A 144,179-nucleotide genomic window follows, 5' to 3' on the forward strand; every position below is an offset into this window, starting at 1 on the left:
GTTAATTAGATTGTATTTGAGAGGACAATATAAAAATACAGTATATAATATAATTATATGAAAATGTTTTCTGATAATGTCAAAGATGATTTGGGACAATTCATAGCAGTGGAATTAGTATGTTGTATTATTACAAGAAATCATTTGTTGCTTCAAGCTAGGCCTGAAAAACCTTGAATGGAAGCTACAAAAAGGTACAGGAGGCAATGTGTTTGCAATGGCAGTAAAGATAAACTGTCAATATCCTATGAACTTATTACTGGATATGAGCTCTTTAATGCTTCTTGGCATATACAGTATGAATTATGTTACCGGTCTCTCTACAGTTACAGTTTTGACATTGTCCCTTTTCTTACACTTTTTGTATGGCAACATATCATTTATTTTACTCTGGAAATAAATTATTTTTCAGAAAATAAACTGCCTTTTGGAATTGTTATTTAAGTTAATTTTCAGAGACCATAATATCACATAATGTGAAATTATGAACCGTTTGTATACCCCACTCTGCTATTAGAATATTGTAATGAAAGTGGCTCTTTGCAGTCTTAGAGACACAATATCTCATATAATTACAGGGGGTTTTGTTCTCAAACTCCCTGCATAGTAGGATTTAATCATGCTGCCTCTAAAGTTCCCATTAAACTGTTGAAGAGCAGAGAGCCAAAAGCTTATAAATTGGAGTTTTCATCTGCTTCTCATTGCTCATTTCCCCCAATTGCCTCCAGGACTTCCCTCCTTTCCTCATCCACTGATAATACAATATGTTGTGACAGATTGGCCAGAGAAAATAATGGGGTAAGCACCATTGATTTATCATTCTTTGATTTGAAGAGCCTAAGAGCCTCATATAGATCTGATTACTACATATGTAGATAATGTAGTGGAAAGTAAGGTAAACTGTTTTACAAGCTATACAAAAAGGAAATGTAACTTAAAGTAAACATAGGCCCTATTTTATACTTGAAAATAGACAATCTACACATCGTGACGTGAGCTTGCCTATTTTAAGTATTTTTGTAACGTTTTGAACATTTCTGAAAAACAATAACATTTGGACGGTGGGGGAAAGGATGCCAGATTTAACCAAATTAACGTGGTTAAATCAAAATATTCATTTATTCGAAGGTCTGTCTGGTTATGGTTTTCTACAGCAGGAGACAAAACACTCATTTGCATTTTCCGTTCCGTTGTTTGTTCCATATAGATTCTGAAGCTCCTGTACATCCAGGGATAAACGGCTAAATGTGCTGTCGGAGATGACAAAATACAGTTTTGAGAGACCCTATATGGTAGCAGCGGGTAGCTCATCCCATAAGTCATCAATACTGTATGTGTTCACAATACTGCAGACAAGACCTATTGCGTTCAATAGCAAGCTCATATCATATCTACAGGTATACATGTACAGATTTGTCGCCTTAGGGCAATGGTTCTTGGTGGTCATTTTAGTCCAATGATAGAAAACTGAAATGATTAAATTCAACCCATGTGAGAAGCAACCAGTTAAATTAGAGCAGTGATGAAAAGTAAGAAATAACATTTTAACCAGTCTCCTAAATTCTCTTTGAAACATAATTTTGAAAGGTCACTCTAGAGTCTAGACTTTACCATTACCAGCGAGGGACTATTGGCCACCACCATGCGCATTTGCCCCTCCAGGTAGCCCCCTTAATGCATGAAATACTCCCTTTATGAAATGTTGGTGGAAAAACGTCACCCAGTGGTAAGGGCCAAGTTTGCAAGCAGAAGCAGGTTTGTTTTATTTACTAACTTATGTGTGAATTTGCATTCATAATATTAAATGGCAACTTAAGAATTATTTGAGAAAACATACAGTCCAAAGAACTGCATGTAGGGGGAAAGAATTACTTTCATAGGTGTTGATAATGCAAAATTGATGGATATGCAGTATTTCACTCAATTTTAGTTTCTAGTTTCTCAGTTTCTTCAACTTTCACAAAACAATTCACTGTTTCTTCTACTTTCACAAAACAATGTAAATAGGCCATGTATTGAGGAAAACACAATGCATGGGCTATTTTTATACAAAGGGAGCATGTACAGTATATCAATCTTGTACACATTTACCTCCACTCTGATTTGCCTTACACGTACACTCGTACAGTACATATACGCTGAGGAGCAACTTCTTTATTTATTGTTATGTGAGTGCCTTAACTGTCTTTTAATCATGTGTACTAGGCTATGTACAAGTACCTGCCTGGTAGTGTAGGACATTTATTGTTATGAGAACAGCTTGCGACTAAGACATAAGGTTCTTCTTTTTATTTATGTGTATAACCATGGTCTGATGATCTGATCTCTGAATATGGCAGAGAACTACTTGACCACCAAACCTGTGTGTTTCATGTACTTCTTCTTTAAATACTTCTCATGCAATAAACGTATATCTTAGAAATACTCTGTCTGTGTCTCTGACTCTATCTCTGTATCTTGATTGAACCTGAATTATTCCACACGACCATTGTATTTGTGGAAGCATTGAATGTACACATTTCTCTAAAGACCCATGGTTCCACATGGTGCCTGTACACAACATTTGAAATGAATCAAAGTTGTGCCTTGGACTGTGACAATTAATGTTCCCATCTAACCTGTTTAATGTAAAAGCCTATATGGCCTATATATCCCAGGTTTGTGTAAACGCACACATACACAGGTATATTAATTGTGCTAAAACAATATCACACATTTATTATGTAAAATAAATATGTATCTAAACTAAAACAGAGGCTGCTAACACATTAGTCAAATTTTCAAATCAAATTGGTTGTGAACAGTAATGTATAGTTAGTATATTTCCACAACAACATACTGTCCATTATGTGCTCTTGTGAAAACAATGGCGTAATTGATTTGAATTGATAATTAATTACACTATACAATCATCATATGCACTCAGAAAAGGCAAGGTGTGAAAATATCTCCTACAGTGCAAGTACAAGTCTATAAATAGAAACAGAGAGACTCTTTATCAACATAAATAAGCTACAATACATTATACTGGCTGAGCTGGAGTATCACTGACCTCAAGTAGGAATACATTAACATGTACCTGTATCAGGATGCATGTCACACGAAAGCACTACAAATGTAATTATGGCTCTTTTGACAAATGTCCTTGTTCAAAGTCAAACACAAGAAAAGCCAGGCTAGAAATAGAACATGCTGCAGGCTAGAGTTATTTTTTTCATCAATGTAATTTAATGAATGTGTTAAGAAATAACATCAAAGTGTTAACAGTGAAATACTAAAAGTAATCCCTGATGAAACACTTTCTTATTTTCTCACACAGATTTTTGAAGTTGAAAATGGCACTCAGAGTGTAGGTCTTTGCCAGGCTGGGTGGCTTATAGGCCTACCTATATAGGGCTGTGTCAGTAAGGTTGCCAGGAAGCTGTGGGGGTAAATAAGTGTTTCTACGATACGGTTCAACTTTTAACATGCAATTCCAATTTGGGGTTGATTGGATGTTGCCATTATAGTCTCTCAAGCCAGACAGCTATTCCACACTCTTTGAATCTGTAACTACGCCTCCTGAAAACCCCATACAGAAGTTGTATTTGTTCTCCCAGCGATAAATTCTTACCACTTACCACTTCGACCGGCTGGAATGGCTTAGGGTCGACGACAGAGTACAGCATCTTGCAATGGGTCTGGTCCACAAGATTCGATACACCACCAAGATACCCATGTACCTGTCTAGATACTTCCTTAATGTTAACGAAGTCCACACCCACAACACCAGAGGGAGTGCAACGAACCATGTACAACCCAGATTCGGCTTGAAATGTACTGTAATTCTGCAAACTGTTAATACATTTTTCAATCAATCAATCAATACAAATCCAGAGTTAGCCAGAAGCTACTTTTCATCTGTAGTCCCTGATTGATGTCATCTGTAGGACCACCTTTGTGCAGAGGAGATACATATGTTTTCTACAGTGGGAATACTGTCAGTTAGGGTTTGGTAAAAAAATTGAAATATGTGTTATGTCAGAAATAACAGGTACATGCGTGCAGCTAATAATAATAATTGTGGACCTAAATTGGCTCCCTTACCTCTATACCTTCTAAGCAAGAGAAGACATGACTCTCAAGATAATTGTCTCCACCAGGCCGAAGGCATGGGGAGAGAGTATGTTTTGCACTCCGTCCGTCCGTCTGTGAACAGCTAATCTCCGGCACCGTTAACCCGGTCATGCCAAATTTTGCACACACACTCCCTGGATCCGATATTTCATATTCCATCCTAATTGGCTAACATTGGCTTTCAAAGTTTGCAGGATTGGCCCTTTTGAAACAAAAAGCCTCAAATCATGTTTGTAACTAATTTGGTGAGGGGACAAAATCCAGTTTTTGCAACAAACATAGACCTGATATTGTCATGACCACCTTGTGATCCATGGCTACAAACAGTGACATTTGTTTGCATTTTCCCCCTTTGGCCGGGGGAGATAGGCTTTTGGTCATCTGGCAGAGGCTCTCGAGCCACTACTGCTACAAGTTTATCACATGACTCCTGACTCCTGAGATAATGTGTATCAATTTGTGTGTGTATTGAAGGAAATTCAAATTGGCAAATCAAATCTAGTTGGCTGGCCTGGGCCGTGGCTCAGTGCACCAGGCACCTTGGCTGGTAATCCAGTCTGGTGCCGCGGGTTCGACTCCTGATCCCGATAGCCTTTACTGCATGTCACCCCCCCATCTCTCTCCCCATTTCCTGTCAGCCTACTGTCTGTCCCTCTATAAAAAATAAATAAATAAATAAAATATATATATATATATAAAATAAAGGCGAAAGCCACAAAAAAAATAGTTGGCTGAAATAGGTGTAGCAGAGTTCCGTGATCCAAGGAATCTAGGAGACAATGATTGTATGTATGGTTCAAAATGTAAAGTAGCCTGGTATAGCCCCACCATGAGGCCGATTTGACAAATGTTCGAGTGGATTGTCTTCCTTGGTCCTACTGGGAGTGAGCATGGAAAGTTTCACACTGATTGGACCGAGATTAGCTGGACATAAGGACACGGACATGGTCAGGAAAAAACATAGTTGCCTGTTGGCCATGCTAAAGACAGTGATAACTACTGTACTTGACTCACCAATGCAGCTTGTTAAAATTTAGACCATGGGAAATAGGCACTTGTTGTCCTCTAATATGGCCGTAAACTGGATTATACAGATGCATATCCAAGATGATGTAAATATGAGCTGAATTTGCATAATCAGTTTTTAGTCCAACCAGGTGGAGTCAAGTGTATAAAATGCACGACTGATAGCTAGCCTTACTAATTATTATGAGCCTCATGTGAAGTATCTATGCTCTGTACAGCTGCAGTTTCTTTCTAAATTCCTGCAAATACACTGATGGCTTTTAGCCATAGTTCTTGAAAATGAGTGAAATGGAATGCAATGCAAATAGACCCATTTCCGGCAGAGGCAAGTAGGTAACTATAGGAGGACAGTTCCTATTTTACACAGGAATCACATTAAGGAGTTGACAAGTCAATGCACTGGACACTCTCTTGTGTCTTGTGAGAGATATACTGTAAATTAATTATTGTAGAGCAATGATGGTGATCTCAATTTTTTTGAGTTGCAGTTTACTAAAATTAAATATGGGTGTACAGTAATGCACTGAAGCAAAGAATATTGATCTGTAGCGTAAATCATAGTGTTTCAATATATTGCATGCTGTATACACAGTGAATATGCCTCTGTCATAGTTTCTTACCTGGAGGTGGTTACATCAGCCTATGTTCCACATCATACTGTCACTCTGGCACTTTCCCCAAATGATATGCTAGCAATTATAGCTTTCCTCTATTAATATGAACAGGGTTCCTCAGGCTACATTTATGAAATATTACTCACTAACTTCACTATGAACTACATGTTCAATTACAAGGTTGGTTGATCCTAAAAAGTCATATAATGGAATTATGGAATTGTCTTTAAAAACAGAAAGGTGTTTGAAAACTTGGCTAGTGGCAATGCTACTGTCTCCCCTCAGTTCTCTAGACTAGAGCTGTGTGTGTGTGTGTGTGTGTGTGTGTGTGTGTGTGTGTGTGTGCGTGCGTGCGTGCGTGCGTGCGTGCGTGCGTGCGTGCGTGCGTGCGTGCGTGCGTGCGTGCGCGTGCGCGTGCGTGCGTGCTATGCGTGGCAAGTAGGAGGAATTCTCAGACAGTGTTAGACTGGTACAGGAGGTGCCAGTTATTTATCATACTTTTGGTCTTCTGAGCTCCCATATAAATTACCACAGTCAAAACCAAAACCACAAAAGAGATGTTCCTTCTTATAGTTAACTTTCAACATCCATATACTGTAAGGATTCTGCTTTGAGAGTATAGGTCTATATATGTTTATTTCCCCTCTGTCATCTAAAATTATTTTTTTAAAGATTTATTTGGGGATTTTTATGCCTGATCTGTAGGTTGACAGGAAATGGGGAGAGAGAGATGGGTAGTGACATACAGCAAAGGCCATCAGGATCGGGACTCTAAAAGGGTTTTCGGTGATTAGGTGACCACCGAAGCGGTGGTCACCTCTTCACCAAAAACAGGACTATAGGCTAGGCCTTAACCAGCAATGCGCTGTCAGTATAGGTGAAAGGTGCGACCACTGGCGGCCCATGTTCATGTCCTACAGAATATGTGACAAACATTTACAATTGAGAAAACTAAGCTTACACTATAAAATATCTAGGGGATCTGACCTTTACTCACAAAGGAATCAATCACCCTGTTCCTGATTCAAGCTTTCATCATACAATGCTTGACTACTGCAATTTTCTCCATGCAAGCTGGTCATATACTCTCTCAAAACTCAACCAAAGTGCTCCAGTCCCCAGAATGTCCTTACATCTCTCCACTTCTGGTGCTCTCTGAACTGGATGCTGCTTGCATCCATTTCAAAACACTGGTGATGACCTACAAAGCAGCACAAGGGTATGGCACCCCCCTACCTGCAAGCTATGATCCAACCCACACACCCCATCCTGTGATCAGTGGCTGCAGGCTGCCCATCTCTCTCCTCCCTGACAACCTTGCCTCCACATCAAACTCTTCTCCCCACCTACATGGCTACCAAGCTGTGTAATGACCTCCCTCCTTCGGTCAGTATTGCAGAGTTAATTCCCATCTTCCTCTGCCTACAACAGCTTCAGACTCCGTCTCCAATTTACAATTTAGGCATTTAGCAGACGCTCTTAATCCAGAGCGACTTACATTTAAGCAATAACAAAAGCATGGCATACATCACATATATAAAAAGTAGTTATCATGAATCATGCGTAAACTAAGAACGTAACAGTGGAGTATCTATGTAAACTATACATACTATACTATATAATATATTATACATGTGTACTATAAAGTGCTATGACTACATAAAGTGCAATTCTAGAGCTGTCTACGTAACAAGCTATAAGTCTGTTTAAAATACTATCTAAGTCTACATAAGTCTCCATAGCCATTCTCAACACTCCTCATAGACCTTGTACCTTTTCCAGTCTGGATAAACTTGTCTGCTATTAAGTGCATATAATGTAAATTAAAAGCAGAGGCATGAAGTCAGAGAGCCATGCATGCTGGTTTGGAAACACTCCTCCATATAACCAGGTTTGATTTGGTCAAGGTTTGGGTGATGATGCCTTAATCTAAATAATAATAATAAAATAAAAATGCCAATTTGTTTAACAACCACTTTGTGAAATGTCATGCTTTTTTGGGTGGGTGTGGGGGGTTAACTGTTGTGTTTTGTGACATCACATGCTCAATCATTTCGAAAAGTTGTATAGTTGTCTAGTGCAAATTTTGACGCAATTTCCCATTCAGGAAAATTTGCTAATGTCCACTGTAATATTAGGTTTACAATATTTCATTGATTTTACTACAGCACCGCTGTAGGGTGAAATATTAAATGAAGATGATACGCGTTGAGTCTAGATATTCATTTTATGGAAGCACACAGGTGTAATGTGATCATCGTAAAAACTGTTCCATTTCGCTCTTTTCCAGGGTAGGCTGGCTAACCCATAGCTCGTCAGAATCATTTTCCCGGACACAACGACAGCCTTCAGAACAGAAAGCATTGTTTAATTGAATGCAAGGCTTTGTTTGATAGTGGGGAGGGACGTTTTTGCTATTGGCCAAGAAGAAGACTATGGGACATGGAACAACGGACAACGAGGTCGACACGGAGATATCGGCTGTACCTTTAAGACTGTGGTCCTCATTTCGCTCCCATGGCAATCCCCAGGCACACGCTTTGAAAGTTTGACTGGGGAATTATAGATGTAATACTGAAACAGCGGCGGTTCCACGCGTTTAGAAATAGGAAAGAGGCGATCTTTCGAACGGGTCCCGCCGCATCTGGCTGTGAGCGACACACTTCGTGCTATAAGAACAATGGTGAACGCGGGGCTGTATTTCAGAGCGACTTATAGATGAGAAACAGAGGGCCAATGTAACATTGCAAGGAGAGGGGAGCCTGGCTGCAGTTAGCCAGCCGGCAGCCGTTTTGACCATGCCGATCGAATTTCGCACCTTGCTGTTCGGCGTAGTAACGCTGCTGGTTGTATTTCTCATCATTTCAGATATTACTGAAGTGGAAGAGGCTGCGTAAGTACCGTTACGTCAATATACTGTACTGTACTCATTGTACTGTGTGTGTGTGTGTGTGTGTGTGTGTGTGTGTGTTGTGTAACATGTCCATTTTCAGTCAATTATATTTTCTTCAATGATAACAAAACAAGTGGTTAAAGTAGGCCTATAACATTATAATACCCAATGAAATGCATTGAAATAATTTAGTTTATATTCAAGTCAAAGTTTGGAGATCTGAATCTAGAATAGAGTCTCCTCCCATCTTGACACTGGGGTCCAGCAGGAACAGCTGTTCTGCTGTAGCCTGCATGGGTCTCTATTTCTCTAAGGACTTGAAGTCTGCAGTGTAGCCTGCCCTGCATGCATGCATGTTGTGCACCAGACCCGTGCTTTTGTCTGTGTGCTTTCGCGCGCACACACACACACACACACACACACACACACACACACACACACACACACACACACACACACACACACACACACACACGTGGTTGTGGTGTGTGTTTTAAAGAGAGAATGCAACAAAAGGCTATGAGACAATGGGAGCGCTTTGCTTCTGAAATCCTATTAATCCTATCCTATATACCATGGTATAGGCCCTATGCTCTTAAAGATTCATTGTCCACTGTGACTCCACAATCCACCCATGGAGTTTGCAATAATGCTCACTGCATGGCTTGTAGAAGTGTGTTTTGTGGGTGACTTCAGTTGTACATTTTTGTTTGATTTGATTTGTTTCTTTAGTTTAGAGTAGACTAGAGTTTGGGGACAAAGAAGAGTCTTATGCTTTTACAGACTTTAAAAGTGATAGAGGAAATGCAGCAGTATAACTGTATAAGGAAGGATCCTATTTCTGCAAATGTGATACTTTAGTTTAAGGAAATGCACTCAATCAATTTAGCATCTGTTTGATAAGTCTTATCACTGACAAAACACAGCCAGTCCTTAACTATATAATATTCACAAACAAGACAATTGTTTCCTACTAAATGCACCATGTGCGTGATTATAATCACCATGACCATAAACATGTTGATTGACACAGCTTCTGACCTATTCAATAATGCAAATATTCAATACCCAGTAAGGTTGGTTCTGGACTGGTGAGCGGTGACCCCAGCATCAAATCCCCTTTACAGCACACATTGTTTGCCTGGATATTAGAGTGACGTTTATTTATGCACATAAAGCTCTGCTCACCTGGCATGAGATAAGAGGGGCTGCATTTCCCAACAGGTAGAACAGCAGGTCCACCCCATTTTGAATGTTGTTGGTTATCTTATATTTGATTTAACCAATAAGTCGCCCTGAACATATGGAATGTCAGAACAGGTCAGCTCCATATATGGAGATCTAAGGGTTTGAGGTCAGATGTAGAGTTGCTGGCCGGCTCCATATATGCAGATCTAGGTGATGATCCAGTCTTTTCCATGTATGGTTATCCAGGGTTAGATGAGGTCAGTGTCGTGATCTTCATATATGGAGATGGCCATAGCCTATATGGTGGCGTGATGTGTCATGATGAGGCGTGACCATATATGGAGGCGTGACGTGACACACGGAAATGTGTTCAGGTTCAGTTATATGGGTGAAATACCCAGCATTGCCCGGGTTATCGCATGGGTGAAATAGGTTTTCTCTCCCAGTATCAGCCTCTCTCTCATGCCTAGAATCCTCTCTCTCCCTTTTCCCCTCTCTCTCCGTCCTTTGCCCATGCCTAATTTGTGCAGATCTCCATGTACAGTATGTGCATGTGATGTCAGACAAAACCACGCCGATTCGTGCTGACATCCCATGTCCACCCCTTGGAACTTCTGGAACTTCTCCATATAGTATGGGCATGTGACATCAAACACAACAGAAACCATTGCCTAACAATGCAGCAGATTTGTACTGATGTCAGGCATTTCCATATTTGGGCATAATCTGCCTACCACAGGCAGACAGACAACTTAAACTTTATCTAGAAGATGTGTGACCAAGATGGATTTTTTCGTCATAGCTGATGAAAAAATATGCTCAAAATACAAACAGTACTTGGTGTCCCAGTTTTCCTGTGGGCTGACAGACATAATCAACATGATGGTGAAAGAAATAGCCACGCCGTGTGGAAAAAGCCTCCAGAGTATGCTCTTCTGAATAATACTGCTTGCCTAGCCCTAGAGATTCACGTTGCATTCCAAAATGGTCCTAGTATGTATTTGTATGTAGTAAATATATATTAAACCATACAAATGCATGCTTTTCTCAGTCAGGATATCCTGAATGAACAAGTCCTGAACACAGGACACACCATTGATATACATTATTACCTGAGTTAGACACGATCAATGGAACTTTACCAGGTCTCATACCCCCACCGGTAACCGGAATGCTCACCTTAAAACACACTCGCCAGTGGCACGGTGGCGCAGTCGGTAGCGCTGTCACGCCTCATAGCTAGAAGGTCAGGGGTTCAATTCCCGCTCGGGGTTCTCTCCTCTGTGTCATCAGTGTCCATAACCTAGATGGGGTTGGCAAAAGGGCCTTTCTGTGTGGCGTTTGCATGTTCTCCCCGTGTACCCTAGGGTAGGTACCCTTACAAAAACATGCAGTAATCCTGGTCTCTAAACTGCCTCCCCTGGGTGGTTCTTGTATTTGTTTACAGAGAATAAGGTTCGAAATATGTTTAGGGTTAGGCATAGTTTTACTGAGGTTAAGTTTTGGAATAGGTTTAGGTTTTGACACCGTTTTACTCACTTAGGATTAGAATTAAGGTTAGGTTTAATCATTTAGGCATAGTTTACTGAGGTTATGTTTAGGAATACCAGGCGCAGTTGCGCCAGCTGTACACCCGAGGCGACGGTGTTTTGAGGCGAGTGTTGTTATTCCCCCCACCTTATCACCTTGATGTCCTCATGTATGTGCTTTTTGATGGAAGCTATAATTATCATTTGTCTAGGAATATGGGAAATTCAAGAAAAATGGCCTTGCACAGACTCACCCCGAAGCCCAACAGGTATGACACTTTTATTTATCTTTTTAGGTCCTTTTTAAATTGTCCACTAACATTCATGAAGCATTCTAGTTTGGAAATTAATAATTGATTACAAACTTATTTTGTACTATTTGGATTAACAGTGTTCAATGTGGTTTAAATTGTAAATTAACATATGAATTAATGTTGGGTGGATTATGGTTGCTGCACTAGCGCCTCCTACTGGTTCGACTCGCCTGTTCAACAGGGATCAGAATGGAAAGATTACATGTATAGACTATAGAGCATAGCAGTGGGTGTGGTTTTCTGGACCCACTGAAAAATCGCCTAGAAAATTAAGCCTAGAATCAAGCTATCCAGAGGTCATGACATGAAGAAAATTAAATGAAAGACGGTAAACAAAGGGTGTGCGTGTGCGTGTGTGTGTGTGTGTGTGATATAATTAAATATTCAATTATATTTTTTCCACAGAATCAAAGGTTTTATGGTCATGAATTCACCAGGATCCTGGATGGCTTGATTCTAGGCTAAAATAATTGATATAAATATTTTAGTAAATCTCTATGAGAAAAATCAATTGGAGATTTTTCAGTGGGTCCAGAAAACCACGTCCACTGCTATGCCCTATATACACTTGGAGCTCCTCACAGTCGGATGTAAAGAAGTGACTGGTGTGGTGACATGTGTACAGTATAATCAGAGAAGGCACTGATTTCACCACTCGCTTGAGTAAAATGGTCAAGCACCGTGGCTTAGTTAGGACGCAGTAGTGTGCGGTGTCACTCATGAAACGTTATATAACCAAAACACTTTACACTTCAGGGCTTGACATTAAGGCTTGTCTGCTTGTCCGGGACAAGTAATAAACTACTCGCTGGACAAGTGAGTAGTGACTCTTGGTTTCACTTTTTCTCTAATGCTCCAAGCGGCCAACAATATTGTCTGACATTATTGTCTGGCTTTCCTAATAATCACCTTTCCAATATTGTTGTCCGCCATTCCATTTCAGGAAAACTGAACCTTGTGCTATTCTGTTTTTCTTTAATTTCATATTTATTTACTTTAAACGGCCACCATCATCAAGTCTTTCTTTGTGCTAAACGAGAGATCAATCTTGATGATTACATGAAACATTTAAAATTTAAAATCAAATCAAGAATATGAATTAAAAAACAATATGCTATTCAGCAAATAGACATCCCGGTCTATTGAGAAAGTATGCATGCCAATGCATATGCCATGCCAGTCGTTTTGGGAGCTTGGTTGTTTCATATCCATTTGAAAGTTTTGTCAGAAAACGTGTATTTAGTCAAATATCTCCACTTTTCCTGTTTTCCATGAGCTGCACACAGACAACATTCACACTCTCCAGCAAGGGGCCTGGAATGAGTGGCAATTAGCAGGTGGTATGATCAATTACCCCACACCAATCGCAACGCACCTGTCAATTGTGTGTTTGTGCTTCCCAGACATTGACTCACTGTTCCTAAACTCCAGCAATCATTTCAAGTCCGGCCTCGTCGCTGACAGAGAATGATGTCCGTCTGAATCAAACACACGTTTTCTGCCAGAACTTTCAAATGGATATGAAACTAGAGGACAATATCTGACTCTAAAGGTCCCTGCACACAGTTTTTCTGATTTGTAGCGGCGTTTCTCCATCGGTTTTCCGAAAAACGTCTCCAGTGTGCAACCACCTTAAGTCTTAGGAATGAATTACTTGGTGAGTACACACGCAGTGCTACAAGTTTAAATGCCAACGAGGTCAGTCTGGCGGATAGGACCGATCTATGGCTGTGTATTTGGAATACATGAAATGTAAGATCACAGACATTCTAGGGTATAAATAGGGTATAAATATAATATTATTAACTTAATTATATATTCATCTAATATTCAAACATGTATTCACCAAAACCAACTTAGTTAGTTGATTTAATATAGTGTGCTCGTGCTTCGGACAAGTGACTTTTGTGCCCGGACAAGTGAATGGGAAATGTACTTGTCCGTAGGACAAGTGCCTCAAAAAGTTAATGTCAAGCCCTGCACTTAAACACTTACGCTACACTTAAACCACACTGTAGCCTTAAAAGTACAAATGTTTCAACCGTTTATTGTGAACAGGCTACACCAAACTTGGACCTATACCCAAGTACAAATATATATCAGATACTACTTTAAGTACTTTTGTATTTTAATTTTGCTACATTTATACTGCTACACAGTACAAATGTCAGCCGTTCTATACATAATAAAATGTAACACTATCTATCCACATGTTTCACACAGATTGTTCTCTCTCTCTCTCTCTCTCTCTCTCTCACACACATTGTACTGTATTGTACTGTATTCAACAAAAAGTGAAAAACGGGATTATGTGCCAATTACTTGAATCTCAAGGTACTGTGATCTCTCATTAGGTATGCTGCAGCTAAGGCAGATCCCACACCTTTGTCAAGCCAGAGACAACATCAATTCCACTGTCCTTCTGCAATCTTGAATAATACTGCCAACGTGTCATCAAATACCTGGGCCTTCAACAAAACACTCTCTAAGCTCATTAGGTATAATATTACCTCAGCATCTATCCCACTATGAATTCACACAACACTGAATGGGTCCTATAATGTTCTGTTGATTTTTTTCCCTTACACAGGAAAAACATTCTGAGATTCCTCGATCCGGAGAGGGACATTTCTATTCTGAAGGGTGCTTTGAAACCAGGAGATGTGATCCATTATGTGTTCGACCGCCAAAGCACCACAAACATCTCAGAAAACCTCTACCGTCTTCTGCCATCTGTATCACCCTTGAAAAACCAGCATCACAGACGCTGTGCTATTGTTGGCAACTCTGGGATTCTGCTGAACAGCAGTTGTGGACGAGAGATTGACTCCCATGACTTTGTCATCAGGTTAGCCTTCCTCAGCAGTTGTCAGAGGGGTTTGATGCTTCACGGCAATGGATTCATATGTTATCACTGCATTAAATGCACGTTATCAACCGTTATCAGGACGACGTTGGAATATGGCCAATATGCTCATATTGGCCATACTGACGTTGTTTTCCGCGATGGTGCTCGGCTGTGTTCACTTGGAGTGTGCGCAGGACGGTGCAGACATGTCGGGGGCATGGAAAGTAGGGGGGACTAATATTTACTATTCTGTGCCTATCGGTACGCAACTCGAACACCGCGCTGCGCCGGCTCTGATGGATATCTCAATGCTCGGCATGGTGCCTTGCTCGATGGTGCCTCGTGTGGCTCAAGGCCACACGGTCATGGTCACGTCACGGTCATGGTCACAAAAAGCAAGCGCTCCCGAACGTGTCGGTAGTTCCACTTCCGCGTTTCCTAGTATGTCTGATTATCACATATTGGCTCTATTCCAAGCTTCTGATCACGGTTGATTATAGGCTGATAACATTCAAAGCGGGTGTTCACGGCTTCCACTGAAGTAAAAGTATGAAAGATTTCAAATTTGATCATTGCTGGAATGCATGATCTAGTTTGTTTAACTTTTAATTTCACTGAAGACAGTTTAGTCACCACCAGCTTAATCAGGGCACGCTCTTAAAACCCTTTTTAATTTCTCCTTATGAGCTGATACTGGTGAATATTTATTAGAAAACAGCTGTCAGAGCTGTTTGTCATCTTGGAAGTTTTGTGTTCCAATGATTTTAAAGTTGGAAATGAGCAGACATGCTGGGAGCATAATAAGCATGTGTGCTGCTGACTACACTTGACATTTTGAAAAGTTACAGATATCCTCTGGAAATATAATGAGCTGCTTGGAGTGGTGCTGCCTCTAAGGATGCATACTCTCATTTACTGGGAATTCTTTCTCTGAAATATCAGTCAGTTCTTCTTTGTGCCCAACTGTCAGCATCAGGCACGCAAGGAAAGCCTTGCCTACAATTGTGTGGGTGTGGGGGTGTGTGTGTGTGTGTGGTCATGTCAACTAAATCAAATATTTTAAGATGAAAAGTTGAAAACAATAGAAATGGAGTACTCATCGAGCTGATATGTCTGCTTCTGTTGCAGTAGATCTGAAATCCTAGTGTGTTCCAATTATTCTGACAGTCATTGTTTTTATTGATTTTCTTCTCCCTTGGATGTACTGGAATCTCCTTTCATTCAGTAGCAGTCTTCTCTCTTGGATGGACTGTAATCTCCTTTCATTCAGTAGCAGTCAAAATCCACATCATCCAGCATGGCCAGAGAATATCTACAGTATATTGCAGCATAGCACAGCACAATGAACATGTACAAAACAGGCCAGAGTTACAAATGACAATATGCAAAACAAATATACAAATACACTAATAGGGGGAAAAAATGCATTGTACATGGCAGGTTAAAAATGATCACAGTTCTGTATGCCTTGTATTGTGTGATGGGTTTCAAACCGGCAATCTGGGAACCCATTGGGGGAAAAAAGAAGAATCCTTTGAATTCGACTATGGACCTCTGAATCTGTCTTGAGAGATTACAAAACAAGATATGCATTACCTTATTGCAAGTAGTAGGCCATTCCAGCATGTTCCCTTTACTGACAGCCCATTTTGTCCAAACATGGTGCGTCATGGCACCTCAGTCCCTTCCAGTGATGACCATAGTGCCAATGCCACTCATAGACATATAAAGGTAGATGCCTTTTCCGGCTCTGGGGCGTCTGTTCTGGAGAGGCGGCAAAGCTTTCCCGAGATTCCTTGCGAAGCATAGTGGAAGCATCTTCCGCGTGCCTCACAGAAGGGGAAGTTCAGTAGGCCACTCAGAGGCGCGAGCCGTGCCGCGTGACTCCCTCTTTCCCAGTGGCACTTGTTTTGGCAATGTAAATGTTTTTTTCCTCATGCCAATAAAGCTCCCTCGGATTGAATTTATAAGTCCCGGAAAAGACACGCTGTGATTGGCCAGTAGTCACTTCCGCTTGACTTCCGCCCTTCGCTGCTAGGAAGTTCAGAGCTTCGCTGGAGATCCATCGCTCCAATGAACTGCAGCGGCCAATGAGGCATCTATATTTTTTCTGGGTGCCTGTTTATATCTATGATGCCACTGTCATACTTTCTTTTGATAACTCCCTAAGAGGTGGGGAAAGCCCAGGCAGACAAAACCTTATACATTAAAATGATTAAAAAATAAATCTCAACACAACATTCTTTTACACAATGTTACAATAATGTATAAAAACGTTTGGGGCCTTCCTGGAGAGTAATTCAATGTTCGCAATAGCATACAGTAGAACGCAGGTAGTGTGGTATTTTATGGGGCTGAAGAATTTGTGCTGGCCTTTAGACTTCTCATGGGAAATATAATGTTTCAGCTAACTATTCCCATACCATGGCCTTGCATTCCTTTGCAAGCCCTTTGGGGTGCTCGGCTAATTTCAGATTTTACTTCACCCCACATCGTTTTAGAAGGTATTTAGTACCCTAGCATACTGGATCTTTTAATGATAGAGTAATAGAGTAGAGTGTTTACTGTTAAAATATTTGGCATGTTTTCAGTTATCATACAACCCATGTGCATACTATGTTGGTATAGTGATATTGGCTAGGTAGGTAGTCTGTACAGTATGTGGAAGTTGTGTGTTGCTAATGTGTTCTGAGAAGTGCTATGAGTGTTTATGTGCCATATCAGAAGGCTAACTACATTCTAAATGTACAAGTAAACCCATTTGATACTTGATTAAATGCGAACTGGGTGACCTGTGGCTGCTTATCCTCAGGTGTAACCTGGCACCGGTGGAGGAATACTCTGGAGATGTAGGGCGGTGCACCAACCTGGTGACCATGAACCCCTCAGTGGTACAGCGGGCATTCCAGGATCTGGCCACTGACGAGTGGAGAGAGCGCTTCCTGCGCCGGTTGCAGAGTCTCAGTGGCAGTGTGCTGTGGATTCCTGCCTTCATGGCAAAGGGAGGAGAGGAGCGTGTGGAGTGGGCCATTCGTCTTATTCTGCTGCACACCGTGAATGTACGCACTGCCTTTCCCTCACTGCGCCTTCTCCATGCAGTCAGAGGGTAAGACGCAGTTTATTCACACATTCTCATTGACACATATTGGGGGGTGTGGGGGGCACATAGAGTACGGTGTTCAAAATCGCAGCACACCTGTGAGAAACTAGAGGTTGACGAATTCTAATCTAGCAGCACTGATGGCTATTTTTAAACTGAGCATTAAAGCTGATCACCACAGGCAGTCTGTGTAAGAATGCTCCGCTGCCTTGTCCTCCCAACTAGATTAATTCCCTAAGTCTACTTAAAATAACCCCCCAGTTACAAATTTCGACTTATTATTATTATCTTACATTATGGAAGGTGTGCTCAAGGCTAACTCAAGTATTCAACTATTCATGTCATTCAGTTTCACTTACGTGGTTTAGGACCAGTTCATGTTTCAGGCATTGGTCCTGCAGTGGAGTAGCCGTACATTAGTAACAGGACAGGTCTCTCCGAATCAGTTATTGCTTTATTGAACACCTTTTGAACCTTGTTTTAAATATATACAATATTGTTCGCAGGACATTCCAAAAAGAATCCAGTCAAATATCCACAGCCAATTTACTGAATATTGTACAGCCTAACAAGGTGTTGCAAAAGGGTAGCTTTATGTTATTTATTAGCCGCTAAATGCAGTGTTTCTCCAAATAAATAATGGCTCTTGCATGCAGGTTTGTATAACCTTTCTATAGTGTTGTCTGATAAATGCTCAGTATGCCAAACTAATGATCTATGCTTAGAATTCTGCTCAGCTTGTCTGCTGGCTACCCTTTAAATAGAATAGCCTTTGCCTCTGGGCATGACCTTACTGTTAACTGGTAAGGTCATACTGAATGGCCTGCCAGATTGCTGCCAGTGGTAGTTTTAAGATTAGAGATTAGAGTAGTTGGGTAGTATCCAGATGGTCATGGGTATGCATCCATGGGAATGTGAGGTTGTGGGTGAAGTAATTTACTAACGCTCTTCGCCTCCTTAATAATTACCACCGAAGTGCCCCTCAGGAAGTAACATAACCTCAAACTGTAGTCTAGACTAGTTTACAAGAATGTGTGACTGTCTGTTACTGATCAGGTTGCCGCCTTGTCGGTCAGAATGTGTACTCTGCAAGAGTGGCATTGTGGACAAATAAGATATTTGCTTAGCAAACAGTCCCTGTGTAAATAAAAACTCACTCAAAAACTCAAAAGATCACTTATTGAGCCTCCCTAAGCATACAGAGGGTCTGACAGGCAATTTAGAGGAGCCAGAAACTGGGCTTATTTGTTCATGCAAGTAGTAAATTGTGACTTTTCAGGATTCTACTTCCGTTTAATGCAACCACTACCCCCCCCCCCCCCCCCCCCCCCCCCACCACACACACACACACACACCCCCCCCCACTGACTTAATACCGCATGGGTGAGGATATTGTCACTGTTTGAAGCTGATTGCTTTTTAATGGATCCTGGATCTTGGCCTCAGTGTGCTCTGCATGAGCAAACTGAGAAGAGCAATGTGGCAATGTGTGATAGGATATGAGAGCTAAGCATGTGGTCTGTCCGTTGTTCTCCCCAGGTTGGCAGAGGAAGTGTAGCACCCAGGATTACATTACACAATTGACACTGTGTGGAAAAAATGGGTTACAAAAATTGTGGGATTAATAATAATATAAAGGATATCAGAGTTTAGTAATTGTGCTGTACATTAGTTTTTCTTGTCATGTAATTTGATTGTTAATGTTGTTTGATTTTGTTGCTATTATGTAATTACTTCATCCTTTGTCAACAGGTATTGGTTGACCAACAATGTCCAGATTAAGCGTCCCACTACCGGACTGCTGATGTATACTATGGCCACACGCTTCTGTGAAGAGATCCATCTATATGGCTTCTGGCCCTTCCCTCTTGATCCCCAGGGCAAACCAGTCAAGTACCACTATTATGATACTCTAACATATGAGTATACCTCTCATTCTAGCCCACACACCATGCCACTGGAGTTCAGGACCTTAAGCAGATTGCACAGACAGGGGGCACTCCGACTCCACACTGGGTCTTGTGATGCAGAAAAAACATCACCGACATAGCTACAAAGGAATGTTTTCAGGGAAATGTACCCTATATTTTTCGGGAAATACCTCTTGCTTGACTGAACACTCTTTTAGCAGTTTGCAGAGTATTTGTGTGAATGAATGTTCTTGTACTATGTAATTTTATGAAACGTTTATCACTTTTAACGTATTATTCGGTCATGGTGATGAACTTTGGTTACATGGAGCTCTCTTTATTAGAAATATGCACTGACTTATTGTAATTTACCAAGTTTTTACATTTTTTGCAACTTTTCAACTTTTCATTGATAGGACTAAGTTATTGCTACTATCCCTTCGACAAAGATTGTGATGAGTCTGTGAAATTACCATTTACTATATTTTGGAGGGTAGAATGTGTTTACAAACTTTATCAATGTATCAGTTATGGATATAATATTTACAAGAATAATGAAATGAACTAGGACTAGGCAATGGCATTTTCTGATTGTATTTTTGAAAGATTGTTAAAATTACCCCATAGATTTAAATACCACTATATGGTACTAGCCACTGTTAAACATTTTGCCAGAATATAACTGACAACTTTGTGTTTGAGATTTGCAAGGCACTGATTGGACCACAAGATGGAGGCACTTAATTACAAGGGAACACATTGTTTTTTCCTTCCCCATGCTAAGCAAAGCAATGGCTGAATGAAAAAATATTTTGACAAATCTCTTAACATGGAAAGTTAAACTGATATTTGAAGTGAAGTTGTATGAGCACATCTTTAACCAACTCTTTGCTCATAAACTTCAAATATTTTGAAATTCATAATCAGCTCAATTTAGGGTTAGTCCCTTCTGAAAGGTCAGGAACCAGCATCACTAGTACTTAGTGAATGATCAGCCTACATATACCAACCAATGACGACTTTTAAAGATAAAGCTCATGCTGTAAACCAAATGGAAATTCTCCACCTGTAGAACATGGGCAGACATTTGATATTAAGGGTTTACCTAGAGAACAAAATGGACATGGAACCGGCTTAAATTGTATTTCACCTCTAAAGAGATTAAGGGCAAGGAATGCACCAGCTGTTCACACAAGACGGTTTACACAGGCCCAGCCAACAGCAAATGTTTCTCCAGGAACATCAGGGCTATTTGTCTACTCTGCACTGGACTTAGTGATTTCAGATTGTATGTTTGTAGTGCTATTCGACTAACTTTGGTGACATTTTGTACTTCTAACACTAATACAAGCCTCCCAGTGTCTTCTAAAATGTACAGAACTATTCCCTGATCAGCTTGTTGCTGTCAACAATTGATTGCAGTAGAATACTACAATTGTAAATACCCAGTTTTTTTGTTTATCAATGTATATGAATAAGTTTGCAGTTTGGATTGCAATTAGCTTGTTTCTACGTGAAACTCTGAACTGAGGTGCTTAGTGAGTTTGGAGTAATTTTGAAAATGTAGCTTTCAATAACTGTTTTATTCAGTTGCAAAATGCCACTGTATAGAAGTTAGCAGAAACATTTAAAGGGCCACTTCACCCCTTTTTGCAACCAGATCTTATTTTAATGATGTTTGGGAGACAAGAACCACTTTCCTGGGTTTTTTACATGGGTAATGTGTTTTTAGATATTTTAGTGTCCATGGGCTCCATGATGTCATGGACACTGGGCTCACTTCCTTCCTGGGCTAAAATTCCCATATTGCTTTGGTACACTGCTCCTCCTTGAGGATAGGAGGAGGGCTGTCTTACTGAGACAACATGTAGTCCAAGGACTATCTAAAGAGGACGAGAAGCGAAGACCGTACGGTGGACACCATGTTGCTCCCTGGAAGGAAAGAAACATGCGCAGTTGAGACCAGGAAGTTGTACAATTAAATGTACATGCACAAATTTGGGCATGTACAACTTCCTGGTCTCAAGGAAGAGACGCGAAGACCGTACGGGCGACGCCATGTTGCTCCATGGAAGGATAGAAACATGCGCAGTTGAGACCCAGGAAGCTGAACGCGGAAGTGTTGGCTGCATATAGCCCATTGCGCATGTGCGTTTCTTTCCTTCCATGGAGCAACATGGCGTCGCCCGTACGGTCTTCACATCTCGTCCTCTTTAGACAGTCCTTGGTCTCAACTGCGCATGTTTCTTTCCTCTTCGCTTCTCGTCGTCTTTAGATAGTCCTTGATGTAGTCCAGGAAGTAAGTGAGCCCAGTGTCCATGACATCATGGAGCCCACGGACACTTTGAAATACTGAAATATCTAAAAACACATATTACCCACATAACCCCAGGAAAGTGTTTCTTGTCTCCCAAACATCATTAAAATAAGATCTGGTTGCAAAAGGGGTGAAGTGGCCCTTTAAGTTAATGCCAGTCTGACAAGGGGCCTCTTATCTGCTTTCAGACATGTGATTGCTCTATAAAAAGTGTTTTGACAGGATGCTCCTGTAAATCCTGTTGACTTAAATGTTGGTCTTATTATGCTGCCAATTAAAGAATAGACATGAAAGTTGTACTACAGACGTCAGCAGGGCATCTGAAGTCATGAAAGGCACGTTGTCTGTTTGGCAAAAATAGAAGCGGCCTGTGACCAATACTAGGCCTACTAAGCTAATTAGGAGAGGATCTGCCATGGGGCCACAGTTTGATTCTCCAGAAAGCAGAAATATACACTTCCTGCTGTCCAACTGTGTACATGTTTACAGTATTATTACATTTTCTTCTTAATGTCATGTACAGTGACTAGGACACCTAGATGCTCACAACTTGTATGTGAAAAGTTGTCAAATACTCAATACTTAGATAAAAGTGACATTGTGGTACTATAACAGAATGGGTGTGTTCTTTTGTGTACAGTATGTAGATACAGCAGATTAGACATGACTGCATCAGAATAAACAAATAAGAAAATATGTCAAATTATTCAGTTACTATGAGACGCGCACACAATGAAGAGGGTTTATTTCAGTATTTCTCAAATAAAATGGAAACTGCAGAACCAGCCATGGGTTGATTAGTGTATGTGTACAATAATAGCACTCTTCCAGAGAACACAAATGGAGATATCTCCACCAATATACTTCAAAAACTGTTGGAACATTGGCTTACATTCTACAAATAGCTACCACAATGACTTTGATTCATTTTATGAGAGGAAAACATTTGACGCAATTCAAATAAAAGTTTCTAAGAGGCCTGTAAATGATTTACATTCAAAGACAAACACAGGAGGTGGGATAAGATAACCTTCATCTCTAGATGACACAAACAAATGGCAATCACAAGATTACAAATAAAAAATAAAAAAGTACTACTACATGTCATTACAAAAGAACAACATACTATAATTAAGCTGCAGTGTAACAGTTAAAATCTGACTTTAAAACGCAACACACTACCCATGTAGCCTACATCGTCCTCTATACATTTAAAATTATATTCTTTTTAAACACTTAGAAATAATAAACAAGCAAAATGTACAACCTAAACATTGAATGTGATTAAAATTGTCCAACACAAATATATTACTATCAGGCATACAGTAGAGTAGATGGTACAGTAAGTGTTTTCACGTGTCTACAGCATATTCCGGAGTGTTAATTCAGTAAGGGTGCCCTTCTCCCCTATCCGGAGTGTTAATTCAGTAAGGGTGCCCTTCTCCCCTATCCAGAGTGTTAATTCAGTAAGGGTGCCCTTCTCCCCTATCCAGAGTGTTAATTCAGTAAGGGTGCCCTTCTCCCCTATCCAGAGTGTTAATTCAGTAAGGGTGCCCTTCTCCCCTATCCAGAGTGTTAATTCAGTAAGGGTGCCCTTCTCCCCTATCCAGAGTGTTAATTCAGTAAGGGTGCCCTTCTCCCCTATCAGAGTGTTAATTCAGTAAGGGTGCCCTTCTCCCCTATCCAGAGTGTTAATTCAGTAAGGGTGCCCTTCTCCCTTATCCGGAGTGTTAATTCAGTAAGGGTGCCCTTCTCCCCTATCCAGAGTGTTAATTCAGTAAGGGTGCCCTTCTCCCCTATCGAATAAGAATCTTGATTAAACCACAAGGTCACCCTCAACACAAATGATGCTTTGTTTGAAAGTATCGCACTAAAGGTAGCATGACATGGGTAAACTTGTGAACTCCCTTTGGTCTATCGTTTCCTTTTGACGATTCAAATACCTTCTTTTTACATGAAGTATATTATTTGAGCATACTGTAAATACAATAGAAAATGTATATGACTTTGATGGAAATGACGATATAGCCTATAAGATAAAGAGGTGAATTTATTTTTCAGGATCATGGACAAATTTCACAAATACCTTTTGCTGTGTGCTTTTGACAGATGGATCGACGTAGTAGGATTCAATACTCATGTCTGCCGTTTGTCATTTTGATATATTTTGATGAATCACTGCCATATGATTCCACTGTATATGAATAGCACCTAGTTTGATGGTGCTATTATGTTATATGTCAACCTGTGAGGTGTCACTTTTTGAGGTTCCTTAACCACTTAAGCTATATTTTATACTAAGTCATACAACCGTGTTGCACAAAAATAGAAAATCTACAAGATCACAACAGACGTGAGCTTGTACCTTTTGCCTATGATATAAAAATATGCAAGGATGAAAGTGGTTAACAATCTAAAAATAGGTGATTCACTATCAGTGGTTGCATAACAGCATGGTGTTCAGAAGAAAATGTGATAGGCCTATTTTATGAATGTCATTGTGACCAAGAAATTCACCTTTAATGAGAATATGGTCATGTTAAATCAAAAGCGCCAAATTGTACTTTCATTCGTTTTTTCCCTCAACATTATCCATTTGATCTAAAATAACTTTTACAGATATTACTTCAGTGCTACAAGTACAAACCTGATCAAATTCTGACATTTGATAGCAAATGACTGTCTTCCAAAATACCTTAGGTAATTATGTCTTAACAGGTTAGGGGAGTCTAGTTAGATACTGTGCCCTAGTAATAGATACATGTTCAATCTCTCTGACAAAACCAGTCCCTACTTGCTTAGGTACTTCCTCATTCTAAACAACTTTGGATGAACTTGAGCAACACAACTTAGAAGGAAAAAAAAAGACTGAGGCAACTTTTATCATATGGAGCCATTTAGATAAAAATATAAGTTCCACATTCCATTAACTCAAAAGTACAATGATTGCCTGATACTGTTTGGCATACCAACATGCCAACAAGGACTGATTCCTGACATTATACATACTTCAAATCAAATATGTGCAGTTAACAAACAAACCCCACTGAGCTAGCAGCACAATAGAAATCTCTCATAGAACTAACAGTAAAAAAATATACACTTCAATCAGAAGGACATAAAACCTCATACAGTATATGCACAATAAAGTGGTTAGTAGATAATATTTGGTACAACAGAAAGGTAACAATGAAAAAAAGAAAAAAGAAACATTGTGCAAACTAAATTTTTGAATGAACAGTTCTTTGCGGAATGTACTTTACAATGCACAATTGAAGCAATAATATTGGCCCGCAGCAGCCATCAAGTTTCCTGTAGGCTATGCATTTATCATTGAAGAATATGAACCAACCTCAATCACATGGCATGTAATGGGTTGATGAACTTTGTGCAACACATAGTGTTATAGCAGGTATTGATTCTTATTACACATTCCTCAATCCAAGATACAGCCCAAGTTTTACATTCAGTGTGTAACAATGCAATATAAATTATTATTACTGTTAAGACGATGCACAATACTGTTAAAGAATCCTACAGCCTGGTTACGGTATTTGAAGGTTTTGGAGGGCGGCAAAGTTCCACTTCCAACATTACTAATAGTTCAGATACTTGACAGAAACTTCACTAAAGCAGCAAATAATGATTAACATGCTGTATGGAGGACGGAGGTCTTGTGTATATGTAGTGTGTTAGGCAAGTATTAGGAACACAAAATTGGAATATACTTAGAAAAACATATTCACTTTGGATTTCCTGGGTAAAAGAGGTGTGACCACCATACTGACTTCATGCTGCATGGCATTCACCTGAAAAGCAAATGAAAATGCACAATTACTTTCAAAAGTTTAACAGTGAGTTTAGTCTTCAGTAGGCTACAATCCCCATGGTGTTGGAGGAAATAAGAATGTCTAGTCCTTTGTGGAGTAAAGAATGTCAGGTAAACAGGAGGTCATACCTTCCTTTGAGGAAGTGGTTCTGTGTTAAAGAACAATTGAAAGAAGGAAGGGAGAAACCCAATGTCAACATTTGATTTCGACTCAAATGTTAAACAGTGTTTCTTGAACAAGAATGACGGAGCATTTTGGTTTTAGTCAGCAAACATACATTTGGGGACATATACTTTTAAATTAAAACAAAGGTATATATATGTGAGTGAGTGTGTGTGTGTGTGTGTGTGTGTGTGTTAGATATGGCCTAGGAACAGTATACAAAACTAAGGATTCCCAAGTTATGATTTGCTTTAGGAAGATTAACCAAACTTCTTACTGATGGACGTTTTAAAACCTTTTTAAAACCAACCTGTATTTTACGTCAAAGAGGGTCGAGTCATCTTCGTCATCGTTTTCTTCATTGAGGGGGGACATTTCTACACGCTCTGCTGGCGTAGTTATGATGTCATATTTTCGTGTTTTTCGGATTCTTCTTCCAGATCTGTGTGGGAGAGGGGGGGGGGGGGGGGGGGGGGGGGAAACATGTCATGTGTCCGTCAAGTGAGTCTACTCATTGTGTGTGTACGTGTGTGCGTCAATTTAACAAAGGTGCAGACGATCAGAAATCAGCAGAGTGATCGACGTTTGCGCTACTGTATGCCGTATTGAAGTGGACTCGGCCCCAGACTTTTTTTTTCTCCCTTGAAATAAAAACGTCTGGGTTTCCGAGGCTAACTCATTGATTGATTGATTGATTGAGGAATAGTTTGAGAATTACAGTACATTTCAAGCACAACTCAATACAAGACTGTGGACGACACCATAAAGCATTACACTTGTTTACAATAGGGTCCAGTGGTCCACCATGTTCAATTTATCATAACATTTAGAGACGTACAAATATACTTGACTACTATATAGCCAAAAAATAGGAAATCATCATAGAGGAGGTAAAAAGGAAGAAAAAAAACATACAGTGAGGAAAAAGGGGTGGGTGGGGGAAATCAGATTTTACGGGGGCCAGTTTCGAATTGCAGCCGTCCGTAGGTGCCCTTTGAGAGCGGTTTTGAAGGTGTAAAGATAGTTTGTTATCACTATCAGCAAGCCAGGTGCAGATTCTACCGAGTTCAGAGCTGAGGGCCTTTTCAACCTGCAGTTTGCAGGTTGTGACTGCAAGTTGCAGTCACAAGCTGATGTCATGTCGTTTACATATATTAGGAACAGTAAAGACCCTAGTATGCTTCCTTGTGGAACGCCACAGCTCACTGATGTGCTATAAAAACCAATTGCTTTTAGCTTGTTAACCAGTATGGAGTGGTTCACGGTGTCAAAAGCCTTTTGGAGGTCCAGCATGACCATGCCGCAGTATTTGCCAGCATCCACCTCATGTTTGATGTAGTCGCTCAAATAGGAGGCATTAACATATATATGCTACAAAACCAGCTAAAAAGGAAATGTAGCCTACAGCAGGCCTTTTCTTGTCATAACGTTGTTTGCCACAGGGAAATTAAACTGTATGTAAGTTGTGCCACCCACCCACCCAGGTCTCCCAAGGTGTAGTAAAATATATTTTACTACTACTATAGGCCTACTTGTTATTTTACTTGTTGTGTGTTTTACAGTTTTTATAGTATATTAACAAATGAAACACAAAAACAGACCGCCTCAGGAGTCTGTATAGCCTAAGTACCAACCTCATTAGACTAGAGACCATTACCCATAGGCCTATATGATTCTATATATGATTTTATAGACAACTTTATATCAGACTTGACATTTGAAAGATTAGGTATATCAATTATTGAGATACAATTGTGACAGTAGCAGTATACTGCAAACTGCAAAGTGTAGGCCTAGTTGGCCTGTTATCTGACTGAGACATGTTCCTACCTGATCACTTTGATGACCAAACAGGTGATGAGAACAGCTGTTAACACGCAGATACAAATGACGATGTTTTTCAGAGCTGGAAGATGCGTCAGTATGGACGAGATTCTGGACTCGGTAGTGACATCCTGTGTGACATTCTTTGTCGACCCATCTTCAATGATGGGTGATGTTGAGTTTGACGGCGTCGCGGGCGAAGAGATAGTTTGATGTATAGCACTGCCAGTGACTTTCCAGGCAGCCGCAAGAATACAAGTTAAAATGATATTAGAAGCGACCATACTGAAGTCAAATGCAAGGAGGCAGAAATACGGTAAGTATCCCTTATGTTCGCTTGGTAGACCCACGATTAGCTTCCAAATTGTATGCGACAGGCAGCACAGTCACATTATAGAGGACATTAGTCAGATGTTATTCAAAAAGAGGCAGAGTCGTAAATCCATGTGTAGCTCGATCTATACATGTGGTCCAATCTTCCGAACGATAGAGGGACTCGTTGGTCGCAGCCTCGCAGGTTGTATTTGTGTTGTTCTTCTCTTGGCTCTGTGAGTCGATTTGCTCCAGGTTGCGGCGCAATTCCTTCCTGATTGCATTTGGAATGCGTGGAGAGAGATCTGAGGATTATCTACCACCGGAAGAGCTCTGCAGGCCGCTGTGCGTGATGATGATGATGCTCAATATTATTCAAACACACATTTACAACTTGGGGCTGAGCCTGGAGCCCACACCCACTTATTAAACAAAAAAGAAAGATCTTCACAGCCTCAAAAAATTAGGTATTTGAATGCAAATACCGAATTTAACCTAAACAAACAAAAAACCTTGACATCACCGATCACCCCCTCGGTCTTATTCCGTCTCTAGGCAGCCAACTAGGCTATGCTTTTGTGAGGACTGGGGGGATCCGTTGTTGCTACGTGTGGACTTAGCCCCTCTCGGGACCCCGGTTGAGCTCTTTTCATCGTCCACCTGAAAAGAGCTCAACCGGGGGTCCCAGGGAGGGGCTACGTGTGGACTGTGGAAGCGGTCCAGTGTCCACGACGTTCGAATTTGTCGACTTTGTAGCCCAATAGATTATTAGACGGCTAGAAAATTAGGCTAGAAATGTTGTCAACATAAAATTCTAGGCAGGATATTAAGTTAGATCTATTTAATCTATTATACTTATTTGTCCATTTCTTTAGCCAGTGTGTTTGTGACTGTACTGTGTAGGCTCCCACTGTCTGCCCACTAGATGGCAGCGTGTGTGTGTGTGTGTGTGTGTGTGTGTGAGATCAGTGACGTGACCCCCCAAAAAAAGGTTTTTTTTAAAACTCATTTTTATGGAAACATATTTTGTTTTTAGATATTTTATTGGAATCATAGTTTATTCAGCATTTTGTTGTACTTGTGCCTAAAATCGTCATATGGTGTGACATGACATGGTAAAATTGCTTTAACATTGAATAACATGGCAATGACTGAATAAAACGAAATTAAACACAATTTATTTATTTTTAGGTAAAAATGTTTAAAACAAATGTTTAAATGGACAAAATAAACATGGGACTTTGTTATTTATTGTTATATCTGTAGGAAAATACAGTTTGTATCATATGGTGTGACAAAAAAGTCACATCATTATGATAGTGTCACACCATATTATGTTTTCTGCACTTAACATAAGCTTGAGGCTACTCGCTACACATTAGCATGCTAATAACATGCTAGCTATAACAAAGCAACATAGATTTACATGTAATTATGACCAAAAAATCGAATAACTTTAGCTTTTTGAATGAAAAAGGTGTCACACCAACAGACATCTGGAAGAGACACATTGGTCAGCATTCCAACAAGATCGTATTTCATGAAAATGTTAAAATGATAATTCACCTCAGACACCTGTCATGCTATTGTAATGCAAGTGCTGAACAGCCTTACTGAAGAAGTACCTCTCTATCCCAATGGGTGTCCAAACAATTGCCTGTTGAAATTTCCCAAAATGTTGTCACACAATATGATTTTGGTTTGGGGGACAAAATCTTTTTAATCAGAAATGACTGAAAACATTATGCTTGGACTTTCAAAAGATTAGGCTCACAAATAGACTGATACTATGATTCCATAGATATTATATTTATGGAATTTTTTTAAAAGAATTTTAGAATTTTTTTCCTTAGTTTTATTCAAGTTCCTACTTTGAGAAACAAGGCTGGGACAGTCGCACCATATGAGTTTTGCTATGGTTGAAAATTCTGAAGAATTGAGGAATGAAATGTTTTAATCTTGAGTAAGTTCACATGAAGCATAATGTCCTGCACAATATTCAGAAGGTTTTTGACAAATATATTTTTTATTTCTACGTGTTTGACACTGAGGACAGCATGTCACGTCACCCACCCATATATATATATATATATATATATATATATATATATATAACATTTTCGCCTGACATTTCGCATTACTTTAAAATGTTTGATTGGTTAATTGAATACTATACTAACAGTTATACAGATAATACAATGGTACGTTATTACAGTGATTGTTAAAAGGATAAAACAAAAAGCCATAAGGGCTTGTATGCATTGTGGCCATGTCATAGGCCTAATAGAACACCCTACTTCAATGCATTTAATATGAATTGTTAGAAGAGCTTTGTGTAACTTTTTTGATGTTGAAATGATGTTCAAATTACAAAATATATTGCATTTGATTGACCGACCGTTACAGAATATCAATCAGTTCAGTCACTAAACTCAGAAATAAAACACTACAGTGCAAGTCTGCAAGCAGCAAGTCTACTTTATTAACAATTTAGCAAAAAGGATTAGGCTATACAATGTCGCTAAAAGGACACACAAAAATCCCTAAGGGCTTGTTTCCATTGTGGTCCTGTCTATTCAATTCATCAAGACATTCAAATACATACAATAATAACCAAGTCAACACATCATGAACTAGTAGCAATACAACATGTATTGTACAGTAAACAGTTGGGGTGTCATTTCTGGTGTTAAGCTTAGACTTTATACAGGGACTTATTACAAATTGCAGATAGCTCTTTTATGGTGGTTTTGAAGGACATAAGGAGTGGCTGAGTGGGATGGCTCACTAGACTCAGCACAGCAACTTCCAAGGGGTCTGGTCTACAAGATAAAGCAAAGCAAAGTTCTTTGTTTACCCAGGGAAGTGGACTAAGCTCGAGATGCTTGTTTACAGCCACACCCTGCTCATAGAACATTTCATGGTAGGGGTTCAATGCCTTGCTCAAGGGCACTTCAGCGGTGGTCATTTTAACGTGCCGGTCCGGGGATTCGAACTGGCGACCTTCCGGTATCCGCAAACCGTTCGGCCACCGCTGCCTCTGATTGACATTGTCAGGCTGTCATTGACACCCATGTCTAACTACTTCAAAAACATCAAAACACCAGAGGGAGCTCCACAAATCACGTTCAACTCAGATTTGGCACAAACAAGGGTTTAAATTTGTTCTGCTATGCCATCAAAATGTGGAATGTCCTATCAACAGTCATAAAGAAGTGTGAATCCCTACTCTTTCAAAACCGCTCTAAAAGAGCACTTACATGTGTCAAAGCCTTCCACCAACCCCCTGCCGAGCTTTCTTTTTGTTTTCTACTTGTTTATATGATGTTTTTGCATACTTGTTGTATATTTGTCTATCATTAAATCTTTTTGATTAAATGAGATTTGGATTCATCCTTTTACCAGACCTTGTATTGTACTTCCCTGTGCCTGTCCATGCAAACTGTTAATAAAGTAATCAATCAATCAATCATCCATATTTGAACCATAGCCTATTTGTGCCGAATCTGGGTTGAATTAGATCAGTGGATCTCTCTCTCTGGTGTTGTGCCTGTGTCTCTTTAATGTTATTAAAGTAGTTTGACAGGTACATGAGTCTCTGTAGTCTTGCATATCTTGAAAACCAGGCCCATATGCAAGTCGCTGTACTCCAGGCTGGGCTCCAGGATGAAATGACTGAGGGGGAATTTGAGAATGTTGAGGGGGCACACATCATTTATATATAACCAGTAAGACGAGGTGCAGGCCCGGATTGGACAGTCTGGCAATTCTGGCAAATGTCAGAAGGGCTGGGCAGTCATGGGGCCGGGGCTAAGCCAAAACAAAAATAAAAAGTAATAGTAGCGTCTTTGGGCCGGTGAAGACCACAATTTTCTGTGCCAGTCCGTCCCTGGCGAGGTCGCACTGAAACAACAGAGCTTCTTTATATGGCACAGTTGAGAAGCAAGAGTTAACTGGTGTCTAAAAGTAAAGTAAAGTTGGCTCCGTATATGCAGATGTAGGTGAGACCCCGGCGCCGGCGGTATCGCTGCCGGCGTTCCCTGACCAGACAGCGGCGCTGCTCGTTGGCAGTCTCCTCCGTGAGTGTGGAGGTCGTGCTGCTGGGGCAGATCGGTGCGTGCACGCATCCGCCTGGGTGACAGCAGACTGCTGAGCAAGTGCTGGCGCTTTGGCATGGGATCAACTTTGACCAAAAAATGCACAATGAAAAATACTACTATTGGACACTTGGCAGTGTCTTGAGTGTACAGGGTTTGATGAGGTCTGGCCATATATGGAGCGTATCTTGAGTATACAGGGTTTGATGAGGTCAGATCAACATATGGAATATCATATCAGCTCCATATATGGAGATCTAAGGGTGGCAGCGGGGGAAGTGTCTTGAGTGTACACAGTTTGATGAGGTCAGATCAACATATGGAATGAATTCTGTATTGGCCATACAGTATATAAAGCGTGTCACGAGACCTACAGTCTCAATAAAACAATATGTACATAAAACTTGAACTGAGGGCACCCACATGGCGCCGGGTGTCCTCTACCCTGAGCCATCCCACCCTGGCATAATGGGTTAGGTGAGTTCTAGGTGTGAGGCTGGATGACTATGATCGAGGAAAACCAAATATCTGTTTGATATTGGTTCTTCGGTTGTATAAGGTTAGGTAGTTGGGTCCTTATTAGCCCTGGTCCGGGGCTAGGTCCTTATGGGATGGGATGGGATTTTGGGGGGGCAGCTTGGGGCTGCCTGTTATTACTATCAGAATATAGAAGCTTAACTTAAAATGTTTTTTGTTTTAACCAAAAACGATCACTTACACAACCTTCAAAGTCTTCAACTACCTGTAATAACACACAGACTACTCTCCATATGACTCATAATGGTGAGTTTCTTGAATAATAACTAAAATCTGTGGATATGCATGTGCGTTTTGCCGTTTTTGTGTTGCTAGATTTAATTGTAAAAGGCCCCACAGTGCCACGTATAACTATTTCTGCTTTGTCAGTATGCCAGCTGTACATGGTGTACATTCTTTATGACAGTTAACTTGTGACTATTGTAATTATTCTTTCTGGCTTATGTCTGTGTAGGTCTGGACTGGCAGACATTACACAGAGGTGCCACCTGTAGGTCACATTTGGAAGTTGCACATAAAAACATAAAACTCCTATCTCACCAGATTGCTACACAGGCTTCTGGTGAACAGAGCTGACTTTGAAATTGTGCCGATGGTCTGTAAAGTAAAAACAGCTTTGAACAACAACATTTAACATCTTAACCACATATGAGCCTCCAACAGTAAGTCTCCGTATACCACATTTAAATTCAGGGGCTAGTCAAAATAATTCAAGTTTTCTTTTGTGAAATAAATGCAGAAAGACAGACATACATAGCCATACTGTACTACACACATAGGCCTACATACAAAATAAATAATAATTCTGTCAATCCAAGTCACATGTCATGCAGAGATGTCATGTCATGGCAGTGATAAGACCAAAGCTTTGATAATGGCACCTGTTTTCAACCGGAAATGTTAAACTAATAAGATAATTGCAGAGCATAGATCCATGTCCAATGTGTATAATGTGGGGGTAAATGATTTGTGGGGTATTTTGCATAGATTTTGAACAAAGTTTGTATAGCCTACAAAACATACAACATACAAATTATACTAAAGATTCCCAGACCCCTAATGTTGACAATTTGCAATCAATTCCAATTCCTAACCTCCCATACATTGTAGGCTAATCATGTCTATTATTAAAGTAAGTGTAAGTAAAGGCCTTCCCCTAATGCTTCGGTTTCCTTTTGGCCAATGGTGCTGTATTCATTTTCACATTCAGAGTCTGCTAGGCTAGAGTATTTGAGCTGGTTGTGCTTCTTGTTGCTAGGCCAAGGATCTTTTAAAGGAAATCTTCCACTGCAAAGCAGCATGCGCAGTTTGATCTCGCATCTCATTGGTCAGTGATGGGGGTGGAGTATTAAGAGCAGCAAAACAACACTGGCAGACCCCAAATATTGATGGGTAACTTCATTTTGGGGGGATGTTACTTTCGAGGGTGTTTGAAACGTGGGTGTGTGTGTGTGTGTGTGTGTGTGTGTGTGTGTGTGTGTGTGTGTGTGTGTGTGTGTGTGTGTGTGTGTGTGAGACGTGTGTGTGTGTGTGTGTGGTGGGAGATTATGATTAATTGTGTTTATTATGCTATTATGACAATTAGTTTAACTTTATTCTGTTATTATTATTCACAAGACAAGGTTTCGGTATGAAACCTATCTACAACATCATGAAAACATACAACTGTATGGCTGACTCCTTGAAAGGTGTTGTAGGCCCTATATGGGTATGCAAATTCATCACATGATCTGTAGTTCATTAATTGCACAAAATAATAGTAATTCTGTCTGTGGTGTCTTGAGGGACATATGTGGACATTTTTAAGGTTAACTGTCTGTAAAACGTAAACGTTTGGATGGAATAGGCCTACATAGCAGCCTACCTAATTTAATGAATTAAAAGTCTAATGGAACCAGTCAGTTTAGTTAATTTGTTAAAATATATATTATTATTTTTTCAGTTCGCATGAATTGGCTCCATTGGCTCCATTGGCTTGTCTGTGTGATTTGGTTGATCAAACAACCAATTATTATTTTCTTTCTATAATATGTAACTACATACATCAGAAAATACAAAGTGTGTGAGCAGCAGGGTTCCTGCCCCGGCCTGGAGGATACAGAGGAAGTTGAGCGCGCTTACGTTGATAGAAAGGGGGCTGAGCTCTGACGGATAACACCCTAAGCACAACCAGGGAAGAAGACAGATACAGCAGAGGAAGGCGAGCAACGAGGACTGGATGGAGAAGAGACCTACAATGCAGCAAAAGAACACACCAAAACGACGAAAATCGTCCAAAAACATGACAATAGCCCGTGCCGATGAAGGGGGATAGTGATGTCCTGAGAAATGGGTAAGATTTTTTTAAAGAGTAACCGTTTTTACTAGTTGTAAAGTCGAGTTGGAGGTATATGGCAATATGGTGGAAAGAACGACAGCTAGACACGGTGTTGTTAAAATGGCCATGGTGTGTCCTCAGCCAAGAATAAAGAAAACGATTTTCCTCACTGAATCTGTGTTTGATTGTGCTCTTGTTCACGAGATAAGCATATTTGTCACCTGTGTTTATAGTTTACTTCGGTCATGTTAAGAGAAGCACTTTTGTTAGGGAGATTTATGGAGTTTTATCAACCTACGCATTTTAAAATGTGCTTTGTCCTTGAAAGGGCAAATGCCCTTGTCTGAATTTGTGAATAAAATGACAAAAACTAGCCTTACTTCGATGAAAAATTATCATTGAGATGTACTGATGTCAATACAAGGAGATTTACTTAGTATTTGGTTTATTTTCGTTATATTTAACATTTATGGCGTTTTAGTGACATTTCAATTTAAAAATTGAAAAAAACCTGCAATAGTTTTAACATTAGTAGAATTCTAAGTTTGTTAATGGAGAATACAAAATAATTTCAATAACTTGCCTGTGTTTATAATATTTAAAAAAAATAGTTTAAATAAATTGTGACACATTGTCATAAATCTAAAAACAATATCAGTGACCACATTTGCCCATCTCTAAACATATACTCAAATTGTTGACACATTTCTTGTTAACTGAAGCTTATAATGTAAAAACTAAAGAAAAAGAACAAGAATGGTTCCAAATCCAAAATAGGGTGTTGGCTTTTAACCCTTTGACGTCCTGAATGGAGAAGGCATTTAAATATTTACATTTATTTAGTTTTAACCTCTTAATACTACATCTGTAAATTATCTGCATTTTAAAGTTATGGAACACAACTCATTAAGAAGAATGTTACATTTGGGAATAAAGACTACTGCCCCAAATAAATAAATAAAAATAAAAGCTTTATTTTTTACAACCTAGTATCTCAAACAGGATTGTCCATTTAAGACTAGTATTATACATGTCAGACTACTATTACATACACATTTGAAACAATGTAATACTTATGTTCAACATGATTACAGTATGTTATGTTGAATATAAAAATAGGTATTTGACAAAATAATTTCTTCTGCATTACTCCCAATGATATATCATTAATTCTAAGTGACCGATCTGCAATTGTAGCAGATATATTGTGTCATTAAAGTCGTCAAATATATTTAATTTACACTAAACGTATATATATTCTTGAATCATCCAAGTTTTTTTCAACAACATATTGCCTTCTACTTATTGCATTCTGCCAACCTTATCAACACAAATCAAAGTAAAAATGATTAACATGGAGTGGTGAAGTTTTGCTGTCAACACTAATCATTGTTAATATTTTTGTTTTTAGGGATTCCATTGACCATTCACGAAAGAAGAAAGCACATCTTCTAACTCAAGAGAAATGGTATGTTTATGCGAAAGTCACATTTTGAGTATTCTGCTGTGTTCGTAGCGTACTTTATATTTTCTGCTGCACATACGACCAACCAGTAGGGTGTGCTGTTCTCACTTTTGTTTTATGAATCTTTCTTTTTGTTCCCATTTTAAAGGTGTCGCATTTAGCTCCGATGGAACCAAAGGATTGAAATGTCTAACACTTAAATGGAGACTTGTAAGTGTAAATACATTAAAAAAAAGACTTTATATAATTACGGTTATTGTGATTGAACAACTTCCTATTGGTGTATATGCACGTTCAGATTGTTTTTAGTTTACGTATCATATCCTGCATAAGTATTAATACAATACATTTAAAATTGAGAACAATTTTGTCCCGCCCCCTTAACCTGTGATGAATTTGGAAAATATGTAGGTTGTTCAACACATTTCTGAAAATAAAAAGCGCACATTTTGTTAATTATGCGAGTCGAAAATAAAGTTTGTAAAACGGTCCATGCGGTTATTGTCTGTTGAAAATCGTGGGAGTGGATCTTAGAGTATATATGACTAGAGACGGAACCGGATTTCTCCTCCCATCACTTGCATTAAGTTGCTCAAAAGCGCATGAGTCGATTTCACTCCTCCTTCCGGGTAGGAACAGAGTGCATTCTGGGATGAATTGGACCCAAACACATGAACGAGCTGGCCGTTGACTATCATTGCACGCGTTCACGTATGAAACAGCGTTCACGTGTCATCATGAACGTGCGCAATGGTAGTCAACGGACCAGCGCGTTCATGTGTTTGGGTCCAAACTGCAATACCAAATTCGGCCACTATGTCCATTTCGCCTCAGGGTTTCCTCCGGGTGCCGTCTCTATTCATATATACTCTAAGGAGTGGATGCATAGAGTATAAAGAAGGATAGAGACTGATCTGGCGCGAAGCTCCGCCCCCTCCGCTATTCATGTCAGTGGAAGTTGCTCAGTGGCGTTTGGAAGGACCGTCTCAAAACGTCTACTTCCGCATTGGACCACCAAATTTTGGTGGTCCAATGTGGAAGTGCAACCGAGCGCTCGATGTTAAAGCCCAGATGCACGGGGTTTCCTCGTCATGAATCCACGGGTCCGCCTGCAGTCCTTCCTCTTACCACTAGGGCCCAGTGCTTCAATGTTGGAGTGCCTCACTGGCCCCTTGAGTGGATGGGAGCTGTTATTCTGACCCTGTGATTTCCTGGTTTCAATGAGACTCGGAACGGTGAATCATGGGTTGGCGAAGAGCGCCATCTAGTGTAAAATCCAAAGACGCAACTAGCATCAAATTACATCCTTGGCGGTGTGGGCTTTCAAAAAAAATCAAATTAAGTCATTGGTTCACTACCCCCTTATGGCCATTGGTGGTAGTTAGCTTCTGCAGACAGAAATTACTGGATTACTACTCATTCACATCCGGTTTCCCCACCTTGCAGACTGAGGGAAGAAGAAACGGCTAATGTTAGCATTAGCTCATGATGTTTAGCTTTCGCCAGAAACCTTAATATTTCATTTGCGATGCTGTGAAAAATCACAAATTAGATCCGAACATCGGATGGATGATCAAAACCGCGGACAGCGCCATTTCTTCCTGAGAAAACAGCCAAAGAAGATCCTATTTTAGATTAGAATCTATGGGATGCGCGCGCACGTTTCGTGTGGACGGGGGTGAGCAGGGCGTTGCCTAGCAACCGGGACAGTGTTAAAGCTGGTTTTCAGCTAAACCGTTTCATGTTGATATAAAGCGATCAAAGACGCCATATCAAGTCTTCAGTGTTAAACAAGTTTCAATTATCTGCACGGGCTAAACATCACAAGTGAAAATTACAACGAACAAAATTACTAACGAACTACTACAGATTTGGATGATACAGCTTTTGTAGTGGTTTTCACCTCATACAAACAGCCAAACAATAGAAATTGACATTTTATAAATTCGGTTGAAGCCCATGAGAAAATGTGAAGTGAAAGATAATGTCTGGTAGCCATAATGCTAGTGTATGCCACCACCATTGCAAAAATCGTAAATCGGGAATTGGAAATCGGAATCAATACCGATGGACTCAAATCAGTTCTAAGTGGCATCACTGCCTTAATATTACAATAAGCCTTTGATAACATTTTAAATTCCATGTGGAAAATTCAATCCATTTCTCCTGTATAACTAGGCTCACCAATAAACACAATTGGCTGTATTTGTGTGGGAAGCCAGCATGGTATTATGTCCTTGTCACAACACTAGCAACCCCTACTGGTTGGTCGGGGTATCTGTTCACTAGCTGAGGTGAAAAGAAGCACCTGGGCTAGTGCCAGTGTGTGTATTATTGGCACACATTGGCACATACAACCTACACCACCCCAGGTCAACTGTGGGTGGTGGGAGGGGTCAGCAACAATTACAGTACACATGGGAATTGGCATCTAAATTGGGGAGAGAATTAGAGAAGAAATCTCAAGCCATAAAGATGAATCAATTTAGTAACTGAGAACAGCCAAAATACAATTTTATTTTCACTTAAAATTAAAAATAAAATATTTTGCTCATGCTCTATAATATAATGGGAAAACAAATAATAGTTTTTAATTTGGAACTATTTTTAAGAATGTAACTGTAATAACGCATTTTAAATGCAAGATGCCCTGAAATATTCACCCTGTTGAGTGCCTTGCTAGTTGCTACAATTACAAAGTTAACGTTTACATAAGCGTTCAGATTTCAAATATAAAGTGCTCACCTGGCTGGGGCCATGGATGTTAGAATTTTGCAAGGGTGGGTATTGGCACCCATGCATTGCGTATTGTTATTATTCTTTTTTTTTATCCAAACGCTGGCCAGTTTCTGTTATTTTTTTCTCCGCCATATGCTTTCAACTATGCACCCCCATCAGTTGGTAGGTGTATTGCATGGTATTACATTATACATTATAACTTTTTGAGAAAATGTCCACCGATCAGATTAAAATTATTTTTATTGAAGAGTGCGGAATGCACAGGTGCTAATACCACCCGTGCAAATTAAAAATTCTAACATCCGTGGCCCAGGGCTGAGCATTTTATATTTGAAATCTGAACATTTATGACATGTACATGTTGACTTTGTAAATGTAGCAAGGCGTTCAAAACGGAAGTTACGCCATGACACTCGTGAAGGATGAGCGTGATGTGAACCATGGCTAAAATTGGTGTGTAACGCAGTTGTGATTGAAATGTGTTTGAAATAGTTGTGTACAGGGAAAGATATCTTGACTGTATTGGGGAAATCCATACAACTTGAGTGTAGGGATGCGCCGAATGGGAAATTCTTGGCCGAAACCGAATATAGGAAACAGTTGGCCGAAAACAGAATACTGAATGTGGAAATTAAAGGAGAAAAAAAAGAGAGATATTCATCATCAGTCTTTGTAGCCATTACATGATAATGTAGCTACAGCTACATGATAATGGCAAAAGACATGATTACATTTTGACCACGTCATCGCAACAAAACGGTAGGTTACGAAAGGTAACCCCGGTTCCTTGACTATTCGGTTTCGGCTCTAAAATCAACCGAACCAATACCGAATATTATTTTTTTGCCACTATTCGGCCGAATAGTTTCGGTGGCCGAATATTCGGTGCATCCTTGCTTGAGTGACCTGGGATGTTTGAGAGAATACTAACAATGTTCATTTCCATACTCTTTTTCTCTGTTTTTTCAGTCTCACTTTCCAGATAGTATACACACTGTTGGGACACTCATAGTTCCATAACGGAGATTTCATTATTTTTTTCTTTATCACTTACAGAGTGGAGACATGGACTGACTCTGTGGTACTCAAGCCTTGAACAAGAAGTCAGCACTGTAAGTATATCATGTTTTGTTTTGTTAATGAGCTGCTTAGTCAAACATTTGTGTAAATGTGATGTCAATTCTGCTGACAATGGGCAATAGAGTGTATGCGCGTGACATCATCATCAAACCCGGAAGTTACGCAGGAATGTCTACTGAGTGGCAAAAAACTACTTTCTGGCCTTGACAACCCATACATCCAAACAGAAAAGTCCTGTCTGGTTGCATTAAACAATGTTAAACTCACTTTGCATGTTGCTTTGCCACTCGCTTTGAGCATGTGCATACCCTCTATTACTCTTTTTTTTCCTAACTCCCTTTTTATCATGTTATGGCTTTCTCATGCAATATTTTATAAGCCAAAACTGCTTTGATTTGAGCATTGCAAAGTTTGTACAGCTACTATACTACCACCCCCCTCTCCCCCCTGACTGGGAAAGAAAATGCATTTTTCACGAGTACCTTTTATCGGAGGCCATTTTATCTTCTGAGCTTTAATGGTGGCTGTAGGAGAGTGCTTGTTTCAAATGTATGGCAGAGTGGTGTTGACTTTGCATACCCTATGAAATTCTTAGAGTATATATGAATAGAGACGGCACCCGAGTTCTCCTCCCATCCACTTGCATTAAGTTGCTCAAAAGCGCATGAGGCGATTTCACTGTGCATTCTGGGTAGGAACAGAGTGCATTCTGGGATGGATTGGGCCCAAACACATGAACGCGCTGCCGCTGACTATCATTGCAGGCATTCAGCGTTCACGTGTCATCGTGAACGTGCACAATGATAGTCAACGGACCAGCGCGTTCATGTGTTTGGGCCCACGCTGCAATATCAAATTCGGCCACTATGTCCATTTCGACTCAGGGTTTCATCCGGGTGCCGTCTCTATTCATATATACTGATGAAATTTCCCAACATGGTCATTGTATTTGTTTTAGATGTCATGGTATGGGTACATTTTATGTATTTTCCCCCCAATGTCATGAATGACACAGGCTAGCATGTAGGCTAAGCTGCCCCATGGTCTTGATAAATCGCATATCGCACCCCTTGTGGGCAGCTGATGTTAGTACATGCTTTATTTTTATTTTTCGGTAACTTGGTGGAAGTTTCATGTTGAATGTTCAAGAGTGCACCAACTCTGCTGAGTGTATGCATCATTCTGAGGTTTTTTATTGTTACATATTTGAAATTGACATTTTGTTGACTTAACTAATTCGGGCTAATTTGCTATTCAAATAAACTAAACTAATTCATTGTATATAATTTGCCATTTTAGCCATGTGATACTTCACCAGCATTGTAATGGCTGGTTAACCATAACGGTAACACATTTTTATTTTAAATAAAGGATATATTTGGAAGACTATCCGCATAGGCTAACGATAATTCTGAGGTTGTGTTAGAAAACGTAACCATTTCTCCTTTTTTTTTTTCATCTTTTATTTAGTTTTATTTTACCATGTTTGTCAATGCGATCAATGCACTAGCCATTTTGATTAATGGTGACAATTAATTGTCAATTACCAATTTATTTGCACGTTTGTACAAGGGCTTCTATGCTAGCTTCTGCTTCTTTAAGCAAATTTGTGGTCCACTACTATCTTGCTTTAGCGTAATTTAAAGCTAGCTAAATACTATAGTGTTTTTGGCATAACTTAGCAATGCCTTTTTAGTGGTGGACAATACAACCTTATTCATTTTCAAATGCGTTGTGGGCTTACGTCATTTTTCCTTTTTGTTTATCTATTAAGACCCGATTGAACTGGATATTGCTGGAGCGAAGACGGCGTTGGTTGCTATGAAGATGGCAAGTAATGCGCCACATTTTGAAAAGATGAAACTTTATTTTTCCCTGGACAACTTTTGACATTTGGATTTTTGTTTTTGAAACATGGACATCGGAGAGATCTTTGGAAATACCGGATGTTCAGTGGACTACTTGAAAATTGTACTTTTTGCAAAGAAAAAAAATCAGCCTTTGTACGATTGATATTCAAATGTTGACTTTTAATAAACTGTTTGTTGTCCTATTTTTTCCTCCTGGCTTTCCTGTTTTATTAGCAAATGGCTATGCTACCTAAATGTTTATAAAGAAGGTTTAGCACAGAAGATCTTAATCATCGTAAAATGTTAGCCCAAAGTTGATATTCTATATTAACAGTATCTTCGCATTACATATTTAAAGAATAAGAGTTTACACTAACCTTGTGCCAGTAAACATCTAGACTTGGCCCACAACTTTATAAGTTAACATTGATATCATTTTTTTACTTTTCTTACTTTCTATTATCCCTCTATTGCTATAATAATATATTGGTTATCTGAAGTTGCTTTATCATTTCTTAATGCCCATCTGGTAGAAATAGATTTTTTCCAATTTTATATATATATATATATGTTTTACTAATACTATATAGACCAGTTGAAGGTTGCACTTTTCTGTAGGCTTATATCACAGTATTAAAACAGCTTTCAGTCTGAACTGAAATGGTTTCCAAGGGCTGTGTAAAATGGCTCCTGGTGCCCTGTTTCCTGTCTTCACAGGAAGTGATGCAAAAGATGCAGAACTAAATATTTTTAATATATTTGTACAACCTCTGCAATATTCTAATTTATAGTATGGTGTAAGAGAGCTGTTTCATTCTCTGTCCTATATCTGGGACTGTGAAAAATGTAATGTTATGTTATAATAGTTTTTAAACAAAAATAGAAGGGGTGGGACTTTGTACCATCACCTGAGTGTGGAGTAAATGGAAATAACGTCAATCAAAGGAAAAGCTTTCAGAGCTAGGAAGGAGCTCTAGATGGCGGATGAGCCTAGGGAAGGGAACTGTGGGCATTCGTCTGACTGATTTCTCTTGCCTTTATTTAGTGGAAAGTAGCTCGTTGTGATCCGTAATTATAAATACGGACGAAAGATTACTATTCCGACTAGGATTTAGACGTTTTCGCCGTTTTTTGTTGCTTTTTTCGAGTCGCCAGAACCGTGTCTGTCGAGCGAATGGTCGAGTCGTTGTTTTCCATACTGTGCTCTGGCAGCCATGGCGCTCCTCCATTTTTAGTGTGCTCCGTCTGTCGCCTGCTCTGACTATAGAGGAACACTCAATAGGCCTAGTCATAGTTTTCAACATGGATTGTTGTCCTTAGTTTATTTTTTATCTATGTTATTGTTATTTTTAACAATAAGTGTCGATCGCTTTTTTGTTTTTGTTTTTTTTACTGTATTATGATACATTTTTATACGCCGTTATAACTTACTCGGAAACTACTACTGCTTCATTATACCTTCATGTAGTACATGGAATTGGTATGTTTACATTTTATAATACATTTCATTATCTGCCTTTCTTCTCCTTTTGCTAATATTTGGCTTGTCATTTTATCTGATGACGCAGTTGAAATTAATGCATGCGGCTTGTTCGGTGGATAATATTGAAACAACGCCGGGTATTTAAGTCAACGTAATGGCACATGTCTTTTTTTTTTTTTTTTAGATTTAAACTAAATGTAAACAGTTATTCTATAATACTTTACCATCGAGATTAACGTTATGTATGTTTCACTCCCTGTGCAACGTCAGTGTTTTAACTGCCACGAGCGAAGGCAATTTAACGGGACTTGTATGACAGTTCATGTTTCCTATAACTTTTTGACAGTAGCCTACTAAATACCAGGACAAACAATCATCTTTAATCAAAGATTGCCAGGATACAACGATGATGAAGAATAAAAATAAAAAGCAAGAGGATGAAGGTTCGACTCAAAGCAATGCATCAAGGTATGATCCTATACTTTTTTACCTTTTTTGACATCTCCTTCGATTGTTTACCTTGTCAAGCATGGTTGGTCACCTGTGCATATATTTTGAGCATGGTTTTTATGATGTGCTGTTGTGTCATACGAATGACCTTGCTATTGTTTAATAGCCACACCCTGATTTTTTTCTACCATTTCATATGCTCAATACTGAGGATTTGGGCCTTTGTGGGAGATTATTGCCCATAGCCTGTATGTATAAAACAAATGTAAACATGACAATTATGCTGTTAATAACCAATGGACAAAAATGTTTGTTTGTTTGTCGATCTTGCTATCATCTAATATGACCTTGTCTTACAATTTAGTACTGCATTGCACCATTTTATTAACGTTGATTCATTTTCAGAGACAATGCATTAATTTAGGCCTATTGTGGACCACCTGGACATTAGGAGGGTTTATGACTTTTTTCATTTCTTTGCATACTTTTTCGTTTGCATCAGTCATAAGCTTGTTTATATTTTGACTGGATTTTCAGTGAAAGTTTTCACTTGTCACCTAAAGTTTCTAACCAAGTTACCTCATGGTCTGCTCATGAAAGGCCTTCAGATAATTGTTTTTAAATACCATTTTACTTGGCTTAAAAATATTGACATGTTTTCAGCTCAGCAATACCTGATATCCTATAGTAGCAATTATTTTATCCTAGCCATAATATAGTTTCATTGCTTTGTATCTATCAAAAGCTATATAAAATGATGGTTTATCATTGTTTTGTCTTTAAAAAATTGATTGTTTTCCTTATTGCCTTGTTATTCATTGGTTGAATTGGTTCATAATTGATAGTTATGGAAAAGTTCTTAATATTGGTCAATATGAGTGACATTTTTTAATAGTCTAGGCACAGTCTTTAAATTACCAGATGGTGAATATCCAAGTGTGTTTTCACAGGTATAGGTGTTTTATATTGTCTGTGTATACATGTTGATTAATATTTCAATAATAATAAAGGTGTTTCTTTTTAAACTGAAAGTGATGTTTTTAAACTGATATCAGAATCAGATCATTTGGCAACACTAAGGGCAGTAAGATAAAACTCCTGGCTTGCAATATAAACAAACCATATTAACTATCAGTTATAATGAATTCTGTCTAAACTATGCAGACTGCAGAGAGGTCTTGCTTTTTTAAATTTGTACAGATCCCTCTGAAACAATTTAAGCACAACATGAACAGTCACAATATAATCATTAAGACTCTAGGGGAACAATACCATGTTCAACCCATGTAATATTTTCTATGTTGCAATGCCAGTACACTACAGCCACACTAATGTAATTGCTGTCTGTTGGCAGCCATTTTATTATCCTTGTTTTGAGTTAAGTGTGTCCTCACCCAGCAATTGAAACATTTAGTATTATTAAAGGTCTTTATTTGTCTCACAAAGATAAGAACAAGAAAAGAAAATATAATACATTTCGGTAATATTTCACTTTGTTACATCTCTAGGCTAACGTGTGATATTAAGTCACAAAATGGCCCTTTGTGCACAGCCTGCTGCTGACTAGCCTGCTGACTTTCTGTATTTGAAGTGAAGGCATAGAATTACAGAGGAGGAAACAGGAAGTGTTTCAAAGTTCAATGGCTTGCATACTGAGCTGAGATAGGCTATCTTTCTACTTAGCAACACATGAGCCAATAGGAATTTGAGATGGGTTCATATCCCGCCCAGGTTTGACCTCACTTGAAATGGAAAGAGCTATTTACTTCCGTGTCTGGTCAACTACACCCTCTGGCACTGTGGGGTGTCTGGCTATTTTGAAAGAGAACAGGTGTTTAAACAAAACCAAACTTGTACATAATTTACTGTATTTAACAACACCTGTTAAACAAACCAGTCCTCCAAAGTGTGCATGCCTGCGTGTGCATGCGTCCATTTTTTCACTAAGATACTGTAACTGCATGAACAGAATGCCAGACAAAAGACTGTTCAATGCATCATTGCACAAGACAGCCCAGTAGTGTCAATTGTTGTAAGTTCTCATGTAAGAAATGTGCTTTGAATAAATATAGGCTATTGTTTTTACTATTACTATACTGGGGAGGATTTATACAACATCACTTACTTGAATAATTGTCAAAGTGTTGTGATCAGGTCTTAATATTTTGAGAGAGACAAAAACCAAAACAAATCGACCAAACTGCTTACTGCTTGGGGATTCAAGATTAAAATTGGATGACCAACCCACACAGTCGACGCAGACGCCTCACTACTGATGGCATAGTACACAGCGCATTACTATGACCAATTTTCCTCAGACGCTAGTCAATCAACATCCCCACGTCAGCTTGGGGTGTCACAGCCTCAATGCCCATCACATCTTATTTGTTAACACCTATGTGTGCATAATGTTCCCCAGAAAGTGTCAAAAGTGATACATATTTGATAAAGCTTTGATTACTATACTGGGGAGGATTTATACAACATCACTTACTTGAATAATTGTCAAAGTTTTGTGATCAGGTCTTAATATTTTGAGAGAGACAAAAACCCTTTTGCACAACAAGATGTAAATGGTGATTTATTTATCTACTGCAACAACCAACACTGTAGTTCAGTAGGACCCTTGGCAGTTGGTATGGAATGTTTATGACACCATTTGGTGTCTTGTTACTGAATCTTGCTCACAGTGGGGACAGTAATATGCCTTTCCAGTGTTTTTCCTAATCTACCACACCACAGCACAGAATGGACATTTATTTTGAAAGTGGTTACTACTAGTGATTTCAGGCAAACATGCTGTGAAAAAAATGTTTAATTTGCCCTCAATGTTGTTTGGGGATTGAGATTTTGGTTTCATATTGCATTTAAGCTGTAGGTAGGTAAACACTGTAAAACTGAGTGTTTTTGCTCCTTTAGCAATTCTGCTTCAGAAGAATCCAACCACTCTGGCTCCGAATCTGGAAGCCAGTCTGAGAGTGAGCACGCCAGTGAGAGGCGTAGGTCCCACAACTCGGAGTCCAACAGCTCCTCAGAGTCGGAGAGTTCTCAGTCAGGCAGTGAATCTACCGAGTCCAAATCCCAACAGAACTCTGCAGAGGTCAAAGACAAGCCAGTCAGAAAAAAGAACAACCTGGCAGATGTAAAGAAGGTAAGGTAACTTGCGCATAAAAGCCCTGGCACACCAAGCTGACTTGTCATGACTATTACAGTCTACGTTGGTAGTGCTTTTTTGTTCCTACCCGAGAAGAAACAAATCGACCAAACTGCTTACTGCTTGGGGATTCAAGATTAAAATTGGATGACCAACCCACACAGTCGACGCCTCACTACTGACACCTATGTGTGCATAATGTTCCCCAGAAAGTGTCAAAAGTGATACAACATCCCCAATCAACATCCCCACGTCAGCTTGGGGTGTCACAGCCTCAATGCCCATCACATCTTGAAATTGGATTAGTTTTTATTTGTTAACACCTATGTGTGCATAATGTTCCCCAGAACATTAGCGCATTACTATGACCAATTTTCTCCATCAGCTTGGGGTGTCACAGCCTCAATGCCCATCACATCTTGAAATTGGTTACTATGTTTTTTTAAGATTTATTTTGGGGCTTTTATGCCTTGATTAGATAGGACAGTAGGCTGACAGGAAATTGGGAGTGACACGCAGCAAAGGCCGTTGGGACCGGGACTCGAACCTGCAATGTGCTGTCAGGCTACAATGTAGCCTAGGAGCCTGAAATTGGTTACTATGTTTATACAATATACAGCAGTCAAAAATGTGTCTTTTTATAATATGGAACAAAGACAAGCATTCCCAATTCCGTGACATACCTCTGAACCAAACAGATTTCATTACTAAAATAGAATTTGATACATTTCTAATAAAGCATTTGATTAATAATTTCACCCCATGCCATTTAAAATCTTTGTTTTAATCACTTGTTTTATGAAGGGTAGGCTTACGAAAAGGCAGTGGCTGATTAACTGCATTGTGGTTACAGATGTGGGAAGAACATCCAGATGTCTATGGGGTCAGGAGGTCTAATCGCAGTAGACAAGAACCTGCTCGCTTAAACATTGGAGCTGGGGTAAGAAGATGTACATAAAAATGGAATATCAGCATTCCAAAAGAACTAACATAACACACAACACAGCATGACTCCAAAACCTTAGCTAAGCTTTTTAAAATTGATTGCTTTCTTTAAAGTATTGCACCATCTAGTGGACATTCAGAAAAAGTGCTGCTATATCATTTACTGCATAGAGCCTGTTTAAGCTGTGGTGACTACATTTGCAGGGTAGCAGTGACTCTGAAGGTGAAAGTCCCAAAAGAAAAACACGATCTAAGAAAAAAGAGTAAGTACTATTAATAATTTTTTGTTCATTTGAATTATAATTTTATGTGGTGACATTTTCAATACATTTATTGTCTGACTGATAGATACAATCATCCTTTATAATAGAACACGTATACACCTTTTTGCTTGTGTCAAATCCATTTTTTGCATTATTCGGTTGGCTGAATTGTTAGTGTAAGTGTGTTAGTATTGTGGTTTACATTCTTTTTTTACACACTTATGGGTATCTGTTTGATCCAATAGGGATACAAATGGGATGTTGTAGTTAGATAGAAAGGTGACTCCCCAAATCTCCAATCAAATTTAATGATGTGATCAGTCTGATCAAATCGGGTTTTCTTGAGCACCCTCTGGCCAATATAATACAAAAAAAAGAAAGAAAATGAATCAAGGCAATGATGGGCCTTGAGGGTGAACTTTTGGTATTTCTGTGTTGTAAGAAATACCTGGAATGATGATGACTCAAATGATGAAGAGGATGAGGAAGATGACAGCAGTTCAGACAGTGAGCAGTCAGAGAAAAAAGTTAGATCCAGACGACTTGCTGCTAGAAGGTAAGGGTAAAGGCAAGACTAACCGACCAACCCACTGATAAACTCAGATTCATTCCACTTTGTTTGATCATCAGTTACTTAATAGCTTTGCCATTGAGAATTCATCACTGTGCTCCAGTCTGTTAAAATATTGGAATTTTGACCATTTTAGAATTTCTGTCTTTATTTTCTTGTGTCAACATTTGTTTAATCGTGTAAAACTGTTACAGTTAAGCATTGTGTATAACTGAAGCTGTTTCTAGGCCATTGGCTGTTGTCAGGCAATTAGGTGTGATAATCATTCAGTTCACAGCTGATAAGCACAATGAGCCCAAGCTCTATGACAGGCCTGGTGTCTTGCGTGTTGTCTCTAAGTGGTCCGTGTGTCTGATGTTTTACAGACCTCAGACCAAATCGGCAGTAGCCAAAAAACAGCAGTCCCAAAAGGGAAGGAAATCCAGAAAACAGGAATCATCTGCGGATGAGGATGATGATGACGACGACGATGATACTCCAAAGAGACAAACTCGCGGACGGGCTGCTACAAAAGTCCAAAGGTAATTACTGCTGTTTGCAGTCTCTATGGTAAATTAGAAGTCATGTGACTTGTAGCTTTTTGCACTTGTTTCTTTCATTGGTTTTTAAATAAAGAACAGGGAAGCTCTAACATTTCCTTCAGTCTTATTTCTCTGCTCAACTCTTGTCGTACTATGATTTGGTTGCTGTTGATCGTTCATAATGCCGGCAATAGAGGAGCTTTTAAGCTCCAGCTTAAAAACAATGTATAAAATGTACAGTGGCTTTATTTGCGGTTAGTTCATCATCTTACTTCAGCTTTGCTGGCATAAAGCTGTTATCCTCTTCTCTTTGTCTTGCGTTGCAGTTATAAAGAGGACCATGACATTGAGACAGACTCCGATGACCTCATTGAAATGGTTGGCGACGTGGCGGAGGAACAGCAGGATGATGAAAGTGAGAACATCGAGAAAGTTATGGACGTGAGGATAGGAAAAATTGGAGGTAATCTCTTTTCATTTTACAATTGAATTCACAGTTATAGTTTATTTTAAAGTCTAACTGGCAAAAAAACGTAAAATGTCTGTGTGCATGTTTAGAATTTGCATCAAAGCCCTAATGATGATAAGACATTATTTTGTAAACATGCGTTTATTAACACAGAACACTTGTTTAATCCGTAGGCTTCAGCAGCCTATAACAAGGCATATGTTTGACAAATTAGGAGAATGAGGACAGATTCGTCTCTCCTTCCCGATACTAAATAATAGTAACAACACAAAAAGTTTGTGAGGTTTCACAGTGAAGTCTGCCATGCTGCTTTTCTTGCTGGATGGCTTTGGGTGTCTTGCTTTAATAATGTAATTATTATGCGTAACAGATGTTAATGTTTGCAAATTGTGCAGCAGAGAAAGTATGCGTAACATCTGTTACGCATACTTTCTGCTGCACAATTTGCATTGTGCATTGCGTTTTATCACCAATGTCGGCTAAATCATCCCACACCGCACTCCTATGTGAAGCTGACATTTTCAAGCAGGCTTTCAAGCATATCCAAAACTAGTCGGCACACACACAACCAGGACCGGACATGAATTGGCGCAGCACAGACACAAACACTGTTCCCTCTCCAATGTTGGAAAACATTTGATATATTTTTAGTTTTACATTTTGAACTGGCTATTTTGAAAAATAGTAACATTTATAACATTTTTGAACAAGCCATTACTTTAAAAAAAAATGTAATTAAAAATATTTTAGGATTTCCATTTTATATATACAGGTGTGTGTGTGGTGTGTGCGTATGTGTGTATATATATATACACACACACACACACTAGGGCTTTCACTTCTAGTGATTTTTACTAGTCGACTAGTTGTTTAACTACCTATTATGTAGTAAAAAAACCCAAAACGTATTATTTGTACATTTATAAACTGTCCATCGGTGACGATAATCTAGCATTCTAGCTGATCTTGAGGCCTACAAGAACGGGGGGGATTCTTTTCTTATCAACTAGTCAGCAAGGTCAACTAGTAGATTTACTAGTCGACTAGTTGCTTAAAGCCCTAACACACACACACACACACACACACACACACACACACACACACACACACACACACACACACACACACACATGGTTTTCTGTGCAAGTGCTGGAATGTTTACCATTGAACTGGCCTGCTTGCTCGGGGGATACATTGAATCTGGACCCAGTTCAGTTCAAGATTCATGTCAGAACCTCTGTCTAGGTGAGACATGACCTTTGACACAATTTAAATGTCTCAATAGAAGAGCAGGGACTTGGGGAGACCAAATACAACCACCCCCATTGTATAGGTTATATTGTATTCTACCATACAGATTGGACAAAATTACATTGTATTAAGTTATTATGAATGCATTCCGTCAAATGGCTTTGGCTAATAGAGATTTCCTCTTCTAGTCACTGGGGCTTCCACTACTCTGTATGCTGTTGAGGAAAATGGAGACCCAGCAGAAGGCTTTGATCCAGAGAAGGACGAGGGGGAGACTCAATATCTGATCAAGTGGAAAGGCTGGTCCTACATCCACAATACATGGGAGAGCATGGATACTCTGACCGAACAGAAAGTCAAGGGTCTAAAGAAACTGGAAAACTTCAAGAAGAAGCACGATGAACTCACTTCTTGGTAAACTAATTAATAGATGTATTTTTTTTATGGCATGGGCACAAATACACAAACTCTTCAGAATTGACACAGCTCATGTCATGTTTTACAGGATGAATAGGGCATCCCCTGAGGATATAGAGTATCATAACTGCCAACAGGAGCTCACCACTGACCTGAACAAGCAGTTCCAAATTCTGGAGAGAGTCGTTGGTGAGAACAAGTTAACATCACTTATATATAAACTCTGATCAGAGGAAACCTTGTACAGTATGTGTAAAACGGTTACTTTTCAGGGAATTGGGAAAATACTTTTCAAGTATAAACCTGTCTGTGGTATAAATCCCACAGACAGACTTGACCACTTTCAAACTGGCATCACTGTTTCGGCAACTTTCAAGAACTTGAAAATGATTAGTTTTTCAGAAATAGTGAGAATAGCAGGCCAGTAAGCTCACAGCGTGACGAATTGTGATGCGTTGTGCGCTTGTAGATCAGCTATTTTCGCTACTTCTGCGTCACACTGTCATACGATGGGCATTCATTTACAATATGTTTTAACGGTATGGATGCATCCTTTCATAAAAAAAAAGATGTGTGGTTTCTCGCCGATAGCGCCGATATGCTTTGACAGGTGATGTTTTAGTTGGGTACATTGATAGCGCCGATATGCTTTGACAGGTGATGTTTTAGTTGGGTACATTGATAGCGCCGATATGCTTTGACAGGTGATGTTTTAGTTGGGTACATTGATAGCGCCGATATGCTTTGACAGGTGATGTTTTAGTTGGGTACATTGATAGCGCCGATATGCTTTGACAGGTGATGTTTTAGTTGGGTACATTGCTGTTCATTTGAATGAACCCAAACGATTGCATTTTATTTTCAGTGTTTCTAATTAGATTTTTCTTCCTAACAGCCACAAGAACAGGAAAGACACAAGGCCCCTCTGACTTTCCTTGTAAGTCCATATTCATCATCAAAGTATTGTGGATTACTAAAGCAAAAGCAACGCGTGGGGCTAAACAACGCACTTTAGTTGTTCCTGCATAGCGTTTAGGCAAACTACGACCAATCTCAGTCAGTCAGAACCAATCGATGGAACTATCTGTTTTAGAATGGCCATTTGATGTTTTTATTATTTAACCCCTTTATTTAGCCCCCCATCATTTGCCTGCAATTAATAATAAACTTCTTTCTACATCCTCAAAAGCACATAGTCACAAGACATCATCATCGTCCAATGAGCCAGAGTACTTGTGTAAATGGATGGGCCTACCCTATGCAGAGTGCAGCTGGGAGGATGGAGCTTTGATTACGAGGAAGTTTCCGCGCTGTGTAGAGAACTTCATTACCCGAAATATGAACAAAACAGTCCCCTCCAAAGAATGCAAAGTAAGTGCAAGTCAGAATGACTTCCAATGTCACCTCATTTCACATTATTGGGGGGAATGTTTAGGAAACCAAAGCTAATGGTCACTTTAGTGTTATACTTTAGTGTTGATTGGTCACTTTAATGTTATTGCATGGTTTTCTTATCACAATTCAAGGTGCTGAAACAAAGACCAAGATTTAGTCCACTAAAGGAGCAGCCAGATCATATTGGAGACGAGACCCATATTCTGAGAGATTATCAGCTCGATGGATTGAATTGGCTGGCTCACTCCTGGTGCAGGTAATAATAAAATATACAACTACAAATGTACTTTCTTTATTAATATCCAACAATTGTATTGGGATGATACACAAGGCTGTAAGCAAGATCACATAATGTTCTTTTGTCTTTCTCTTGGTTCGTCAGGTGCAACAGTGTTATTCTCGCTGACGAGATGGGTCTGGGGAAAACCATCCAGACCATTTCCTTCCTGTCCTACTTGTTCCATTCGCACCAGCTCTATGGACCCTTCCTACTGGTGGTGCCCCTGTCCACTCTCACCTCCTGGCAGAGGGAGTTTGACATCTGGGCCCCTGACATGAATGTGGTGGTCTACCTCGGTGATGTCATGAGCAGGAAAGCGGTGCGGCGAATTCCGTTGATGACATTTTTTGTAGATTTGTAAGAAGAAAAAAGTCATTATGTACATGTACGGAGGACAGGCGCGTCGGATAAAGGAACTGGAGAAGTAGAAACAATTTGAATCCTGCACACTGTCTTCACTTACAGCGTTTTATTGAGCAACGTTTCGGTCGTTCAGACCTTCAGGCATTGATGCCTGATGTGCAGGATTCCATTTTTTTCTACTTTTCTTTTTCTTTGAGTGAACTCGTACTGGAAGCTAATGCCCTGCCTCCTGTGCTCTTCATTGTGTTGTTAATAGATCCGTGACCAGGAGTGGGTGAACCATCAAACAAAAAGAATTCGTTTCAATGCACTTATAACCACATATGAAATTGTACTGAAAGACAAGGTATGTGGTGCAATTGCATATATTTCCTATTTTCTATGGTGTCCTATCTGGCGATAATGGCCACTGCAACTAATCAAGTTATAATATTAATTATTAATCCAAACATTTCCCCAGGGGGTTCTGGGAAACATCAACTGGGCCTTCCTGGGTGTGGATGAAGCTCACCGGCTGAAGAATGATGACTCGCTACTGTACAAATCACTAATTGAGTTCAGGTCCAACCATAGGCTACTGATTACCGGCACCCCGCTACAGAACTCCCTCAAAGAGCTGTGGTCGCTTTTGCACTTCCTGATGCCTGAAAAGTATGGAATATGTTTTCCCTCATTAAACTTTAAGCCACAATTGTAACTGTAAAATTATTATAGAAATGTATCAAAACTTATAATTTAGATATGCCGACACATCTTTTACCACCTTTTAGGTTTCATTCCTGGGAAGATTTTGAGGAGGAGCATGGAAAAGGGAGAGAAAATGGATACCAGAGCCTACATAAAATCCTCGAACCTTTCCTTCTGCGTCGCGTCAAGAAAGACGTGGAGAAATCTTTGCCCGCCAAAGTGGAACAGATCCTCCGTGTAGACATGTCCGCCCAGCAGAAACAATACTACAAGTATGACCCCCTTTTTTCTTTTGTTCTGTTTCATCCTCCTGGTCCATTCTGCTAAAAACTATTAGAACAGCAGTCAGCCAGTTAAGGCTGCACCTCCCTCTCAGTTAACATGAATTGTTCCTGACTTGCACCAGGTGGATTCTTACAAGGAACTTCAAAGCTCTCTCCAAAGGCCCCCGAGGCAGCTCCTCTGGCTTCCTCAACATCGTTATGGAGCTGAAAAAGTGTTGTAACCATGGTTTCCTCATCAGACAGTCAGATGAAGAAAGTGAGACCCAACAGGAGCACCTGCAGGTACACTCTAATCAACTTCCCATCTTAGCTCTGAGTGTCACCTTAGGGTATAAGTTGTTCCCATTCTACTCAGTATTTTCAACGTTGATGTTCTTTGTCAACATCTGTTACCTCAGAGTCTGGTGAGGGGCAGTGGGAAGCTGGTACTGTTGGACAAGCTGCTGACAAGACTTAAAGAGAGGGGCAACAGAGTCCTCATCTTCTCCCAGATGGTCAGGATGTTAGACATTTTGGCTGAGTACCTAGCCATGAAACGCTACACTTTCCAGGTAAGGTTTCCTGCCTTTCTTGACTGCACTTGGTCTAAGGAGGTCAATGCTATGCAGGTGTAACATAAAATAACACATTTCTTAAAGGAGAATGCCGGACCAAACGTTTTCTTACCTAATCTGATGTTATTCTATTCAAGAACAAGTGGTAGAGATTAAAAATTACATCCATCCAGTGGCGTAACTAGACGTCACTGGGCCCTGATGCAGGCTGATCAGCGAGTGTCAAAAATGGGCTGCTGTAAAAAGGTGAACTACCGCAAGAAAGCGCATGCTGTGAACTGCGGTGCACTCAGTTATGTAATTATTTACCTATACCACTCGTGCTTGGATAATATAACATTAGATTAAGGTAAGAACTTGGTTACTTGGTTAGTCTGGAATTACAATGCAGGAGCTGTCGGGATGGTGGGGTATTTAGGGTTTGATTCAGGTCCTGGTAGGATCAGATGTCAGTGTTGCAGGACACCTAGTTTGCCAGACTGATAGTAGTTTATTTATATCTACAAGTTATTTTTTGACTAGAACTGGCCAGTCCCCAGCAAGCCAGCACACCCAGAGTGTGATTACAGAGTTGGTCAGTCTGTGTGGGTCAATCGCTATAGACTGTAATGCTCTAGGTCCTAGAGTCTAGGAGAATATAAAAATGCATAGATGCTGTGATTGCATGGATAGCAGAGTGATGCTGGGTTGATGACAAAGGCTCTAAATGTTATGCAAATTATTTACTTCTCTTTATTTTTCTCTTCTTCAGCGGTTGGACGGGGGTATAAAGGGAGAAATCCGAAAACAAGCGTTGGACCACTTTAATGCAGAAGGATCAGAGGTATGTATACAGTATACAGTAGGTTTGAGATATTGAAGAAGGTTCTTGTTCTCAACCTTGCATTTATGTTTAGAGAACGGCGCCGGCCATGCATGTTTGAGAGTTTGAGACACATGCCAGTCCCTTCATATTGCTTTACGGCACAAATGTTATGTAAAGATCGGCCAATCAGTGTGATAGACGGACAGACACGCACACACAGATTCCATAAATTATAGTATACTAGTCCATACCCGTTTGGGGATATGATATGAGTGCATTGTGAGTACATTTCACCCAGGTGAAGGAGGGTCCGTTATCTGTCCTCTTATCGTCTTTCCTCTGTCAATAAGTAATAACACGTACTTGAATAGGTTAAAGGGACACTTCACCCCTTTTGCAACCAGATCTTATTTTAATGATGTTTGGGAGACAAGAGACACTTTCCTGGGGTGGTTTATGTGGGTAATATTTGTTTTTAGATATTTCAGTATTTTAAAGTGTCCATGGACTCCATGATGTCATGGACACTGGACTCACTTACTTCCTGGACTACATGTTGTCTCGGTAAGTCAGCCCTCCCCCTATCCACAAGTAGGAGTAGTGGGCCAAAGCATTATGGGAATTGTAGTCCAGGAAGGAAGTGAGCCCAGTGTCCATGACATCATGGAGTCCATGGACACTTTGAAATACTGAAATATCTAAACACATAGTACCCACATAAAAACCCCAGGAAAGTGTTTCTTGTCTCCCAAACATAATTTAAATAAGATCTGGTAGCAAAAGGGGTAAAATATTAACCTACATCTCGGCACCAATTACGTCTTATATATACCAGGTGTCCCCTTGGCACACCCATTATGCAACGCTCAGCCAATCATCGCGCAGAATGGCACACTTTCCAGCCAATCACAACGGCCAATCACGGTGCCAAACATGGTACTTTATCCGTCCTCAAATTTTGCCACCATACGTGGTCATTTTTCTATAATTATTATGGTAGTTATTAGTTAAGATAGTCCATACTCGTGTGGGCTTAAGAACAGCCAAACTAACACACACGCAGGCACGTGAGGCGGCTGTATGCCTCACAGTACTACTCTGTACTGTACTGTACTGTACTGTACTCTCTCTATCCCCCCCGTCTCCCCTATCTCTACCGTCTGAGGACGCATTCTATCCATGCTTTCTGAGGACGCAATCTCTAGAATTAGTAGTTCGATGGATATAGATTAATGTAAAGAGCCAACATGAGATGCTTTTTCCTGCTGTATAAATCCCTATGATTTTTTTTGGGCAACTTCACTTTGGGCATCCGCATAGGATAAAGTATTTATCAGTGGCATTAATGTTGTCAAAAGGGGACGTTAAATATAGATGGGTCTATACAAAGGGATTTCACGTAGATATCTTATTATCGGTCATGCTATTATCATGATAATAATCTCATCCTTTGTCTTATTTTACATGATAAGACCTTTACTGCTGTATATATTTTGGTGAGTTGCTGTGTTTGATTTGCTCATATGTGCTTACAATTTCCATTGGTTTCTAGGACTTCTGCTTCTTATTGTCTACCAGAGCTGGAGGGCTGGGGATAAACCTGGCCTCAGCAGACACCGTGATCATCTATGACTCTGACTGGAACCCTCAGAATGACCTACAGGCACAAGCCAGGGCTCACAGGATTGGTCAAAAGAAACAGGTAAACCTTGTGTCCCATGTCTACTATGACCTTCACAATACATAGGACAGATTCAGCAAGGCAAAGGTACATTTATCACTACAAAATAAACTTCTACTTTGCTTATTACAGCAGGCTTGTGCATTAATCAACATGAATAAATATTAAACATTTGGACGCTTTCATTTTACAGGTGAATATTTATCGACTAGTTACCAAGGGATCAGTAGAGGAAGAAATCATCGAGAGGGCAAAGAAGAAGATGGTTTTGGACCATTTGGTTATTCAGAGAATGGACACCACTGGTCGGACTGTACTGGACAACTCTAACTGTACTGGAAACTCAAAGTGAGAACTTGAACATTGTTCTAACATAATTATGTAAGAACAGTTGGATTCTGAATCAATCCCCACCACACATCGTAACATTGACTGCCTTCTGCTTACAGTTCAAATCCTTTCAATAAAGATGAACTGACTGCCATCCTCAAGTTTGGTGCAGAGGAACTGTTCAAGGAGCCAGAAGGAGAGGAGACTGAACCACAGGTACTATTAAGCAAAAATGGCAACTTGAAAATAACTTAAGCTTTTATTATATATGTATATATATATATATGTATGTATGTATGTATATGATTTATATGTAACTGTATGAAAATGTGTCATAATCCCATGAGGGATGGGCCACGAGGTGGCATGACACTTAAATAAAGTAATTCATTCATATATATATATATATATATACACCATTTATTTATTTTTTATATGTAAGCCTATAAGGATAAATGGGTTCAAAATGATTAAAATCAAGATTCCTTTTTTTTACACCCACATCTGTTTGCCTGCAGGAGATGGACATCGATGAGATCCTGAGGTTGGCGGAAACCAGAGAAAGTGACCAAGGCTCGAATGCTACTGATGATCTTCTCTCGCAGTTCAAGGTACCAGTTTCAGTTTAACTGGACAGTGTTTGCAGTAGGGGTGATAAGATTAATGGATTGTCTGAATAATGTATTGAATACAATTTTAGTAATTGAATCATGAATTTCAAGCTTTGCCAAAATGTGAAACTGGTGATGACTACCATGATGTACTTTATTTCCTTATTTTACCATATGTTTATCGTCTAAAGCAGTGGTTCCCAAATGGTGTGCAATGCATCATAGCCTGATCCCAAGTTTGCTGTCAGATAGCAACATGTTTCTTTGACTCTATTCTCACTGTTACCCTATCACTCGGTTTCCCTGTCATTCATTCTATCACTACTCTCATTCTGTCTTCTCTCTTTCTCTTCATCGTTGCAGGTGGCCAACTTCTCCACCATGGAAGAGAGCACTCCAGAGCTGGAGGAGATGAATGTGCGAGACTGGGATGACATCATCCCTGGGGACCAGCGACGCAAGCTGGAGGAGGCGGAGAAGCAGAAGGAGATGGAGGACATCTTCATGCTGCCCAGAAGCAGGAGCTCCAACAAGAGGGTGAGGAGTAGAGCCCAACTGATATATGGCTCTGGCCCATATATCATTCATTATAGCATACATACTGTCGCACTTTGATCACAAGACAGAGACAGCACTACTGGGTATTTGTAGTCTTGATTTATTTAGAAGTGAGTTGACAAATGAAAAGGTGAATTAAGGTAGGCGTTCACATAGAGGCACTCGGGCAACAAATGTCTATCCTCTTCCTCTCCTCCTAGGTTCCCGTGGTTCCTGGTAGGCGTGAGGGGGGTATTTAATCTAACAGTTATTTCCCTTCCTTTTCGGTCAGGGTGATCGAGGCACGTGACATCACATAGCTATAGGCAACAGAGTCAACAAAGGGGGTTGCCTTCAGTCTAAGTCAACTACTCCATGGCCATTATGAATGGGGGGGGGCTGGGGGGTCCTCGTATCCTCCCGGTCCCGTCCCGGGGTTTATTCAGAGTTTCCGTATGACTCGTCAGAGCCGTAGTTTGCCTGCGGACGAGAGACATGCAATTACTATACAGTGTTCGATATACGTGGCATATTTAGTGAGGGAATGAGGTGCGTGTCTTACCGCCAGGCGCTCGATAGCGTGTGCACACCAGAGAGACCAGACCTTGACTGAGAGGGAGGCTGCGCTATTTGTAGGCTGTAGGTGAGAGACGCAGGTGGGAAGCAATCGCTCTGATAGAGGATGACAGCCGGTACGTACCGCCCCTCTATGATGCGTCCGAGAGGTTGGCGCGGCGCTCCACCTCCCTCTGCCTGTCTCTCTCCGGCGTGGAGGCGCCTACCTGGCCGGCGGTCTCTTAGCGAGACACCACAATACATATAGCAAACATTCAAAATAATAGCAGGTCTACAAGCTCAGAACATTTCTCAATGTGAGCTCGTAGAACAGCTATTTTTAATGCAGCTTAAGTGGTTCTTTGTGTTTGTTTGCTTACATTAATTATTCTCAAAGAGAAACTTCAAAGTTAAATCCAAGTTTTTATTTCAAAATTCGGATTGGCATTGGACCCAAAAGTCTGGCATTGGCTGGGCTCTAGTGAGGAGACACTTGGTTCATTCTTTGGGAGCTGGGAAAAGAACACTTTCCCCCATTCTTTGTGTGTGTGCGTATGCCTGTGCCTGCACGCACATAATACAAATGAGTTTGAATGGATCGCTAGCTTTGTTAAATCCCCCTGTGGTGCATTAGGTATTACTGATGTTGCATGCTAATTATTTATTTTGCTCATCTAGATTCATGGAACATAAAAGGAGGGTTGCAGTGAAATGGAGCATCTCTGTATAAAAACATCTTTTACTATGTTTTGGGGGAAATTCACCAAAGCATTTATAGTATCTCCATTCAGACGAATACATATTCGACTATATTCACCATTTCACATAGCGGTCATTTTGATCTTACGTCATAGGTAACATAAGAGCAGGATGTGGGAATATAAACAGTTGGATGATTGATTGATTTGATTTGGTGATAATGCATAAAAAAGAGCACAATAGCACTTTCCCAACACATACAGTCATAACATCAGTGAGGATAAAAACACAATGAAGCCCAAGGGCCTATTTCCATTGTGGTCCTCTCTAGATTGTGAGCTCTCTTGTCCGTTTTGACATGTGGAGTCTGAAGGTTGTTTTGTGTCCATCAGGCTCGTCAGGCCAACGACAGCGACAGCGATGTGGGCGATAAGCTGAAGAACCGAACCTCTGGCTCTGAGAGTGAGACCGACGACAGTGATGACGACAAGAAGCCCAAGAGGAGGGGCCGACCCCGAGCCCGGAAGAACAACGTGGAAGGCTTCAACGATCCAGAGATTCGCCGGCAAGTCTTATGTTATACTTTAGCTATTGAAAAATAGCAGATCTACAAGCTCATAGCGCGCCACCGAGTGGCGCGCTATGAACTTGTAGGTCTGCTATTTTTTAAAAATCGTAAAAATGCAGCACAAATCTTTGAATATATATTCTTTCAGAGCAAATGTTTTTTTTATTTCGACGTCAGGCCTAAATGGGTTAATTAAAAATATTTTTAGAATACATGTATTATTTCATTTTGTGTGTGTTTGCAAGTCAACTTAATCATACGTTTTTATTTCTACCTTTACAGCTTCATTAAGGCCTATAAGAAGTTTGGATCTCCGCTTGACAGGTATGCGTATGTCTGTCTGCACCATAAATGTATGAATTATCCTTTGAGCAGCTGTAACATGCCTTCTGTTCCTCCAATAGTTTGTTGGTAACACAGTTGCCTTTTGCTGTTTTGCAGGCTAGAAGCCATCGCCAGAGACTCTGAGCTGGTGGACAAATCTGTCGCAGACTTAAAGAGGCTCGGAGAACTTATCCACACCAGCTGTGTGACTGCACTCCAGGAGCATGAAGTGCACCTCAAAGAGAACCCCTCTGAAGGTAGTACTGTAGATGCCTTCTTTATATTGAATTTGCTAAAACATCATTTTTGGAAAAAACTAAAAACAAACATGATATGCTTTTTACTTTTCACTTTTTACTGACACCAAGTTTAAAATAAGAATTGAATACACAGAATATCAATATGAAGCAACTGAAAAACATCTTATTTCAATGGTAGTGGATGGAGAGAAAGGATTTTTGTCTACCTTGGATGAAAAATCAGATATTTTAAATTATTATTTAATTTAAATCTCTTAATTCTAATTTGCTTTAGCTAAAGGTCCTGGAAAACGCAGAGGTATCAACATCAAGATTTCTGGAGTGCAGGTCAACGCCAAGTCCATCATTCAGCATGAGGAAGAGTTTGAACCACTGCACAAAGTTGTACCGTCCAACCCAGCAGAGAGAAACAAGTACGCTGTCATTGTCATTGGGTGCACAGAATGTTCTCTTCTCAAAGTAAAAGCACTTAAATGACAGCATGCGTGGTTCTCCACAGGTTCCAGCTGACATGCCGGGTCAAGGTAGCACACTTTGACACTGACTGGGAAGTGCAGGACGACATTCAGCTCTTGCTCGGCGTCTATGAGCACGGCTACGGCAACTGGGATCTGATCAAGACCGATCCTGACCTAAAGCTGGCCGAAAAGGTAAATACCAGATGGCCGCTGAGAAGCGAGCAGGTTATTAGTCATCTTAACAATAACCACAGTAACAACAATAATAATACATCAAAGTTATAGAGTGATTTGATACACTATACAAAACAAAATAACTTTATTTAAGCCAAATGTTTTATTTTTATTTATTTTTACAAATAATATTTACAGTTTATTTTGCTTCCGTGTATGAAGTTGGTGCAAATTGGTCAGAGTGTCATTATTATCAAAGAACAGTCCCAGGGCAAAACAGGCTCACATTTGCTGTGTTTGTGTGCGTGCGCAGATCCTTCCTGACGACACGAGTAAGAAACCCCAGGCCAAACAGCTGCAGGCCAGAACAGACTACCTTCTCAAACTGCTGAAGAAGGAGCAGGACTCTAAAGAACCGTCTACACCAGGGGATGAGGTACGTTAGCGGGGTTTTTGGCCGGGGACCCCCGGAAATGCTTTTGCAATGTCTCGGGACCCCCGCCCTGCCCACTCCCGACCCCCAATATAAATTGACTGCTACAATAACCTTAATAATAGAGACAATACACCATAAATAAATACTGAAACCAGATATAATCATTAGGGAAGGTGTATGCATGTACTATGTGTACTATGTAAACTCTTCATTTCCATTTTCCAGCCATTCAGTTGCAAAAAGACATGTGGGGACCCCCCAAAATAATTTGGCGACCCACCTTCTCTTACGTGTCGAGTGTGACCTATATGAGCAAAATGGCAGCCATGTGACTGGTCAATAGCTCAACTGTCCCACCCCTCCCCCACAGGTCAAAGTGAGAAAGAGGAAGCCTCGGGTGAAAAAGGACAAGGTCCTCAAGGATGACCAGGGGAATGACATCCCCTCTCCTCGTCTGTCGGACAACCCCTCTGAGGAGGGAGAAGTGAAGGTCAGCCAGAAGCTTCATCACCTTTTTTTTGTATTATTATTACAGTGAAGCCCCAGTGTTAATTACATCAACACAATGTGTAATGTGTTTGTTTTTGTTATTGGTGTTTTGTTTCTTTGAAATCGGCCATTTCACACTGCTCTTCTCTCTCTGTCGGACCAGGACGACGGAACAGACAAGTCACCCGCCAAGAAGAGGCAGAAGAAAAAGGACAACAAGGAGAACAAAGAAAAACAGGGAACGCCTAAAAAAGAGAAAGAGGGCGACAAAGAGAAAAAGGCCTCCAAACCCAAGAAAGAAAAGGTACTTGTCTGTGTGCGTGCTACGTGCGTACGTGTGTACAGGAAGTGGAGGGTACATTAGGGAAATGCTTTCCCTGGGGGGTTCATATAGCCTGTTCTGGTGTTGTGTGTGCTGGAGTGCAAAATATGTATTGTTTTCTACCTGTTTCTTTGTAGAAGCACATGGGGAAATGTGCATAAAAACATCTTATCATGTGAGTGTAACATTGATCACTCAGAGCTGTAAGGTGATCTGTGTTTGTTTGGCACTTTGACACTTTCCCAGGCTAAAGGAGGCAAAGGGAAGAAGACCCAGGGCCCGGTCCACATCACAGCTGGCGCTGATCCGGTTCCTATCGGAGACGAAGATGATGAACTAGACCAGGAGACATTTAGCGTTGTGAGTTGACGTCCTGTCTGTTGTGACACTCTCAAAGCACGACTGAATTCAAACAACATGCATACCACCATGACCAATAACTCCCCTGGGATGAATACTTTTTAATGCTTTTGTGTGTGTGTGTGTGTGTGTGTGTGTGTGTGTGTGTGTGTGTGTGTGTGTGTGTGTGGTGTGTGGTGTGTGGTGTGTGTGTGTGTGTGTGTGTCCGTGTCCGTCCAGTGTAAGGAGCGCATGAGGCCAGTAAAGAAGGCCCTGAAGCAGTTGGATAAGCCTGATGAGGGTCTGTCTGTCCAGGAGCAGCTTCAGCACACACGTACCTGCCTGCTAAAGATAGGAGACCGAATCACAGAGTGCCTTAAAGCCTACAACGACCCAGAACATGTGAAAACATGGCGCCTGTAAGATGACGATTAGAAGCTGTGTTGCATAAAACCATTGTGACAATGCTGCCATCCTCTTTGAGATTAGTAAGTAATCATTATCCTCTTGTTATATTGGCAGGAACCTCTGGATTTTTGTTTCCAAGTTTACAGAGTTTGGTGCAAGGAAGCTTCACAAGCTTTACAAGATGGCACAGAAGAAGCGCTCACACGAGGAAGAGGTTAGTCGCATTTGTTCCCTTTGTAGAGATAGAACTGTGAGTTAAAGGAGAATTCCATGCTAGAAGGCTTTCTTACCTTTTATTTGTAGTTGTTGTCTCCACCAAAGAGGTCCAGGTGTTATTTTGTGCAAAAGTGCATTATTGGCTATTTTCACTAATATAAGCCCTCAATGGGGGTTGGGTTTTTGTGCTAATTTGCTTATTTCCATCCAAATAAGTAGTAAAGTGTGCCTTGATTTTTGAGCGATGGAAATAAGAGAATTAGCACAACACCCCAATGCCCCATTCAATTCAATGCAATTTAAAAGAAAGGTAAGAAAGCCTTCTACCATGGAATTCTCCTTTAAGTGAGGGATAATTCACAACCAAAGAATTGTCGCATGGCGCCGAGTGGATTATCCCACTTATGCGTTTGTTGAGTTGGGCTGGCTGCAGACTACAATATTCAGAGGTTCGGGTGGGCGGGACAGAACACATTTTGCGTGTTCTAGGCCTTCGAGATGTTGTGACTAACCAAACTATTTTGGCTACTGTGATTGGTCAGACGTTGGTTCTGCATTGTTTCCGCATTCAGTGCAGCTTTATTCTGTCAGCATTGAAGCGAGTGAAAGGCAGTGACTGTTTGGAAGAGACATGAGTCAACTTCCAGGAAGTACAAACACCTCTTTCTCTAGTGACAATTAATAAACACAACCTATCATTAGAAAGGGAAAAAGCCATGTACCACTGCATTCATTTAACCATAATTTAAGCTGAGCCTCGGGCATGGCTATGGGATAGCTGGCAATCCTGTCCACAGCTGGATAAGAAGGGAAACTACAAATTGCATTTGATCAATGCATTTGGTCCTTCAGATTTTTTATGTTTACTATCTTCATCGACCTTGGAGTACATTTTAACTTGCTAATGCAGCAAGTGGGAGAATCTGCAGTAACAACCTAGAAATTAGTACCAGCTGAGTCAGTCAGCTTACTATGTGTGCCTTTTACTACAATATCAACACATGTACATTTTGTTTGCCAAAAAAGGGCTGAAAAGTATATTATCTATTATACAATTGAAAACATGTACGCAACCCAATACCCAAAGTCACCAGCTACTACGCCACTGACACGCTGGGTGCCGAAGCCCAAGCAGGAGCAACACACACTGCAACAACACACTAACACGTCACAGACTTACCCTCCGCGTCGATCCACGGCTATCTCCTCATGTCGCGCCGCACGCCCACACTCAACACCACCCGCGTAAAAATTGTCATTGCACTGCCACTAAAGCCGGCTCCCGTCCAGACTCACAAACAATATCAATATCAATAATAAACACAAACACGCCACAAGCACCGACACCCCCGCCTAATTTGTTGCCACGTCTATGACAACAAGCCCAGAAATAATGCCATTCAACACGCTACTTACACACACTACCACTCGCTTACAATACGCGGACCTGGCAACACTACATCCCCTCTCCCATTTGCTCAAAGCCAACCACGTCACCCACGAGAGTTTTTCTGTTACGTCCGATTGCAACACCGGAAGTTACATGCTACACACACACACATTAGAAGAACAACATGAACACAACACTACTCACACACACACGGCCCACTGTTGCCAGGTCTATGAAAACAGGCCCAGAAACAACCAAACAGACCCAGAAACAAAGCCTTTCACCACGCTACTTACACACACTACAACTCGCTTACAATTCACGACCCTGGCAACATTGTTCCCCGTCTTCCACAACACACACAGTCCCACACACACACACACACATTCGGACTTGGATGGACAGCGGCGCGATTACATACATACACCGTTTAATTCATGCAAACACGACAATTGCACCACCAGTTTCATTAATGTAAACACGACAATTGCGCGACCCGTTTAATTAATGGAAACATGACAACTGCGACGCACCGAGGCGCATGGATTCTCTGTGTGTGTATGTGTGTGACTGTGTGTGTGTGCGTGCGTGCGTGCGGGGTGCCTCTGCATTGGAGTGTTTATGTCAGTCAGCGATGCGATCCGTTGTTATTCAGCCAGGAAAAAAATCTAAACATTATATACTAACGTCAGCATCGGGCAGATTAACACACACAAGCTTTATTAGTTGAGTTTTCTTATTGAAGTGCCTCTGAATTGTAACCGTGTGTTTATGTCAGTCAGCGATGCGATCCGTACCAGCACGCACGGACTGGAGAGAGGCGAAGTGTTTCTCTCCCTTCGCCTCATGTCGCCCTCATTGTAACTACAAATATTGTTCCCGAACAAACAATGTGGGGTCACTGCAATCCGCAATCCAAAAGATTGTAGCCCTACTATAATGCAGTCAAGGTCCCCCAAAATATATACTACAGTATGTTCTGCTCCATTCTCAACATCTTTTGCTCTCCAAAAACAGTAATTTATTGTAAGTAAACAAAAACAGTAAAAAGCAGTTTCATGTCTGCTTATTTTCATTTACATTAACTTTCTTTGATGTGAAAATACAACAAATAATAATAATACCCATCCGTTACTACATGTCAACACACACACACACACACGCTTGCCAGCCACACACACGCACACGCACACACACACACACACACACACACATTGAACAGCCTGCCGGCAAACAAAAGTAGAAGAAGAAGAACAACAACACACCGCACACTGATTCTAACTTGGATGGAGAGCGCCGCGATTACATACACAGTTAAAATCATGCAAACACGAACATTGCGCGAACGACTGCGTCGACACCTGCCGTGGAACAAACGGGACGAACCGAGGCGCATATATGGATAAGAACAACAACACTACACGCACACGAGCGCACGCGCTACAACACAAAACAGCTGCATACAACGCGTGTCACTGTGGACTTCTGTATCGCAACGCGGGGCAACGCAACTCTGGGATGAGCGGGCCGAAGGCCCGCGAAATTCTAGTTACATACAATTTAGAACAATGACGAGACAGGAGCCGTCCCATTGTCTGAAAAGAATGCACACCCTCTAACCAATCAGAATCGGGTTTAACACATTTTTCAGAAGGAGCATAAGAAGAAGGAGGACGCTGGGAGGGCAAAGCCTTTCAGACCAGAACCTTCTGGTTCCAGTCGGGACTCCACAGGCACTCAGCTGTCCTCCAAGTCCATGGGTCACCCCTCTCAGCCTGGCCCCCATGGTCACCACAGAGAACCATACAACCCCGCCAACAAGCGGAATTTCGGGAACGATGGTAAGTCCACATCATTTTTTATTGTATTATGTTAAGAGGTTTTTCAGAGTTCAGACATTGGCACTTAGGGCAGTGTTTAATGTGATCTAGTACTTACATCATGGTTCATCGCAGATCGGGGGGACTGGCAGAGGGACCGCAAGTACAACTACCCAAGTAACAGCAACCAGCCGTGGCAAGGAGATCGGAGAGGAGATCACCCGTACGACCCACACCGTTATAAGGATCACTACGGGGATCGTCGTTCCCATGGAGACTCCCATGGAGACTCGTACCGCAGCTCAGGCGGTTACCGCAACAATAGTTCCCCTCGAAAGAGGCCGTATGAGCAGTATGACAACGATCGGGACCACAGGGGCCAGCGACCTTATTATGACAGGTGAGAGTCTGCTGTTTTTATGTTATTTTTTTTGTGGCTTTCACCTTTATTTTATATTTTTTATGGAGGGACAGACAGTAGGCTGACAGGAAATGGGGGGATGACATGCAGTAAGGGCCGTCGGGATCGGGAGTCGAACCCGCGGCACACTGCCAGACTGGGTTACCAGCCAAGGTGCCTGGACCGCTGAGCCACGGCCCAGGCCAGAGTCTGCTGTCTTTTGGCATGTACGCTTTTTCTGGAAGTAAGACTGGTTAAAATGCATTGTGACGTCACAATGATGGCTTTGTTATTTTCTGGACTCAGGAGTCCTTGGTTGTAAAGAAAGCAGAAATTAAAGACTCCTTTAATTTATCTGCAAACTCGGTGGCCTTGTGGTTAGTGTCCACCCTGAGATTGGGAGTTCTGGGTTCAATCCCTGGGAGAGATGGAAACCAGACAAATCTGCCAGTGCAAAACAAAAAAGAGTACTTGGCAGATTTGGTCCGGCCCCGCTCGGCTGTGATTGGATTTTCATGCCCCCAACGTTGTGGGGCACCAATCAAGGGCCTAGTATGCAAATATGGGGCGGCTTTATCACCAGAGGTATTTATTTTAATTCACCCCTTCGAAATGCATGTTCCACACAGAGATCCCATACTAATATCTACGCAGTAGAGCCATGACAGGGTAATATCTACGTAGTCTGGCCATGACGGTATAAAAATGGTACCGAATTGCACTCAACTTCAAGGGTTGGATCTTGTCCAGGGGGTGTACTTAGTTTGTACATGACTAGAAGCTCAAATGGCTGGGGGTGTTCTTGTACATCAAACTGCCTCAAGTGCAGAGCCACGTGGACCTATGGTCCAAGTGGCTCTGCAAGGCTTGCTTACTTAGTTACTTTAATTTATGAGATAAAGCATTTTAGGTTGCAGTAGATTTTTTTTTGAGTGGTGCAACCACTCCAAGGAACAGCAATGTCCGTGTTAACCTATGTGACAATGTCCGTGTTAACCTATGTGACTATGAGTACCAGTAGGGGCAAAAGTGGCGCTGTTGTGCCAGAAACGGAGAGAGAGAGATAGTGCTGCACGGGTGTGATTTTTTTTTTTAATGCAACCAACAAATCAAAGCCAAAGTAAACAACTTTATACAGTATTTGGTAACAAAGTGTTTCTGATTCTGACTCATTTACAGGCATCCAGATGCCAAGAGAAGACGCTCTGATGAGTTTCGTCCTCCAAACTACCATCAGGGCAGAGATGGTCCTCCCTCTCAGGACTTCAGGAGGATGCCCGAGCACAGGCCGCCAGGCCCAGCCGCACCAGAGCACTACCGGCCCTTCCACCCCGACAATCCTCCTCCTCAGTCGGATCCGCGCTCTCCGCAGGCACAGAAGTCTCCCCAGGACTCCCGCTCGCCACCTGAGCGACCCGTAGTAGAGCTGAAAACCGGGGCAGACCCCAGCTGGAACAACAGGAAGACGTAAAGGTCAGCCGAGTGACTCGACGAGGCTTGGCATCCAAAGCCACATGCTGCTGTTGGACACGTCTGGACTAGCCAATCATAAGCTCACAGCTGAAAAGGGAATCGACACAATGCCCCTCTTTACCAGCAAAACCATACTATTATACTCCAGCCTCCTTCCCTCAATTAACTGTGGCTGTGAAATAACGTGTGCCCTAAAATAATAATAGTGGTTCCTCCAAATCATCTTGCTGATGATGAAAAGAAGAGGGATAATAAACTACGTTTTTTATTTAGTTGAAATGAATGACTTGGGGCAGTTTGATGTGTGTAGACTGTGGAACGCATAAGGACGTTAAGTCCCATGGACTATTATGTAAGAAACATGTAGGATGTCTGAACTGATCATTGTGACTGATCATGAATCCTAAAAGTGCCTGAAGTGTTTGGCCTCTTTGAATGGTACATGTATTGAGTTATTCCCAATGGACCCATGACATGGACATTTTCCTTTTTGTTTGTTTGTTTTGAGCTTTAAGTCTTGAAGACATTGTCATTGAAAGAGTTTCGATGCAAAAGAGCGCGTTGCACGATTTCATTTCACAAAAGAAAACTTGAAGCAAAATGGGACAGAATAGTTTTGTTTTTTAATTATTATTAATTTGTGAGTAATGATGGCATGATCAAGCCAGTAGCTCATTGTCGAAATGCTAATTAACAGGTTGACAATGTTTTTTAGCAAATTAATGTGTATTGATAATCATGACTTCAACATTGTATAGATATATAAATCATTGAAATCCTATACATTTTCCACTGTAACCACTTTCCTGTTAGGCATCATGCTCTCTGAACAGTATTTATGACAACTCAAAACACTAATTTTGTCACTTCAGTATGTTTGATACTGAAGTGCCTGTACCTGATGGTATATTTTCATTACTTGACTCTTGCTAATTTCTTTCTCCCACCCACCCATGCTCAGATATATTTGAGATTAAGTATTTCAAAAACACTTTCATTTCCTAAATTTTGATTGGCTATTTTTGATTCACAGTTGTGCTAATGCTGGCATATTCTTAAGGGAGTTATTCCGGAGCTGCTGATGGCCTTTGGTATTACTTTTGGTCATTCTGTTTTAAGTGCCAAATTTGAGACTGGTTCCACTCCGGCCCTCATTGTTATCTCTTTTTTTGGGGGGTGTTGATTGTTAACGCTTCTCCATTTGTGCCTTATTTCCATGTGTATTCTCATATACTGTGTGTGTGTTTGGGTTGGTGACAGGGTGCAGTATTAAAACCGTCCCATTTTAAGTCCGTAGCTATTGTATAATAGTATTCAATGAAATCTGGTGGAGGGACCACTTGTTCTGTTACGTCATGTGGTTCTGCAATTCCCTGAAGGTTTTAGGGAAACAAATAATTGTCTGCAATTTTCTGTCTGGAGCAGTTAGCCAACTTATTACAATGAATAGCCAACACAACTTTCTTCCACATTGAACAAGCTACAGTTCCTGTATGTTCTTTCAACAAGCCTAAATAATTTATATTTGTGATGAAACCACTCTTCATGGGAAATGTGCTGTATATATGTTTATAGACATATGTAATAAACTTTGTTACATAATGAAAATCTGTGCAGGGATTATTCTCACTTCATAATGGACTTGATTAAAAGCTTCTCAACCTGTAGTTTCCCTGCAATAACACGTTGCAATAGTCTTTACTGAAAATTAAATGTAAGAAATGATTCGTCATTGTCGGGAGGAAACCACTCTATTTTTGAGGTTTTAGATTATTTGTTTAATCTCGTCTGTGTGTTAGTTAAAAATATTGAACCATTGGTTCAATATTTTAGGTTGGACAAAACCTCTTAACTCCATTTGACCCTCGAACTGTGCTAAAGCGGCTAACTCCACCAGCTCTCCCCCTCTCATGTAAATAATTGGCAATATATAAAGTCACAATACCAACTTTGATGAGGCAGTATTGCATTATTTTTTTAAATGTAAGGTTTTCTTTATTTCCTGAAAAATGAACATTTTAGACTTTGGTGCTTTCTCCCTGACAGCAGAGATGGGTCAAGTTTCGAGCAGTTATTTGTGATGTTGAGTTATTTACAGCAGGGGGCAGTCAAGTGTTGCATATTGCACATCAGAACAAGAGGACACTTTACAAATGCTCCAGCATTCAACAAATGCAAAAGGCAACTCATTAACAAGACATTATCTTTTATTCAATAAATAATTTACATTATAAACAGATGGTGAGTGTGGCACCACTTTTGCTCTACATTACAAACACAGTTTGATCTTTCTGGCATGTCCCATTTGGCTTCTTATTTTTTATTTTTTATTCTCAATTCTGTATTTTATACTATTACAAGTATGACAACCTCTATTCACAATCAAGTTCAAACAAAGCAAGAGCTAAATGAAATCAAATCATAAAGTGCTTTTAAATCAAAAACATGAACACCTCAGAACATTTCCCATTCCCTTTTTAAATGGGCTGGAGTGCATCCAGCCTGTAGAGTTTGGTCTAACACCAAGTAACCAGAGTGAGCTTAAAACATAACCTGGATGTTATCAGGACCATAGAGAACTGGCACCAAGATCGGACCAGTGTAAATAAATGATCAATATACTGTAACTACACATAACTGGCTGTTCTGTTGTGTTCATACATTTGCAAAATCCCTTAAAAAAGGTTCACATTCAATAAAACGTTTCTCATATACAAAATTGTAGTGATAAATTCAACACAACAGGTAAAATACAAATTTAACTCAGCAACTCACAAACATATATACAATCTCACATTACACATTTAGAACCATATACTGTACTATAAAACCACAATACAAATTACACCTATTAACACAAGATTCAACATTACAATCATTTTTATTTGTTGGCGTGATCACTTTTTTGTCATTCTGCATTGATACTTTCCATAGCAGTAGTAATTTCTGCCAAATACTTCAGTGTAAGTAAATATTACCATGAAACCTTTCCCAAAGACGTAATAGTATCTAAGAGGATGACAACTATACTACTACATTACCAGGCAGACACTGTATTTGAGAGCCAAAATTTAAATGGAAAACTCCCCTAGCAAGGAATGTTTTCATGAACATCAGAAAAGCAACGGTTAAAACTGCAGCACAGAAGCAAATGGTAGTCTTACAGTGTATACATGTCACTGTGGTTCTGTGAAAGCATTTTGGCCTTTTTGCTACCACAAATTCACCCACTGAGACAACTTATATACATACAACTAAGAATCCCCAATGTGAATCACTAAACTCCTCCAAATAGACGGAGAGATGAAACTTTTACTGTTAGGAAATAGTTGGCACGGGGGCTTGTTTCTTTGGCAAACACTTACGCCATGAATTCATGTCTACGCACATATGCTAATAATTTGTTCCAAGCCATGTCAGCAGATTGTAAATGCAAAAACTGGCTAGTATGTAACTACGAATATAGGCAAGATCACTTAAAGTTAGTTTCTAACTAGAACCGGTCCAAATAACAGCCAACATCTGCACCTTTGCTGGAGACAGATGGCCACATTGAAGGGGGGAAAAAACATTCACAAAATGTAAGAGTAGATCCCTTTTTCCCCCCGTGGAGATTTGTTGATTGATGGTTCAAGAGGTAAGTAAACAATCTGTAAACGTTGCTGCATTCTTGATGCCCTTTAGCTAAATTTGTTCTTAGCTGTTGTGTTACAGTAAGTAAATGTTATATAAGGAATTGATCATTTGATGAAAAACAAATCATTACAATATCAAACACTGACTGTGGTCATAATGACAAGGATTTGTGTCTGTAGTTTACAGATGGAAGGAGTGAAATAACAACTCTGTGCCAGTTCAGTTATAATTTGCTACTTGGCAGATATTCAGTTTCAACTGACCCTAGACCACCATGAATTTTCTATATTAGAGTCTTGGGTGTAATATAAAGACATAGGAAATAGTTCTCCCCTACAAGCTCTATTTCCCATTTCCGAGGAGAGTGTTCTCTCACTCACTCTGTCCCTCTCTCCCTGTAACGCACGCACGCACGCACGCACGCACGCACGCACGCACGCACGCACGCACGCACGCACGCACGCACGCACGCACGCACGCACGCACACACGCACACACACACACACACACACACACACACACACACACACACACACACACACACACAACAATATGACCTATTAATCTCCACAGCAGACAACTGGAGACACTGCACTGACATCCTTTTGGCTGAGCACTTCCTAAGAAAGGCTCGGGCCTTTCCAAAGCTGGAAGCTAATCAAACATGGGGCTCCTTCTGGACATAGGTTAACAAAAGCTCCTGTCAGGTCCCCAACTGGAGCCACATGAGCCACAGAAAACGTCACTGCCTTGGCACCAACGAGGGGATCAGTAGAGGAGGATCAGCAAACTCCTCTTTCTGCAAGAGATCATCTCATCCAGCCTCTCGTAGGCATGCAGCCCCAGTGGGAATGTGGGATTTAATCCCAGCTGGATACCCAGAGCTCTGGCGGTAGTGGGGTCTCTCTCACCACCACACCTGCCATCAAAGACCGGTCCTACAGACCAGCTGAATGATGATAGGTAAGGAGCCAGGGTAACTCGTCCCATCTTACACGACTGAAGTTGAGACATGGCGATGCAACAAAAATGAGACGTACTGCTGGGACGAGGCTGAGTAGTACACGTAAACAACAGAGTCCCCATTCGGAGGTAAGGGTGGCCTGGCCAGGCAGCCACCGGTCACACAAGACAAGAAGCAGAGCACCGGAGTGGAGCTGATGTACAAGTACAACACAACAAGAGCACTCATTTACCACTAACTGACAGATCGTGAAGATGCTGCTTGAACACGACTATAGATGAACTAGGCAATGATCAATCCACAGCAACACAGCCAGACAGTTCAGGAGGAAGAGTGAGGGTAGATTTTTCACCCTCTGTGCCGAGTTACCTATAAATGCATCCTTTTCGTAGATGTGGTATCTGTTACTGTTTGAGTGGAGCATTTTTACATCCTCAAAGGCATAGTAGGCAGCCATGGTGAAGTTTATGTCTCCGGAGGAGAGGAGGTCAAACACGCATGACTGAAAATATAGGTCCTCCACAGGGAGGCGTTCTTTACACTTGGCCTTGGCGGACTGGTAGGTGAAACCATGCGTAGCAGCACCGCTCCGGACCCTTCCCACGCCGTGAGTCTCGGCCGCATTAGCCCGGAAGGTCCTGAAGTCAATGCGCTGGTTCATGGGGCAACCATGAAGACAGAGGTATAGGTCTTGGTTGTCGCCTTCCTCCACAGAATTGACCACCTCCTCCGGCATTCGCACGGCGAAGGTCAAATAGCGCCCTACTTGCCGAACCACTATTGTTGTTCCAATGTACTTGGCCTGAATTTCCACGTGCTGCCCAGCCACCTTCTCCACCACACGGAGCGTGTTAGCTCCATGCCGGTCTCCACCATTCTTAGACCCATCAGCAAATGCTGCAGGTAGTTCATCCGTCTCGGCATGGTACATCTTCTGGTCCACACACTCTTGAAAGTTCGTAAAGATGATTGTCAGCTTTGTGGAAAGAGAAAGAGAGAAACCATTAGAAGTCATCGCTGTAAACATGAATATTCTAAGAAATGCAAATTGATGGCAGGCTACAGGTGCTGTCATTCATTGGTCAAACATAGAAAGTAAGCTGGGCTAAACATCAGATGAATGTCATTGTTGAACATGACGAGGACCCACAAGATGATGTTATGTTTCAGACAAACCAAAAAATATTTCATTCAGCGTATCAGCTCCGTAAATGTTCTAACAACTGGTCGGTGGGTGCACTGTCTAAATAGTGTTCTTTTAGAACAAGTTTGAGCAATATAGTCCTATCCAACCTACCACCCCACTTAAGTGTCACATTTCAGCTATGGCTCAACATGGGGGAGGCCAAGGTAAACGCCCTCAAAAAACATGAGTCTCGGCCATGTTAAATCAGGCCTCAGTTTGCAGACACAAAGACGATCCATTCATGGAGCTGAAAAACCTGCGTGTGAACCCCAGAGCTGTGCTCCAGGGAGTGGCATTGGGCCAGAGCAGGGGATATGCTCTGTGCCTAATTAAGTACGACTGCTCACCGTTCTGTGAGCTCAGTTTCATTAAGAAGCCAATGAGCTGCTGTCACTGCAGTTATACCAGGTTCAGCCTAAAGACTCACTTGTCACTTCACTTCACTACCTACTAGCGAGGTCATGCTACACCAATCATTTCCCAGTTTCCCAAGTGCTGACACATCATCACATAAATACAAATTTGGACCACTTTTAGGATTTTAGTAAGGGGACGTGCGGGCTGGTTCATATGTGAATCGTTTAATGATGAAGGGAAATGCACAACTTATTTAATTATCCAATCAAATAAACAAAGCTAACATTAGCCAGTGCTATTCCCTGAAGCTGTAGAAACATGCCTATCTAGCCATGGGAGCCTTGTTTGCACAGGTGGTATTGGCTGCTGCCTTGTTTTCCCTTTGTCCAGACTCTAGATCTTGAAAAGCTGTCTCATTTGCTTCCAAGAACAGCAGTATAAAAATACCATTACTTTAAAAACCCTGAATGCTAAATAGAACATCATTAAGAGACCTTGATTGCAGAAAATTGCTCTTTCTTCAAATTGTGATTGTGGACAAAGTCCTCTTATACCTCAGTTTAAATGCTGCACTCATGCTATTCTGCAGAGTGACCAAGGCACATTAGAACGGTTTCCAAAATTATACCAAATGCGGATAAACTGTAACTGAATTTGCCTACAAGTATACCGTCTGTCCCCTAATTCTTTGTTTATGACCTTAAGTTCTACCCAAGGCCATTTCAGGGACAGCCACCCCGTCTATCCAATGTACCATAAAAGAAAACAACGATAATTTATGAGGTATGTGAGCCAGCTAAAGTGGAGAAAGTATCGGCAGTTCCCTGCATGGCTTGAACACTTAGTTGAAACAACACGTTCTAAAGTCACTGGTATAGCAGGGACTTATACACGCAAAGCAGACCAAACATCAATCTTGCCTTGTCCTCAGGGAAAGTGAAAAGTGAGCATTCTGGAGGCCCATAGACATATTTGATGAAATAACGTTGCCATTATACTGAACTGACATATCATTTATAAAACGTACTATCAAGATTTCTGCAATTGTTCCATATATGGCCTCTTTGTGTTATGGAACCAATCCAAATGTTAACCAGAGTCCACACTAAAACCTGACCGCTCCCACCACAACTTTGACCACATTAAAGTGGATAAGACACTCTTGCGAGCAAAACATGCACATAAATATTTGATTTCTGCTCTGTCAAAATATGTTTTTATTATGCATCGCTAGACCCAAGTCCCAACTTGCGAACAAGCCATAAGTCCAAGTCGGAATTATGGTTAGAATAGAACAAATAACTCCAGTGTTCTGTGTGAATGTGAACATGGATGAGAATGATAGGGATATCATTATTTATACCTTGCTGGTTGCTGTAGCCATGGACCCAGGTACTACAGGGGTGTTGGTCACCTGAACAGACAGGTATTTGTTGTGGATAAGTGGCCAGGACCCTTCAACCTTACAGGTCTGGAAATCATCAGTGAAGGTTCGGAGGTGTGGGTCTCCAAAGAAGCCACAGTGGGTGTAGTTGGGCGGGGCTGAGTGACGCGGGAGACTGCGCTCATAGTGGCATACCTCCGGGCCATCCGAGCGCTCTTGACTGTCAGGTGGCAGCTGTGGCGGTGGGGGAGGGGGTGGTGTGCGGGCATGTGGCTGGGATGTGGGCCCCTCCTTGGAGCAGTTGTGTTGGCTCATAAGGTCTTCTATGCCATGTTGGGCTGAGTGGTATGCCAGGTCACCCCTACAGGTGCGTGCAGTCCGGCGCACACAGCTATTGTAGGCCCGCAGTGCAGTACAAAACTCCTCCTCTGGGCCAGAGTTTGAGGTGGAGGCCCAAAATTCTGAGTTGCACTTGAGGATCTTGCACTGGAGACTCACTGTCATGGGAAAAGACACACATGTTAAAACAAAGAGGTAACCATGCCACAACCTGTAGAAGCAATACATAATAAGGCGTAAATAGCCTACATTTGAATTGATAATGCTTGTTTATTATTGCCCTTACCATTGTTGATACATAGAAAATATATCGAAATGAGTTAATTATCAGCAATGATGCGTAAGGTTTCTCCTATTTTGTTTTTTACATTATAAAAATAAAAATATTTCTCAGATTTAGCAAATTACAAAAAAAAATATATCAGAAAGTCAGTGTCTAAATCATCAACTATGATACACTGGCTTTTTGAAGAGGCAACCTGCTCAGGCTCAAAGAAAATAACTGCTACTGAACTAAATACAGTAAAGTGTGAGAAATGTAACCATGACTTTAACCCTGGGGGTCATTAATTGGTGTTGTTTAATTAAAGGGTCTTCAGGACCACTGTGACAGGCCATTCTTCAGGTCAAACTGGATACACTGTAAGCACTGTAATCAATGAGTAATACAGCTTTTATAATCATCTTGAAAGAAGTGGCTTTGGCTGCAGGTTCTAAAATAATGTACCATTAAAGGACCACTTCGCCACTATTCAACCTAGTCTGTGTGTTTTTAATCATTAGCATATATGCTAAAATGCGCCCGTTTATTATCATTGGTGTTCTGTAGCTCCGTGGGCGCACTTCCAAAGCTGTCCACCATGTACGTATTTGTCCAAAAATGACGTAGGTGGTGGACACTCGGTAGGCTTTCAGAAACTACAGGGACAATGGACAGGTAGGCTTGCCGTAGCTAGCCTAGCCGCGAAGGACACCCCTGTCTACACAACAACAAACGAAAACAACGAGTCAGTATGGCTGCTCCAGGGGATTTTTCCCTTACACATATTGGCAGAATCTGCGTTAGGGTCGTTATATGAACCAGAAATATACGGAGGAAGAAATGCAGTGACGGGGACAAGAGCAGCTGCTAGTTGCTGCATCTGGAGGTGTGGACTGTTGCCTGCTGGAGCGACCTAGCTAGTAGCTTTCCCTGGTCCAGTGCGTCGCACATGCAAACCTTTCTGCCCAGGAAAAGTTTTTTCTGCCCAGATAGTGTTTGTTGACTGTGTTACTGGGAACCTGCGTTCAGGATGCCTAAATAAACTGGAAGTTGCAACCGAAGCCTGATGGACGAAGAGGGACATTCAGATTGAAGTAAGTGTTCAATGTATTTACAGCTTATTTGTGTACGTGTGTGTCGCCACACCATATTGTTTACATAAAGTGTCAGAGGCTAGGCACGGCTTCAGCCTACAACTTTTCGGTCCAAACATCTTCTATTCGTTCAACTATTCATTAATTCAATTCAAAACTGTATGGCATGCCATCTGAAGCAATGTTAGCCATGGGCTCGTATGTTTCAGGGCTAGCAATGTAAACATTCAAGTGTTATACCTGTGTCCATTAGGTCATGGGTACAGAAGGCTGATGAAGCTGAAGATGTCTTTGATGGACTGATGGTGAGCCATACATACTCAACTCAAACTTTATACATAAAGCACATTACTGTATTTGCTGTATTTTGTTTGACCCCCTAGAAAACTAGATGACACGTCTCAAGGGCATATCATTTTCAATAAAGGTTCATATATTTATATATGCTTTTACAAAGTCAGTGGTCAACCAAAGTCCTGTAAAATGTAGTAAATATACTGTCATTTATACTATAGGCCTACTGTGTCTCACACAGACGGTTTCACACTGTAGTATTGAATTGTATCTGTAAATCACACTAGATGACAGTGAATTGACTTTTAACCTTTTGTAATATCTCAAAAGAAAAAAGAAGATCATTACTGCATCAAAAGTAATCAACAAACTATAAAACTGATGACAACATTGTACAAATTACACAAGCAAAGTGCCTTGCACTGAATAATAATAAAACTTTGTATCGCACCTTTCATGACATGCAATGCAGCTCAAAGTGCTTTACAGAGCAATGGTGAAAAAAAAGAAACGCAAGGCATAAAACATTGAAATGGCAGTAATGCAATAGTGAGGACATGAATAAATCTAAAAGCAAGAGTGTATAAGGTGGTCTTGAGCTGTGCTTTAAAATGTCTAGAGACTGCCTGTCAAAGGTACAGTGGGAGTTTGTTCCACGCCGTCGGCCCGTAGAAGCTGAAAACTGCTTCACTGTGTTTTTTTGTTGCCATTTGTTAGGCACATCGAGCAAGCCAGCTGTGAGGACCTGAGGGGGTGGTTTGGGACATATCTAGGCAGGCAGTCATGTAGGTCGGTAGGTCACAGATGCAGACCAATAATTGTAAAATCAATCCTAAAAACAACCGGAAGCCAATGCCGTGACACTCTTAGTTTTAGTTAAAACTCTGGCTGCCGCAAGTTGTAATCGGTCAGTTGTTTTCTTTGGCAGTCCAGAATAAAGTGCATTGCAGTAATCAAGCCCAGAAAAAACAACGGCGTGGATCAGTGTTTTTGCATCATCTAATGACTGACAGGCTCTGATTCATACAATATTTCTAAAGGTGAAAAAGGCAATCTTGGTAACATGATTGTGTGAATTAAAATTAAATTCAGAATAATGACCCCCAAGTTCTTTACTGTACTGTTACTTTCTACAGTCAGGTTGCCAAGTCTGCTTATTATTATGATTGATATGTGATACTCAGTTGTAGCCTACCTACTCATTTGATCAGTAAAGAAACATACTGTACATAGCCTACACACTCAATCGTCCATTCCAGTAATCCTTGAGTGCTTTCACCATTACTGACTCTACGTCTCTCACCACAGCATGTGCGTCTGCTCCTGTCCTGTCTCGGCCAGAAGCAGCTCCAGTGACGTGTCATCATGCAGAAAGCCTGAAAAACCACCTGCCTCAGTGACCTCTGACTATAGAACATCTAGTTTGTTAGTTTCCAGTTCAACCATAGACCCCTGTTTTTATATATATCAGTACTATTAAAAGATAGTTGATTTGATGACAAGTTTGTTTATTTTATCTCATGTAGGCGTATGGTATTTATACATTTTGACCAATTCCTAATACTCATTCACATCTGAATGCAAACAAGACCACAATGGAAATAAGTGAATAAGTGAATGTGTTTTATTGTACTGTAACATAAGGTTTAAAAAACAAGGCCACACAGGCAAAGTTTGTAAAGTATCAATATTGCTATATAGAAATACTCTGTTACAAGTAAAAGTCCAGAATTTAAAATGTACTTCAGTAAAAGCACGACAATATTGGTAAAGGCTTAAGAGTAGTACATTGATTTATCAATCCAGATTGTGTACAACAGCAACATACAAAGTAAATTGTATCTATATAATATACTGTATACTTCATGGGAGTTCCTTGAAAGCCACTTCTTCATCTCTTGAGTCGAAGACAGCCACCGAGACCTCAGCTCCTGCATCAAATAAAGTATTATGCAATTATGGGCCTATCTGACCAATCATGAGACAATATGGTAAACAATAAGGTTTTTCATTTTTGCAAAAATGTTGAAAAATAGCAAATGTATACAAGCTCGCAGCACGGCACCAAGTGACGCACTGAGCTTGTATATCTGCTATTTTTGAATAGCCAATGCTAATACAGATGCTTTCCCGGTTTTAAATGCTTTTATGTTTGGTTTGTAGTTTGAAGCTTGATATGGAAAAATGTAGCTCTGGTCCATAGCCTTCTGCAGGGCTATGGACCAGAGCTAGGAAAAATGGTGGTGTTTATGTGGAGGGTGTTCCAGTTACAAACAGCAAAAAAGGTCTTTAGCTGTAAGCATCAGAGACACTCGGCATGTCAAATTCATTTATAGACATCACAACAACAACCACGTGTAACAACAACCATGTATTTTGAAAGGAAATGCATGTGGTCGTAGCTTTAGTTTATTACGACATACCTCTGTTCTGCTTCGATGATGATGATCCGCGTCAATTCTTCCATTAGATTGCGGTCGAACTGGAAGATATCTGCGGTGGTGAAATGTTCACTGCACACCCAAAGTGGTCCGAGTACAGTACAGAGTAAAGCTGGATGATTGCATCTGTATTTTCGTCATAACGAGTTCTAAAAACAAAGCCAGCCAGTGGCATCTCGAGTCCGACGCACGTTCGAACTCACTACTATTACCGCTACTTACTTACTACCAGAGACTAGGCTACTAACTACTATACCACCACTACTGCTGTTACTATTACTACCGCTAAATATTAGCTATTATTACTTCTATCGCTTGCAACTCCAAACAACAACAACACGAGAAACTTTCAGCTGCCTGGGGCTGCCTGTCTGTCTGTCGCGCAATGCACTGTGGGTAATGTAGGAAATGAGCGCACCGTTCCTCGGCTCGTTACATGAGCCGTTGTCAGCCACTATATCGCCAAATGAAAATATTTATATTTTTTTCATGAACGCATATCATACTAAAGCATGACAAATGCCATGTTATAGTGGCGAACTGATCCTTTAACATAAAACTGCTCTAAAAGTGCATGCCTATGAAATGTCTTCCCTGGTATATAGCTATATCTGAGCAACTCTTAACACAAATGTCCTTCAGACCTTTTTCCATACGCAAATGTTTACTGCGGTAACTGACTGAGAGATTGCCAGCGCTAACAAAGCTTTCATTTATAGGAGCAACAAGTTTCACCAAACATCAGAAGGATAAGATATCAAAACGTTGGAGCCAAACGTATATTTTGTCATTTGAATTGTAGGCCTACAATATGCGTTTGATTGCTCTAATGTTTAATAGGGTCGGTGGCTGACTGGCTGGCAACATACCAATCTTAACCTGAAATAAGCGCCACAACTATCGCTATCACTTTGTTGTTTGACGGTAAGAGACTTGAAAGGGAGACCGATAACGATAAGGGTTGGCAAATGCACCTAACTTGACTTGAATGAGGTGTTCCTTTATTATAGACGGCCGATAAGGTGTGACTGTTTGTCAACAATGTTATCTTTTGCATGGTTCTGGTTGATTTTTAATAGTCTTCTGTTCCACATCAAATAGCCTACCATGCATTGCATATATAGCCTAGAAATAACAGCAATGAAAACACTGCAAATTGCCATTTCCGGCTTGCATGAAAAGGTAATTTGAAGGAGCTAATGGTAAAGACCCCCAATACCATACCACGACCCCCCCCCCCCCCCCCCCCCCCCCCAAATTCCCGTATCCCCATCCCCCAAACACAACAAGACTGCAGGGCTCAGGCTGCAGTGGGAGCACACCACAGCCCAGAGGAGAGCATCAGGTCTCGTCTCACACAAAAACCAGGTCCATTTCACCATTTGAATGTGTTAGAACTATTGCTCAGTGCTCACTTAATAATTCATTCGGAATAATAATAATACCATCACAGGCTAAAAGTAGATGCAAGTTGCGTGCACTTGCAGCAGTTGCAACTAAAAGATGCATCATGATACAGCCAAAAGCAAAGATTTTAAGCCTTTTTAAATGTTGAAGTAAAAGTCATTACGACCCAGGCAATTCGGGGAACCATTTTGCAAACGACCTTTTCTAATGTGCATTTAAATCGTTTAGTATAGGCTAATACAGGACATCCAACCATCCAGCTTGCTTGGATGGACATACTTTAACACGACTCTACCTTGATGGCACGCACAACGACTTTTCAGCGGAAAGAAATACACGTTAAACACTGCCAGTGCACTGCCAACACGTCCAGTTCCTGCTCTTAATCGTGGATTTGTATGTCTACGATGAGTATTTTGCAACTTACCACACGGAAATATTGAGAGAAACACGGCGAGGATTTTGAAGACTTCAAGGGCCGAGGGTCTTGCACTTTTCCCCATAACCATCCATCCAGCTCGGGGTCGCACTTCACTCCTCTCCCTGTTCAAAGCAGATCACGGAAGGATAGAGGTAGTTAAGCAAACCGACTGAAGAGCAAGAGCACAATCCGTACAATCCATAGGAGCATATGAGCGAGCGGTGTGCGACCATCACCACTTCCACTAGTAGTTACAGTGTTGTTACGCTACAACTACTCGGCTCAATGCAATTGAATTCCAATCCACAGCGAACGGGACAGGCAAGCAATCGATCTTCCTTTTAGGGAGTGTCAAGAAGGTGCAACGTCTCGGGCTGCTACTGACTGAGCCAATCAGAGCTGGCCGTTCTGCCCTTAAGTCCCTTCTCAGTTTCAAATTACATCTCACACTTTTACGACGAAGTCATTTTGACCCGCAGCGCTGCTTAGTGCTTTGCCCAATAATTGTTTGTAGTAGGCTACTGCATGCGCTGCAATCACAAACTGCGGGGAATATGGAGTGGACAGACACACACACACACACACGCACACACACAACACACACACACACACACACACACACACACACACACACACACACACACACACACACACACACACACACACACACACACACACACACACACACACACACACACACACACACACACTATATCACAATAGAAATTGCCACATGTCAGTGAATAACACAGAATATAGACACTGGTGCCTATAGTTGCCTACTACTACAACCAACAGTATACTGAACACAAACACTGCCAGCCCAGTGCATGCATTGCATTGCTAGCCACACACTGATTGTGCCTGTATTTTTCCAGAGTGCGTTGAATGACAATGACATTGTCATTGTCATTCTGGCCCCAAAACTGTGGAATGCACTCCCCGTTGCAATCAGAACTGCAGCATCACTCCCAATCTTCTGCCGTAGTCTGAAGACCCACCTTTTCAGACTCCATCATGGCCCATAGCACTTATCCTATACTCCCTTAGATAGCACTTTTTTAGACTTAGATAGCATTTGAAACAGACTTATAGCATGTCATGTAGACAGCACAATAATTGCAGTAGTCATAGCACATCATAGTACATATGTATAGCATAGTATAGTATATATGTATAGTTAATATGTATAGTGTCATTATATAGATATGTTCTAGTTACGTTCTTAGCTTACGCATGTTTCTTGATAAATGCATTTTATATATGTGATGTATTCCCATACTTTTGTTCTTGCCTCATGTAAATCGCTCTGGATTAAGAGCGTCTGCTAAATGCCTAAATTGTAAATTGTAAATTGTAATTGTTGTCCCTTGACTGGTTGATAGATACAATTATTAAGAGGTTTTCGGCTGTTTCAACATGCTTCCAGACAGCGTGGGCAACAGAGACTGGTTCCTCTGGATATAATGTAATGAATGGCATACATAAATGAAGGATTTCACAAATCCAGGTCCCCAAGTTGTAGGCTATATGACAATGAAACATATAGTACACAAATGTAGAGGCTGCACGTGTTTTTAACATAGGCATGCTACTTGTAATGACAAATCCAGGTGTCATCAGCACCTGTGAATGCTGTCACACCTGTCACATGCTGATTGAAAAAGTTTCTCATGAATCATCAATGTAAGACAATTGAAACCAGTTTCACCACAAATTGATAGCCATGTTCCATTCAAAGACAATTTAACGTTGGAAGTTGAATATAGGCCTATACTAGGCTGTAGCTCACATTATTTCACCACTAATCTCATTATTCTCATGAATTCTGCAGCATATAGGCTATAACCTGTTTCTATTATAATCACCTTTCACACTGGCTAAATTCAGTAAATTGTGATATTGTTTACTATAGTAGCCTATAGTAGGGCTGTATCCGCCATTATGATAGGCTATGCCCATGACTTTCTCTGTTCTGAATTAGACATGCACTGTAAATTATTCTGATGACTGCATGCCCATGGAAAAAATCATTACCAGGTGTTTGCTATAGAGATATGCCAATTATCAACCATATGATATGACCGAATGACTGCTCGATATAACAAATTGATGTTTATCAATTGATTGATTGACCTGTTGAATAATTAAAGCAGGTTAATAATAATTTATTAAATAGTTATTGAGTTTTTTCTAGTTTATAGTCAACATAAACATATAAATTACACATAATCTAGGCATATATAAATATAGGCCTAAAATAAAATGTTAAAACGCTCATATATCAGGAACACCTGTACCCTAACTTTAAACGATAAATAATTCCCAGCATTATAAGGGAGACAACAGATAAATAGATACCATGTAGGGCTACTCCAAACGCCATCAGTTTCATTATGAAACATCTAAGCAAACTGAATGTATGCTATATGCAATATGTTGATGCTGCTCAATAATATGCTCAATAATATCTCTCATGTCAAGCCTACAGTATAGGCTAATTGAAGGTAGATGTAGGCTACTCTAATATAAGCTTAAACACTTTTATGTGGGCAAGTTTACCCTATACCTCTCATATGCTTTGCGAATTATAAAACATTTATACGGCCTATTAAGGCGCCTCCGTCTTGACAATCTGGGAGGATTTATTCTCTTCCAACAGATGGCGCTTGTTATGAGCTTGAAACCTCAAATCATGACACAAGTCACAAACGCACATGGCATTAGTGCCTGGGCATTGAGGACAAGCAAAACCTGTCATTAAATTCGGAGAAGTCTATTAACCTAATTGCCACAGTTATGCAGTAGGCTAAGGCTGCGTGAAAGGTGCCTATCAGCTGACAATAACCTGGTTTATTTTACCCACACTGACAGACAATATCATTATTTATAGAAAAATATAGTTTCAACTCGACTTATGGAATCGTAATAATATGCATTTATGATTCGTCTGCAATGACCTCACTGAATAATTAAATAATATGGAAATTAACTATCTGGAAAAAAAGAAGAAAAAACAGCAATAGCCAGTAATCAAAGTATTGGTGGAATATACATCATGGATCATGTTTTAGCTACCCTTTTGCAGACTTACGAATATTTTTGTTTTACTAGCCGATAGTCGCACCTTAAAATTCGGTTTATTACAGTTTTATATCAGTATAATAGCACGCAGCAAACCGGCTACCGGTATCTGAAATAATCCTATAACCATAGGATATTTCGTGGCTAAACATGGGGCTGACCGTTTGGAACATCTAACCAAACGTGAAGAATAACAGTGTGAGTGAGTATATAGGTATACGTATTTTAACTAATCTAATATCGGTTCAAATCAAAGTGTCGAACAAACTAACCTTTGCGACTGCATGGGCTCTCCACGACTTGAGTCCTGCGCAACCAGATGATAGCGCAAGAGCGAGACTCCTAAATCTCTCCAAAAGACCCGTTGTATCTGTCACAGTAATCCCAAATAAAACGCACTCATTGTTGTCTTTCGTAGTGGTAAATGTGCCAGTCTACACATTATGTCCACCGGAAGGGTCTCAAAGTTAACACAATTTTGCACAATGAAATAAAGGTGATTTTTCTTAGTTCATATTCATTTCGGCTGTCCTTGCGGAGTCAGGCTTCTTTGCAACCATTCGTCTGTTTAATTCATTTGACTCCTATACTATGACGGTCAAAAAGCGTGAAAATGTTTAAACAGATTAACTCCCAAACGGTCTCATCATCCGTGCGTTTATTCCAGCACTCCTAGCGCTGCTTATGGTCGACGTCGAGAGAAAAAGAGACCCGAGGGCTAGCTGCTGCTGAAGTGCCGCTGATCAGGCTGGCCCGATGCCTTGATTCGATGTTGTGAAATGGCTTGTTAGAAAGTGTGAGAGAGACAATGATCGTCTCTGCATGACGCCGCCGGGACCCGAAGTCTTCTTTGCCGAGGACCCCATTTCATTCCCACGAGCTGTGTCAAGACAACTGGATCAGGACTAGTGTGTGGGAGGAGAGGATTCCTCACACAGGACTGCTGCAAATAATTAAAGTGATTTGTTAGGGCTACATTACATTCATATTATTCACTTTTTTCCTTTGATCATTTTGTATTTTACTGATGCTGATTTTCCACAGAGCTGGGTTAATGTTATTATCTATTGTGGACTTTAAATAATCATCCAACTCAGTAAATCATTGGTTGGGGGGAAAATACAAAGCCGTAATAATTACACTGTAAATGGAGGATCAGATGGACAAACAGGCATGTGAGAAAGGGAGGGGGAAATACAGAGGACTCCAAGAAAGCTGCACCTGTGTTTTAGGATCAAACTGAAGTAAAATACCCCCCCCCCCCCCCCCCCCCCCAGTTTAAGCTACATGGACAGCCGCCCTCCACCCTTAGAACAGAAGTGGATCTCACTGCTCTGTGCTAGTGTGCTCTCTCTGATCATGAAACCCATCACATAAATTAATACAGTCAAAGAAACACATGAATCTCACCAAGGAGAATGACCATTTGAATTGCATGTATTGCTTCCAGCTGACACCATTCCTGTGCAAGATTGTGGCGAAAGCAGTGTGATGAGTATAACTCATGCTTATTGTAAAGTATCCTTTGTTTTATTACAATAAAGCTATACTGATGCATTTACAAGTACAACTTTAAATATAAATGGTTGACGTACCCATTATTTGAATCATTTCTGAAGGTGTCACATTTCATCATTTTGTCGATCCAGCAAGAACCTGATTCCTGCAACACCCCCTCTGCAATCACAGCCCTGAGCTGCCCTTCACTGATGGCCTTTGAGAAGCAACATTTTTAACATTGACGTAACAGGCAGACATGAAAGACTGCCACCCTGGTGTGAAAAGAATGGCTTTAAAGGTGCTCGATGCGGCTGGCCCCATCTCAAACACAGCTGGTGGACATATGTTGCCTTTGCTGAAGTATAGAAAACACAACATTAGTTGCACCAGTATAGTTAGTCTGTGCAATCATGCTTTAAACATTCAACAGCCCTAGAGCATTCTTTTCATTTCACTTTGCAGAACAAATCAGTGCTAAACAACTGTGTAACTATGTAATCAATAACCCTCACCTTCAGGATCCTCCTGGAATTTCCTTCAAATAACCCTTACTCCAGTCCTGATTTCTCAATTAAGGCCCATACAGTGGTCTGACTGCTAGTGGTACTTGACATGACAACCCTTTTCATGGAAGCCTTGCAACTTGCTTGAGATATCACCAGCTCACCAGCTCAGTGGCCTTGTGGTTATAGAGCAGGGGTGTCCAAACCTTTTTCAAAGGGGGGCATATTAGAAAATATTAAAACACCCAAGGGCCAACTACATAATTTAGCTTCTGATTTAAACGATTCTATTTAACTATCATCATCAATATTTAATATCAATGGTCTTTTGTCAGGTGTGTGCTGTGAACAAAAAGTGTATCTCAGCCTTTTTTCAGCCTTATGTCACATTACATTACGCACTTAAGAGCTGTTAGAGTGTCTGCCCTGAAACTGGGAGGTCGGGTTCGATCCCAGGCCGGGTCATACCAAAGACTGTAAAAATGGGACCCAATGCCTCCCTGCTTGGCACTCAGCATCAAGGTTTGGATTGGGGGGGTAGAAGTACAAAATTATTCCCGAGCGCATGGCATGGCACGCACAAATCTCGCATACAGCAATGTATGTGACAAATTGTATAGGACTAAGAACTTTAACCTTTAACATTGGTCTAATGGTGTCGACCAACACGTCCTCAAGTGAACATGTAAGGATCCAAGCAGGCAAGGCACAACAGTTTTGAGGTTTTATTGTTTCCATTTGTTTTGGGTTTTTTAAACAAACAAAATGGTCAACCAGTTTAAAGGAGATACAGGAACGATAGGCACCAATACCTATTCAGCCCCAGTCAAATCCGGCGACCTCAAAACAGGTTGTTCAAAAGTATTACACACTTTTCAAGATTTGTCAACATCTTTCAAAGAAAATTTAAAAACTGAAGCATAAACTAGGGTTAAAACTGATTTGTCCTTGAGGTGGTCCCAGGGGATCCCCAGCACCAAATAGCCAATATAAAGTTCACAACCCATTTTATTTCATGGCAGGGCAACAGACAAAACATAACAGAAGAAGAAAACAAGACAGAACATATTGCACATTCTAGGCCGAGTAGGTATTGCTGCCGAGCATTCCGGTTACCTTTAAAGGTATAACAACAAGAAGTTATAAAGTGAAAACCAATTGATACAAAAACAAATATTTAAAAAAATGAGGTTAGGCCAACCAAAAAGTAAAAACAAAAACAAAAACCAAACAAACAAAAATACCCCAAACAAAGAACTGAAATTAACACTGAAACACAGACATGACAATGAATGAATGGCAATGGCATTCTTATTAGTTTAGTTATTTATGCACCGGCCAGACTGGGCACTTGCAAGTTGCAACACACCTGCACTGTGCTGAATTGAGTGAGTGGAAGTGGAACACACCTGCACAGATTGCAGAAGGCCTTCAAAAGGGCATTCAGTTTGAGTATTCTGGTTATATTTAGTTTCCTTGCATGTTTCCTGTTCTTTTGATGCATTTGATGCTGGTAAGTACTGGTTTATCATTTGTTAAGTGGCCTTCCCTCGGTTATATGTACTTTGGTTGATTTGGTTTCCTTTTGTTTATATTATAGCTTGAAATCATCACCAGCACTGTTTCCATCATCCTTATCCATAATCTGTACCATGCACTGCCATTCAAATTTTATCCATCTGGTCCACTGGTCTTAATATTATTACTGATATTCTGATGTAGTGCTAGCCCAATTACCAGCTGAAATAGCCTACAAACGTTACACCAAAATAACTTAAAGTTTTATTTGAGAGTTGTCCAACCAACATATAATGATGGACAGTTGGTGAGGCAACCTTTAAAGAATCCATAAAGGTAAGAAAAATCACACCTGTGTGAGGTGCAACTATACATTTATTGTTATAGTTACTGTACTGTGCTCTGTACTGTATTGTAGTGTACTGTGTGGGGGTCCCCGGGGGGGTCCCCATTCCCCAGGACATCCAGAAAGGCCGGCGAGCCGCCCCGCGTCCGAAATGGTCGTGAAATAACAGTTGTCGTGTGGGGGTCCCCGGAACATGCAGAGCCCCAGGAACGGCCCAGGGCTCGTACTGTAGTGTACTCTGTGCTGTACAATACTGGCCACTTTAGGTGTTGCAGCTGTCTGTGCTCAGACATGGAGACAGACATACAATACACTGTCCATGTATACACACATTGCTGTGTAATGGAGCTCAAAATCATGTATGAATGATGATGATGATGATGTAAAGTAACTTTCCTAACCGTAGTAATACTGATGTGTAACTCAAAGTGTACACATGGAACCAAATGGACCTGTAAAGGTGTCCATACCTGTACAACTGCATGTACAACTGTACAGAGCTGACATCCTTTTGGCCGGATATTTACACTATAGACTATTATTAGAATCTTGCCTCTCTGGCTTAGAATTGTCCTTGAATTGAGACATCTCTTCAGTGTGTTACTGTTATATCTCCAAAATGTAAGTATTAAACAACAATGGTTGTAATGAGTTTTTGTTCAAAGTCTATAGGCATTTTAATTGCTGATCAATCGACTTCTCATAAATCAAGCCAAGTGATGACAACCTGTGTTTCCATACTAGTTTACATTCTCACTTGTAGATTTAGTTTAGCTTTGGGGGCATTCCAGGTTTGTGTATGAAATTTTATTATGTTATTGACTTTATGTTATTATTTGACTGTAAATTCCTCACCGTAGGATAAGATTTTCCTACGGTGAGGAATTTACAGTCAAATAATTCTCAACGACTTGCCACAGATTGTCAGCACACATACTGCCCTTAAGGGTGTGTGGGGGCCTGGTGCACCATGGTGTGTAGGAGTGAATGCAACTGTTTTGAGATTCTGGTGCTGTGTCGAGCAAAACTCAAACATGAAAAGCTGTTGACCTTTGCTACATTCACTGTTTAGAATCTTCTACCCATGGCATATTAATGAGCCTGCCACAGTGAGCTGCACCAATTTCCCGAGACGTCCCAGCATTTTGTTGACTCTCTTCAGACAGATTTGACAGGGCTCCCAGAGATACACTCGCCTCATCATGTGGTCGGTGCATCAATCAAAAATAAATATGCTCATTTATCTCCCAATCGCACAGTGTTTAACGAGATAATCCCTTCTCCTGTGGACTTCATGAAAAATTCATGAACATAATCCACAACAGGTGACCATGGTGGTAATAATATTATATTTTGACAATTCTGACAACCACCTGCAAATCTGGTTCAACATAAAATGTCGTCCCTTTAGTTCCATCCAAAAGGTTTTTCTCTGTTCTGATTTTGGATTTGAATTTGTTATGTCAACATGTATGACTACTATTTATCACTAGCCTATTTTACATATTCATGTAGTAGGCTACATGGAGATGTACTAGCCTACATGACCGGTTAAATTACGGTAATATTCACATACATTCATGAGATGGAAAATATGCTGTTATTGTATATCTGTTGCACAAGTATTACCAATAGAAATATACCAATATAAATAAAATGATTAGCAAATATAGTTTAAAGGGGTTTATTTGTTGTCTTTGGTTCCCTTCTACCAAGAATTTCAGAGAATAAATTACCTGTGTTTTGTACAGGCGGTCGGCCTACTTTGCTGCATACTAAAATGTGCCTGTCACTATAAACGGTAGGCCTATACCTCTTTCTCCAGTTTTGTATTCCCTCAAACTGGGATTATCCTGTGTTGATTGATGGTCTTTCTTTACAGAGATGATCAATATATATCCCTCACCAGTCAATGAACGTAAATATGTAGGCGTGTTTCTTTTACGTGGCTGACATTTAGAAGGAGGGCAGGATGCATTCAATATCAATGTCATGGTAAATAAGGTGTGAGTGTGAATTAAAATGATGTATTTACTGGTGATATATGTGGAGCCAAAGCACTGTGTGGAATAACCCCCTTAGTCAGTAACAGCATGAATGCCGATCCTTGCACATGGAGGAATGGACCTGAATGCATAAACCTTCATTACAGTGTGCACGTTCTCATTTGAGGCAGGAAAGGTGATTCTTTTTTTTTCATGAGCCCAGACTGTGATTCAACAAGAATTATGCACACTATTTAATTCTAGACATGGACTACAATAGACAGTGTGTGTATTCTGTAGCCTGCTAGAATAATTAGCCTCGCTGCTAAACAGATATGATCTGAATGAATGACACACCACCACATCAAACTAAATTACCAAGAGGGATGCTGCTAAATGAATAATGATTCTATCTAGACCATGAATAATCACAGGAATTATGCACCTGACAGGATCTTTTTAAAACACTGCACTTACATTGTGAATAATGGTCGGCAGCCGCAGACATTTCTCCATTATTACACTAGTAGACCCCATGAAGACAACACTGGAAAACCGAGGCTTATCTCAGTAAACAGCTGCCGTTATAATTTCCCGCTGCTTAAAGTTCTCTCCAAAAAAGAGGGGTGATATAATGTGTGAATATGAAATTAGATTCGATTTACAATTTGCACAGTATGAAATGCCTTGATGGTCATTGGTCACATGAAGAAATGAACAATGATGTCATAGCAGCCATCTGTGTCTTTTCTGTCACCATTATCATTCTGTACATTTTGCTTTTCATGAACCATTTGATATTTGGAAGCGTATAAATGTTCAACAAATAACAGAAATAGGAGGAGAGAGGCACTTAAGAGAAGATCAGTTAAGTAGATGCTACAGTAAACAGATGTAGCTACATGTATATAGACACAATGGATTACTGTACTTCTATATTATATATGTTTATATTGTATATGTTGCACTGCGAGAGTCAAAGAGGTGAGAGGAGGAGATTTCATAGTAACCCTATATTATGAGTGTTCATTGTATGTGTATGGTTGCAACATAATCTGACACAACTCTCAGCTCAAATATTACTTATATTTATATTTCAAGCCAAATGTCGCCTGGACATTCGGCTTTAAATACTGGAAAATAATCAACCAGCCTGAATGAATTCTTCTCCCCTTTATCCTTTGCCTCTCCTGCTTGGTTGTTGAACTTTATTAGCGTCCTGTCGTGTCGTCCTGTATGCACAGCTGCGGGGGCTAAATCTTGCCCTTCCTTTTGTACCATCCTGTCACAATGACTGGAGCAAAAAGCCCAAGTTATTGCAGCTGCAAGCAAATGATCAGTGGCCCCAAATCACTTTGCAGCTTTCGTGTGCTGGCAATAGTGGTGTAATCAAGATGTTGCTGAATACTTAAGGCAGAAACATATACTTTGATGTTATGAAACTAACATTAGAGAGTAAAACAATACTGTGTGTGTGTGTGTGTGTGTGTGTGTGTGTGTGTGTGTGTGTGTGTGTGTGTGTGTGTGTGTGTGTGTGTGTGTGTGTGTGTGTGTGTGTGTGTGTGTGTGTGTGTGTGTGTGTGGTTTTTTTTTAATGTCATACGTTCTCATTATTAATGAGAAAGGAGAGTCTCTCCACAATTATCTTAACCTTGAGAAATGGCCACACACATTGCCTTTAAAGTTTCTAACCCTCATCTTTCTGACACTAAAGGAACAGCTGACTAAAGTAAAAAATCACACCCGTGTGAACTGAGTGGTGTAAGGTTTTATATAGCATGATCAGCTGTGGTCTGACGTAATGTCTGACGTAATGAAATCACACAAAATATGTTAAGTAAAAAAAGCTATCATTTTTGATAAATGTATGTATCACACCCGGATGTGATTTCACAACTGGCTTTTTTTGCGCAGAGAAAATGACCACGGTTGCTACGGTCATCCAGTTCACCCGGGTGTGATTTAATTACGTCAGAAATTATTTTGAACATAGCAACCATGGTCATTTTTTTATGCACACAAAAGCCAGTTGTAGGAGTGGTTTACACCACTCAAAAAATAAACCATATGATTCTCTCCTATGGAGAGGAGTATATAAGTTTGAGCTGATTCCTAATGATAGATGACACTATCATACAGTTCATGAGCAAATTGCAGATTCAAATTCATTTATAAGCTTTGAGCCAATATCATGGGTCAATTCCTCAGTAAAAGTGAGTGCTCCCTCCTATAATTCTATTCTATGGCAATGGAGGGGAAATTAATTTGCAATGCTGCTGCCCTGGAATAAGATCATTTACATACTGAAATATTTATAGTCTCCTTAAAATCATTGGAGTGTGGAATGCTGCAGTGGCTGAAAGAACTAATTAATTTGAACTCATTAGACGTCTTCTATACAGTATCTCTACCAACAGGCCAAAGAGGAGCTGTTTCCCATTATGCTCTGTTATATGATGGTGTCGTGTGCTGAAAATTGCTGATCTACAAGCCCAGAACGTGTCGCAGCGACACGATGTGAGCTTAACATATCTTCTATTTTTGGCATGCAACATAAATCAGTGGAAAATAAACATACAAACATTTCTCCTGTAGGCCTATTGTTATCCAAGACGGCTGTGCTGTGGAACAGTGTGTCATATATGGTCATCTTTGCAGTAGACCTCTCTGTCTTCATACAGTGTACAGTGTACCATGGCTCGGTAATGAGCTGAGGAAATGTCAACACTCAGGGTTCAGATTAATTTAAGAGCCACAGACATATAATTACCGGACAATGACTTACAGATATCCTCAACCCTTTGAGACAATAAACCTCTCCTCCGGGCTAAATGATGTTGTTATTGATCGTCCCCTGTAAAACGATACGATAATTTTGCTATCTAGGCTGTTGCAATATAATCCAATTATTTTAACCAGGCCCTTAAGAGGAGGGAATTAAAACAACGGTGCTGAACAAGCTGTAAAGGATTGATTTGTTATTTAGATATCTGTGCTTTGGGATTAGAGTAAAAAAAAAAAGAGGTTAGATCATAAAGCTTCAGTTGTATGGGTAGCCTGCTCTCACAGCTCTATAGTCTGGACCTGCTTCTAAGTCAGGGTTATGGTGTTTGGTCAGGTGCTGGATGGTACAATGATGATGGAGGCTGTTGACATTTCACTGACAGTCCTTTGTGGCACAGTGTTGCTGTTGGCTACATCTGACTGACATACACTGACTCTCAGTTCTCCTCTTTCCATAGTTGTGAAACGGGAGCAACAGACTCCCAAGCCTGACAAAACTCCCAATACCAGAGCAAAAATAACATCAATGACTCATAGTTGCCTTTAGGCACTGTTGACGTTATCTCCGCTGCCTCAACATGCAGGATGGTCCTCTCACCAGTATATTTAATTAATCCAAGTGTACAGAGTCACTTCATTTTAGCTTCATCACACTGACTAGGTGTGATTGTGTGTTGACATGCTGTCTTGCATTCCTTCTGCCAGTTTGTTCACATTATGCACAGATGTGTTTAGTTTGAGATGCGTTTCTAGGTTTATGCTTGACTGGTAAAAAAGAAAGCATTTATTCAACTACTAGTAAAATCCTCAGTGTTACTTAATTAATCTTTTGAATATATATACAAATCTTATCCCGCAATTTTGTAACCCATTTTTCAATAGCCTATAAACTGTAATCCTGGGCACTATACTCCCTCTGCCAACCAGTGTTACTTAATTCTTAGTACATTTTCAGATTTTCAAATGAACAATGGAGGCTGTTTCCCATATCCCATTTGATATGACAGTTCAGTTCCATGGATAAGAGTGTGAAAGTGAATGGGGAGATGAAAATGTGCTTTCAGTAGTCACGTAGGAAATACCTGCCTCAGTTCCTAGGTCTCTACATGCCCCATTGTATCATCTGCTTTTCCCCTCAGTTGCCAATCACAGCAAGTAGAGAGAAAGACATACCTTTGTCCAAAATAAATTCTGTGACATGACAAACCACACATAAGAATAAGTAGGTGTGGTTTTAAAAGGAACAGCACTGTGCACAGCTTCCTTCTCGATATGCATTTGTGTACCGCATGAGTCGTGACTAAATAGAAAAAACAATTCATTCTTATTTGCGGTCATTGTCAGACATGAAGAAGGATCACATCATATTATATAACTCTGGTTCAGCTCTCTGCATTTCTTCATACAGCAGTTTGTTTGGATATAGGCATTCCATGAGTACTGATATACAACAGCACTGGAACCTTTCACTGTCTGTAACGTATATAGGCACATATATTACACGTGTGTAATATATGTGGTTTTAGATATTTTAGATTTTAGCAGTGAGCCCAGTGTCTCTGATGTCATGGACACTGGCCTCACTGACTTCCTGGACTACAATTCCCATAATGCTTTGGTGCACTGCTCCTCCTTGTGGATAGGGGAGGGCTGTTTTACTGAGACAGAAAGTAAGTGAGCCCAGTGTCCATGACGCAGATTACCAAAGCCTACACGGGTTGTGCAGTCGACGCGCTGTGATTGGCCAGTCGCTGTGATTGACAGCCTAAACCTAACCCTAACCTTAACCTCAGTAAAACTATACCTAAACCTAACCCTAACCTTAACCTCAGTAAACCTAACTTGCCCGGGGGCGTGGTTATAAGCACAACCCGTGTAGGAATTAGTATGTAGCGTCCATGACATCAGAGACACTGGGCTCTGCTAAAATAATAATAAAATAAGACCCCCAGGAATGTGTCCTAAATCTTCTAAATGTCATTAACATATTGTCCCTTTAAGGCTACCAGTGGAGCTATATACTGTACATAACTTTCATTTGTGTCAGTTGGCTTGGTGTGTAACACAATCATATGGGACAAAAACCTCGCCCTGACAATTAAGCCCATGTAGGCTTAATATGAGAGAGGTTTCCACTGTTTGTCTGCAAGTGGAACTCATGCCACTTTTTACACCCAACTCACTGATGGTAGCTGAGGATACCTCACTGATGGTAGCTGAGGATACCTCACTGATGGTAGCTGAGGATGCCTCACTGATGGTAGCTGAGGATACCTCACTGATGGTAGCTGAGGATACCTCACTGATGGTAGCTGAGGATACCTCACTGATGGTAGCTGAGGATACCTCACTGATGGTAGCTGAGGATACCTCGGTGATGGTAGCTGAGGATACCTCGGTGATGGTAGCTGAGGATACCCTCACTGATGGTAGCTGAGGATACCTCACTGATGGTAGCTGAGGATACCTCACTGATGGTAGCTGAGGATACCTCACTGATGGTAGCTGAGGATACACTCGGTGATGGTAGCTGAGGATACCTTGGTGATGGTAGCTGAGGATACCTTGGTGATGGTAGCTGAGGATACCTCACTGATGGTAGCTGAGGATACCTCACTGATGGTAGCTGAGGATACCTCGGTGCATTTGGTGGAAAGAATGGAAATCCAGAGGCCCAGAGAGAGTTCTTTTGAATCTTTGTAACGCCTGCACTGAGAAAACAACATCGCTGGCTGGCTGCAGTTATAGTTATAGTGCTCAGTGTGAATGGCCCTGTGAGGCTGCTCAAAAGTGCCACTTTAGGTCACCCTTGCAGCACCAGAAAGACAGACAGACAGACAGACAGACAGACAGGCAGACAGACAGACGAAGCCAGTCATTGGAGCGGTTGGGCACCACTCAAAAAGGATGATACTCCTCTGAATAGGTTATACGAGAGGACATCTTTCTGTGTTTATATGACAAACAAAGGCTTTGATAATCACCCAGCGGACACTATTAGAAAAACAAGGTTTGCCAAGAGGTTTGTGTTTGTTGAGAGAAGCACCATCTAATTAGCAGTTCTTTGTGATAGGTTTTAAGGCTGTGTTCGAGAGTCTGCTAAGGGTCCTGTGTTACTGAAAAAAGCCAAAGATTTGGCACATGGAGGCATGTTTTACCTGGTTACATGCTGGCATTCCGAAGCCCATTCTCCTAACCTAACCCTAACCGCACGTGGAAGCCACATAGTCTGAATGCCGGTGCGTCGTAATGCCACTCTGTCCCCGTTTTACCTACTGGGTTTTATCCACCAATAAATTACCCATAGACCCCTTTTCCACCGGTTGGGAACCGGATCAGTTCAGAACCAGTTTCTAGTACATGAGCCAGACCTCCAAAATTGGAACGGCATATTGTCCTACATAATGCCGAATTTGCATATTTAAATGTACAATTTCAGAAAATGTGTAATACAATAAATCAGTGTCTTCGTGTAAGTAATCAACTGGGGAAGTTTCACAACTATTAATTAAATACCTATATTACCTATTCACCTATCACGTATAGGCCTACTGCAGGTGAAAATTACAAATTGTGTGATAAATATGAAAAAGCTAGTCCTGTGGAAGGGTTATCATATATTAATTTACTTATATTGATCCTATAAACAATTTGATATGGTTTTGCCCACTAAAAACAACTACGTACTGTTGTGCCAGGAGGACTTCAACTATTTCCTGGGAGCATGACACCAATTTCTCGCCACGAAAGTCTGCTATATTGAGTCTATATTCGAACTCTACATTTCTCACAGCGGTCATTTCCATTCTTAAGGTCAACAATCTTGTCCTTGCAGTCCTCATGGGGACATTCCTGGTATATGCACCTTCCTTACGAATGTCCATGATTGTTGCCACGCTCCTAGAATAACCCACCCCATCTGCGTTGATTGTCACAATGGGCTGATCAGAGTCACACTGCACTGTTTGAACGTCCTGTATGTTATTGTAGGCCATGGTGGAGGTGGTGTTGATAATCTTATTATTATCTTCGTCTCTCACAACGAGGTGCTACAAGGTGATCTGTCTCTAACCTCCGTCTTCCTGACGCTTGTCAGGACACGTTCTTCCTATTAGATTCTATTATATTTAAGTATCTTCTTTGGGTTTATCTGCTAGACTGAAAGAAAATATTCCTTATTTGACAACTTTGCAATTTTTATTATTGAACCTTGTAAATGATTAAAACACATTGACTGGCCCTTTCTATACAAGGTCTTGGAGAAATTTGGTATGCACAAATGTTTTATTGATGCTATTTGTACATTATACAATAAGCCAACAGCCTGCATTAAAGTAAATGGTTACCCATCAGATGTTATATCATTAAAACGTGGATCGAGGCAAGGATGCCCTAGCTCTCCGAACTTGTTCGCAATTTTTATAGAGCCCTTGGAGCACAATGGATAAGACAAACTGACAGCATAAAAGGCATTTCCATACTTGGAGAAGAACATAATATGCGGACGACATTTTAGTTTACTTTGCCACACCCTCCAATTCACTTCCTGAACTCTTATAGGGTAATTTGGGAAATACTCTGGTTACAAATTAAATGTACAAAAGACTCAAATTCTGGCCTTCAATTACTCACCCCCAACACAACTGAACGAGAAATTTAGATTTAATTGGAACCAAAACTCATTAAAATACCTAGGAATACACTTACCAAAGAATATCCGAACACTAGCAGATATCAACTATGGCCCCCTTCAAAGAAAAATTACAGAGAAGATATACAGAGATGGGATTCTATTTCTTTTCTCAGCCTTAGTCACAGAATTGATTCTGTAAAGATGAACATTCTTCCACGATATCTCTTTCTATTTCAAGCTTACCGGTAGAGATTCCCTCAAAACAATTCTGAATAAAATTATTTCTAGATTTATTTGGCAGGGGAAAAAACGTTTTAAAACGTTGCAATTGAAAAAAGAAGATGGAGGTATGGAACTCTCTATTATGAAGGATCCCCCGATTCATGCAATGTTAAGTTATAGAAATCTAGGGAGAGCTTTAGAGAATATAACAAATCCATGGATTAAATCTCAATTAAAAATGTGGAAGATGGTAAAAGATGAATATAAATTAGATGAAAAGATTCAAATATTTCAGTGAATCTTACACAGTGCTGCCTTGATCCCGCCTCTAGCTGCCGCTGATTGGCCAGGCCGTTTTGTGCCCGGGCATCAAGTCTGCCTGAGAGTTCCCAGATGGGAGCAGGAGCGGGGAACCCAGTGTACTCTCTGCTGCCCCATCTGGCGGAGTCAGGTTACTGTGGCACAGCTTCAATATCAGTCTCGCCTTCATCCCGCCTCTAGCTGCCGCTGATCGGTCCGAAATCCGCTGGTTTGGGTTCATCGTCTCTGCCTGAGAGAGACCAGATGGAGGCAGGAGGAGGAACTCACTACTCACTACTGCCACCATCTGGCAGTCAGGTTAGATCAGGACAGTGACCTCATCAAACCCTGGATAGCCATACATGGAGAAGACTGGATCATCACCTAGATCTGCATATATGGAGCCGGCCAGCAACATCTGACCTCGAACCTCAAACCTTTAGATCTCCATATGGAGCTGACTTGTTCTGACATTCCATATGTTGATCCCTCCCCACCCGTCCTTCTTCTTTGATGTCTCCCAAGTTTCGACTTGTCCATTAAAACTCTAGATGGGCCTGCCCCAAAGTTATTAGTGCAGCCGCGCCCTGCAGCCGGCAAAAGTTCTCAACAGGCCCGAAAATTAAGGCCTACCTGGGCCCTCATCAAACCCTGTACACTCAAGGCACTGCCCCCGCTGCCACCCTTCCCTTAGATCTCCATAATGGAGCTACCCTGTTCTGACATTCCATATGTTGATCTGACCTCATCAAACCCTGTACACTCAAGACACGCTCCCTATATGGCCAGTACAGAATTCATTCCATATGTTGATCTGACCCCCCATGCCAAAGCGCTTGCGCTCGCCCAGCAGTCTGCCGTCACCCAGGCGCTTTAGGGCGTCTTACTGGTAATATTAACTGGTGGGACGAGTGGTGACTGAGGTCTAAAAGTTGCTGTACATTCATTTCTCTAAAGGATCTAAATGAAGGTTAGGGTTTTATTTGGTGCAACTGAGAGATATCTCAGTTGCACCAAATAAAACCAACCAATTGTGCCTGACATCCATCCTAATTTTGGTAACCGATTGGAGACTGTGACATGCATTCTGTAGATCTTTGGCACCAAGGGTATAACTTAGATACCTCAGTATGAACTTGCATATGATTATGGTGCTACAAGATGTATTGACTGAAAGGGAACCACAGTTTGGACATTCATAGGCAGTGGGAAAGTCAAGGGAAAAGGGACAAGTCTGTTCGGAAAGTAAAACGGCTCCTTTGTCTCAGCTCAGAAGATGCACAGTGTTGTGGGTGAGTTCTCCAGATGGCTGACACATGTTCATTTGCTTTCCTGCTGCTATCAGTCTCCTTTTCACGGTAAAATGATCTGCACTAGTGATCCCAGCTGTATCTTTGCAGGGAATTCCATTATAGCAGAAGTCAAGCACCCAACATCTCCTGACTCCTGTTCAAGACACAGTTTAACCCCATTTGGTTAAACACTATATATAACCTATACCTGTTTATTTCCATGCACTGAAAAAATCACACCCGTGTGAACTGAGTGGTGTAAGGTCTTATATAGCCTGATCAGCTGTGGTCTGACGTAATGTCTGACGTAATGAAATCACACCCGGGTGAACTGGGTGACCGTAGCAACCATGCTCATTTGTTCTGCACAGACAGACAGACAGACTAACAAAGCCAGTTGTAGGAGTGGTTTACACCACTCAAAAAAGAGAAAGAAAAGAAAAAAAATATAATTGACTGATAATAAGGAAATGGCTTATTATTATTACTTGCGCAAGCAGAGCGTGCATGTAATGTTTTTTGTAACCACAGTATACTGCTAATCAACTTACAAATTACATATATATACATAGAGGCATTTCCTTTAATCCACCCGACACTGAAACATATCTTTATTACATCACCATTGAGAGCCAGTTATACCCTGGCATTGGTACATATCTTCATCACGCCATACGCAGCTACGGACATACGCATCAAACAACCCAAGTAACAACAGTATACTGCTAATCAACTTACTTGCGCAAGCAGAGCGTGCAAGTAATGTTGTTTGTCCGGTGCTCCGATGCGTATGTCTGTGGCTGCGTATGACCTAATGATTAATTTGTGCTTGATATGGCATTGGTTTCAGATTACATACATGTATACATAGGGGCATTAACTTTAATCCACCCGACACTGAAACATATCATTATTACATCACCATCGAGAGCCAGTTATCCCCTGGCATTGGTACATATCTTCATCACGTCATATGCTGCTACGGGACATACGCATCAAACAACCCAAGTAACCACAGTATACTGCTAATCAACTTACAAATTACATATACATATATACATAGAGGCATTTCCTTTAATTAATTAATTTAACATATCTTTATTACGTCACCATTGAGAGACAGTTATACCCTGGCATTGGTAAATGGTAAATGGTGCATTTATATAGTGCCTTTATCCAAGGCGCTTTACAGAGATTTGTGCATTACATTCACCAATTCACAGACACATTCATACACTGATGGCAGCGGAAACCATGCAAGGCACCAACCAGCACATCAGGAGCAATTAGGGGTTCAGAGTCTTGCTCAAGGACACTTCATTCAAGAGTTGTCAAATAAGGAATATTTTCTTGCAGTCTAACAGATAAACCCAAAGAAGATACTTAAATATAATAGAATCTAATAGGAAGATGGCCTACAATAACATACAGGACGTTCAAACAGTGCAGTGTGACTCTGATCAGCCCATAGTGACAATCAAAGCAGATGGGGTGGGTTATTCTAGGAGCGTGGCAACAATCATGGACATTCGTAAGGAAAGGTGCATATACAGGAATGTCCCCATGAGGACTGCAAGGACAAGATTGTTGACCTTAAGAATGGAAATGACCGCTGTGAGAAATGTAGAAGAGAATTTCCTGAGTTCGAATATAGACTCAATATAGCAGACTTTCGTGGCGAGAAATCAGTATCATGCTCTCAGGAAATAGTTGAAGTCCTCCTGGCACAACAGTACTTGCGCGCTCTGCTTGCACTAGTAGGCAATTTATGGCCTACTTGTGTGCAACACGCAAGTAGGCACTCGACAGAGTGCAGTTCTAGTTATTATTATTATTATTATTATTATTATTACCCTTATTATGATGATAATTGTGAAATTAACCTTTACTTTTTGTCATTGAATATGCTCTTGTGCATGTATTACTGTACATACTGTATGTGCCTGTACCTATATTGGTGATTATTATTAGTATTATTGAAAACTTTCTGCAGAATACTGACAATAAATCTACAACTCTCAGTAAGCGTACCGGTAGCCTGCAAAGACATCAGCCATTTTAGATAAGAAAAGATATTTGTGTTAGATCCCAGAGCCAATGACTATACAGTCAGTCAGAGATTTGAGAAGTTTGCCCACTTTCACCCTAGCATCCCTATTTTGGGCATGCCATTATAGGCGACACCCCCGCCGATGGGTTGTGAGCTTGTAGATCTTCTATCTCTGACTACTCCAAGTATAAAATAAGTCTTATAGGCAAGTCAATCTAAGATTTGACCCAAAAGAAATTGCAATAGTAATCGTTCAAGGTTTTTTATGATCCTTAGGGTCATCCAAATAAAATATTAAACATTGATTATTATATAAATTGTGGGTCATGGTAAATTCAGGGGTTGAACATTGGGGTACCATTGAAAACCTTCGGCTAAAAACGGCCATAGCCGTCTTCACAAATGTGATGAGGTAATCACATTTTGGGCAAATGGCTATGGCTATGAGTGTTTTTCGTACAAAACTAATGCTTGGAATGGGTTCAGAATCATGAATAACCCTGGTTTGACATGTCACATACTTCTTAAAGCATAATTCAAATTTGGCTTTTTTGTCTTATATATAGGTTTTCAATGGTCCAACGTTCAACGCCTGAATTTACCATGATCCACAATTTATATAATAATCAATTTTTAATTTGTAATTTGGATGACCCTATAGGATCATAAAAAACCTTGAACGATTACTATTACGATTGCAATTTATTTTGGGTCACCCCCTTTTTAGCTTAGATTGACTGGCCTATTAAGTGGTTATATGATGTTGGTTATACAATCTGAATTAAAGCAGAAATAATTGAGGGTGCAATTGAAGAATTAAGCCTCCCTCTCCTTTGCATTATTCTGTCTGTCCTTACTGTACCTATAATATTTATTGTAGTTGCTCATTGCATAATTTGCATTCTTGCAACAACGAACTCCTACCAGTATATACATTACTGAACAGCAGCATTGTTAAAATATGCATTGCACAGAAAAACCTAAGACATCAGGCAGGGATTTGCTGGTTTGGGATTTGTAGCACAGCACAGCAACACAAACACACATGGCTCTCTTACAGTACTATTCAGTTAATTTACATTTGCACCTGCAAATCTTGTGTCACAATAGAGCAGACTGAAAGAAATAAACGATATCCTTGCCAGTTGCATTGGGCAATTGTCAGCCAATGTGGCTTTTACACAATAGAGAAGAGGGAGCAAAAAAAATCCTTTAAAGGCATCCAGTTGGAAGCACAGAGGAGAGCAGCTCGAATAAAAGCTGGCAGGAGAGAGTGAGACGGATAGAGACGGCTTGGAAGTTGTATGAAAAGGGAACAGGGAGATCAGAGATGGGCACAGACAGGCCCCGTCCAGCCTACAGCACTGCTGACGTCCACACAGCTGTATTCCTCTTCCTTTTATCAACAAAACTGAAAGCAAAACAAATACTATGGAGGCAAAGGATTATTTGACTTAGGCATTAAAAATCATCCATTAAATTGAGAGCCACGGTACAAAGCAAGTCATGCTCTTGACATTTTATGAATACAAATAAAACGCATTCATTCCTCACATATTCTGACTGCGAATATGGAAATGTTAATGCCACTCCACTGCAGAACAAAAGGCATGCAGTGAATTGGGCAATAATAACTGCTTACAATGTAATAACTGCTTACAATGTAATAAAGATTCATTATGAACTAATAACCTATAAGCTCATCAAGTGTGGCAGGACAAGGTGTCAAATCTTCCGGTGGGCAGGTGCATGTTATCCGAATGCCTCATAGCTGCATACCAAAGATGCTGCTCTACGGTCAGCTGAAGGAGGGACAGTGAGGCCTGGGAAGACGGTGACCCCTTCTCCGCTTCAGAGACTCACTGAAGGCCAAACTCAGAAGCTGCAACATTGATGCAGCAAAGCGGGAGGATAAAGCTGCTCCATCATCAATAAAAGCTCATAATGTAATAATAAGCTCATAATGTAATGTATACTTACCGTGATACTGTCATGATACTTAACGTGATACTGTCATGATACTTACCGTGATACTGTCATGATACTGACCGTGATACTGACCATGATACTGTCATGATACTGTCATGATACTGTCATGATACTGCCTGTGATACTGACCATGATACTGTCATACTGACATGATACTGATACTGATACTGTAACACTTTTCTCAACAATATGAGCCGTAATTACATTATTAACTGTGAACTGAGCGGCTACATGTAACACATTATTACATGATTACATTATGCAAAAATCCATTATGTTATGCGCTCATGATTTATTACATTATGACCTTATTAGCCTACATTATGGGCCTTTACTACATTTAGGTTATCACATTATGAACTGTTATTACATTATGTGCCGTTATTACATTATGAGTTGCTATACTAGCCTCAGTGTAATTATGATATTCTAACTACCATAACATCCCTGAAACTGGCACTGCTGGGAAGGCAATTAATCCGTCCCAGCTGCCTTTGGTCTAGACCTCTGGGTTTAAGTAGAAGCGTTTATGACTGATTGGACTTGATGGCTCGTGCTGTTCTTTGGTCAAGAACTGGGGGAACCACCTGGAACTCCTCTGTCCTGTAGTGTGAATGCAGTGATAAAATCTTCCCCATGTCAGGCTAGTTCAGGATAAAATGCAATTATTTCACATAGCGATCTTTGTGTTTCTTTTAATACTCTAACCAATTATCTCATGTCTTAGGAGGGGATCATTATATCTTTAACAACATGACCTTAGTTAACTTGGCAATTGTGTCTCTGCACACATTCAGACATAGTTTGGTCTCACTTGTTAAACGTTGATGGACCATTCAAGATCACACTTCCATAGCTCCAAGTGGGACCATCTAGGGTCAGGGTGAGGGTGTCATATAGTCTCACACAGCACTTCTAGGCAGCAGCTTGGAAATGTGAGAGGAAGTGGCAATTTGAACGTGGCTCTTTTTGTGGCTGCAGCATATCTGCTCTCTTAATCCCTTAACACAAAGCCTGGATGAGCAGTACCTTTGTGTGTGTCAGACTGTCAGAATGGCTGACTTGAAGAAGCAGGTCTCGGCATGCAGAGATTTTCTTTCATTTTTTCATACAGCCGCAACACTGGCAGGTATGGAATCTTAGGTTACGTTTAGAACATCTACAAGTACAGCTGTGTGGAGGAATAATGCTGATCGGAATGGTAATATTGTGCGCACAAACACACAACTCAGGAGTAAGAGTGAATGTGCGTGCAGAGTGCAGACACATACAGCTGTGCCACAGTAGAGCAAATTGAGTGACGTATAATGAACCAACTCCGCTGTCACAAATTAAGTTTTTCTGTTCCATGCTTATCTCAGAAAATGCTTTCAAAACCGTTTGCATAACTGACTGTGTTCTGCTATGTTTCTCCAACACAGGAAGACAGTTCTTAAAGCAAAGATTGAAGTACGATCTAACTAGAGTGAGCTCACACAGTTCGACCTATGAGAATATAACAGAGTGAGAGAGAGGATGAGAGAGAGAGAGAGAGAGAGAGAGAGAGAGAGAGAGAGAGAGAGAGAGAGAGAGAGAGAGAGAGAGAGAGAGAGAGAGAGAGAGAGAGAGAGAGAGAGAGAGAGAGAGTGACAGACGGATAGAGGGAGGAAAAAAAGATAAGAGAACACAGAATATTGTATTTTTATACAGTTATTTTATTTATATCTTGATCCATGTGGCATGATGACATGAAGGGAGGCTTAAATTATGGGTTTGAGAAAAGAACAAACAAGGAAGGGAGATTCTGCTTGGTTAGTGCCAATGTGTGTATGTCCTTGGAAGACATGATACAATATGGTGTGTGACAAGTGGTTATACTAGTAACAACTAGAAATGCACTTTGTCAAGCTGCCAACTTGTGCTTTTCACACAAGTATAGGCCTAGTTATGGCCTACTTGTGCGTGTGCAGAGCACGCAACCTACTGCTGACTCCTGGCTCCTGCCCCTCTTTAAAATATAAAAAAAGACGAAAGCAATAAACAAACATTTAAAATAAAACTTACACCAATAGAAAGCAAAATTATTTTCCTACAACAATTGTTTAAAAAAAATACTTAAGAGAATTAATAGGTTCTTGCACTTAATATACTTTACACAAAATGCGATGTGTTGCATATAAATATCTACAAAAAGATACTACAATGCTAGCATGTCAGTCAGGCAAATCAAGCAGGCCTATGTACACCAGGCTTCAATATAATACTGTCTATATAGAAGTTAGCTCACAATCACAAACTTCTGTGCATACTCCATTTTCAGGAGCTGCAAGTGGCTTTGCTGTGGGAGCATTTGAGTTCAACACACTTCTACTACTGTAGCTCCCATCCGAGTCCCCTTCCTTCCCAGCTGTCTCGGTCCCTTGGCTTAGACTAAACTCGGGTGCGGATTTTAAGACTCAGTCTCTGTCCCCTCCGAGTTACAACTGCCTAGACCTGTTAGATCTCTATATAACTCAGTCTCATTCCTGTTCCTTTGCAACAGTGTCTACTACCCGTTATAACTTATGATTTAAATCTGTTGAGTGCTATTAACCAAGATGTCCACTATAATAGGCCCTCATTTATCAATGCGGCGTACGCCCAAATATGGGCTGGCCAAAACTGGGACTGCAGCACATGCATGGAGGTGGACGGATGTTCAGTGCGTTCAGTGCATCAACCCTGACCTTAAATTTGAGACCGCTCTCAACTTCCGCTCGCTCGAGGCGAGCCATTGAGTTATAATGGTACTTTCGGCAGTCTTCCGGGTGCTTCAAAACGCCACTGAGAAACTTCCATTGAAATGAATAGCAGGGGGATGTCGCCCCTCGGTCCACAGCACACTCTATCCTTTATCTATCTTTATCTATCTCTATGCTCCCGACGCCCGGCCGTCGGGAGCCCCCTCAAACCCGTCACCGTGCGTAAAACATACCACCAACACACCACCAGCCTGGACATAAGGAATATAATTGAATGCCACAGATGAAAAACAGTCTTAAGTCCACACTATTTATCCGTAATGTATAAATGATGGATAAGGGGTCAGGACAACGAGGCCTTTTCGTGGAGGGGTCAGAATGAAATTTGGACTTAGACTGTTTTTCGTCTGTGGTACTCATTTATAAACACAAGACTTTGGGACAAAACTTCATATTTACCCTGCTCTGTAACCAACAAAAGTGTGTTCTTTTGTGTTCCAAAACTTCCATCATTTCAGCACTCTGTGAGTAATTGCTGATATGAACGTTTTCTTTCACATTCTGCACTGCAGTACGGAGCCCCTACGGACCCCCTTTTTCAGGTGAAAAAAAATCCCACAATACTTTGGTGCACTGCTCCTCCTTGTGGATATGGGGAGGGCTGTCTTACTGAGACAACATGTAGTCCAGGAAGTAAGTGAGCCCATGACATCATGGACACTAAAATATCTAAAACACATGGTGGTGGTGGAGAGGGTCGGCAGCTACAAATATCTTGGGACCACTATTGACAGTGGGTTGACCTTTAATGACAACACACAAGCCATCTACGCAAAGTGCCAAGTGCTACCTACAGTACTCTGCCCTTCAGCATCTCTACGACCCGAGGACAGGGCAAGAAAGCAGGAAAGATCGCGAGAGACCCAACTCATAACCTCAGCACCTGCTTCAAGGTCCTGCCCTATAGGAGATATGGCGCCTTAAATTCAAGAAGGCAAAGGGCAGTGCCAGTTTCATCCCCTCTGCCATTAGGCTCCTTTTAGCATTTGTATTTTCTCTCTGACATGTATTTTCCCCCCTTGACATTTGAATGAATGTGGGCTGTGTATGTAGATCAGCTATTTGCACTATTTGAAATACACCTTAGGCTGGGTAGTTAATTCAAGTACTTTTCTCCTTGAATCTACACATGTATTGAGTCAAAAGTACAATATTTGTCTTTGAAATGTAATGGAGTAAAAGTAAGTATGCAAAAACACTAATACTGAAGTAAAGTACAAAAATTAAGTGCTCAAGTACTTAGTTACTGCATGTCCACTATGGTATGGCCAGACATAAAAAAAGCCTCTCGTGATAAACCCATATTTGCTATACACTGAACCCTGATTGGTGCCCTACAACTTGGGTGGCAGCTAAATCCAATCACAACAGGTGCCAGACCAATCTGACGAGCGTTTTTCTTTTTCTTTTTTCTTTTTTGCACCGGCAGATTTGTCTGGTTTCAAGGCTAACTGTGCAGTGTGCACCACTGGCTATGGTCCTGAAAGTTTCAGTTTCTTGAATGTTACCACCAGTAAGACGCCCTTTGGGTGAGAGGGCGAGGTCGCACTGAAACAACAAAGCTTCTTAATACAGCACATTTAAGAAGCAGGAGTTAAACTATTAATCTGGTGTCTGTGAGGTCAGATGTAGAGTTGCTGGCCAGCTCCATATATACAAGTTTATGGTAGCGGTATGTGTCCTGCTGTCCGGTGTCCTGTGCTGTGAAGAGTTATGAAGGTGGAGTTGGAGATCTATCATTCTGGAGATCAATCATTCTGTTCAGCTGGTTGAGTCATCATTGTGATGTCAGAACATCATTGTGATGTCAGAACAGCCAGCTCCATATATGGAGATTTTAGGGTTTTGATGAGGTCAGATCAACATACGGAATGAATTCTGTACTGGCCGTATATGGAGCATGTCTTGAGTGTACAGGGTTTGATGACGCCAGATCCATATCAGATCAACAGGTCAGCTCCATATATGGAGGGGTTTGATGAGGTCAGATCAACATACTGTAAGGAATTAATTCTGTACTGGCCATATATGGAGTGTGTCTTGAGTTCCATACAATATATGAAGATCTATGGGTGGTAGCGGGGACATTCTCTTGAGTGTACAGGGTTTGAGGGCCCAGGTAGGGCCAGGCCTTAATTTTCGGGCCTGTTGAGAACTCTAGTTTTCGCTGGCTGCCGGGCACGGCTGCACTAATAACTTCGGGGCAGGCCTGTCTAGAGTTTGAAATTTGAATGGACAGGTAAAAGTCAAAAGGGAGACATCGAAGAGGAAGGATGGATGGGGAAGGATCAACAGATGGAATGTGAGAACAGGTTCTGACATATATCCATAATGGAGATCTATGGTATGACATCAGGGATCTCCATATATGGACTTATCTGCGACAGCAGGTTGCATTTACTATGACATGAGGGTCCCCACATCTCCATCCCTGATGATGTCACATGATGTCACGAGACCTGGGCACCATGGTGCCCGACACACCAACTGACGGGAAATGCACAATTCCATAGTTAACTGCGACCTTCGGTTACAAAAATGTCATGCTCAACATTCTTATTTCTACTGCTATTACTGAGCACCATGCATGTAGGCATTTCTGTTACTGCTGTCTTCTTTGGAGCTCCCCAAGGCAAAGCCATTTTGGCAGCCTTGTGTAGGATCAGGCCAACCACCTGTCAGTTTATTTCTGCACATGGCCTCTTCTGTCAAACACTCCCTTGGCCCCCCCTATGCTCCACATAACACCTGTGATTGGCTGCTCTATTGCCATCACAGCTGCCATACATACCCCTTAATTAAAGGGACAGCCCAATAACACAGTGTATTTCCTGTATTCAACCCTGTTCCCTTTTCGCCCTGCTTATATATGTGCCAGAGCACATATTTGTGGGGTAGTGTATGACTATCATCTCCTGTTCATATTTCTCATGCATGTGTTTGTGTTCATACTAATACAGAGTATGAGTAAGAGTTACAATAGTGCTCTGTTTTGGATAGTGCAACCAGAGTAAAGAATATTCAGTGCAATGAATACAAATTCAGTTACAACAATCAATTGATATAGGTGTTATGGTACATTTTCCACATTTTCTAAAAAAAATTCAACATGGTTCCATCCTACTGTAGGTCTCACGACTGGTACTTTTTGCCAACAATAGGAGTATCAAACTTCTCGTAAACAGGACGCTCTTGTTCCCGAATGTTTCAGAGGGAGGAACCTGGTCGTGTCAGGGACAGGGGAGTCCCAGCAAGCACGGTCAGGACCTGGACGAATTTGTGACGTCTCGATTGTTGCCAGATCAAGTCAAACCAAGACTAGTCAGATCGGGCCCAGAATATCATCTGATTTCAACCAACATAAATTCTGCCCATTAAGACGGATGTCCCTGGATGAATCAGAGAGAGTCCGATCGAGGCCAGATCAACTTAAGTAATATCATAACTAGTCAGATCTGGCCCAGAATAAGCTATATTATTTAAACTGGTGAAGACGTCCTGGAAATGACGTAAAGATCATCCCCAAATGGGCTGTGATCTGGCCTAGTCCTGAATGTCACCGGAGTCACTGGAGGACGTCATCATAACGTTATCATGGCATGTCATTTGGCTTGTTGGGGTGCTTTTTTGTCTCTCCCAACATACTGCTGCATATATGTCATTTTGAAACAGGTGATAACCTATTCCATCCAACACAGCTTGTCAAATCACCTCTCAAAACTCAAGGCCTCCCTGTCAGTGTGCCTTGTTTGCAAGTGATGTAAACAGCAGTGTTTATCCTAGGTTTACTGCCTTGCAGATGGACCGCGGGGATGGGGTGCTTTGACTAGGGGCTGGGCCAGGAATGGACATGTATTTTATGTTGCAGATCAAATGTGGATGCATCTGGGGCACTCTATTACCTGAATGAACAGTATACTGCACACATTAGATAGATTTAATTAATAACTTCTGTTTTTAATAATGTTACTAAGGAGAAATATAAATGCCAGGCGACTGAAAATCTATTTATTTTTATTGTCTTTTTTTTGGTGCATTTGATAGCTTTAATGTTTAGCAGTTTATGTTGCACAGATGATTCATAAGTCTGAAGACAGTTTGAGGTGAAACAGTTCTCATCTGTAATCAAATATAGCAGGTTTATCATTCAAGTTAGCTAGATAACGTAAAAAGTATTCTGAAATCAACATACATAACTAAATCATATTTGTAAATTATACCAAATAATCTTATCTTCATTTTACAGATTTATGTCGGTATGACCAGGATATATAATACATTATGCTGGGAGTTAAACAAAACGGCAGTCGTGCAATCCAGCTAATCTAGCACTGACCTCAGAGCATTCTTATGGACCACTCTCTGTCAGCGTGATTATGTGAATGTGAAATGTGGGAAATTGCCTACATTTCCTGTTAAGGCTAAATAGGAGATAAACACATTTGTATGCCATTTTTCTCACAGGTTGTTATTGATTTAACAGTCACTAATACAGATCATCCCACATCTGTGGTGAATAAAGCTAGAACAGCAGACTGCGTTTAGAGGATATTATGCTTATAGAAGAATATTCAACACAGGAACGTTGTTATATGAAAGAAAACACACCTCAGAAAGTTATGAATTAATCTTGTTTAGCTTATGAAAAAAATGATATATGATTCTGCTTGGGAGCCATTTCAGAGAATTTCACAGATTTAACTATTTTATTTTGTTTTCCCCCATTCATTGGTTTATATTTGATGAATAATACGCCTATGTTGCCTTTGGAAAGCACATTTTCCAATTAAACTAATGCTCCAATTTTTGCTTTCGGGGACAATGGCAATGCTGACATCAGATGTCTCTAAGCCTACATTTGTCATGGAATACACAACAGTCTTTCTGAAGGCTTATCTGCCCGATCGAGTGAGATAAACCGTACCATTAGAGGGATTCTTTTCCTTTTTTTATTTGGTGCCGAACAGAAACAAGCAGTTGCCACTTGCCAGTAGTAAGGAATGAACACAAAGAAACACTGAGCCAAGTGAAAGAAAAACATAGATGAGCCAGTGCGTATTGTGCTCTCCATATCTCCTAGTCTCTGCAGTCAGTAATATATAGAACAGTTATTGGGTTTATACACCTTGTTATTCTGCAGAGGCCATATTCGCTATATTATAGCGAATCCTTTGATAGTTTAGTGGAAATGCATTTCAGCAACATAACTCTTTGAAATGAGGTTTTGTGAAGATTGGCCAAGGAAGATGGTAAACATAGCTCTACTTATATTCCTCACAGAGAAGCAAAACGTGTAAATATGTTTACAGCTGTATTAAACAATAAAAGATTTGACATCATATTATTTTAGTCACTTTTAAATTAACTATTGAATATAATATAGCCTATTCTGACTGTGAATCATTTATAGTAGAGCAGCAATGATCCCAATAACACCAGCGTATAATTGAGCATTCATGACCATGAGAGTGAAACTGGTCCTCATGAAAGGCAGTTCCATGTTGAGCTGAGGGGGAACTTTTTTATTCTGTCCCCTTATTCAGTGATTGAACTCTGACAGGGGCCGACTTTGATGTTTTCAGAATGTGTAAATAGGAGCAGAGCTGAATGAAGCGGTTGGGTATCACTGTGTGACTGCCATGTTCTTTCACTCCTGAAGACCAGTAGCTAAGAAGGGCCAAACATCTGATCTGTGCACTCCGTCTCTGGTGAGCTTTCCAAGATAGGGCTATTATAGTTATTGCATTGATAATCTGAAACAAGTATAGCAAAAGAAAATCATTCATGGAATCTTCCATCACAATAACACTATATCAATCAAATTAGCCATCAGTGAAGCTTTAGATTGTTGTGGGATGACAGCTGCATTTTGGTCTGTTGACAGAGAACCAACTCTGTCGCTGAATGAGTTCCTTGGGAAACGTCCGGCTTTTTGGAAATGCCCCTCTATTCAGCTCAGAGCAAAGTAGCATTTTCTTTCCCAAGCCCAGCACTCTCACACTTGTGCTTGCATCTCAAATAAAACCCTCCTATGGATTTTTAACTTCGCTGAATTGGAATGGGGGAGGGGTGGCGATGGCAGCCATGGTGGTGGTGGGAAGGGGGGGGCAGGAAAAAAAGAAGTTTTATAGAGATGCTGATTTCTCATTCACTGCTCCAAACCCGGAGGAATGCGGACAGAAAAGCCAGGGCTCTCATTGAGAGGCCTTTAATACATCCATCGTAGCTATATGAGTTGAAAAAGAGTTCCCTGGTGGGAAAACAGTGACCCCGAACCCGATGAGAAGAAAGCCTCCTCAGCGTACAGGCTCTCGTTGGAGAGGTATACATTCTAGTGCAGGGGCCAATCCTCACCTGCATACTGTAGAAAGACAGTGAGAGTCGTCCCAGGGTGTTTACAACAAGCCCTGCTCTGCCTTCCCAGTGGAGCGCAGGAATAACAATATACGTCCTGCCTGCAAACTGCGGAAATGCGATTTAGCTAGATCTTATCGTGTTTTTCAGAGCCATTCATGAAAGCAGTGGATGACATATCATTCTGCATTCCCACTTATGTTGCTGATTTTTCTTTTTGCTCTGTGGTAGATTATGATGGAGGCATTATGAAGCATGAAGATCACCGTGACAAAGAGCTGTCACACCTGATAAGAATCATAAACAATGACCAAATCCTGGTTATACAGTTTAAGCAAACATACAAGCAGATAAGAGATTTCACGCACTCTGTGATGAGATGTCCTCAACATAACTTTATAGATCATAATTTTAGAATAACTAAACTAATGGGCAGAAGGGACTTCATAATGCTTTTGCTTCTACTATTTTACAATTTAGAAATGCATATATTTGCCAATAAACTAAATAAATCTTCTTTCGGATAAACACTGCGGCTCATCGTCCCTGTAACCAATGGCCTTGTTTATTTACTCTCAGATAAGTGCTTTTCAAAAGCTTAATATGGGTCACTTAAACTTGGAATCCTGCTACTTGGATGTAGGTCTACATCTTCTCATATTGCCTCATTTGAAGTCAGAATTATGCATGGACACTGTCAGATTTGGGGAGGAATTAGAGAGAACAAATTTCTGCAGCTGACATGACTGTTAACCAGATGTAGAAATAAAAATATACGTAGTGCATCTCCAGTGTGGCCAAGAACAGCTAGATTTACATAGAGTTCTATGATGGACACACACCATCTGTGTGTGTGTGTGTGTGTGTGTGTGTGTGTGTGTGTGTGTGTGTGTGTGTGTGTGTGTATTTGTGTGCACGCGCGTGTGTGTGTGTGTGTGTGTGTGTGTGTGTGTGTGTGTGTGTGTGTGTGTGTGTGTGTGTGTGTGTGTGTGTGTGTGTGTGTGTGTGTGTGTGTGCGCGCCGTGCATTGCATGTGTATGTTAGTAAAGGGTTAGTTTATCTTTTAGAAGTGGGTCTTGAAATCATCTTGAATTTCAGTAATTTTATGCAAATCTTTGGTTGTTGCAAAGTCACGTACAGGATAATTTAGCTTAGCATTTGTCTTTTCTCACATTCCTTATCTTATATAATATCTCTGCTGTCGGTAAGAAACCACCTAACTCCAAAATGTTCATTTTTCAGGAAATTAAAAATTATATATTTTTCAGGAAATTAAGAAAACCTTATATTTTGAAAACAAAGCAATACTGCCTCATCAAAGTTGGCGTTGTTACTTTATATATTGTCAATTATTAGCATGAGAGGGGGAGAGGTCGGTGGTGGAGTTAGTTGCTTTAGCAGACAGTTTGAGCGTTCAACGGAGTTAAGATGTTTTGTCCAAAGCGTTTTTAGCACTTTCCATTGGTTCTATATTTTCAAAACAACACACAGACGTAAAGGGTGTTCAATAGCACTGATTTATGAATTAAAAAAACCCTCAAAAAACCCCTAAAAAAAGGTGGTTTCCTACCGACAGCAATGATATCATGCTTGGCTCTGCTGTACATGAATTACACTTAAAGTGACTGAACCACAAGACTGCCCAATAGCACATCCAGCAGAAACATCCTGGACTACTCTGAAGGTGACAATGACAGTTCACAAGTGCCTTGGTTTCCCGGGTGACATTAGTATTGGTATGAGCAGTGCATAGCACTGCAGTCACAAGGTCTTTATTTAAAGCCCCTCCAGACCTTCAGAAGGAGCTCTGTTCAATAGGGACCAAGGTCTAGGGAATTCTACAACAGTCTTTGTCCACTGCCAAAGGTCAGGGCTCCTCTTCCGTCCCCTCTTTTCAAACTCCATTGTGTGTTTTTAATGATGCCATATGGTACTGTTCCCCATCGAAGACCTCCACACTCTACATATCTCATGTAATATTCTTGCTTTCTTATTTGATTTAGCATTTAGCATTCTAATGATTAATGCACCAAGTAACAACTGATTTATTTGCCAAAAATACTACCGACTGAACCTGCTGTGATGCAACTATATGGAAAACTGGTTAAATGAATATCTTCATCACAATATAGAGTATAGTTTTCGTTTTAACATTCACAGAATACTAAATCTAGCAGACAAAAATAATCCTAAATGACACATACCTGTACAGTACTTAATCTCGGTGAAAGTCACCAGTAAGCAGGTGAACTTTCACCAAGATATACATACTGTACATTTTACTTTATATGGTAAATCACCATTATTTGAAAACATTGGAAAACAGGGACAATTTGTATGATTTTAATACCATTGATATTTGATTTTGCGGGTAGCCACAGCTTTCATGCATTTCCACCAAAGCACTGTGATGCAGAGCAGAATTTGAGTGAGCGCTTCCGATAAACAAGTCTGTGTTATTCACAGGGTGAGATTCAGTGACAACCATAAAGAATTCAATTATTGAGGAGCCGAGTGTGACATGCTGGAGAGTTCCTAATCATTTCAATGGTGCTAGGCAACAGGTTTCCCCACAACAAAGAAAATAAATCAAGCCCTTGAGACCAGGCCAGCTCAGCCAGCATGTCCCTAGTGGGACAGGGTTCTCACTAGTCAGAATTAGCTAATCCTTAGCATTGCACAGAAACTAACAGAGCAGATTGAGTAAGACATTTTACCATTCCAAGTATTTCAATCCACAGTTGAAATACATGACCATCAAAAGGAGTAATGCTGAGACATTTACATTACTGTATATAGGGGAGGCACTCAAAATAAACGTTCTTCGTCAAGCTACAATTGGCAACATCCTTTTCATCAGGCATACATTTCTCTGGAAATGTGGTGAATTACGTTTCTGTTTGTGTGAGCCAGTGGCCATCCACTCAGAGATACACAGGCCATTTTAGATTCCATTCAGTTTGTAAGGCTGAATTGGAATAGCACTGAGAGAGCAACATATGGCATGGTGCGATACCTGTCAACACAGGCAAGCAGGAGGGGAGGGAGCCCCACAGGGTCAGGGGAGATGGAACCATGCAAGCAGACCTCCCAGATCTGTTTGGACCAGTCAGAGTCATTAGCAGTAGTGTGTGTGCTGTTTTTGCTAAATGATACAATCACCCATATGGGAAACCCCGACAGGTGGCAATCAGGTCACGATAATATGATCAAAAGGTAATACTATGTATGATGTTGTTAAGCCATGTATGTCACACCATATGATGTTAAAGTTTAACATCATACTACTAATATGAACTTTTTACATGGTTTAACAGTTGTTAAACCATGTAAAAAGCAAATCCAATTATTCATTATATCTGCACATTCCGTGGTACACACAGACACAAAGCTGGGCATAGGAGGGGCTAGCACCCCTCAAAAATGTTGTACACCTTTAATGATGTTGCCAAGAACTGACAAAAAGTTAATGCAAAAATAACAATACAAGAGTGCAGATCTCCGCCAAGCTCATGGGTTGCCGACTCAGTCCTATCCTGTGGTTGACTGGCTATGACAGTTTTCGGGGCAGCTGTCTGTGAGTAAATATAGTTTGTAGCTTCCACTTCTGCCCCCTATGGACAGAAGTGGAAGTGGTTTTGGAGGTGTGCTCTAAAAAGGCCCTGAAATATGCGATTCCAATTTGGGTATAATTGGATGTTACTTGCTGAAAATCATGGTCAGTATCATGGTCAGTATCATGGTCAGTATCATGGTCAGTATCATGTCAGTATCATGGTCAGTATCATGTCAGTATCATGGTCAGTATCATGTCAGTATCATGGTCAGTATCATGTCAGTATCATGGTCAGTATCATGTCAGTATCATGGTCAGTATCATGTCAGTATCTTGTCATAATAAATATATAATAATAAAATAAATAATAATTATGATAATGGAATTATCATTACTTGTCCAATTGGCCTTATTGGCCCCCCAACATAGGCCCTTGTGGCCCTGATTGGCCCCACATTGGCCCCCCATATGCCCTTATGTGAACTAAAAAAAAAAAAACTGAAAAAGAAAGGCAAAAGGGCAGGGGCTCAAGCCCCCCTAGCCCACCCCCCTGCACGTGCCTGCAGGAGATTTGTGACAGGCATGTCCTGTCCCTGCTAATAGCGCTACCAAAGCCTCCCTTGCCCCTGTCCCCTGCATCATACTCCCAGCTAGGTTCTTGGGTTCTAAAACCTTCAATAGACACATGACACATAAACAAGAACATTTTTAGTTCATTTGCACTACTTTATGTGGCTAAAGGTGTAGGTTTTAAATACTGGTAAACCCCCTTAACACACTTGTCGCATCAAAGCAGCAGGCAGTTGATTTCAGAGAGGGTTTGAGGAACTCATGGATGAATGTTCATTCAACATTGGTCAGTGGAGAATGACAACAGCAAAACTTGAGGTTTGTGAAATTTATATTTGAAACGCAGTGTTTATATGATAATACTCCACTGGCCTAAACATCCTCTGAGAAATGTTGCGTGACAGGCTGACACAGGGATGTCAAGCCCAGTTTTATGTCAAATCTGATATTTGGAAATCGATGATATATATATATATATATATATATTATATATATATATATAATATATATTATATGTTATTATATATGTTATTATATGTTATTATATATTATATATTATTATATTCTTTTAACCCTAGAACACGAAACCCAACTTTTGTCACACCATCACTAAACCTAAACTAAATAATGTATTCCGTAAAAATATTTCTCACCAAAATATATTAAAGTATACAGCAATACATGAAACTTATATCATAGGGGGGCAAAATTGGTGAAACACACTATCTTACTTACTGTAAGATACTACAATATCTGTCCTACTATACATGCCTACTGCGGTCCAGTTATGACACCTGAATTTCCCCCACAGGATCGATAAAGGTCTATCTATAAAACAGTAGTATCAGCTCACCCCGCTAACCACAACATTCACCACACTAAGTAGAAATATGTTTTGTTTAGCCACGCTAATTAGTTGAGGTCAACGCATTGAAATTATATTTCCTGCCAGGAATATGAGCATTTTATGCCTCCATTGTCCTTAAAACCTCTGCATCATGTGATCATGTGAGATCCTGCTTCAGCAACTCTTCCCATAAAAGTTCTCATCTCTAGTCACAACCACAGAGTTATATTAGATTTCCTACACAACTCTATTGTCACAATGCCGCTCTGACCACAACCGTGACATAACCAGCCATGTGATATGTTTGGACCAATTGAACAAGGGGAGGCCTAAGTACAAGAAATGACAAAGGATAGAGTTCTGTCTGGCTTGCACTGCACAGCAAGGTTGTATTTGGTTAACCGTGGCATGTGTGCATGTAAACGCACAAGTGAATTACCGGTAATAGATCCTTAACACTTTGCACCTGTTTTAATTGAGTTATTTTGTTTTGATTGACTTGTTTGCTCCCTTTAAATACTTTTTTTTGGAATTTACTCTGATTGTAAAATGTAATGTAATGGATGTAATGCATTTGTATTGTGTCTATTTTGTAACGTCGGCTACTTTGGAAATGTACTCCCGAGTATAAATAAAGGTGATAATAGGTATTACGTGTATAGGTAATACACGTAATAAATATGTACACTAATATTATCCGATCTTGTCAGGGTTAATCGGGGTAAGCACAATGTATTTAGGCATGTAAGCACTTGCTGCATGTCTGATACGTAAAAATAGGACAAAACAACTTCACAGGATGTAAGATGGATTTACAGTACAAGCGAAACTCTGCTTTTGAGTAAGACGTGTAAACCCGGATCATTGCTGTCACAGCGCTAATGCTGTGCAAGTCAACACATCAATCAAAATATTGCCATAACCTGATTATTCTCAGTAATGATGGTATCAGTGTGCATGTCAACACACTCACTGAGAGCCAGGAAAACAATCTGTAAAAAGGCCTAAGGCTAAACAGCAGTGAATTAGAAGGAAGGACCTTCTGAGAAGATATGGCATGAAGGTGTGCTATCATAATGAAAATCTCAAATACTTGGCTAATTTCTTTGAATGACATGCAGGCCTGTGGCTTCCTATGCTACGTGGACCTAGATGTGTGTATTCTATTTCACTGTGAAAAGTTTACAAGCCAGTAGAAGTGCAAATTGTGCAGCAGAACATTTGTTTTATCTCTAAGTCAAATTGTTCCTTTTCTTTCATCTGAAGTTTCAAGTACTGATAGAGCATCTATTTTAAGCTGTTTATTTGAAGGATGTCCTTGTAGCAGCCAGTTGGTGTACTGCAGAAGTGCAGATTGTCTTATTGTCGGTGTGACACATTGTTGCAGTAGTTTGTAGTGGTTGAATGGTGTGTTGGCACGTTAGAGGTAGGATTATGTGTGGCGTGTTCATTTGTAAAGTGTATCATCATCACTAACCACCTTGCTGTGCTGTCTCCATGTGTCTTTTTTCCTCTCTCTTCTCAGGACAGTAACTAGATAATAGTTGAATTGAACTGCAGCACCTGAAATGCCAATCTGTCTCAGTAGTGAATGTACCTACAGTATTATACGTCGTAGACCAGGGGCTTCATTCCACAGTGGTTACAGAAGCAATTTGCATGTGATCTAACATTTATTAAGCAAAGCATGTTCAGCATACAGCACTTTGCTCATAAATCCAACTTCATTCATGTTATTCTCTTGCAAACATACGTGTTTCCTTGCTTCAAAGACTTCAACATAAAATGACATCACATACACACATACCAACGTAATTTGATGGAAGATACTGGTTGCACATAACCGGTTGCTTTCTATGTTGACAAAACCCTTAGTTGTTGTCTGGATTTGTATACTGTAGCACTATGAGGAAAAAGTAATAAATCATACCTTTGGAATCTCTCATGCTAGCATAGATGCAGGCTCAACTGGATTGGTGAGGATATGATGAGCAGCAAGAAATGCTACAAATACCTAATCAAACAAGCACACATTGACAGAAATGGATCCCGTAATGTCTGCCCTATTGAACGCCACCCGCTGCATGCATAGCTCACATTACTGCATGCAGAGTCATGGATAGCACCTACACGCTATCGGCAACAGAGCCATTTTCAGTGCCCGTGACAAAGGCGCTCTAATTTTTCGACAGCTCGCTCACTTGGTGTACGTCAATCTCACGGGTTGATGGATGAGACAAAGGTGGTGGCGGTGCTGAGGCACAGGCCTCAGGTGTGAACAGGTGTGTGGGTTCACTGCCATGCAGGAATGGGAGCAGGTCCAGGTGCACAGCTGCGGGGAGTGGCTCACATACACATAGACAGAACGCCCAGCCTCCCGGCCGATGTTGAAATACTCGTGAGCCCTTGGAAAGGAAAGTGAGGGCTGGGTAGAACTAGAGGCATCTGCTTGTGCTTATAGTCTCTTGTTGCCATAACTTGATGTCTCGCTAGGCACTCCAGAAAAAAGAAAGCTGTTCGGGGGTTGCTTGTTGAGAGTGAAAAGGAGTGAGTGTAAAAACTGTGTCTCTGTGTGGGTGTGTGTGGGTAGGGTGGGTCAATAATAACAACTGGATACATGGTTATGGTTGTGTGTGTGTGTGGTAAATGGTAAATGGTAAATGGTGCATTTATATTGCGGCTTTATCCAAGGCGCTTTACATAGATTGTGCATTACATTCACCCATTCATACACCGATTGCGGCGGAAGCCATGCAAGGTACCAACCAGCACATCGGGAGCAATTTGGGGTTCAGTGTCTTGCCCAAGGACACTTCAACATGTAGACAGGAGGAGCCGTGTGTGTGTGTGTGTGTGTGTGTGTGTGTGCGCGCGTGCGCACCTGCGTATGTGTATGCATGTGTTATTGCGTACTGTATGTGGGAGGAATATTCATTATTATTGCTCTGTGTGTGCGTGCGTGCGTGCGTGCATGCGTGCGTGCGTGTGTGTGTTTCCCACAAACAGTATGAGCGTAAGCAAACAGAAACGACAGAGAAGGAGTAGCCTACTGGGACGGTAGCTCGTCTGGAAGCTAAATGAATGGTCTGGTTTCCTGGGCAACTATTGTTCTAATCAATCCGTGATTAAACAACTTTAGCAATTTGCAGTCCTGCCGTAACACATCCTGGAGAAATTCCCTTGAAAGAGCTCACCCGTATTGAACCTCTCTAAGCCTGGGGCAGCATCAATCACAGCCGGAGGACAGATTAGGTTCAAGACAAGCTCCCTCCCCGCAGGATACACAATCACCAAGTCTTCTGTATCAAAGGTCAGAGAGTGACCAAGTGATGGGGATTATCGAGGCGTTGCACACATGGCTTTTTGGGGAAATAGGAAGTAGAGAAATGGGTCAGTGACTGGCGAGGATACTGTAGATCCACATGAGTCACACTTCCGGTTCCACGGAAAGCACACACGTGCTGTATGAATGCGTGGGCTCTCCGTGGAACAGAAAGATAGAAATGCACTGTAAAATTCTCAGTGGTAATTTAACTCTGAGAGTGTGAAAATCGACTATTTGGGTCAATTTGTATTGAGGATTTTGCTGCGTAGACAATAAGGCACTGTAAGAACACAGCCATGACAGATTGTGTGTATATGGATTTGGCACTTGCCTTTCGGCACCATCCCTCTAATCCCAGACTGTTCTCGTGCAATGTGTTCCTACCAGTAAGCAGCCCCACTGTATAGTGAGCCAAGTGAGCAGTGTGACCCTCGGTGTCCTTGGAACAGTTGATGCTGTGTAATGTATTCCACAGTTGATTCCTTTTTTTCCATCCTATGAATTTTAACAACTTTTCCCCCCTTCCTCTCTCTCCCTCCCTATTGACTGAAGCGCCGCAGTCTCTCTGTGTCTCAGCAGCACCACTGGATATTACGTATTCTGCTTATTAGCTTTCTGAACCCCAATCACCAAGTGTCCTGTGTAGAGAAATAAAAGCTTGCAAGACATAACATAGGCATAGATGAGAGCAGTCAGCAGTGGGGGGAATGCCAATTGTCTTCACTAATCCTCGGAACACACGGATTGCTGCAACTTCCCACTGAAGAGGAAGGTTTGCCTGATTTAGCCTTGGACCGGAAATGCTAAAATGTGTTTACTGATGTCTGCTGAGCGGCATACGGTTTTGTGATAGTGAGAGAATAACAGAATTATCATGAAAATAATGACAAGAAGAACTATTATGTTTTGTTTTTATAACCCTGCAAATCGAGTGCAGTTGTTGATTGCAAACGCAATTGATAGCTCATTCCTGCAATCCTGTAGCTGACAAATGACCTGACGGCAAATCGGGTAATGCCAACAGTGTCCGTCATTATCCATTAGCAGGCTGCAACTAATTAGCAGTGACTCTGGGGTTGATTAAAAGAAATCGCCAAGCAGCAGCACACACCATTATGCTAATGATACCTCATTTAGAAAGGCATAGTCAAGGCAAGCAGGGGAAGGGGAAAGATTTGGACTAGTCCTCCACCAATACATGCCCGGCCAGGGGAAATGGCTTATTGGACAGCATATTATCATTGATTCATTACAGGACTGGAAGACAAGGAAGCGTTGTGATGATGGTGGCAGCTTTATGTCTATCTTTTCCAAAGAGTACACGTACCAATGGATTCTTCCCACACATAATGTCTTATTCATTTGTGTGTTGTGTGTATTTTAGTTTTGCCTGCACCTGCCCCGTGGCACATATACTTCCCTGGCAAATGAAGATAAGAAAAGATTGGGTTATTTGGTCAAAATTGATTTTATGAACCAAATAGAAATCCTTGAGGGACATAAACAAAGAAACAAGGCACAGAAATGGAAATCTTAATCCCAAAACCACAAATGACAGCTCAGATCATAGCACTACATGATATAGGCTATGCAGACAAAGATGTAAATTTGTACTGGGGTGTTAAAATGCCAGTGTATTACAGATAGTTAATAAGAAAAGTAATAGGTATTTGAATATTTTATCACAAGGCTCTCTAGAAGCGACATTAACCCAGCAAACCAGAACCGAACTAGAAAAAGTGCCCTTCTGGGTACAGGTCTCCACCAGAAGGATAGGAGTGTGTGTGATGTTTGGCAAAATGTTTAGGAGTAATATAAACATCTTTTTTTGTTTGTTTGTTTTTTGCAACAATTTTCTTCATTTTGTTGAGCAGTGCCAGATCAGAGCCAGATCACTCATAGCATCTCTGAGGATAGAATTCTGGATGAGCAGCATTTTGTACAAATGCAAAAAATTTGGAAGGCAATCTTAGCCAATCAGTGTAGAATCTGAGAAATCCAACAGACTCGTCTTGATCACATGACTATAGAGATCATGTGTACCGATTTGCGTGATTTGGATGAAATCTGTGCTAACAAACAATATGTTTTGCAGAAATCAGCCTCATGGTGGCGCTATAACTGGCAGATGTGGAGTGATGCAGAGAAAAGGTTTTTCCATGGCCTCTAGGGAGTGCGCATACATACCGGTAAGTTGTATACAGATCGATGCAGTTATAGGTAAAAAACAGGAATTGCCCTGTTATAGCGCCACCGTGAGGCTGATTTGGAAAAAAATAAGTGGCATGTCGTCCTCGGCCTAGTGGAAATGTGCGTGTATAATTTCACAGAAATTGCACACTGTGTTTGTGATTTGTGGCATTTTGTTCGAAACGGACCAATCATGTGAGCTTTGGAAGCCAATCTTAGCCAATGAGGATGGAAGATGGGAAATGGTGCAGATCCGTGTTGATCACATGACTATGGAGATAGTGTATACCGAATTGTGTGATGTATGGATAAAATGTGTACGAGTAATCTGCAGAAATGTGTTTTGCCTAAATCGGCCTCATGGTGGCGCTATAACAAGCCGTTGAGGAATATTTGGGGCAGAGGTTCGTCGTTGGCATCCAGGGAGTGTGTGTGCAAAGTTTGGCATGGATCAGGCCAACGGTGCCGGAGATTAGCTGGTAACGGACGGACGGAAGGACGGACGGACACACGCACACACACACGGACGGAGTGCAAAACATACTCTCTCCCCATGCCTTCGGCCTGGTGGAGACAATGACAGTGGATGCTTTTGAATGGGTTGAAGTAAGAATTTTAGGATATAGTCCCGGATCACACACCCATTCTGAATAAGCCTATCTCACAGAATTTCCCCGCCCCCCTTAATACGCCCCCTTTTGGGGTTAGTGGTGATAGCGTGACGTCACTCCATAGACGCTACATGTTAACAGAGGTAATTTAAGAAGTCTACAACTTTTGTTTTCTCAAGGTAAGGTTTGTTCTATCTGTTCGAGCTGATTTACCATCTTGTTTGCTTCATAATAATATTGGTCTGTCACATTTTTACATTAGAAAATGTACTTAGATGTACCCGGAAGTGGGCGTGAAAAGCGAGCTGTGAGATAGGCCTATTCTGTGTTTGGTAGGATAACAGTGATACGAAATGGGAACACTTTTCCCTCCGGGTTGTAAATAAACTAGAGGTATTGTACATAGGCCCCACATAATCCCCGTACCACACACAGGCAAAAATAGACACTGGTAAAAATGTCAAAATGCCTCTCTCATGTAACAAAGCTTGTGCTTTCATATCTACAACATAAACGGGTGATTGTTATTACCACACTCAGCCATTAAGGGAACAACATACAGACTGAAAGTAATACCCTCGCCTTTGATTGCTATACCCTGTTTGGTCTAGGCAGTTTTAAGTCACTAATGTGACTTTTTTTATTTTTGTCATTTTTGACCCCTCTATCAAACTATGTTTTTGTGTCCATATCACTACGCCCAAAAAATAGTTCCATGTGATAGAAGGGACAAAGTTGAACGAAAGTTGCACTAATATTTTAGAAATAGGTCAACAATACAATTGACGTTAGTTTTGTGGATTCATTTACTTTTAATGCGTGGCCCCAGTGCCTCCCACAAAATGACCGTAACTACTTAATATTCACGAAAACCAGAGCAGAACTCCCACCACGGGACTCTATCTCAGCAATATTTGCTGTTATTATGAGTATACTACTCAACGCAAATGTCTACCAATGTGTCATTGTACTTTATTTAAAAAGCGTCAAAACAATTTACACTCTTTTTTACCTGGTGTAAACTTGATGTGATTAAGATTAAGGTTTACAAGTCATGCTATGCTGTGTTAGTAGAGGGGCACACAGTAACTGAAATTTAAAAAAGAAGCTCCATCATTTACCATACCTCTATAAAGTTACACAATGCAGGCCCAGGACGGTTAGCTCAACCGTCAGGGCACCTAGGCTGCTGAGCCAGCCTAACGGCATGCCGCGGGTTCGACTCCCGATCCCAACGGTCTTTGCCGCATGTTTCCCCCCCCCCATCTCTCTCCCCATTTCCTGTCAAATTACTTTCAACCTATCAATAAAGGCAGAAAAAGGACAAAAAAAGTTACACAGTGTACACAATATTGTGTTATATGTCTTCTGTTATTTATAGTAGCGATTACTTTACAAAAGGTCGCAGTCATTCAGAAATATTGTTTGTTCATGAGCTGGTCACTGGGCTCTCACTGACTCCAATGCATTCCACCAAACTTCTGGTTGTAGTTTGGGTCCCATGAAAGTTCTGTAAGCTTCCTTGGTATTTGCCTATGGGCTTATCGGGTTTGTTTATGGTTATGTCTGAGTCAGAGTGACGTGGTTGTGGTGCGCCCCAAGTGGAATAGTATGAGAGTGGCGACACTAGCATTGACTCCCATTGTAACAATGGAATGCGGAAGTGCTCATTCTATCTCAATGGGATATTCCACTCGGGGTGCGCCACCATTAGACAATTTCTTATATAGTATAATCTTTTTGTATTGGACAAACTAAATTTGTGGACTGTGAAAATGTTTTTATTTTTTATCTTATCTGAGTTAGAGTGCTCTTGACCACTCGTAAAATCTGTTCTTACCTAGCAAAAGAACAAAATTAAGTACACATTGCTAAATCCCTATACTAACAAAATAAGTAAAAAGAAGTTTGTCATTTGTTTTTTTTATTGCTTAAACCTCAAGATTTTTCCATTAACTCAATAGGTGGTGTTAAGACTCTTCACCAGGAAAAAAATTGTTAGAAATTGTATGCAGTATTGTGACATGCTCCTTATAGTCACTACTGCCATTAATTTAGTTAAAAAATAAATAATAATAACCTCTAATGGTATGTGTCATTATATTCAACATCCCATCCCAAATTCCTGCAGACTTTATAGCGAGAGCCTTAATCCTCTGCTTCCTTTGTTTGATGAAAAATAGCCTGGTGCTTCTCAGGGGTTCCTCTTCCAGCAGGCAGGCCCCAAATCTGCCACCCAGCCCCTGAGCACCTGTTGAAACCGGCTTCGCCTCGGCATAAACACGCCTGAGCTGGAGCCTCGTGCACTGCACGGACGGTCGGCCCCCTCTGTTTTTTTGGGTTCGCACATCTGTGATTCCCCCCAAAGCATTTCCAAAATCCCCTTGGCAGTTCAGAGATCTTTCTCAGCTGTTAGCGTGCCCTCGGGCTGGGGCAGGCCTGCTATGTGCTCCAGCTGCAGGCTTCGCTATGGTCAGGGGCCCCACTGAAGGGCACTATTGTCCATTCATAGGGTTCACTGTGTGAGAGGTCAGATGAGGGAGAACTTCGGTAGAGGCCCTGGCAGGAAATGAAGGTGCTGTAGCAGTTTGAGGCTGCTATAACATTACTGTTGCGCTGCAGCCTGAATAAATAAAATATATAGCCCGGATAGGCTGCAACTAACTGAATGACTACATTATTTCCTGTTTGTAAGCATTGATGTATTATGAAGAAAAACGTTTTAGAATGATCTATTTATTTATTTGTTTATTTACGCTTATGTGAAAACAACACAAAACCCCAAGATAAGTATTTTATTAATTTCTTTGTTTTCTTTCTTGGCACATTGTAGCCAGCTCTGTGTGAACCGAGCTACATTGTATGGCTGAGAACCAAAAGCTCCTCACAGATGTGCAGATAAATCTTCATTTCTCACCCAGTTAAGCAATTCAACAGCCAAGCGTTGATCCAAGCCAAAGGCACCTTGCAGAATCCAGAGAAACTGCAGAACAAATTGGAGAACAAACAGTCACACAGGGTCATTCACATTATCCTTTATCTACAAAGCCAAGGAACTCAGGAGGTGGTGCGGCCATGCGCAGTTATGGGCAAATAACACACATGTTGTCATACTCGGTTGATGTGGTTTAACATGGCATTTCTCAAGTAAATCTTACATGAGGTCAGTTTAAGTCCCTCAGTCAGATACAGCTAGTATGATTTCTCAGAAGGCAAAGTAATCCATTTCTCACAGAGTGGACAAACAAGAGATTGCAAATATTAGCCAGATCAGAATGGGAATAGAGGAGACTTTCCAAATGTCTTTTTTGGCTGCATTTCAAAACGTGCATTGAGAAAAGAAAATCTATTCATGGCCAGATTAAGTAGCTTAATCATTTCCAAGTGCTTACTGTGCCAACCTGTACCCTGACTTGATTGTTAATGCTTTTGTTCATGGGATTTGAATATAAGAAAAGCATTAAGCTCATTTAATGTCATCAGCAGACAGATAGACAACCAGACATACTGGCAAACAGAAATACAATGTTCCTTCTAGTTATTATGATTCTATTATGATTCTAATATCCATTTCAGCAAGCATTTACTTTGATGGAAACTGAAATGGCCATTTTATCATATCATATTATATTATAATAAAATGCCAGTGGGGTTACGCTACATTTGCTGACATACACATACAGCACTGTAGATTTTCTGGTATCATATTGTCACAACTTATCCCAAGGCCTATGTGATTGGCCCACTGTGTACACCCTGTCGTGTTGACTAGTCTACAGCTAACATGATGCACTGGATTCTCACAAAGTTAGATTCATCACATAGGGATTTTCATCTCAGAAGAGAGAAGACATAATACAGCTAATTACTTCTGCACAAGCAGCTCCTTTTCAGCGGCAAACAAAAGATGGCATAAAGGGGAATGGAATTCCTACGCTATGGGGGAAAATCACTGAGGAGGCTGGAGGGAGTTTTTTCTCAAAGCACTTAAAAAGCTTAACGAGATGTGAAAATTAGAAAGAGGAAAAAAGCAATTACTTGCAGACAATGCACCATTGCTATGTATATTTTCTTGCGGTACCAAACAAGGTCACATGTTTTCGGCCAAACATAATGAGGGACCCAAGGCTCAGTTTTCACCATTAAGAAAAGAGAACACTAGACCACCATGCATACGGGGCAGTGTGTTGACCTCCGATTTGTTTGTCCTCTCTCTATTGAAACGAGCGAGAGAGAGAGAGAGAGAGAGAGAGAGAGAGAGAGAGAGAGAGAGAGAGAGAGAGGAGAGAGAGGGAGAGAGACAGAGAAAGAATAATGAGTCAGATCCCCCTCTATGGTCAGTGATGTGGCAGGGAGAGGGGCCAATCCAGCCGTGGCGTTGAGGGATTATGGGCCAAAAGGGTGTCTGAACGGCAGACCAGCTGACCTTTCCCTCCACTGCACCGGCAACTGGTAATCAGGGGCAATTATAGAGGCCTCTTGGCCACAATTCACCTAATCCTGTTGTGGGAGTATGAGCCAGATGTAATTACCGCACTCTGGTACCTTGACCCTGGGCCTGGCGGAACTAAGCCCAGAAGCAAAACACTGCGGTCCAAACCGCCGACGTGAACCCAAGGCAGAAGACCAAAATATTGTTGTTCTGTTAGGAAAGTGAGGGGCCCAAGTTTGCCTTGTAGGCCTCCCCCCAAACATCTAGCTAATTACTATTCAGAATAATTGCAGCTAATAGAAAGGATTAAAACACGGCTGGGAATCCGTATAACATCTGTTTACTTTTCACCTCTTCGGTATCCATGGACCAAGGGCATAGACAGCTGCCTGCTGATTCTGTGTATTTATTCACGCTCCTCCACAGAGCAAAGCCTCCAAAAGTCAACATGTGCTCTGCGGGACCCATAGAAATCATGTTCACATTCTGACAGACCAGAAGGTCCACATGACATCATCAGCCTGGAAGTTTTACCTATCACCACAGTATCCTAAATGTCCTAAACGATCCTAAACGTCCCTGAAGATCTTTTATAACCGTAATGTGTTTAACAGTATATATTTAATAAAAAGTGAATTACATATAATTTAGACTCCAACATGCTTTGTGGTGTAAATGGAGGTTTAAAACATATGGCCTGTGAAATGGCTGTAGGTCATTAGAGAATGATGCGTTGGTGAAGTAGAAACAAGCTGACAGTCGTCTCTGCCTCCAGCCCAGGAGAACAGAATTCTGATTGAGTGAAGAGCACACTGCCTCGCTGCCTATCGCAGGCCAGTCAGTTCGATTGAGATGGGCAACTCCATTACCATCCTCCCACCAATGCAACCCCGCCAACAGAGAGTGATCACTCGGCACAATGAGCTTGGACAATTAGTAATGACTGTATTTTTACACCGCTTTGCTGACTTCCTCCCACTGCCTGCCTGTCTGGGTTTCACTTCAGCAGTTCTGCTCACAAAAATCACAGCTTTCCCAGCATGTACCATATCAAGTTCAATGAATCCCTTTTGAACACTTTATTATCATTTTCGATGGATTGTGCAGTCCGGGTAGGGAATGAGGCATTACCCCAGGTGAAGGAGTTCAAGTATCTCGGGGTCTTGTTCACGAGTGAGGGGAGGACGGAGAAGGAGATCAGCCGGAGAATCGGAGCGGCAGGGGCGGTATTGCAGTCGCTGTATCGCACTGTTGTGACGAAAAGAGAGTTGAGCCAGAAGGCAAAGCTCTCTGTCTACCGAGCAATCTTCGTTCCTACTCTCACCTATGGTCATGAAGTGTGGGTCATGACCGAAAGAATAAGGTCGCGAATACAAGCGGCCGAAATGAGTTTTCTTCGACGGGTGGCTGGCATCTCCCTTAGAGATAGGGTGAGAAGTTCAGTCACACGAGAGAGACTCGGAGTAGAACCGCTGCTCCTTCGCCTGGAAAGGAGTCAGCTGAGGTGGTTCGGGCATCTGGTTAGGATGCCTCGCGGGCGCCTCCCTAGGGAGGTCCTCGACGCACGTCCCACTGGGAGGAGACCCCGGGGCAGACCAAGGCGCAGTTGGAGGAAATACATCGACTCACTGGCCTTGGAACGTCTCGGAATCCCCCAGGAGGAAGTCACTAATGTTGCTGTGGAGAGGGAAGTCTGGAGCACTCTGGTGGAGCTGTTGCCCCCGCGACCCGACTACGGATAAGCGGTTGAAGATGGATGGATGGATGGATTATCATTTTCTCATCTGAATGGACATTCATTAAAAAGACTAGAAATCTCTCAGTAGAGGTCAAAATGTCCATATGATGAAGTAATTAAGCATTTCTTGCCTTTAATTATATGATTTATTATGTTACAGATAATATCAGAAGATAAACACAATGGAATGCAGATGTACTTTTTTCCTAACAATAATTCCCATTACAACTGGTCGATTTTTCCTTAGAGAATTTCATATAGCTATTTGTTATAAACACAGTTTACCAAAGAGGTTTTATTCACCCCAAAAGAAAAATCTTCAGCACAGCAATAATTATAAGAACTGAGAATAAAAGATTTATCATTGGTGCTCAAGTAAGATAAGTAAGATTTGCCTAGGAACAGATCTCTCAACTCATTACAATTGTAGCCAATCCCATTTGAATAGTTTGGTTCCAAAAGTGTTTGGCATCAGTACAGAAACGTTCTGAAAGCTGAAACACAATTGTGTACATGGAAAGACTGTGGCTTGATGACATGTACTGTAGGACTTATTATACCAGCCTTATTATACCAGCCTAATATTAGCGTTGATAAGTGTTGGAAAGTGCCTGTGGCTGAAAATCTGTTGCAGTGTATAGGCGTATATGGACACGATGAATGGTCGGCAGTTCAGGCACCCCTCACTATAGCTCAGTCAGTTGTCACCCGTTGATAGCAGCGGGTGGCTGAGAGAGGGGCAGAGAGTGGGGTAGAGCTCTAGTATACTTGGCTGTTTAGCCTTGCAAGGAGGGAGGCGCAATGAAAAATCACAATGGAGGTGGTACTCCATTTTTGTCTCCACCAGGCCGAAGGCATGGTGAGAGAGTATGTTTTGCACTCCGTCCGTGTGTGTGTCCGTCCGTGTGTGTGTGTCCGTCCGTGTGTCCTTCCGTCCGTCCGTTACCAGCTAATCTCCGGCACCGTTAACACGGTCGATGCCAAACTTTGCACACACACTCCCTAGATGCCAACGATTAACCTCTGCCCCGCATTTTACAGAACGGCCTGTTATAGCGCCACCATGAGGCAGCTTTTCACATTTGTTACCTAAAACTGCACCGATCTGCGTGAAACGTTGCATGCACACTCCCTAGAGGCCAAGGACAAACCTTTGACCTGCATTTTCCGCATCTGCCTTTTATAGCGCCACCAGGAGGCCGACTTTTGTAGAAAACACATTTTTGGATATTACTCCTCCAGATTCTGTCCAAAAATCTCACAAATCGTTACACAGTATCTCTATGGTCATGTGCTCAAGTCGGATCTGTCCGATATTTCATATTCCACCCTAATTGGCTATAATTGCCTTTCACAGTTTGCAAGATTGCCCCGTTTTGAACAAAAGCCTCAAATCATGAACACAGCATGCAATTTACGTGAAATCTTTCACACATTTTCTTACTAGGCTGAGGAATATATCCCACCCTTTTCACATTGGCCTGTTATAGCGCCACCAACAGGTTGATTTTTGCAAAACAGGTTGATTGGAACAAAATGCCTCAAATCATCCAATTGCCATACAAGGCAAACATGTTTATATTACTACTAAACATTTTGCCAAACATCTCACACAGTCCTATCCTTCTGGTGGAGACCTGTGCCCAGAAGGGCACTTTTTCTAGTTATCTGTCAAATGCCGTGGGAACTGGGAAGTCTGTCAGAATGACGGTTGTCCAAAATATATCGATAAATCTGCAAATCCCCCATAATTATTCAAATGGGATGAGGCTTGAAAGGACAATGTCTTATAATCTTGAAGAGAAGTGATGAAAAATTATAAAGAATGGTAAATGTTTTGACAATCAGCCAAAATAATCAGATGGTTGTCATTCATTCATTCATTCATTCATTCATTCATTCATTCATTCAAGATGTATTTATTGTCTCCACCAGGCCGAAGGCATGGGGAGAGAGTATGTTTTGTATGTTTTGTCTGAGAGTATGTTTGCGAGAGTATGTTTTTTATGTTTTGTCCGTGTGTGCGTGCATGCGTGCGTGCGTGTGTCCGTCCTTCCGTCCGTCCGTTACCAGCTAATCTCCGGCACCGTTGGCCCGATCCATGCCAAACTGTGCACACACACTCCCTGGATGGCAATGACGAACCTCTGCCCCAAATATTCCACAACGGCCTATTATAGCGCCACCAGGAGGCCGACTTTTGTAAAACAATTTTTTTGATATGACTCCTCCATATTTTGTCCAAAAATCCCGTAAATCGTTACACAGTATCTCTATAGTCATGTGCTCAAGACAGATCTGTCCGATATTTCATATTCCATCCTGATTGGCTAACATTGGCTTTCAAAGTTTGCAGGATTGGCCCGTTTTGAACAAAAAGCCTCAAATCATGAACGCAGCGTGCAGTTTATGTGAAATCTTTCACAGACATTCCTACTAGGCTGAGGAATATATCCCACCCTTTTCACATTGGCCTGTTATAGCGCCACCAACAGGTGGATTTTTGCAAAACACATTTTTGGAACAAAATACCTCAAATCATCCAATTGCCATCCAAGGCGTAAGAAGAAATGGCACCCTTTTCACATTGGCTTATTATAGCACCACCATGACCTGCCCTGGTGGAGACCTGTGCCCAGAGGGGCACTTTTTCTAGTTCTGTACTGTGGAAGGCAGAAATGCCATGACATTGGTAAAGCGGGTACAAATTGCAACAGGTATGAGACCATGGTTTGATATGGCAGTTATTGAGTCACCATCTCTTGCATGTGCATCATAGTATGACTGATAGTGTGTTTGCTGCAGTAGAGAGTGCAGACATATAGCCATGTGTGCTACTGTAAGGTATATATGCTAGCGTGGTGGTAACATTTAACATGTTCTGCAGACTGTTTCGGCAGTACAACAGGTCAGCACTCCCAATCTGATGATTGCCAATCTGATTGGTGAAAACTGTTCGAGAAGTCTGGTTGAATGGCTTAATTATGATGCATCGGTATCACTTGGCCTTCATTGCTGCAGCCACAGCAGTGTTGTGAACAGTTTGTGGCTGGGGTGATGAATGTCCTTGATGATCCGCTCAGCCTTGGCTACATACATGTACCGTTTGTACCGTTTCTCATTTATTCCCTGGCGTGAGGGAAGCTCACCTCCGACTGCTTTGCAGTCAAGGAAGGCAGTGCAGTTCCCATTCCAAGTGGGGGTGCATGTGTTTGGTCCGACGTACTAACAGTCCGACAGGAATTAGTCCGACACCCTACCCCAAACCCTAACCTAACCCTAACCTCACAGGGAAGCCACAGGTGAGTTTTAAATGGCCACGCATGTGTCTTAACCGGCAACGCATGTTGGGAGCCGAGCCATGGGTGAGTCTTAACCAGCCACGCATGTGTCAGACTGTTGCATGTCGGACTGTTAGTATATGTGCCCCTCCAAGTGGTGTTGCAATACAAAAACTGCTACTTCGAGGACGGAATCCTGAAAAACACTAAGACTTGTTTACGTCAGGGTCCTCCATTTTCAATTCATCAGAACATTTAAAGACTTATAAATATACACTTCTATAAATCACACCCGTGTGAAGTGAGGGGCGCTAATATATTAAAGTCTAACTCATGTTGATTAGGTGATTTAATGGTGATGTAAAACAAACGGTGCCAACACAAACAAGATTTGTTTTTGGCTTTTTGCCTTTATTGATAGTTACAAGTGAAGACAGACAGGAAAGAGGGAGGAAGAGAGGGGGTCATCATGAACGGGACTCGAACACGTGATATGATGTCAGGCCAGAGGGGGACTGTTTTTAAGGTAGACCACACCAATACAACTCATTGAGTTGCAATGAGTTGCATTGGTGTGATCTACCTTAAAAACCATTTTGTCCCAACCTTACCCTTTGGTGTGGTTTGGGCTTTTGAGAGCGGTTTTGAAGGAGTCAAGGGATTCAAATTTCTTAATGGCTGTTGGTAGGGCGTTCCACATTTTAGTGGCATAGGAACTAAATTAATTGAATCCCTTGTTTGAGCCGAATCTGGGTTGCACATGGTTTGTTGAACTCCCTCTGGTGTTGTGAGTGTGGACTTCGTTGACATTAAGGAAGTATTTAGACAGGTACATGGGTATCTTGGTGGTATAGAACATCTTGTAGACCAGGCCCATTGCAAGATTCTGTACTCTGTCGTCAACCCTAAGCCATTCCAGCCTATCAAAATGGGCAGGGGTGAGGTGGGTTCTGGGAGTGAGGCCAAGTAGTAGCCTGACCAGTTTGTTTTGGGAAGTCTGTAGCCTTGTTTAAAGGGCCTTTGAGGGCCTCAAAGGTTTCTTCGACTATGCATGCAGCTCATGGTACCATGAGGTGCATGCATAGTCGAAGAAACCTTGTACGAGGGCTCCTGTTAGGGTCTTCAAGGTGTTTGTGTTGACCAGTCAGTTGTCAGTGATGTGACATTGTACCTGTAGGCTTTCCCATCATCATTGTCAGTCAGGCCCATCACCATCGAAAGCACCACTGCCAATATAAACACCGCCACAAGCGTCAGCAGATGCGTCTCACGAAAATTAGATTAGAACTAATGCCATTGATTTAACCTCAGGAACAGAATCATTCTTTTTTTTTTCCGTTTAATCTAAAAGCCCAGAACCAGACAACTGAATTTGGTCATTATCTCCACACCTGAATCTTTCATCTATCTATGTGTGTGTGTGTGTGTGTGCGTGCGTGCGTGCGTGCGTACCGTGCGTGTGTGCGTGCGTGCGTGCGTGCGTGCGTGCGTGCGTGCGTGCGTGCGTCTGTCCCGTGCATAACTCCAACCGATTTAATTCAAAGTTGGCTTGTATGTTGCGGAGGTAGAAGTGGAAATTCAGTCAGTCGGCGGGTATTTAGAAACGAAAAATCTGTTATTTTATTTTTTGTATTTTATTTTTGTATCAATGTTGTACTCAAAGGGAACAGCAGACTGCATTGTGGCAGGTAGCAAGTAGATCAGTGACTTAGCACACTGGCTGCATGATCTGGAGATTGTGGGTTCAAACCCCACTCAAATCTGTACTTGCCAAAATCTGCCATTGAGCCCCATTGTAAATGTCTCAAATTTGAAAGCACTATATTTCTAAAACGATGAAACATTTCAAAGATTCCTTTTCAGGCAAACATGTCCACCGTAAGATGAACCTAAATAGGTTTGAATGGGGTTTCTAGGTGTAAGTATGTAGGACTAGTAGCATGCCAAAGTTTGTGCTATTGCCATTGGGAATGCATTGGGCGTTTAAGTTAAATAACTCAGAAACTACAAAACATTTCAAAGTAAAAAGTTCCAGCATGTGTCTCCACAGAAAGCTGAATTATAAAAAGTGTGAATGGAGTTTCTAGGTGAAAGTGCTTTTTTGACATGCCAATATCTGCCATTGAGCCCCATTGTAATTGTCTCAAATTTGAAAGCACTATATTTCTAAAACGATGAAACATTTCAAAGATTCCTTTTCAGGCAAACATGTCCACCGTAAGATGAACCTAAATAGGTTTGAATGGGGTTTCTAGGTGTAAGTATGTAGGACTAGTAGCATGCCAAAGTTTGTGCTATTGCCATTGGGAATGCATTGGGCGTTTAAGTTAAATAACTCAGAAACTACAAAACATTTCAAAGTAAAAAGTTCCAGCATGTGTCTCCACAGAAAGCTGAATTATAAAAAAGTGTGAATGGAGTTTCTAGGTGAAAGTGCTTTTTTGACGTGCCAATATCTGCCATTGAGCCCCATTGTAAATGTCTCAAATTTGAAAGCACTATATTTCTAAAACGATGAAACATTTCAAAGATTCCTTTTCAGGCAAACATGTCCACCGTAAGATGAACCTACATAGGTTTGAATGGGGTTTCTAGGTGTAAGTATGTAGGACTAGTAGCATGCCAAAGTTTGTACTATTGCCATTGGGAATGCATTGGGCGTTTAACTTAAATAACTCAGAAACTACAAAACATTTCAAAGTAAAAAGTTCCAGCCTGTGTCTCCACAGAAATCTGAATTATAAAAAGTGTGAATGGAGTTTCTAGGTGAAAGTGCTTTTTTGACATGCCAATATCTGCCATTGAGCCCCATTGTAAATGTCTCAAATTTGAAAGCACTATATTTCTAAAACGATGAAACATTTCAAAGATTCCTTTTCAGGCAAACATGTCCACCGTAAGATGAACCTAAATAGGTTTGAATGGGGTTTCTAGGTGTAAGTATGTAGGACTAGTAGCATGCCAAAGTTTGTGCTATTGCCATTGGGATTGCATTGGGTGTTTAACTTAAATAACTCAGAAACTACAAAACATTTCAAAGTAAAAAGTTCCAGCATGTGTCTCCACAGAAAGCTGAATTATAAAAAGTGTGAATGGAGTTTCTAGGTGAAAGTGCTTTTTTGACGTGCCAATATCTGCCATTGAGCCCCATTGTAATTGTCTCAAATTTAAAAGCACTATATTTCTAAAACGATGAAACATTTCAAAGATTCCTTTTCAGGCAAACATGTCCACCGTAAGATGAACCTAAATAGGTTTGAATGGGGTTTCTAGGTGTAAGTATGTAGGACTAGTAGCATGCCAAAGTTTGTGCTATTGCCATTGGGAATGCATTGGGCGTTTAACTTAAATAACTCAGAAACTACAAAACATTTCAAAGTAAAAAGTTCCAGCATGTGTCTCCACAGAAAGCTGAATTATAAAAAGTGTGAATGGAGTTTCTAGGTGAAAGTGCTTTTTTGACGTGCCAATATCTGCCATTGAGCCCCATTGTAAATGTCTCAAATTTGAAAGCACTATATTTCTAAAACGATGAAACATTTCAAAGATTCCTTTTCAGGCAAACATGTCCACCGTAAGATGAACCTAAATAGGTTTGAATGGGGTTTCTAGGTGTAAGTATGTAGGACTAGTAGCATGCCAAAGTTTGTGCTATTGCCATTGGGAATGCATTGGGCATTTAACTTAAATAACTCAGAAACTACAAAACATTTCAAAGTAAAAAGTTCCAGCATGTGTCTCCACAGAAATCTGAATTATAAAAAGTGTGAATGGAGTTTCTAGGTGAAAGTGCTTTTTTGACGTGCCAATATCTGCCATTGAGCCCCATTGTAAATGTCTCAAATTTGAAAGCACTATATTTCTAAAACGATGAAACATTTCAAAGATTCCTTTTCAGGCAAACATGTCCACCATAAGATGAACCTAAATAGGTTTGAATGGGGTTTCTAGGTGTAAGTATGTAGGACTAGTAGCATGCCAAAGTTTGTACTATTGCCATTGGGAATGCATTGGGCGTTTAACTTAAATAACTCAGAAACTACAAAACATTTCAAAGTAAAAAGTTCCAGCATGTGTCTCCACAGAAATCTGAATTATAAAAAGTGTGAATGGAGTTTCTAGGTGAAAGTGCTTTTTTGACGTGCCAATATCTGCCATTGAGCCCCATTGTAAATGTCTCAAATTTGAAAGCACTATATTTCTAAAACGATGAAACATTTCAAAGATTCCTTTTCAGGCAAACATGTCCACCGTAAGATGAACCTAAATAGGTTTGAATGGGGTTTCTAGGTGTAAGTATGTAGGACTAGTAGCATGCCAAAGTTTGTACTATTGCCATTGCGAATGCATTGGGCGTTTAACTTAAATAACTCAGAAACTACAAAACATTTCAAAGTAAAAAGTTCCAGCATGTGTCTCCACAGAAAGCTGAATTATAAAAAGTGTGAATGGAGTTTCTAGGTGAAAGTGCTTTTTTGACGTGCCAATATCTGCCATTGAGCCCCATTGTAATTGTCTCAAATTTAAAAGCACTATATTTCTAAAACGATGAAACATTTCAAAGATTCCTTTTCAGGCAAACATGTCCACCGTAAGATGAACCTAAATAGGTTTGAATGGGGTTTCTAGGTGTAAGTATGTAGGACTAGTAGCATGCCAAAGTTTGTGCTATTGCCATTGGGAATGCATTGGGCGTTTAACTTAAATAACTCAGAAACTACAAAACATTTCAAAGTAAAAAGTTCCAGCATGTGTCTCCACAGAAAGCTGAATTATAAAAAGTGTGAATGGAGTTTCTAGGTGAAAGTGCTTTTTTGACGTGCCAATATCTGCCATTGAGCCCCATTGTAAATGTCTCAAATTTGAAAGCACTATATTTCTAAAACGATGAAACATTTCAAAGATTCCTTTTCAGGCAAACATGTCCACCGTAAGATGAACCTAAATAGGTTTGAATGGGGTTTCTAGGTGTAAGTATGTAGGACTAGTAGCATGCCAAAGTTTGTGTTATTGCCATTGGGAATGCATTGGGCGTTTAACTTAAATAACTCAGAAACTACAAAACATTTCAAAGTAAAAAGTTCCAGCATGTGTCTCCACAGTAAGCTGAATTATCAAACGTGTGAATGGAGTTTCTAGGTGAAAGAATTTTTGACGTGCCACTATCTGCCATTATACATTTCTCAAATTGAAAGCACTATATTTCTAAAACTATGAAACATTTCAAAGATTCCTTTTCAGGCAAACATGTCCACCGTAAGATGAACCTAAATAGGTTTGAATGGGGATTCTAGGTGTAAGTATGTAGGACTAGTAGCATGCCAAAGTTATAATTTTTTTGGGACGGCATACTATAGCATGTCGTTTTTCGTGATTTTGGACTATTTGAAAAAGATATGAAAATCATGAAAAAACGACATACTATAGTTCATGGTTTCGGACGGCATACTATAGCATGTCGTTTTTCATGATTTTGGAGGATTTGAAAAAAAGATGAAAATCATGAAAAAACTACATACTATAGTCCATGGTTTGGGACGGCATAATATATTATGTCATATTATCATGATTTTGGGACACTATGTCAGAGCCAGGAATTGAACCTGCAGCCTCCTGATTCCCAGGCAGGCTCTATACCCAGTGATCCACTGTGCATGCAGTTCTTAAAAGGCCGAATAGATAATGACAGAAGAGCCAGAGACTTGTTTCTATTGTGGTTCATAAACATTCGAACGTCTAGAGATAAACAACAGCAAAAGAAACAATAGACAAATCTCCAGTTATTTTTTATTATTATTATTTTTTTTTTATCAATGTTGTACTCAAAGGGAACAGCAGACTGTGTTGTGGCAGGTAGCAAGTAGATCAGTGACTTAGCACACTGGCTGCATGATCTGGAGATTGTGGGTTCAAACCCCACTCAAATCTGTACTTGCCAAAATCTGCCATTGACCCCCATTGTAAATTTAAAAGCACTATATTTCTAAAACGATGAAACATTTCAAAGATCCCTTTTCAGGCAAACATGTCCACCGTAAGATGAACCTAAATAGGTTTGAATGGGGTTTCTAGGTGTAAGTATGTAGGACTAGTAGCATGCCAAAGTTTGTGCTATTGCCATTGGGAATGCATTGGGCGTTTAACTTAAATAACTCAGAAACTACAAAACATTTCAAAGTAAAAAGTTCCAGCATGTGTCTCCACAGAAAGCTGAATTATAAAAAGTGTGAATGGAGTTTCTAGGTGAAAGTGCTTTTTTGACATGCCAATATCTGCCATTGAGCCCCATTGTAATTGTCTCAAATTTGAAAGCACTATATTTCTAAAACGATGAAACATTTCAAAGATTCCTTTTCAGGCAAACATGTCCACCGTAAGATGAACCTAAATAGGTTTGAATGGGGTTTCTAGGTGTAAGTATGTAGGACTAGTAGCATGCCAAAGTTTGTGCTATTGCCATTGGGAATGCATTGGGCGTTTAAGTTAAATAACTCAGAAACTACAAAACATTTCAAAGTAAAAAGTTCCAGCATGTGTCTCCACAGAAAGCTGAATTATAAAAAGTGTGAATGGAGTTTCTAGGTGAAAGTGCTTTTTTGACGTGCCAATATCTGCCATTGAGCCCCATTGTAAATGTCTCAAATTTGAAAGCACTATATTTCTAAAACGATGAAACATTTCAAAGATTCCTTTTCAGGCAAACATGTCCACCGTAAGATGAACCTACATAGGTTTGAATGGGGTTTCTAGGTGTAAGTATGTAGGACTAGTAGCATGCCAAAGTTTGTACTATTGCCATTGGGAATGCATTGGGCGTTTAACTTAAATAACTCAGAAACTACAAAACATTTCAAAGTAAAAAGTTCCAGCCTGTGTCTCCACAGAAATCTGAATTATAAAAAGTGTGAATGGAGTTTCTAGGTGAAAGTGCTTTTTTGACATGCCAATATCTGCCATTGAGCCCCATTGTAAATGTCTCAAATTTGAAAGCACTATATTTCTAAAACGATGAAACATTTCAAAGATTCCTTTTCAGGCAAACATGTCCACCGTAAGATGAACCTAAATAGGTTTGAATGGGGTTTCTAGGTGTAAGTATGTAGGACTAGTAGCATGCCAAAGTTTGTGCTATTGCCATTGGGAATGCATTGGGCGTTTAACTTAAATAACTCAGAAACTACAAAACATTTCAAAGTAAAAAGTTCCAGCATGTGTCTCCACAGAAAGCTGAATTATAAAAAGTGTGAATGGAGTTTCTAGGTGAAAGTGCTTTTTTGACGTGCCAATATCTGCCATTGAGCCCCATTGTAAATGTCTCAAATTTGAAAGCACTATATTTCTAAAACGATGAAACATTTCAAAGATTCCTTTTCAGGCAAACATGTCCACCGTAAGATGAACCTAAATAGGTTTGAATGGGGTTTCTAGGTGTAAGTATGTAGGACTAGTAGCATGCCAAAGTTTGTGTTATTGCCATTGGGAATGCATTGGGCGTTTAACTTAAATAACTCAGAAACTACAAAACATTTCAAAGTAAAAAGTTCCAGCATGTGTCTCCACAGTAAGCTGAATTATCAAACGTGTGAATGGAGTTTCTAGGTGAAAGAATTTTTGACGTGCCACTATCTGCCATTATACATTTCTCAAATTGAAAGCACTATATTTCTAAAACTATGAAACATTTCAAAGATTCCTTTTCAGGCAAACATGTCCACCGTAAGATGAACCTAAATAGGTTTGAATGGGGATTCTAGGTGTAAGTATGTAGGACTAGTAGCATGCCAAAGTTATAATTTTTTTGGGACGGCATACTATAGCATGTCGTTTTTCGTGATTTTGGACTATTTGAAAAAGATATGAAAATCATGAAAAAACGACATACTATAGTTCATGGTTTCGGACGGCATACTATAGCATGTCGTTTTTCATGATTTTGGAGGATTTGAAAAAAAGATGAAAATCATGAAAAAACTACATACTATAGTCCATGGTTTGGGACGGCATAATATATTATGTCATATTATCATGATTTTGGGACACTATGTCAGAGCCAGGAATTGAACCTGCAGCCTCCTGATTCCCAGGCAGGCTCTATACCCAGTGATCCACTGGGCATGCAGTTCTTAAAAGGCCGAATAGATAATGACAGAAGAGCCAGAGACTTGTTTCTATTGTGGTTCATAAACATTCGAACGTCTAGAGATAAACAACAGCAAAAGAAACAATAGACAAATCTCCAGTTATTTTTTTTTTTGTATTTTTTTTTTGTATCAATGTTGTACTCAAAGGGAACAGCAGACTGTGTTGTGGCAGGTAGCAAGTAGATCAGTGACTTAGCACACTGGCTGCATGATCTGGAGATTGTGGGTTCAAACCCCACTCAAATCTGTACTTGCCAAAATCTGCCATTGACCCCCATTGTAAATTTAAAAGCACTATATTTCTAAAACGATGAAACATTTCAAAGATCCCTTTTCAGGCAAACATGTCCACCGTAAGATGAACCTAAATAGGTTTGAATGGGGTTTCTAGGTGTAAGTATGTAGGACTAGTAGCATGCCAAAGTTTGTGCTATTGCCATTGGGAATGCATTGGGCGTTTAACTTAAATAACTCAGAAACTACAAAACATTTCAAAGTAAAAAGTTCCAGCATGTGTCTCCACAGAAAGCTGAATTATAAAAAGTGTGAATGGAGTTTCTAGGTGAAAGTGCTTTTTTGACATGCCAATATCTGCCATTGAGCCCCATTGTAATTGTCTCAAATTTGAAAGCACTATATTTCTAAAACGATGAAACATTTCAAAGATTCCTTTTCAGGCAAACATGTCCACCGTAAGATGAACCTAAATAGGTTTGAATGGGGTTTCTAGGTGTAAGTATGTAGGACTAGTAGCATGCCAAAGTTTGTGCTATTGCCATTGGGAATGCATTGGGCGTTTAAGTTAAATAACTCAGAAACTACAAAACATTTCAAAGTAAAAAGTTCCAGCATGTGTCTCCACAGAAAGCTGAATTATAAAAAGTGTGAATGGAGTTTCTAGGTGAAAGTGCTT

The 144,179-nt window shown here is 40.8% G+C and overlaps 3 protein-coding genes and 2 long non-coding RNA genes across 6 annotated transcripts; 4 read left to right on the forward strand and 1 right to left on the reverse strand.

Annotated features, from left to right (window-relative positions):
- Nucleotides 1-8,244: 8,244 nt before the first annotated feature.
- st8sia2 (ST8 alpha-N-acetyl-neuraminide alpha-2,8-sialyltransferase 2) lies at nt 8,245-20,362 on the forward strand. Its single transcript, XM_079501050.1, has 6 exons — nt 8,245-8,649; nt 11,579-11,635; nt 14,035-14,178; nt 14,271-14,528; nt 17,341-17,634; nt 19,381-20,362. The coding sequence occupies exons 1-6, from the start codon at nt 8,555-8,557 to the stop codon at nt 19,676-19,678; spliced, it is 1,146 nt and encodes a 381-aa protein (XP_079357176.1). The 5' UTR covers nt 8,245-8,554; the 3' UTR covers nt 19,679-20,362.
- Nucleotides 20,363-34,608: 14,246 nt separating this feature from the next.
- LOC306923843 lies at nt 34,609-42,271 on the forward strand. The gene is made up of 5 exons (XR_013790110.1): nt 34,609-34,949; nt 36,346-36,402; nt 36,548-36,609; nt 40,195-40,250; nt 41,993-42,271. It is a non-coding gene; the product is annotated as an uncharacterized lncRNA (long non-coding RNA).
- Nucleotides 42,272-42,892: 621 nt separating this feature from the next.
- Nucleotides 42,893-71,058, forward strand: chd2 (chromodomain helicase DNA binding protein 2). Of its 2 annotated transcripts, XM_079502016.1 has the most exons (39): nt 42,893-43,548; nt 43,898-44,019; nt 46,921-47,152; nt 48,009-48,095; nt 48,305-48,363; nt 48,806-48,919; nt 49,300-49,455; nt 49,782-49,918; nt 51,364-51,589; nt 51,681-51,781; nt 52,488-52,529; nt 52,782-52,963; nt 53,119-53,243; nt 53,370-53,586; nt 53,887-53,976; nt 54,091-54,281; nt 54,401-54,589; nt 54,724-54,883; nt 55,000-55,152; nt 55,907-55,978; nt 57,513-57,662; nt 57,835-57,989; nt 58,091-58,187; nt 58,490-58,582; nt 58,946-59,119; nt 60,766-60,938; nt 61,224-61,265; nt 61,383-61,522; nt 61,800-61,938; nt 62,025-62,175; nt 62,471-62,593; nt 62,964-63,083; nt 63,246-63,386; nt 63,651-63,764; nt 63,984-64,162; nt 64,266-64,365; nt 67,409-67,598; nt 67,713-67,977; nt 69,157-71,058. In XM_079502016.1, the coding sequence occupies exons 2-39, from the start codon at nt 43,958-43,960 to the stop codon at nt 69,446-69,448; spliced, it is 5,433 nt and encodes a 1,810-aa protein (XP_079358142.1). In that variant the 5' UTR covers nt 42,893-43,548; nt 43,898-43,957; the 3' UTR covers nt 69,449-71,058. The 2 variants fall into 2 exon arrangements, with proteins under 2 accessions (XP_079358142.1, XP_079358141.1); XM_079502015.1 differs by having other exon boundaries at nt 42,893-44,019.
- Nucleotides 71,059-71,639: 581 nt separating this feature from the next.
- Nucleotides 71,640-87,330, reverse strand: rgma (repulsive guidance molecule BMP co-receptor a). The gene is made up of 4 exons (XM_079500474.1): nt 86,592-87,330; nt 83,242-83,357; nt 76,957-77,474; nt 71,640-75,026 (listed from the first exon to the last, which is right to left on the reverse strand). The coding sequence occupies exons 1-4, from the start codon at nt 86,603-86,605 to the stop codon at nt 74,322-74,324; spliced, it is 1,353 nt and encodes a 450-aa protein (XP_079356600.1). The 5' UTR covers nt 86,606-87,330; the 3' UTR covers nt 71,640-74,321.
- LOC306922697 lies at nt 78,119-80,414 on the forward strand. The gene is made up of 3 exons (XR_013789955.1): nt 78,119-78,672; nt 78,926-78,977; nt 80,275-80,414. It is a non-coding gene; the product is annotated as an uncharacterized lncRNA (long non-coding RNA).
- Nucleotides 87,331-144,179: the final 56,849 nt, after the last annotated feature.

Source organism: Electrona antarctica, assembly GCF_951216825.1.
Source record: "Electrona antarctica genome assembly, chromosome: 5".
Taxonomy (NCBI): Eukaryota; Metazoa; Chordata; class Actinopteri; order Myctophiformes; family Myctophidae; genus Electrona; species Electrona antarctica.

What these genes read in the sequence shown, in the direction of transcription:
- st8sia2 (XM_079501050.1), top strand. Translation starts at nt 8,555, where the DNA reads ATGCCGATCGAATTTCGCACCTTGCTGTTCGGCGTAGTAACGCTGCTG. An exon ending in ACTGAAGTGGAAGAGGCTGC is followed by an intron (nt 8,650 to 11,578) that starts GTAAGTACCGTT and finishes TCATTTGTCTAG; the next exon opens with GAATATGGGAAATTCAAGAA. An exon ending in CTTCTCCATGCAGTCAGAGG is followed by an intron (nt 17,635 to 19,380) that starts GTAAGACGCAGT and finishes CTTTGTCAACAG; the next exon opens with GTATTGGTTGACCAACAATG.
- chd2 (XM_079502015.1), top strand. Translation starts at nt 43,958, where the DNA reads ATGATGAAGAATAAAAATAAAAAGCAAGAGGATGAAGGTTCGACTCAA. An exon ending in ACACGATCTAAGAAAAAAGA is followed by an intron (nt 48,364 to 48,805) that starts GTAAGTACTATT and finishes CTGTGTTGTAAG; the next exon opens with AAATACCTGGAATGATGATG. An exon ending in CACGATGAACTCACTTCTTG is followed by an intron (nt 51,590 to 51,680) that starts GTAAACTAATTA and finishes CATGTTTTACAG; the next exon opens with GATGAATAGGGCATCCCCTG.
- rgma (XM_079500474.1), bottom strand. An exon ending in TCTCTCAATATTTCCGTGTG is followed by an intron (nt 77,475 to 83,241) that starts GTAAGTTGCAAA and finishes TTCCCATGACAG; the next exon opens with TGAGTCTCCAGTGCAAGATC. An exon ending in TGGCTACAGCAACCAGCAAG is followed by an intron (nt 75,027 to 76,956) that starts GTATAAATAATG and finishes CTTTCCACAAAG; the next exon opens with CTGACAATCATCTTTACGAA.